The sequence below is a fragment of the Vidua chalybeata genome, chromosome Z (genome assembly GCF_026979565.1).
Source record: "Vidua chalybeata isolate OUT-0048 chromosome Z, bVidCha1 merged haplotype, whole genome shotgun sequence".
NCBI classification, from domain to species: domain Eukaryota; kingdom Metazoa; phylum Chordata; class Aves; order Passeriformes; family Viduidae; genus Vidua; species Vidua chalybeata.
The window spans coordinates 15,434,586-15,578,764 of NC_071570.1; the positions used below are offsets into that span (position 1 = coordinate 15,434,586).

Sequence of the window (144,179 nt, forward strand, 5' to 3'; positions counted from 1 at the left end):
CAATATTGAACACTTAAGTATTTCTCTTCAGTGAGTGGCCGTATTACTATAGTATCAGCTCATACTCCACCAATTTATTAATATAATTTGTGTCTTGTGCCTAGGTCAAGTGTGGTGAGATTTTTTGCTTTGTTTTGGGTTTTTGGATTTTTTCAGGATTGAAATTTATGATCCTGTTCCACCAGACTTGTGCAGAACAATACAGGAACAACTGGCTCATGCAGGTGATACAGCAGCTTATTCCCACAGAAGTGGTGGTCTGGATCACACTGTGCCTACAAGATGTTTTCCATAAGCAGGACTGAAGGGTCAACTGAGACTTTGTGAAAGACAATGCAAATCCTTAAACTAACAGCAAACTCTGGGAAAATACTCAGTCAAGCAAGCAAGCAAGCAAGCAACAAACCCTAACAACCAAAAAAATTCCCACCCAACACAATACACCAAGATCAGTTCCGCATACAGTTAAGGAGCCAAATCATGCGGCTGGCAGCCTGTCCTGCTGGAGCAGGCAGTGGCCGTGTGCACTGGCGAGGAGTGCTGTGGACAGAATGCTGGCTCCTGGTGCAGCGCACTCAGCCGCGGTGCGCGTCCTGCACTGCGCTGTCACATGGATGCCACATACACTTCTCTGCACAACACCCCTCTTCTAGTGCCGGGGCAAAATAATGTTAAGAGATGAGTCTGAAGAACAAAAGTGTTTCGAAAAATACTTGAGCTTTTTCAGAGATAGGTCTTCCATAAGAACCTTGACATACAAACACATAGAAAGAAAGAAGTTTCTAAAATTCCACATAAATCAGGTGAGAAAACAGGCGCTGCCTGGCAGGACAACTCTTCCCTAGTCATTGGTCTGTACCTTAGCACCTTGACAGGCAATTTGTTACTTTGAAATAAGTAACACTGAGAAACATTCAGAAGATAATTTGTCAAAACTACACACACTGGAACAAATGGATGTCTGCTAAAGGAAATTGCAAATACTGGATGTTATTCATTTAACAGCAAAAAACAGCAGATACATTTTGTTTTGGTTTTTCCCCTTAAAAACACAAAACCAACCAAAAAAAAAAAAAAAATTTCCTCCCAAAAACCCAACCAAACAAAAAAAAAACCACAAAAACAACAACAACAAAACCCAACCCAAACAAAACCAGCAAACAAAAACCTGATTAGGAGGGCATCCTGGAAGGAAAATTTGCTCAACTCAGACATACTGACAGCCTCTAAATTTACTAGAAACATTCACAAACAAGACTGGGATGTACTTCTGCATAGCACTGTGCAAATATCTTCTTAATGCACAATGGCAACCAAAAAGCACTCACAAGATATCCCATTGGTTAAGATGGGAGCCTTACTAATCATGAAAATCCTATGATGTTGCTATACACAAACTTCTGTTTTACTGTCACGTGAGTACCAAGTTCAGATACCATTTGGAACCTGTCAAAACATCACAGAAAACCTTTCCTAGGCAGAAAAGACAGAAGAAAGTGACAATAAATATCTTTAGCCATATGGAAGGAAGAAATTGAACACTGAGATAGCTTAGTGCAAAGAATGTTATGCACATGATTAAATATAGTGGTAATTTCCAAATCTTTACTGTCTTATGAGTAAGAATACGAAGGACGCAAGGTGTTTTATACCATCTTTTCTCCCTCTGTCAGTCTCACTTTTAATTTCCTGTGGCAGTAAGCCACATCAAAACAACTCACAGGCAATGGGTTCCTATGAGCCATGCACTAGAGATTACTTGGATAGAGGAATATGAGATTAGTGCTACAGGGGGGCTTATCAGGAAGTATCTGTCCAGGATTAGGTAATAGTATGGACAGTATCTATGGATAATAATTACCTGCATAGGCAATAAAGATTTCTGTTATTTACTGATAGTTGTTATTAGGATAAAATATTTATAAAGGATGTTTCACATTTCAAAACAAAAGCCAACCATTATGGAACTGAGGTCTGGAAAGAAATTTCCTCATAGGTTTATTATCATGTTATTATCTATAATGGGGTTCTTCTGATTTCCACTAAGTCATGAAGCAAATGAGTAAAACAGTGTATAATAGCTATCTGCTGATGTCATATTCAGGACTAGATGGCTCATCCATTAAAAATCTGAAGATATTTATTCTGTAAAGATTTGAAATCCAGTTATATCAATAGAAGTGGTACATGCAGATTACAGTTATGGTCTGTGGCATGTCTTGTCTCATTAAAAATGCAAAATTAAATGACAGTTCTGCGTTAGAGGTATACACTCTGTTCATGCCTTTTATACTGAGCATATAAAACAGTTAAGAAAGTTTAGTCCAACTTCTTCTACTGCAGACTATTACAGTTTTTATTAGAACAGTGTGCCCTCAGTTTTGGAGAGGATATTGATTCAGTTTACCTAAAGGTTGGAAACTCATTGACCTGTTCCTAATCTTTTTTCAAGATGTGATTCCTGGAGATGATTGCTGTGGATTTGGGCACAATGTACAAAACATCCATCAAGTATTTCTTGTGAGCTTTACCATACTCACCTTCACTCTTTTGGACTCTGGCATTTAGAAGAAAACTCTACTATTTATCTCAAAAACCCTGATAATTATTTTCTTGAAGTGACCTCCCCCTTTTGTTACGTGTTGTCTCTGTAGTTCAGTGTTGGCACTTTAGAAATCTTAATTGCATGTAATATTAATACATCTGAGACCAGTACACAATACAGGTGAATACATAGATACACTTCTATACATACAGGTTTTAAAAGAGAGTGAAATATGATCTATTGCTTTGAGTGAAATATGATCTATTCTTAGTAGCTGAAACTACCCAATTTTGACTAAAAGTCATTGACTGGAATAAAGTAAAAAGATTGCAAGTTGTATCCATCATTTTTATACACTATATATGCTAGTACAATATAGATCCACATGAAAATTATGCAATTTTTTATAAGTAATGAGTTTTTTTATGCTCTAAAAAACTGGTTGAATGTATTCTTTTCCTGATTGTTTTATTGTATTTTTTTTGTTTATTTTTAATTCCCTCATTGTCTTACTCTTTATGGCAGACCTTACTTAAATAATTTTGTCAGTACATATAGAAGCTTTTAGGAAAGAGCATATGAATTTCAAAACAGATGTCAGCAGGTGCTGGTGAGGTATCAGACCTGGAGCTAAAAGATAGAGAGTGACGTGCCTTTCTACCCACTACCTAGGCTAGTACCAGATTCCCAGCCGATTTGGCAACATTCCTAGATACAAGTAGCTTAAAATGGAGGTGGTCAAAGGAAGTGCAGGTGTGGGAATTCTGTGAGGAGTTTATGAATTCACAAAAACTAGAAGGTGTCTCAGTGCATTCTGCTCGATTGTATGCCATCACCCTGAGAGCTACCGAAAGCTACATGGGGACAGCTTTCCAGAGATTGGGCCTGAGGTAGAACTCACCGCAGCCGAGTATCGGCCACACCGGTGGCGTTCCGTGGGGTGTCCCAGTGCGTTCGTGCCGAACGCACGGCTTTGCCTTCCCAGCAAGGAATCAGGGCGCTAAACCTTCCGGGTGCCTGACGGTGTGCGTGTATCCCGCTCTGCCTTCCCACTCCGACCAAAGGTGGAAAAGGCATTTTCGGCTCCTTACTCCTTCCTTCCTTTCAGCCGGCCACATTTTCCGCCAGTCCCTGCCAACCCAATTCATCTCTTCTAAGATGGGAACCGAATAAAAATGTGTGCCCACGACTAAAAACAAAGGAAGCGAAAGCAAACAAGGCGTTAGGGAAGGCGCTGCCCGGCAGGACGAACCGGAGCAGGCACAGCTGCTCGCAGCCATTTGGAGGGAGAATCCGTTCAGTGTCTTCCCGCACCTCCTCCTCTACCCTCTTCCTCCGCTGCCACAGGGCGGGCGGCGCGGCCCTGGGGGGCGGCACAGCGCGGGCGGGGGATCGGCTGCCCCGGCCGCTCGCCCCCACCGCGCAGCGGGGCGGAGAGAGAGCGGGAGCGGCGGCAGGAGACGGGCCGCCATATTCCTGCTGCACCACGCCCGCGGAGCCCAACCATTTAAAAGCCGGTCGAGCTCGACCCCTGCTAGTGCAATCGTTTCCCTTTCCGCTGCTCCGTCGGTAACGCGGGCAGGGCCGAACCGAGCGGAGCCGAACAGCGGCAGCGCTCTAATAGCGAGCTCCGCTTTCCCTCACCACCACCCCCGCCTCCTTCTAGGAAGGGCGAGCGGCCGAGGCGGCGGGAAGGAGGAGCGGCTGCGGGAAAGCTCTTCCTGCCGGGCAGCGGCGGTCTCGCCCACCCCGCCGGAGCCGGGCTCCCGCTCTGGGGGCGGGGAGCGGCGGGCAGATGTGTGCGTGTGCGGGGCAGGGGAGGGATTAGTGGGCATTAGCGCTTCCACGGGGGTGGGGTGGTCGCGTCGGAGGGCGGCGGGGGTGTCGGCGGCCGCCAGGGACACTCGGGGACCGCGCAGGCTGCGGGCGGCGGCGAGGGAAGGGGAGCAGCGGAACGAGGGACGGCTCGGCTGGGTAGCGCTGCTGTTGCCGCCGCGGTGGATGTTTCCATGTTGTTCGGTGCATGATTTAAAGGAGAGGAGGAGTTGGCAGCGGCGGGTGTCAGCGGCAGGGAGCGGGGATCCGCGCCGCTAGCGGCCCTGCCTTTCTTCTTGCCCTTCTGTGGCACCGAGGCTGCTCTGCCTGCGCGCTTGCCCTGCGGCGGCCCCCGGGCTCTCGGAGAGCGCCTGTGCCCCCCGGGGCCGGAGCGGCGGCGGGGTGCGTGTGTGCGAGTGTGCGTGCGGGTTTAGGGGGGGTGGGGGCTGTGTCTGAACCAGTTAGGAAGAATGACTCTGGAGTCCATCATGGCGTGCTGCCTGAGCGAGGAAGCCAAGGAAGCCCGGCGGATCAACGACGAGATCGAGCGGCAGCTGCGTCGGGACAAGCGGGACGCCCGCCGCGAGCTGAAGCTGCTGCTGCTGGGTGAGTGCGGAGCTTCCTCCTCCCGGCTCGGGCCGCTCGACTCGGGCCGCTGGCCTCGGGCCGCCGCCGGCGCGCACGCCCCAGGTGCCGCCGGGCTGCAGCCCGGGCATCGCCGCCGGCGCGGTCCGTGCCGGGGCGCAGGTACCCGGCGGCGGGGACGGGGCGGCAGCGGCAGTGCCTGAGGTGCCTCTGGGCACTCGTCGCCCCCGCCGCGGGGAGCCGCAGGCCGAGCCTCCGCCGCGGGGAACGGGGCGTGTGTGCCCGCCTGCGGGCATCGTCGGCGGGTGGGTTCGGTGTGGAACGGGAAGCGGCCTTCCAAAATGGAGAGGGAATGGATGGCGAGTGAGTGAGGGGGCTGCTGGGCGGGGGGCAAATGTCGATGTGTGTGGGAGAGCGATGGTAGCGAAGCAGATTAGGGAAGGGATTCGCAGGGGGAGTCGCTGTGCCGGTCGATGGTGGCGGGTGTGATATCTGCATTGTTCCGTGGGCTTCGGGAAGGTTGTTAGCTCACCGGTTGAATTTTTTATTGTGATTTTTATTTATTGAGGTAAAGTTGGATAAGGGGCTTGGGCTCAGCTTGCGTACCGGTTTCTATCAAGGAAAGGGAGCCGCAAAGGCCCATATGCACATGGCAAGCTGAGGGGTAACCTGAAGTGTGCTGGATGATTACAGGATCTTTGATACCGTTGGCATCCACCCACTGGTCAGGGAATAAAATCGCCTGTATCGTTTCTCCTTAATTAAAACAGAGGTTGCTATTTTAGAGCTGCAAGTATGCAGAGGTGGTATTTATCTAATAGAAATTTGGTTTATGTTAAAATAAGGCTTTCGAATTAAAATCTGCCTGCCCCTGTCCAGTCTGATGCACTGTGTCGTGTAGCTCCCTGGTAATAGTTCCTGCCTGGACTCACAGGCCTTTATGTATTTTTGCACTACTGTCTGGTGTGTGGATGAGTGAGTATGTTCCAAATGGATGTGGGATGTTTACGGGGAAGATGCTTTTCTTGGGCTACGTATTTGGAAGTAGTGGTTTATACTGGGGAAGTAAACTGCCTATTCAGTGAGGTAAGGCAAGTTGGAAGGAAAAGTTTGAATACGGTTTAGTGCTTCCATATGAATATGCTATTTCCTGAAGGTTATTTTCTGGATATAGAGAAGGTTGGGATCTCTGATGGATCTGGGAGGGAAGTAGTGGACATGGATGCAGCACTCACAGTAATAATGTTCTGTTGGATTTTGGCCTGATTTTGGCTTATGGCAGTGCATGGTGTGATTTCTGACATGCACAAAGAAGATAAAATAGATTGCCCTTGCTTAATATTATGGATGTCTAAGTATGATTAATGATAGACACTTGCTTCAGGAGAGGCAGTTCATACATTTGACATGTTATTCAGGTCCAGATTTTTCCTGTATATTCTCAATTTCTCTTACAGTAGTGCTAGAAGCTTCTCCCAGATTTTCAGAAATGTATGAAATCCACTGAATGAGACCAATATATATTACCTAGAGAAGAAACCCAGAGATTCTGCAGTTAGGAACACACAACTTGAGCTACTTTGCAAGGTCCTCCCACCGCTAACATGAAGTATTGGTGGTGGTAGACTGGAGTCCAGTTACAGCATCACTTTGGACCAGATAATGTGTGGTGATTTGAAGAAGAACAGGAGAGAAGCCAACCCATAGAAAGAATTAGGGAAAACTCTGCTGAGTTCCTGTATAAAAGATTTCTGTGTTCATCACCAATGCTAGCTAAGAGTTCCAGCAGGCTTGTGAAAGTGGAGGCATGATGTAGAGATCTGGAGGAGTGAACTTTTGGCTGCATGTACTTAACCGCACATCCATATACCTGGTTAATAAAACCAGCACAGAAATTGTTACTGTGCATGCATTCTTTTGTCTTATATTTTGTCAGCCTTTGTCATACGTTTGACTGAAAGAAAGAGTATGTGCACATTTGGATTAACACTTAATGATCTTGTCTTGAGAAGTGCAGTGTGTAGTGAATGACACCTGGTGTCTTGGTATTTCATAGACTCAAGTTTTCAATTTCTAAATGAAATTTAGGGGAACTTCTTTCATAAGTGGGTTTATCTTAAGTACCTTAGAGCACTTTTTTTTTCAGTCACTTTCATTGTTTCCCTAGCATAAGCAAATGCTCGGTTACTAAGTTTGTTGTTTGTATGGGTCATTCACATGGTTATGAGACAGATGAAACCGTTTTCAAATGAAAATATATTCATTAAAAATAGTGAAGCTGGTGGTAGAAAACCATCTGAACATGTTTAAAATAATCTGATTTTTTAATACTAAATAAATGTTTACTGTCCCATTTTATCTCTTTCCCCCTCATTTTTGGGGAGAAAATCACTAATGCTGCTTAATTATTTTTTTTTCTCTTTTCTGGAAGTGCCAATTCTGCAGTCCCACTCTCTCAAGTATTATAGGTCTGAAAAACCTAAGCGTGTTAAGTTTTTTAAATACGGGACTAAGGAATATCCTTTGACTTTTAAAGAGAATATTAGTGCAGTGTATAAGCTGAGCCTTGTTAAGTGGCTATGCATGTTCTTCAGACTAGTTGCAGGTGTAAAGTGAAAGGTATTATCAACCTTTAAAGGCACAAACAAGTGTATCTGCGTTAGGTTGTTTTATTATTACACTTGCTTAAAAATTAGATGTACACACATAAAAATGCATATGCGTAGCAAACATAAAGAAAAAATTAATCTTTTTGCTTCAGAGGAAAATTATTTTTTCCCTCCTTAACTTGTGAAAGACACAGTGCCTTCTTGGAAATGTAGGTTTCTCCGAATTGTTACTGTGTCACACACAAACACACACACACACTGCCTAATGTGTTCATGATATCTTTTTACTTTTCATGAAATCAAAGAGCTCAAAGTCGGAAGTAATTTGTGTAAAACTTTCACTGTGTGATAAGATTATTTTTAGGTATTAGTTTAAAAATAAACACTCTGAACATTAAAATAACACTTTTAGGTACTCTTTTGTACATCATTATTTGATTTTTTAAAATATATTAGAACAGGACAAAGTATTTTTTACAATTGCAATTGTGGAAAGCCAGAATCCATAAATATGCACTGAAGCATATTACATAGTAGTAGTTTCAGCTACCACAACTTGGCTGTAGTGTTTTGAGACACTTTGGAATGAATTCAGTCTTCCACTGAATTTGGTTTTAATCTGTATTTTAACTCTTCTGGATGTCATTACTGATGAAAACTTTGTAAAACCCTGTGATTGTTCTCCAGAGTTTACAGTTGTTAATATCTGTTGTTTACTGTTAGCTGTAAAAACACATTGTTTTTATAAATAGGGGAGAAAACGAAGAGGTGTTCTAATGTTTTATGTTCTCTTCTGCCAATGTGTTTTGCATGCTTTTATTTTAAGCATTTATGTACATATTTATTTTAAAGTAGTAAGAGCTATATACTTACATATGTATTTTTTTGTCATACTTCCGTATGTAATTTTTTCTTGCCATCCATGTAAAATTTCCAGGGACTCAGAAAGCAACATTTGAGCCTGCATGACAGGCTGTAGTCATAAACCTTCAGTCCTGGACATAGTCTGCCTGTAGACTGTATACATTAATATTGTACACTATTTTCTCACTGGGAAATGTCTTGAGTAGCTAAGAAAACAATCTGCAGGTGTTATGCTAGCTATGCCTATGTGTCTGTAAACCCTGGCCAGATTAGGTACTGGAGAGGTGTGTGGCAGTGCTATTTTTTTTGCAGCATATTGGTTGGTATTGTGTCACGTGCAAAGCATTTTTTTTTAAACTTAGGTACTTCTTATGTTCAAGATTGCGAATGTGTCCGTGGAGAGACTTGCCTTGATACAAGTGTCCTTCTATTCTCCCTGCTGTAGCACAGAAATGAGATAGACGATAAGCTGTTTGAATTGGCATGAACAGCAGTCAATCTTATGCCAAACGATGCTTATGGACATAAGGTGACTATATGTATTATTTCTTAAACATGTGTCAGCCGAATTAGACGTTAAACATGCAGAACTTGGTGTATTCACAGAGGCAGGCTTTGTGTAGATACATTGAAGAGGAAATGGGTCCGTTAAGCCAACAGTGGCAGACTCTTGTTTCATGTAACTTCTTCAGCTGGAGAAACAAGCTTCCTTATTTTTCTTGTAACTTTGATTTTTATCAGTCTGCCCTATTCACACTGATCTATTTCAAATAATTTTAGGTAATGGACACAGTAGATATTTACAAATAATTAACTTACCTCTTCATACATATTGTAGCTAGATAGGTAAATATCTCTTATTTAGCAGAAGCTGTTTCTAAGGAAATATAATTTCATTCTGAATGTTTAACACCTTGATGTATTCTCATATACACAGATATGTCCCTGTGTAAGGACTTTTTTTTGTCGGGGAGGAAAACACAAATCATCATTTGGATATCAGTGTGATAATGTGAAGAACATATACTTAGAAAATATTTGAGAATATTTCTTTTTGGTGCACCACAAAAGGATACCTTGTATGCAGCCATTAAAAAGGGTTTGTTGCTCTTTTGTTTTTACTACTCGATAAGTGATCTACACCCACCAAAGTTAATAGGAACTGGCAGAGGGTCTGAACAGTTAAAGAATTCAGACTAATTTGGCTTTATTTACATTTCAAAGAGCCAAGTGACATAACCCCTAATTTTTACGTTACACTGGCAAACAATGTTAGATAAATGTAGGATGAAAAAATACACGCTGAGCAGAGAAATCTTTGGAGAATGGGCATTTGAGTGTGTGCTGCAAAATGAAGAAATAATAATTCTCCTCCTTTAGTTGCTTCAAACTGATTGTGTTGTTGTATGGTAACAGCAATTTCATTGGGGAAAGCACTATCTTGCAATCTCTGAAAAACAAATCACGGAGGTGTGAAGTAAAGTAAGATAGAAGTCCAATTCATGGTGATCAGCTTTGTTGCAGGAATAGAATGCTATAAGCACAATATCTTTTTCTATGAACTTCCTTAAGCTAAATGTTAGAAGACTGAAGAAAATCTGTTCTTGTACACAAATGCAACTGTGTATGAACAGCTGTTACTGATGAAATTATGCAAGTTTTTCAGTGTTCACCTTTTATTTACTGTAATTATCAAACCTGGCAAGAACAAAGAGGTAAGCAGGAGAAAACAAAGGAAGAATTAACATATAGGCAACACTAGGAAGCCATATACATGGTGTTGGCCAAAAAGAAGGAAGCATGCTACAGGTATTTTAAGTATTATTAAGTTAGATATGTTAAAACTGGATAAAGAAGTCCAAGAGGTACCAATGTTTTAGGAGTTAAAAGTTTGGAAAGTCTCCTGTTTCTGGAGAGTTCAAGGAACAGCACAAATGTTTTTTCAGGCTAAACTAAAGTATAAATCTGAAGTGTTCTGAAAACACATTGTTCCCTCAATAAGTAGTGCTGATACTGAGGCTAAACTGAAGCATGATTTTCTACAGATTTTTGTCCTTTGTAAGTTTTCAAAGGACAAATGGCAGGGAATAATTAAACTACCTAATTTATACACTCTACTTACTGTTTATCAGTAGTGCAGAGTTTTATCCCAGAACCCTGATGCAGATGCAGTTGCCAACAGAAAAGTACTGTTGTTCATTTCATTCTGTACTTGAGAAGGTGGTGTGGCTATTCCAGGAACAAAAATAACCCCTACCAAGAAAGACTCATTCTTTGTCAGTCCATTAAGGCAGAATCATCTGACAAACTACTGTAGTGGACTACATGATTTAGGTGAGCCCCACTGTGTTGGTTCAGCTCATCTTTCTTTGGAAAGCAGATGGTGTGCAATACATGTATTGCTTGAATAAGCAACAGAACATTAGAAAGTTGATGAAAGTGGAAGCAACTGGTGATTCAGTAAATTGAAAATATAAGGACTGTATCACTATTGCCTCAGCACAGCTGAGCTGTGTATTGGCAGCTTCATCTGGGAGCTTTGCTATTTGTAATTTAGATTGATCTGTGTGTGTAAGAAGCATCTGATAGGAATGAATGAGTCTAGGTAGTTTTGACTAGTGCCAGAGTCGGAGTCTGTTTACCTTAGAATACATGGATGAGATTTCTACCCAAGGCCCTGTTCCCACTGATATCTGTGTCTTCTGTTTTGTATCTAGGAGACTGCCATTTTGGTCCTTGTTGAAGTACTTTGGTACTCAGTTGCGGCTGTCAAAAGTTCCACTCCTATTGAAGGAGGATTTGTTTTTCCGAAAGGCGACTATGGAAAGGGCAGTTAAAATTTGCAATATGTTATACTTCTCCCCTCTGCCCCCAGTTTTCTCTTCTCTAAAGAGCTGAGTGCAGTTAGATCCTTAAGTCTTTTGAAGTTAATGGAAAAATACAGCTCAGATCTTGGTAAGTATCACCAAATGTGCATCAGAATAGTGTTTGCCCAGATAGGATTAGCCACCTTTAAGTTAAATTCGAGCGAAGAGCACAGGTTTCTGTTCTGTAGGAACTTGGTGTATCTGGATGTGAAAGAAAGTCAACCTGTTAGAGATTCTTTGAGTAAACAGGAATCGAGGTAGAAATTACTCATTTAGTTACTATATAGCCATGAGATCAACCTAAAGATATCTCATTCTTGATCATACTTTTATAAGCTAAGGTATAATGTAGTCGACATGTTTTAAGTACACTTTGAAATTATACATTAGGAAAAATATTTTAATTGTAATAGTACTTATTCTTATGGCACAGAGTATACATTGCTATCTAGTTTTGTTAGTGTGTCTGTCACTGTACCTGAGCTATATGCTCACTAGACACTTGCATAAGCTTCTTGGTCCTTAGCTAATTCATTGTTCTAATGATAATCTTTGTCAAGAATCCTTAAACTGAATGAGAATATGTCTGTGAGTTAAGGAAACTTTCTATTTTCTTATTCTATAAACCCATCACAGGAGAGTTTTTATCTCCTAAGTCTTCAATGTTAATGTTCATTATATTGCTTATATTAGAGAATGTTGAAAGAGAATGCTGAAAGGTATTCCAGCCCACAATTCTGGGTGAACAGCATCATCCAGAAAGTCAAACAGAAGGTTTCTGCAGCAACTGGTAACTCAGAAGGCCAGAAAAACACAAAAGACATAGAGGTTGGAAAAGATGCCATCATTCTTTATGCTTTTTGGGAAATGGTCTGGCTTGGGGAACTGGTGGTCAAGTATGGAACTTAAATTTTGTTCTGATAATGGATTTGCAAAGTAAATCCAAATCCAAAGAGGCGCTATGAGTGCCTCTTAGTCTCACAGATCAGAGCAGCAAAAGCAGTTGAAATTAAATGCTGAAAAATAAAGGCATCATTCACGTATCTTGAATAGATTCTTACACAGCTGTTCAGATACTTGGAGGATCTGATGCTTGTGTTTTTGGAGTGTGTTGTCTAGATGGTGTTGAAATGAAATGTTTATGTTGATGGTTAAAACCTTTCAAAGATCATTTGCAAAAAGAAGAAATAAAAACAAACAAAAAAAAACCCCAAAGTACTCCTTTGTAAAATTTGTTTTAACTCAGTTAATCTTTTAGGAGGGAAAATGATGATTCTTACAATACTTCTCACTTGTATTTGTTTGATTATTTGTTTTTAAAAAGAAAATAATAATAGCCTAGAAACAGAGACGCTGTGTAGTTGTGCTGGGAAGAAAAGGCCAAAGAGTAAAGGACTTATTCTTACACCTATATTTTAATAACTCTGGTAAATTTTCTTTTCCTTCTTTTAATTTCTTGTTTATGTGTTAATAGAACCTGATGCTTAGGAGAGTTTTCATACACAGCAACAATCTTCATGGCACTTGAATCTCTCCTGTTCTGTGATTGCCCATTTTTTTTGAGGGGTGGTTCTGATGTATGCACCTGGTCATCTTCAACAGTGATGGGATTAGTAGTTAATCCCAGAGTACAGGCCACCAAACAGGTCTCTGACTTACTTAGCCCATTATTAAAAGGGAGATTTAGAGATCAAAATCTGTTTATCTCATTACCATTCCCCCAATCCATTAAGTCCTCTAAGTGATTTTTTTTGTGGGAGCTTTGATCTGGGAAGTTACAGGTGTTGCATGTCATTGAAAAAGCATTTAGTATAAAACCCCATGACAAACACTTGATAAACTTTTTAAAATCCCACCAAGTAGGGAAACCTCTCTGGCAACGTTAAAACTCAAGGCAAAACTCAGGCTATAATTTAGGCTTGAGATCATGGAACACATATTCTTTAAACATTTATTGAAACATATGGAAGATCTGCAGGTGTTCATTATAGAGTCAGCCAACAAGACGTGCAAAGGACTAACTGCCTGACTAATCTTGTGGCCTTCTATGATGGAGTAGCTGTATCAGTGGTCAAAGGAAGAGGTAGGGATGTCATCTGTCTAGCCTTCTGTAAGGCCTTTGATACTGTGGCCTCCCAACATTCTTACTGTTAAATTGGAGTGAGGGAAGTTGGATGGGTAGACTCTTTGATGAATAAAGAATTGACATGATGGCTGCATCCAAGGAGTTATGGTCAATGGTTTAATGCCCAAGTGGAAACAGTAATGAGTGTCCCTCAAGAAATCATACTGTTTGATACCTTCATTATGACATAAGCAGTGGGAAGTTGCACCCTCAGCAGATTACCATGTGACACCAGTCTGAGAGGTACGGGAGGTAAGCGGGCCTATTGGAACCTCAACAAGGTTCAGCAGGGCCAAGTCCAAAGTCCTGGGTGCATTGTCTGGTTTGCGACAACCCTTGACATCAGTACAGCATGGGGGATGAATGGATTGAGAGAGTAGCCCTCTACAGGAAAACTTGGGGTACTGGTGAATGAAAACTTGCACTTGGAACCTGGAAAGCCAGGCCTACATCAGAAGTCTTGCTGGGTGGTCAAGGGAGGTGATTCTTATCTGCTGGGACCTAGAATACTGCATCCATCTCTGTGGTCCTTAGTACAAAGACAGGGACTTTTTAGAGTGAAAAGAGCCACAAAAATTATCAGAGGGATGAAGCGCCTCTCCTATGAAGACAGTCTAAGATAGTGTGGACTTTTCAGCCAGGAGAAAAGAAAATGCCAGAGAGATCTTGGAGCAGCCTTTCAGTATACCAGGAGTGTATATAAGAAACCTGTAGAAAGACTTTTACGTGGGTCTGTCAGTAAGAGGACAATGAGCAATGGGTTTGAGCTGGAAGTGAGTAGATTGAGATTGGACTCAGAGAAGAGATCTTTTACAAGGAGGCAAGTGAGACACTGGAACAGACTGCTCAGAGAAGCTGTGGATGCCCTATCCTTGGAAGTGTACAAGGCCAGGCTGGAGGAGTCTTTGAGTAACCTGGTGTCATGGGTGGCATAGATGATTATTGAAGGTACCTTCCAATCCAGACGGCTCTTGTGATGCTCTGATTGGACTGCTGTGGTACTAAGTGATTTCCTGAAGTTAAAGCTGTTGTACATCTTCCTAACGTGATAGGTGTAAGAAACAATACTTTATACATGTATTTTTCCCCCTCTGAAAACACAAAATGCACCTAAACATACTTCTGTTTTTCTTGGTAAGAAGAGAATATTGAGAGGAAATAACATGAGGGTTTTTTTTTTGTACTGTGTTCGGTTTCCTCTTGGTCTCTGTTTATCTTGGCATTGAATTGGTAAATAAATTAAAGGAGATAATAAACATTTAAGTGATGCAAAGATGGATTTCATTTAGGTGACTCTCCTGGTTTAGCAGCTTATTTCATAGAAAAGCAGAACAGACAATTTAGGAGTAAATTTGCTTTCATCTAAATGTAAGACTGTGTATTTTCTGCAAATGGAACAAAGATTCACTGGAATTACTGTTTCATTAAATTGACTAACAGCATGCTTCATAGAAGCACAGAATAGTTTGAATGGAAAGGATCTTAAAGTTCCAGCTCTGTGCCATGGACAGGAACTGTGCACTAGACCAGGTTGCTCAGTGCCCCATACAGCCTGGCCTTGAACACTGCCAGGGATGGAGCATTCGCAGCTTCTCTGGGCTTCTCTTGTGTCAATGCCCCACCACCCCCACAGTCAGCATCAGTAAAATGGCTTGTCTTACAATTCTTACAAGCTTGGATTTTAATGCCGTTGGTGTTCATAGAAATCTAGAAACAATCTCTGCCCAGAACAATTTTTGTTCTCTTGGGGTTTATTTACTTAATTGCATTCATCCTGTTTTCTTACCTGCAAGGCAAGGTAATAGTGAATTTGGATTCACTTTGATTTTGTTCTGTGTTTGGCTCCACAACGTAATTATACATTCCTATTAATTATTACATTTAATTAGGGTTAAGTACTAGACTCATGGTAATCTCTGAAGATTTTGGCCTTTGAACCAAAACTACAGAAACAACATGAGCAGGATTTGCTAATAGCTTAATTGTGGCTGTATTTCCTACCCTAAATGCAAACTTCTGATGCTGAACAGTGAAGTTAGTATGTATGCCTTTAAATTGTTTTCTTGGAGAAATTTGACACATTCTCTGGGTAATGACATTTTTCTGTGTTTTGTTTTGTAAATTTACAACCACGTTAATTTTCTTGGTGCATTTTTCATTTGGTTGTTCTCAGAAAATACCTTGTCTGGATGTTTTGATTTACAAACTTTTTGGTCTACAGTTTCATGTAGTGAAGTGAGAAAGATAGATTTAAATATTTACATTGCATTTTTCGTCTATGGAGTTTTCCCCATTAAATAATATAAAACCAGTAAAGCAGGAGGAGATTGTCTTTTTGTTGTTTAAAATAGCAAAATATGGTGGGATTTCTTTAACTGGTAATTATGCAAAATTACTATATATGACTATATGACTTGTCAGGCTGCTAGGACATAGTCTTCTGTTAGAATAGCTTAAAAAGGGGGGGGGACTATCATGAAAATACTTTGTCATGCTTTTACCTTATATTTTAGTTATTTTCAAGAAGTGACAGTATTTTCTGGAATAATCTATAGCTGCAGAAACATGTGCTCACCTTCTGTGTCTGTTTGTTTTGTCTTGTTTATGTGATACCAAGCTACTTCTGCTTATTGGCATGAAATTTTCTTACACCTTCCCATTTCTTTTTTTTTTTTTATGTGCACTGAGGATCAAAACTCTGCAGAAGTAGTCAAAGAAGAGCCATAAGCAAGACAAATGTTTATCTGTTGACTGAGTGTCAGTCTTATTTAAAACAGTATTTCAACCTACCAATCTAGACTGCAGTTTAGGTATAGTGACATTAATTGTATATATCGCTGTACTCAATAACTCAGGCTTGTTTGTGGGTTTGAACTGGTTTCTTTTTGTGGGTATGTGTGATGGGATTTTCTTTTGTGAGTGTGTGTGTCTTTCAAGTGATACATGTTTTTTTGAACCAAAATACATGAGTGCACAAAATGCCAGTGACCTGTCTGATAAGCTCTTTCTTAATATATTGTGGAATTTGTTTTCTGACATTAGATAAAACATAAGAAGTAAAATAACTGCACTACTCACTTTTAAGTTAATCATAACCATGAACATTACATTTTTTATCAACTTTCAGGACAGAAAGAAAATACTCCAGTACCTTGTGATTCAGTCTGGATGGTTCCATAGTTCAATTCTAACTTTGTAACTGTAGAGTGGATTTTATGGTCCTTTAATTGTTTTTGTAGCTGGTTTTTGACTTCTTTCCAATTCAAGGTCAGTACTGAAGTACAGATCATGAGAATTGAACAGTGATGTGTATATACTTTTTATTCCAAGTATATAAGTACTGCTATGTAGAATACCACTGCTGAGGTGTGTTCAAGGAGTGTAACAGCCTACTGAGCCATGACATTAAACTATTAATGTTTAGATGACTGCTGTAACTTAAATGCTTTTCTAAATAATTGCTTTTTAGGGTGGGTTTAGTCATTGTTTGGCAAGTTTATACTTAACGGTATTTGCCTCTTTCTGTTTTACAGATTGTTCTAATATAGTTTTCAGCATAACATCATCATCATTTACCAGTTCACAGCTTTTGTATCACCTATGAGTACTGTCAGTAATGATTTTATGTTTTTGTTTTATCTCATGCAGGAAGATTTTTAAGGTTTTCTTTTAAGTGTTAATATTTTTGGGATCCCGTTTGGAAGACAGCTGTCTGCTGAGGACTTTTGCCTGTGTAGTTTGCTACTTAACTGTTTAAACAACTGTTACTGAATGCATGCTGTGTTGGTTTGTTGTATGATCAGTTGCTTAGCAGATGCCTAGTTCTTCAAAACCACTGACTTTAACGGCAAACCATCTGAATGCTCTAACTCCATCGGTCTTGGTATACAATCTCTTTCTCTCACCCTTTGGGGTTTTTTGGGTGATAATTCAAGAGTTTCAAGTCAGTATGCCTTCCTAGCCAGTCCTTCTAAAACACTTTGGACCCTCTGACTGGCATTCTGACTCGAATAAATCCTCTGTGTTGTTCATCTTCAGTGGGCACTCTTTAATTTTCATTGCAAATGTGGTCTGTGCTTCCTTAAAAGAAAAAAAAATTGTAAAATTACATGGGTGTTTTTCTGTGTTAATAAATATTAAGTATTCTACAGCAACAGTTTTGTGAGGGACCAGCGTGGTTTGTCATTTTAAAAAAAGCAAGGTCTTATGTGAAGCCCCAGAGGTCATAATTTGACTTTTTCTCTTAAAAATGGTTGAGATTTCCCATGTTTTTGGCTTACCTATTTCAATGTTCTTCTTTTACTTCCTCTCTTATACAGTCTAGTTTTATTGTTTTTCATTTTTCTTTTTTCCTTGTATAATTGTGGCTGTCTAGGCTACTTCATAAAATGTTCTGAAATGACTACCAGCTGTTCCTGTTCTAAATCTAAATCCAGTAACTTACACTTGTAATTGTCAGGTTTTTGCTAAAGTAGCTCTCACGAATACAATATGCTTATAATGTGCCTTTACTACTGGTTTTGAAATTCATTCATTTAAACATAGCAAATGCTGTACAGTCGTAATCATATGCTCCTGCAGTTACATTTGACTGTGGTTCTGACACTTGCCCCTTTTCTTAAGAGGTATTTCTGTATGGTGCTTTTCTGGTTTAGGAATCACAATTTTTAAACTAGCAGAAATACCAAGGTAATGTGCTTGAGACCTTTAGCGTCAGTTACATGGCATTAGGAGATTATACTTTTCCATTTTCATGAAAGCGCTAGAGGATCTTCACCTGCTTGCCCTATCACATTACCTGTGACTGTCATCTGCTATGGCATCAGCTTTTGTTTCAATTTTTCCCTATTAGAATTTAAACAAAAAATATCTGTAGCTGCTAGCCAATTCTGAAGTATAAAATAAAGCCAGCCACTGAACTTCAACTTGGTCAATCTTTTCTTTAGTTACACCTCCTCCTTCAAACCCACATCTATATATCAATAATTCTGTGGGTTTATCGCCTGTCTAGAATATCTAGAATATTTTGCCTGTTGAACAAACAGTTCAGCCTCTCAGTTTTATTTGGTTATTCATTTAATTTTAATCCTTTGATTTTTCTGCTAAATAAGTGCACTCCGTTCCCCATCCTCCCCTTCACTTTCAACAGTGCAAGGATACTCTGACCTCTCTGGCCAACCTGCCTTTCAGAATGCTTTTCTTCTTCTTCTAACAATGGAAATTGCCCAAATTCTGCAACTTCCATCTTCCATAGAAATCCAGGGACTAATCCCCCTGCCCAGAACTCTGTTGTGTATTTTTTTCCTGTCTAGGAGTTTACCTCCAGGTTTTTCTGTTTCCTTCTAGTATAGCACAGTAATGTTTAAACTGCCAGGTGTCAGGATGGCAAATGTTAGGTGTTTAGGTATTTATAATTTGCAATATTCAGATTAATTATTCTGATGGAGCATACTTCAGGCACATGTACCATATTGCTGTCATTATTTCTATTAAACAGTGTTTAACAATCCCTTTGAGCTATTTGCAGGATCTTGCTTTCATCCAAATAGAGTGCAGTGTGATGACATAAGAATCTCAGCTGTCTGTGCCTACGCTTTGCTACCTGCTGGCTTGTCCTGTGTACTGCATGTACAGTGGTCATGCCTCATCCACCTTGGGAGCACTGTCTGACTATATAGACTACACACCAGTGATGTTATGTAAGGGTCAATGCTTGGTGAATACTGGTAGCAGCTGCTTAGCTCTTGTATGAAATATGAAAACAGTTTTAGGTTGCATCTTTAGGAATGCTGGCTCTAGAGGCCTGCTGTGAGGAGTTCTGCTTCTTCTGCAGAGGAATCAGATTTATCCTTGGAAAGTGAGTACTTCTTGAAATCAAGGAAGAACTGGATGTTCCAGGACTTAACTGCAGTTGGAATAGTCTGGGATGCTTATAGGGTACTTTATTCCACTTACCCTCATCTAGGTGTCAGACTTTTATAAATAGATTTAATCTTACAAAAATGAGAATTTGAGGCCTATAGGACCACTGCTTACCTGTGGGACTGTGTTTTCTTGTGTACCTATAGAGCTCTGAAAGTTCTTAACACCATTTTCAGGTGTGCATTAACACAGCTGAAGCACAGTCAGGACTTGACACCTTACTGACGAAGATGCAGCCCAAACACTCTGGGGAAAAGGTTTCCTTATCAAGTAGAGAGTGCACTTAGCCCTCTTTTCCTTTTGCCTGGTGGGCAGAGAGTCTGAGGTTAAGCTCACCAGTACGAGAGAGATAGGTATGGAACTTAGGGAGGGATTCAAGCAAGGAGTGCAAGGTAATGAAGGGACTTGAATACTCTACTGTAAGGAAATGCTGAGAGCTAGGACTGTTCAGCCAGGAGAAGAGAAGACTCGGGGAGGGATCTTACCAATTTATGTAAGTACCCAAAGGGAACTTACAAAAAGGACAGAGCCAGGCTCTTTTCAGTGATGCCCAGTGATAGGGCAAGAGGCAATGGGCAGAGGCTGAAACACAGGAGATTCTGAACATCAGGAAACACTTTTTCACTGTGAGGATGACTGAGCATTGGCACTGGTTGCCCAAAGTGGTTGTAGTGTATGCCTTCTATTAAAAAAACATGGTCCTAGGCAGCACGTTGTGACCCTGCTTGAGATCCCTTCTGACCTCAACCAATTTGTGTTTCTGTGAAATACAGTGACTATGCTGCAGAACTGGATCAGCTGAGTCAAGAGTTGACCCTGACTTTAATCATACAATGTGGGGGAAATCCTATGGGATTTATATTTCATTATGCTACACTCAGTGTGTATATTTCATTATGCTTATCAGTGCTTACAGGTGTACAAAGAATCATGTTGTAAGTAGTCTGGACCACTGTGACCAGTTACCTGAGGGGAAATCAGTGAAAGCGTTAGTTTTGCAGTTCAGAAGTCTTGCAGTGGCAGTATGCCAGCATGCTTTTCCCAGAGCAGCCACCTGTATAGCTTAAGTCTGTTTGGGAACACAGCAAGGTAGCTCATTACCCTGAATTGTGGGCTGATATAGGGCTGTTTTTCAGATAATCCCTGAATAGCTACAGGACTGACACAGGCTGTAGCTTCAAGCAGTTGATTGTAGGCTGAGGGTCCTCTGGGCCTGATCCAGTCTCAGTGCTGTTGGTAATGTCACATCATTATGCATCATTATGTAGGGTAGTTGTGGCTTAAGGGGTTTGACACAAAGGGGTTATTACAAACTAAGTAGACACAGCAGGATTGAAACCCTCCAACTTGTAAACACAGACTTTGGCAACATCCTGAGACTATGTGTAAACTAGGTGCATGATGCTGACTGTGCATGTAAGCCCAGATCAGTGCCAACACATCCTGGTAAGTGGCACATGGATGTGATCACAAACTGTTGTTTTGGTGGTACTCAAAAAGATGTACTGTGCAGATAGCTGTGTATGCTGTCAGCAAATTCCTTTTGCAGAAGACAAATTATTTCTGGATAAAGTAGCAGAAAGAAAAATAGTCTCTTCTCCTACCCTCAAAATACTTATCACTGGTAGAAATGTGCTGCAAAGTCGGAAGATTATTTGCAATGATGAATGTTAATTCTCAGTGTGAGAACTTAAATTCATGAGAGAAAGAAAAGGCTAAGACTTGTGATTCTCTACAAAGGTAATATGCACCAAATATGTGTATTTTAAAATACATACAAATAAATTTTTGAAATAACCAGCCTGTTCAGTCAAGGTTGACAAGACTGGGAGTAAGGAAGAGGTGCATGTACTACCAGTCTATAACCCTGCCATGCTTAGGCCAGGTACTGCAGTAGCAGAAGAAACCAACACCTGCTTTGGCTCTTGGCAGAATTTACTGTCTAAGCTGACAGGACTTTGCTCTTTAGTATGTACATGCCTGCTAGAGGGCCTGGTGGCTTCCCTTAGGGGATTTTTGGGAATGGTGGGGCAGGATAGAGGCTTTTATGCAGAGAGGCACCTGCTTCTCTACTCCGTCGTCCTTATTTCTTTCTTTAAGAAATAAGGTAAAGCTAGTGTTTGAAGATGAGCCTGTACCCTACAGTTGAGTGATATGGTACATCACATCTCCAGTGTCTCATCTCCAGTACCTTAAATATCTGCTGTCTTGATGTCCACTGATGACTGTGATATCTGGGACAGTGAAACGTGAGTGAGGCTATGAAGCACACCGTAGCTCTCTCTGTCTTGACTGTGCTGCAGAGAGAAATGGAGATATTGGCATGGTCTTATGGTAAAACATCTAATTCAGTACAGTTATGGAGACATGAAACATTTGTCAGGCTGCACTGGAGTTGGAACCTTGGCCCCATCCATAGGTCTCTGTTTTAAAAACTGGTGCTCAGTGGTCCTGTGGAAACTAGGCACTGAAATCGGTGAGGAGGCCTGGACCATAGCAAATGAGTATGTAGTTGTTCTTGGCTCTTTGCTGTTACTTTCTAAAAATGTTACTTTTTAGAAATGGACTTTTGGGTTTATTTTCCTCTTGTCATAACACTGTGTAGTGTTGGGAATCTGTTTGGTGTTGGATTTTGCTTGTATTTGGAGCTCTCAACCTGTAGGATTGCTTTGCATCTTAACCTGTAAAATCAAATGATGGCAAGTTGTTTTCCAGGCTCTCCTGAGATAATTCCAATAATGAGTCAGCCGTTTGGGAGTACAGTATTTTCTTCCATTCCTTTGTGAAAACCAATAAATGGAAGGAAGGTAAAATCCATTTGAATGCTGGATTATCTTTTTCCCTGTCCTTTCTTAATAACCTGCTTTCAGTGTACAAAAGCCTTTGCCTCCTACAAAGATTTGTCTTTTGGTCTTACCCGCTCCCCCTCAGAATAAGGTATGTTTAAAATAAAAAAACATCAAAACCAAAAATAAGGGGAAAAAAAAAAAAAAAAAACAAAAAACCAAATCCTTAGAAAAAACAAACAAATCTCAGAAAACAAAACAAACCAACCCTCTTCCACATTATGAAACTACCTTGAAATATCTCAGGTTTTGTAATTGTAAATTAAATTCACAGTTTTGCAATTGTAAATTAATTGTAGATGAAAAATAAACCTTCCTGCCATTCTTTCTTTGGACTTGCCTTTTTAATAAATCCCCTTTCACAGAGAGGGAAAAAATTATTTTCTGATGAAGTGCTTTTGAAGCAGAAAACCTTCCTGAACAGCTCATAATGCAAATTGGGAAGTTTATTGCTTTCACAATAATCTTTTTCCCAATTTCCTAGGCAGTCCTTTAGCTTGTAAGGTAGATTATTTTTTGGTCCATGAGCAAGCAAGGTAGATTATTTTTCTGATTCTCTGTTGCGACATGAAAGTCACCTAAGAGTATTTCTTCATTTTCTTAAATGAATGGTATCTCTGTAACTAAGTGTCTTGAGCTGCTTGCTCTGCCCAGTAATCTCTTTGTAATTACAGTGTTATGAATTACATTTCAGAATGATACTGGAAATGACACCGAGCTTTATTCCTGGATCAATTAATGAATCCATACCATCATTTCTCAAACAAAATCATGATTCAGACTAATCTAGGGTTGGGTTTGGTTGGGTTTTTTCTTTTTTTCTTTTCATTTACTTTGTAGTACTTCTGATGCTGTAAATTACCTGTGAAGGACAGCATGTTGCCATTTTTAATGCGATCCAGAAAATAATGGATTAAAATAATTACTACAGTTTGGATCGTAGTGCATGATTCTTTCCTAAATGATAAAGCTTTAACTCAAGGCTTTGTGGATCATTATCTTACCTTCACACAATAGCTTTTCTTTTTGAAAAAGTGTCATACTGAAACTAAATTTTCAGGTAAGGAAAGTAGAAAGGCAGTAGTTGTTACTTTCATAGGTGATGGTGTTTCCCTCTCTAGCACATCACCCAGTTTATACTCTGAGATAGAAAAGAGACTGAGGTACCAATGCTACCAAAGAGATGGCTTTTTGTTTACATTGGACTGGAAATGCTTGCCTAGAAGTAGAAAGTTTTTCATGTCTTAGCCAATAGTGCCTTAATGTCTGAACTAAACTTCATATTTTAATATCTTGGGAACATCTTGTTACAGTTCAATAAAAAGTGACTATTTATAGAAGTTCCTTTTCATTCTTTCTATCATTTACAGTCAAGTGTGTATGTTTTTGATGGGACTAGTAGTTAATTTTTTTTTAAAAAAACCTTACTGTAAAATGTATTTTAATATCCTCTTTTATGTGGTCTAACCTATGTAGTCATACTAGTACTTGGAAGTAAATTTGACTAATAGTTTGAGTAATATTAATGAAATGTCTTGTCACTCCTCTAAACATCTGTTTAGGAGCATTGAAATTGATTAATTTATTTGCAGTATATCTAGCTTTAGTTACTGTTTTTTCAAATTGCAACTTTTGGCATGCTTGGACACCTGATGGTTTAGGTTTGTCTTCATTATGCTATACTATCTAGGTGAAGAATCTGTTCAGAGGGATTGCAGATTTCCTGGAGAGAACTGTAACCTCTGCCAACAAGCACTGAAATACTTATCAATGCTTTGACCTGATTTAAAAGCCGTGAGAGAGAGCCCTGAGCCCATAAGTAAGCATGTCTAAATAGCTAGAACTGGCAGGATCAGAAGCTGAGACTAACTTTTGATCAAGGGTGAGAACATGACCACTTTTCTTCCTTCATCTGATGATGCATCCTGCTTTTCAACCTATTGATGTGCTGTACTTGGTACTGTAGTTGGACAGCAGTTTATCTTTCTTGAGAGGTTGAAACTGGGAATTTGAACTGATTTGGCCAAACAAGAGAAGATAATGAAAGTTCTTCTGTATAGTATATATGACTAAGCTAAGCAGAAAGCTGTTTGAAGTAGAAAGGGATATTTTCTCCTGTAGTTGTATTTTGAAGCAGGGAAAATGTCCTCACACTTTGTGAGCCTTGCTCTGGTAGACTGACTCCTCAGGTGAGCCCCTCTGAGGCTATTGCTGTGCTGCAAAGCCTAGGAGGTAAGGAACTCCAGAAGCATAACTACAGTGCCAAAATGAAACATGAAAGATAGTAATTAACAAAACTGCAATCTCTAAAGTACTTATTAATATATTCTTTAAATTGTCTTTGGTTTTATTAAGCAAGAATAAATAAGCAGGAGATGCATGAGAACAACAGTAGGTACTTATTGCTTCTGTTGTGTATAGAGTTATATTGAGGAGTCATTTCGTTGTTCATGGATTTTTGGATCCTGACTGATAAATACTGAATAACCTTTTAAGATACAGAAAAGCTTATACTATATGGACAGGCTTGTATTTCCACAGGCAGGCTTCTGCTGAACTGAACAGCATGCTAGCCATAATCACTGTATGTACTTTGACTGGACATGTTAGATCACTGTTAAGTTCCATGAAATCAACCTGCTGTCACCAGAGTGGCTTCAGCAAGTGGAGCAAAGTCATACTGTAGAGAAACTAAGGATGTTCCAGATGAATTCTTGCTTACACACCGCTGTCTTTTTGGATGATACCTGCACAAGAGTATTTGTAATAAGAGGGAATAGCTACATAGCGCTGCAGATTTTCAAAATACTGCCCACCTACTAGCTAATCAGTCACTCTGTCACCTCCATAGGGTTCATAATTACTATCCCTGTGGTGATAGGTGGGGGAGTCCAGACAAAGGCTATTTCTAAGTTAGCAAATACTGTGAATTGAGAGTGGGTCTGTAGGGCAAAACAGTAGGTGTGGAGAACTCAATGTCCATGGTCAAGGGGTGTTTTTTTTTTGCTTTAGCCAGGTCTAATCTGATCCTAGGGACTAAATTCCTGCTTGTAGTTTAAATGCATTAGTTGTGGTCCTTAACTTCAATTTTTGCTGGTTTCATTCTAAAGAAATCCATATTCTCACCTGGGGATGCTTTGACAGTGATGGGAAAGAGCACAGTCTGTGAAGGACTTCAGGAAGTTTAAGCTAGGTTCAGAAGAACACTTTTGAAATAAATGCTAGTATATGTCTACCCACAGGGACACTCTGGCAGAGGTTTCAGGTGGGAGCTTCACTATATCTACAGGTTAGTTGTTTAGCCTGGAGAGAAGGAGGCTCAGGGATACTCTACAACTACCTGAAAGTGGTTGTAGCAAGGTGGGGATTAATCTTCCAAGTAACAAGTAATACGACAAGAGGAAATGGCCTCAAGCTGTGCTGGAGGAGATTTAGATGGGTATCAGTAAAAATTTCTTCTTGGGAAGGGTTGTCAAACACTAGAACAGGATGCTTAGGGAAGCGATCAAGTACCCTCCTAGGAGGGTACTTAGGAATGTGGTTTAGTGGTGGACCTGGCAGTGTTAGATTAGTGGTTGGACTTGGTGATCTTCAAGGTCTTTGCCAACCTAAATGATTCTATATTTCTGTGACAGATCTGCTAAGGGCACTTCAACTGAAAAGAGATTTGTGCTTCCAGAGCATCTCCCAATAGCATATTATATACATGAAAAGGAATCTGGTCTTAGCAATTGGCTGCTACTTCACATGAAAGTGGTGGAACTCGCATTTCACCTCGGGAATTTTCCTTTCCCTATAACTGCTGAGAGATAATTAAATATTAGTTCTTTGAAGTAGGTTGATTTATGTTGAGAAATATCTTCTGATCAAGTCTGAATTTCATGAAGAACGTGAGCTACTTACTCTCTTTTTCTGTGTTTCAGTGCCAGTAGTAATTAGTCCATTATGTGAAAAAACTTGGATTAAGTTGTCCTCTTTATGGTCTTTTTTGTTCTAAATTGTCTGAACCATTAATAACCTTTTCACTCCCCCTTTGCTTTGCTTTTGATGTTGGACCGTGCAGTAAGTTTAAATTGCAACATAACTAATTGATCAGAGAAGTGTTTATTGTTTGATTAGTCAGTGTCTTTGTTAACATCTAAATTATCAGTCCTTTTTGTTTGATTTGACTTTTTGTTTCAGTTAATGGTAACAGCTACTGTCAATTCATACCAATATTCTTCAACAGAAGCATCAGAAAAACAGATTTTAACAGATGTTTTTGATCTTAAAAATAAGGAATTCAGCAGGGAAAAATACAATCCTTCTAGGCTGTCTTTTTGTTAGAAGCAAAAGAATATCTATCCTTCTGTCTCTCTTTGCATGTGTGAGTATATTCATGCAACCTTTAAAATAATTTTCACCCATAGATTTTATGTAGCTATACAGCAGAGCCATTAGAATGAGAGGTTTGATGCTGGCTTTCCTATGTGTTGATTTTATGTGTACAAAATTATTCCGTATGGAACTTTTTCATGCTTTAAACTGAGCTAGATGCCTTTAACTTGATGTACAGTTACCTTTTACACATTACTCAGGAGATTTTTGGGTACCAGTAAAATTGGGAAAGAAAATTTTAATTTAGTAAAGAGACAGGAAATGTATTCATATAAATTTGCTTTTTGGAAAGCTTATTTCATTAGAAAGATGATCAGTTCAAGCAAACAAATCATAGTGTAATTATATGATGCATTAGATTCTAACTGAAATTGCTGGTAAAATATATAAACAGACACATCTGTTCATGTAGCATTATGTTAGCAATCCTTCCTTGAAAAAGTCAAATCAGTATTTTTGTTTAATAACTGGTTTATGATTTTACAATCTTAAATAATATGTACAATATTGCATATGAATCAACAGCCATGCATGCAGTAGTTGACATAAAGGAGCTGTCTCCTTGTCTTAGGAAGTTACTTTGGTGATGCAGTGGCTTTCACTAGTTGCAGTCTGAAACTCAGTGCTATAGATGTCTTCCAACATAAAGTTTATATATTGTTCTTCTACAGAACTAGAAATGGTTGCATTTCAGTCTTGGTAATTCAGAAAATACCTGTGCAAGGGAAGAGAAGAATTTAAGGTACTTAATTTTGGCTTTAGGCCACAGTATTTAGGGCTTTGAAGATGTAGAACTTTTATTTTAAATTTTACATGCTTTCCAGAGTTTAGCCTGCAGATTGCCTGCAGTCATATGTTGTTTGAGAGAAAAAGTGTTTGTGTTACTGGAAGTTGATACACAGTATAATGTACAAGTCATTGCATCTGCACTTACTTCATCCCAGGTTGTTGTCACAGCATCTATATTTTACTGAAGATAGCCTAACACAACTTATAGTGGAGAGTATGGAGTCAAAAAGGAATGTGTGTGATCATGGAATGCCTGTTAAGCAGAGTTTTGAATAAGTCCAAATGGCAGTGTGTGGAGATGTAGTCAGAATGGGGCACCTTCTCTGCACTGAGATTAGTCTTGATTAGCCTTTAGTTTTAAAAATCATAAGTATGCAAAGCAGCAATGAAGGTAACATTTTAATAACTGATTTGAAATGGATAGCTCATGTGGAAAAATGGTATGTGGATATATTTTTAAGTCTCACTAAAATCTAGCAAGCAGATGAGATTTATAGGAAGGCAAAAAACCTCAAGAAAAATAGTGTTGCAATTGGTGCTTATTGGTTAGGTACCAGTAGTCTTTAAAAGTAATTCAGAAACAGGTCACTTATAACTGGTCTGTTTGATTGTTTAGTGAGTAGAATAAGTAAGTACTATTTTTGTTATAAGAATTAAGAACAGTAACATAAGTACATACATAAGGAACTGTTCAGAGGACTAGTACACACACAACAGATGTAACCGCACTGTGCTGAAATGTTCTCATTCAGGTAAATATATGTTTCACCACTGTGTTGAGAAGGAATGGGATCATGACCTGTACACCTAGTTGTGTGAGGTAACAAAATAGCTTGCCAAAGAATTGTTTCTCAAGTAGAAGTTAAAGAGCAAGTTAATAATAAACTTGTAACAGCAGAGCTGTAGTAGAATAAAATCAGAGAATTAGAAAAAATTTAAGTCTTCTACTTTCATCTGATACTTTAAAGTTTAAAAATAGTTCAGTTTCTATAAAGTTATATACTTCATCCTTCAAATACATTTTTCTTTATTTGCTAATATGGTATAACATAGGTGAAGTCACTTTTTAGGATAGTGTTTAAAGGTATTTAATCTTCTCATTAGCTGTTTAGTGCAGCAAGATTTACAGAAATAAAAAAGGACTAACAAATCAGTTTGATAAAACTTGACATTTATATGTAACTGAAGCTACCCATGCAAAAGCCACTGTGGAGCAGCTAATATGTGGTAACTGGTCACACCATAGTAATTCTATTCTTAGACTCTCTCCCATCTTAAGAAATTTTTTAGGTACTTTGTTTATTAAGTGATAGGCAGAGAATTTTGGAAAGTGTTTGATGCTCTTTATTCCTATTCCTTGTTTTTCAAGAATACTTCTAAAATTATTAAAATGGATATGCAGTATACTTTATGTCTACTCTGTTTTTTACCCTCATTCATATTAATAAGGCCATAGTTTGCAGTAATCTGTTGGGACTACTTAAAGAGTAAGGATGGCAGAAAAAAATCTTTAATAAGGATCACAGGAAAAAAGAGGGGGGGAGGGGTATGATTAACCTTTCCTGAGGTCATTATCACTTTCTTTAATTTCTTTTTCCAAACTCTTCAGTAACTTAATTTCTTTGAAATATAATTGATTTTTTTAACTACTGACATCAGAGGAGTCAGTATATAGAAGAAAGTAATGCTTGCAAAGCTAGGGAGGGGTGGTAGGTTGTTTGGAGGTTTTTCCCTGCAAATACCCTGAACATACCTTTGGTCCTTTTAGTTGCAACAAGATTTGAATTTTTTTTTTTTGTAGTTCTAGTAGTTGAAATTTAGTTATTTACTGTAAGCTCCATAGTGTAAAAATCCATATTTTTGTGCAAATAATGTGCATTTTCTCTTGTTTTTTGCTGCAAACTTAGATTGCGGGAACAATTTTTCACTCACAACTCCAATTTCTCTTTTTGTGATTTTCACAGTTTGAAAATTTCGTATTATAGGAACGCCTCTCTTAGTTTTCTGACTTACCAAATTTTTTTGTTGGGGAAAGAAAAAAATTGGCAGTTTGAAGTGAAGTTACATGATACTTGACAAAAGTGCTAGTTTTTGAAAACTTATGCAGAAGCCTTTAATGTTTATTTTTCTTCATCTTTAGAAATAAAGGAAGCTGTTAAGATGGCATGAGAAAACTTGACCAACAAAACAGGTGATCTCTGATGACAGTCAAAAAGGATTCATATTTAACTGATCAGAAACATTCATCTTAGATTTTGTATCAGGGAATAATACAGGGCATCTGGGATTCACTGATCTGTTGTCTAAAACACATTTCCATAGCTTTATTCTTTGTCAGTCATAGTGAGAAGTAGTCTTTAACTGTGTATTTTAGTCAACTAAATTGTTTTATCAGAGTTAATAAACCTAGAGTTTTGTAGGTAACATTTTCCCAGAACTGCAACAACTTAAAGCCCACCCCCAAAACACTTCAATTGTCTTTTATGGGACTTGTTCCCATGTGGCAGAGATTAGATTAGATGTGGCAGCATCCTTCCTCATGCAATAAATGTCAGAATACTTGCATGATTTTGGAGATCATGTTAAAAGAGAAAATTGACTGCATCTTCTTCATAGCAAACACTTTTAAAGTATTTTAAGTGTTTTAGAAAATTGGTAATTAGTGTGAGGTGTTGATTATACTGAATGTGTACATGTATTTCAACAGCCTGGGAGGGTGCAGTGGTTAACCTTTTACTGATGCTCAAAGGCTTCCAGTGGTGGTTGGATCTGTAGGGTAAAACACATATGGAAGCAGCTGGGCTTTTTTTTTTTTTTTTTTTGCTTTTTTTGGGGGGGCGGGGGGTGGGTTTTTTTTTTTTTTTTTTGACAAATGGGGGGGCATGTTTTTTATTGTTACTGCAGGGATATAAAAAGAATTACGCAAAAGTAGAAGTAAATAGAGAGGTGCCAAATATAATCACCTTTCAGCATCATGCCATTGTGGTTGTTGTAAGTTCGTTCTTGTTTGGCTTTGAATGGTTAACTCTGTGGTTTGTGGTGACAGCTGGATATGCCTTTGGTTGTTTTGTTGTGGGATTTTTTAGCTGAACTGAAATTATAATTTAAAAAAATTATAAAGAATGTTGACTTGGTGGATAACATTTTAATAGCCTAAAACATAATTCAAATACTTCTTATTTGACTATTGTGCAAAAGAGTGACATGTTAAATAAATGTTTACTTCCTGGAAGTAGAGGTTTCCTCTAGAAAGAAAAAATAATGGCGAACAGAAACTAGTCCTTCACTCTGCCACGTTGTGCCTGTGTGAACTGCAATTGTGTTACAGCTCTTTTCCCTGCCAGTTAAATTTATTTCTGCTTTGGTGTACTAAATAAGAACAGGAACAGTATTCATAGTATTACCATGTTCTTGAATATCTTTTGCCATAGCACTGAAAGCAGCTAGAAGTGTACTCAATGTAATCTTTTTGAAACCAGATGCTAATACAAGTGAAAACCAGAATTATATGAATGTTCATAAAACAAGAATCTGTCACCATAGAAAGCCTAATTACTTAGGATATTAAGTGAATTTAGAACTTTCTCTCAGATGAACCAGGATTTTTAATACAAGTAACTTACTTAAATGCAAATGTATAGCGTGTGGACTTTAGTTAATTAAACAGAAAGCCACGTGTAATTTCAGAAGAGGTCGGAGCAATGAGGCAACTCTAGGAGACAAAGGAGGTGACATTTCCTAAGTTACATATCCATGTCTAGGTGGTATGTGCTATTGGCTACAGTAGCTGATGTTTGAGTAAAACAGTAGTTGTTTTGTTGAATTCAGATGCCACTTAGTTCATGGATTTCTGGAGATTTCTTCTAATATTGTAATAGTATCCAGCAAAACAAGACTTTCCCACAACTCATGAAGGCATGTTGCTTATCCACAATTTTAACTGAGTTCTGTGTGTTACTATTTTATGGGGTTTATTACCTTTATAAATAAAAAGTAGTTATTTATTAATCTATGCAGTCTTTGTTTGTAGTGTGTGTAAAAAGTGAATAAAAATACAAAAAAAATTTTAAAACTTTCAGAGTACATAATAATCTGGTATATAATAAGATTATATAATCAGGTCTAAATAAATATGTAACTTCAGCAACAAGGTTATTATAAGGAAGATCAGAAGTTTCTCTTGAAGAGAACAAGAGTCATGTAGCTGTCTGTTTTGGCATGTCAGAGATGTGACTGGAAACTCTTCCTTTGAGCTGCTGAAGTTGCTCAGTTAAGGAAATCAGTGGCATGGGAGTTGGGCCCTGTCTGGGCAGTGTGAAGGGCACAAGCCATGAATGCTCTCTCTGTGACAGTGTGGTTGGTACTCTGGAGTGATGCCACCTGACTTCACCTGCTGGAGAAGCAGAACATTAAAATGTCACTCAGTTAAGCCATACCAAAGCCATGCTTTAAGCAATATGCATGCTAGGACACTGTGCTGTTAAAATGCAAATGCAAAATGATGGCACTGGATGCTTTGACCCTAAAATCTGCGTGCTTGTCCCTGTTCTTACTGACTGTGACAGTCCATGTTCTTACTGACCCAGTAGTAGTTTTCATCCCAATTTTACCCAAGCATAAAGTTTTTTTCAGTTTTTCATCTATTTGCTTGAGCAAATGCAGCATCTGAAAAGAATGCTACATTTCCTAAGCATGGAAATACCTATATGTTGTAGTGTGTAAAGCTGGCAAGGATGTCCTCGCAGAACTTAGCTATTTGATTTACTTTTTTTTTTTTCCTTAAGAAAAAGCAGGGATTTTTTGGTGGGAGGCGGAGTGGAGAATCTAATTATAGTTTTTTTAATTATAAAATTGTTCTTTGCTAATATTACCCTTGACCTGATTTCTTAAATTCACAGTGCCATTGGTGTATTTATGTCTTTAGAGCCTTCGTCACTTTGTGTGTGTATGTATGCACATGAAAGTATGTTCATAGGTGGTATTTATATTAAAATATGCAAAGAACATGATTAAAACATGATTTGTTCAATCTTTACTTTTTCAGTATTATTCCAATCTTGCTCAATTTGAAATTGCTGAAATAAGAGCTACAATAATATAGCAGTTGTGTCACTCCTATCCAGCTAATGAGATGACTTGCCCAGGTCTCCTCTCCTTGTAGGAGGAAAAAGTGTGCAAGGGGTCTACCTTCATTTTAGAGGAGCTGCTTAATTAGTGTATGGCTTTTTGGAATACCTCGGAAGACCTAAAATATGGGAGGACAGCAAAAACCCTCAAAAACTAGTGACTTTCCAGGGGAAGTAGCAGTTAAAAAGCACTCTCAAGTTAAGGGTGGTCTGCCATAAGCTGCAGGAAATGTGCCACAATATCTGGAACTGTGCTTCCTTCTGGGTGGATTTATAACAGGCTTGGCCTTGGAGCCTGCCTGGATTTCACAGTGTATGTGCACACCTCTGCCAGTGTGCACTGAGAAACACATAGAAGTTGTGAGCAACGCTGTGAATGTAGGAACAAGAGGAACACAAACCCAACATTTGAGTCTCTCACAGTATTTGTGGGATGGAAAAAAAATGGAGTAATGTGTTTTTATTGTATAGCTGCTGTGCCAGAACTTCTTATCATGGTCTGCCAGCCCTGCTGGGCTCTGTGTGTGCCTTGGGGGTGAAGAGATGAAGGAGCACTGCCTGTAGTAAGGGATGGGTCTTCTGGGGACAGTCTTTCTAATGGCTGGTAAATAGTCTCTGAGAAACTTGAACATGGAAGGAGGCTGGCAAGAGGAAAAGCCCTGGTCTCTGCAGGCCTTCCATGTCCCTGGGATGAAGGCCAGCCAGGAGGAGCTTTGCCTTGTAGAGGACAGCAAAAGTTCTTCCCCAGGCTACTCACAGCTGCTGATTTGAAAGCAATGTCTGTACTGGACCTGCCTTTGTGCTCCCCAGTTCACCTCCTTTTTTGCTCTCCCAGCAGCCTATGTCTGCTGAAGCTGTCTGCCCATTCTGATTTCTGTTAGGAGGTTCTTTGTTCCTTATAAAATACCTAAACTCCCTCCACCCCACTCTCCTTCCAGGTTAATGCTGGGATCAGCTGTACTGACAATGATATCCCAAATGGAATAACTGGGTTGGTGGCGTGTGGGAGTGAAATAGATGCTCATTCACTGAGAGGGCCTGAAACCAGGTGAGCGTGGGTTTCAGTTACCACCACCTCTTCAATCTCCCTGGGGAAGGAGGAGCAACACCTTCACAGTAGCCTGAGAGAAAGGGGTTAAATACTAGAGAGAAATACTTACTATAAACTATAAAACTTTCGCTTATACCATTAAGTATTTCCTTTATGATGCTCTCAAGATGTGCTCCCCTGGGAAACCAGGAAGATATACAATGTACGGTATAATATTAGAAAAACTATTAATTACCCCAGCTGATTCCTTGCTGCAGTCAGTTCAGGGCTCTGCTTGCAAGACCCTGCACTTTGTACTTGTTTGTGTGTAGTTACGACTAAAGCAAAAATTACTTCATCATTTTAGTTCTAGGGGTATATTTGAGGCTTGAAAGAAGCCTGTCTTGAGTCTATTGCTGCTGGTGAATGGACCAGGAAAGCTGCCTGACAGGTATCTGCATACCAACATTTGATACATAGTTCCTTTATGTTTCTAGTCTAAGTTTCATAGTTACACTGATAATTTGACTCTTGCCTAATTAGGTGTTCAGCAACAGCTGCCATGTTATCACACTAGTACAGAGGTCATAGAGAGCTCTGAAGTGTGAGCAGCAAAGAAGCAAAAGCAGAAGAGACCAAGAGAACAGCTTAAATGTCTTCCTCGGGAGAACATAACCTAACACAGAAAGACCTCAAATAACTTTGTGGGAAAAATATTATTCTCTTCATGTGTAAGAAGAACCAGCATGATTTGCTTTCCTTTGTTACTTTTAAATCATCTCAGTCCATATGAAAATGTTCTTTCTTTGGCATGAATGAAGGACGTGTAAAAAGGTGGAAAGGCAAAGGGGTTTTCTGTTCATTCATTTATGTTTCTTCCCTGGAAGTAGTGCTTCATGATATCTAGACTAAAGCATGGAACTGGGGTGACTATCATTCTTGGAAGCAGTGGCCAACCATTCTTGAGGATAAAATGTACCAAAATGCTACAAAACAGTTGCTGTTCTTAGTTTCTAATTTCAGATAATAAGATTTACAATTAGAAATGTTACTTGACATTACTTTATTGAATCATAACAAATGTGCTATTATTCATATGACTTGTTTGCAGTAAATTCATATTTATACTAGTTTTGGTATAGCAAAGCAATTCACTTGTATGCATTTCCCTGTTCTAAATAGAGCTCACAAACAGAATAGAATAGAATAAATATTAGAAAAAAAAAACTTTGGAGAGGGTGTTTTCATGTTTTTGGACTTAATTGCTGATAACATATTGTTAAACAAATGATATAATGTACTGTTTTATATTGGTATTTCAGATGGATGCAAATGCACATTTAATATACTCTGAGTACTACAGTACTTCTTTAAAACACAGATTAGAAAACAGGTCACAGAATTTCTAACTATACCTTATAAAAGCAGAACATGCAAACTATAAGGTTTTGTGTGCTTGGTAAATACAGCTGTTGTTCTGTTGGTATGTTCTTGTGCATGATAATTATGTTTGCAGATAGAACATATAAATAGAGAAATACTCACCTTTTGCAGTTTTCTGTATGGTAGAAGAATAGTAGCCCTTGGCATGGCCAAACTCTGTTGCATTATCTTAGATGTGAAGACCGCTTTTCCTGAAGACATAGGGTTTAAAGTAGTTAAGGTATTTTTTCCCTTCCATAATAAAAATAAAGGAAAACTGTTGCAAATTTGAATTCTACCAGTATTTATCTTTGCTTTTGATTAATCATAGTGGTTTATACTGTCCCTGAAATAGTGTCTCTCAGAGTTGGTAGGAATTGGAGTTGTGTTTATCTGTTCATAATCCCTCTGAGTAACAGAAGGTGAAAGAAAGTTGAAAGACTTAATTATCAGGTAAATAAATTTTATGTATCTTCCTTAGTGAAAGTTTGGAGTGAACTCAAGCCTTTTCTTGGAATGCAGGGAAACTTAAATCTCATAATGAAATTTGTGGAGAATCCTCCTGGAAGACCTGCAGGACATGTAGTGTTGTATGGCCTCTCTCAGCCCCCATCATTTTCAGTCCAACTTAGGTGCAGAGGTAAAGAACTGTAGGTATAATATGAAGGAAATATAAAAGTTTTAAACCCGAAACCCAGTCTCCATTGAATTAATAGTCAAGGTAGTTTTCACAGAAAATCAGGTGGTGATCAGCAAATTATTACCATTTTCTTTTAATCAATAGCTTATGGAAAACATACATGTTGATTTATAAATAGTTGTGTACTACACTTATCTCGAAGAAGATAATAAATAATCAATTTTTACTTGCTTGTGCTTTGGAATCTACTGTAGTCTGCTTTCCAACACCCTCATTTAATTTGAAACAAATCACACACAAGTTTGTAAAGACAGATTTTGCCTTTCCTCTGTGCAAGGAAGGTAAGAGGTTGTATGATACCTTCTTTTATGAATGCTGATGTTTGCTTCTGGTTTTTTTATAACATTTCCATGGAAGAGCAGCAGCCAACAGGCTGACTTTAAACAGTTTGCGGTTCAGTTGAGTTGTGAGTAGCATCAAGAAAATATTTTTGAGGGTGAAATTTGATTTGTGGCACTTTTTCTGCACAGGTAAGTTCTTTAGGCAGAATTTGTCGAGGCTGCTCCAAACCGTATAAAATGGAAAATTAAGCAGAGGCTGGAAAGAGTTGATTCTATTTAGGGAGTCTGTGGTTTATCAGAGGGATCCTTTCAAGAGAAGGGAGGAGAATGTCACACAAGGTGGCATCCTGACCTGCTTTGAACCCATTTACAAAGCTGTGTGAATTCTTGACGAATTACTTGTCCTCTGTGAGGGCACCCAGTTTATCTCTTCTCTTGTTTTCTTGCTTCTGAATTACATCTAAACCATAATAAGATACCTCTAAAATGGTGACAATTATCTGTTTGTAGCTATAAAAGATAAGGAGGAGGTTCTGTTTTGTTGGATGGGGGCTTAGGCAGTGGTGGTATTTTTTTGTCGCTGATTTGTCTGGTTGTTTTGATTTTGGAGGGGCTTGCTGGTTTGGGTTTCTTTGGCTGGTTGGATGTGTTTGGAGTTTTTTCTGAACTGAAGATGTGGAGAAGGGAATGATGACTTTCAGTAATGAGCTGTGCCTAGCTGCATAATAGTAGTTTTGCTGTGTAGTTTTGATTATCTGGCACAAAGCTGTATTTGATTAACTGCATTTCCTGTAAAAGAGTTTGAGGTTCTGGTTCACAAAAAAACTTGAATTAACATTAATTAAGAAGCTACAGAACATCACCTGAATTTTATGTTTCAATTCTATCTTCAATTTCCTTCCAGTTTTTCAGTAATTCAGTATCGTCTTAGGCTTTATTGTAGGAGTCACTTTAACTATTTTGGGTGCCTCATTTGTACAATGAGAATGGGTATTTTGTTTCTCTAAGTTTTGTGGCTGTACTAGGATGATTAACTTTATTATAGTCTCAAAAACAACCAGATTAAATTTGTAAGAGGATTTTTCTGCTGTAGAAAGCACTCAGACTAACTGTTCACATAATGGGAGGTATTCTTTCCCTTTTTTTAAGGAAGATGGTTAATGCAATTTCAATTGTGTAAGTAAGGAAATGATGGAACAACTTTAGTAATGTTTGTAATGGATAACATTTGCTTAGTTTTTCATAGATATTTAAGATATTCAAGATCATTCTTGAAACAAATTGCTCTACATGAATGTAGATGTTTCATATTCCTTATTTGAGGTAATTACCTACTTCATGAGCTACTTGTAAAATTCTATCCATCCTTTTTTGGAATAAATATTTTCTCATCTTGCTATTTTTTGTTGTTCCATTAGTAATTCCTGAAATAATATTGTGTAGAATATTGACAGTTATCTTAATTAAGTGTTTTACTAAATTACTAAAATGATACAGAGGAGATAATTTAGTGAATGGTGAAATGATTATATGCTTATTCTGTTTTTTAAAAGCAAGTGGAATATGCAAATGTGGCTGTTAAGCAAAACAAATAAGATTATGTAGTGATTTTAAATTAAAGATATTCTGTTAGTGGAGCAAACATTTGGCAATAGAACAATATGTACCCCTCTCCCACTTTTTTTCTAAGTGGTTCTTAACTTCAACCTGTGCATTGTTAAATCTCAAAATGCTATCACTGGGGTTCTCACCTAGTTTGGTTTTTTGTAGTTATTCAGTTCAGTTTTTAACATAACTGCAAAATATGCTGCTATTGATGTAGGAACAGACTTCAGGACACCTTAGTTCTCTTTCTGGCATTTTTTGCTTGAAATCTGAGATGCTTTCCAGTTTCATAGGCTTTTCTGTAACTATAATTGAAATGTTTCTTAACATCAAGCAACTCTTGTGAGGTTTAATCTATTAATGTCAATTAATGAGTTAGACAATTGCACAAGGAAGATATGATGGTTCTACTGTTCATTTTGTGAAAAATATTAATATGCCTACTGCATCCATTATCAGAAGTGGTAATTCCTTACAGAAATTCTGTCTCTGGATTAGTTGTCACTGAAATTCTTCGGTGTTTCTATGACCAAGGTGAAAATGGTCAGTATTTTGTGGTTAATAACCATAAGTTTTTTTACTTATGGTAGTTTAAATTGGTTGGAGGTGTAGGTTGGTATTTATGTATCTTTCAAGAGGTGTGATACAGTGATACAATGTCATGTAGATAAATACTTTTTAAGCAATAGAGAAAAAAGTTCATAGAGTACAAGCAGTCCTCACTTAAAAAGGACTGCCTGAGCAATAGCAGTAGCAGCTTGAAGCAGGTCAACTCAGTTGTGGCAACTGTTGACAGAGGTGGTGGTCATGTAGAAGTGATATAGAGGTAAGGATCTCTTCATAAGATGTCAGAATGAGAGCACAGTCTGCCTAGGTGCATGACCACATCAGATGGACTGAGCTGTTTGTGTGGGAGCCTCCTTGTCTCACTAGCCTTGCTCCCTTCTTTTGATGGAGAAGAGATACTCTAGTTCTGCTCCAGAACTTGTCCAGATACATGTTACAGGGTGAGCTGGGGAGCTTCACCTCTACCTCAGGGAGTTTTGCTATAGTCTTACCAACCGAATATCCCTCCCAGCAGTAGCCTTCAACTGTGAACCTGAAAGCTGCTGTTCAAAGTGGTAGGAGAGACTGACTTCTTTGCTGCAGTTCCAGGGAGGATGTTCATGCATTCCATACTACATTTCAACTGATTTATCAGCTACAAAGCCAAGCTGGTCCAAGGCCTGAGTTCTCCACGGTTTTATGTTTTCATTTATCCATACTTGGTTTCAGCGGAAATATGATCCCGCTGCATTCCACAGCTGGAACAGCAACAGACCAAACCATATTTTTTGTTTTCTCTATTGCTGAATTAGTGGTAGCATAGAGGACATTAAACTCTCTTCCAAGTAAAGTATAACTTTAAGTGAAATCAAATATTTTTCTTTTCATGCATTACCTTTCTATTACTGTGTTAGCTCTTACTCTTCCTAGGAATTACTCAGCTACTTACTATCTGATGAGGCTGATTGCTCCCCTTTTCTGTAAATCTGTGAGGCAGTGTACAACCGACTGCTTTGTCTGAGTAAATGTTTGATGAAACTGTGATTATAGTATGGATCTGCTCATCTGTGTAGAATGTTGATTCCAGCCTGACCTATGAATCTTCACTTTCCAGGTGCTTGTAGGCTTTCTTTCTGCATCCAAGCCCCAAGATGAAAGCCAGTTTTCTGCAGATGTTCACACTGTTGTTTTGACAGTTCCTAGTAAATGTGTGTGTACAGTGACTAACAGGGTAGTGGATTTCAATGACTTTCTCCTTCCTTGCCTGTTAAGAATGACCTCTTCTATTTAATTTAATATAAAATTTCAAACAATAAAATAGCAAGTTTTTATTGTCTTTTCGTAGGTCAAATTTGGGGGAAAAAAACACTATCAGGTGTAGTTTAACAGTGTTTCTGTTTAAGAGATGCCAGTGTGACTTTTGCTTAGAGAATGCTATATTTGTTGTTTTAGTTAAAAAACAGTCTCATATTTGATCTGAAGATACTATACCTAAGATTTTCTTTTAAGTTGTAATGCAGAATGCAAAAACAAGTACAAGACAAGCATACAAAGGAAAGGCTTGTCATTCTAGGCTTCTACAGTTGTTTTTCTTTTAAATTAGTCTCCTGTATCTTCTTTGTAAGTTACCACAAGTTCTGAAACCTCTCTGCCAGTAGCTGCATTGTCACCTATTTAAGATCACTCATGTTTAAAGTTTTTCCATTAGTTTTGCAGAGCAAAGAATGATACAGAATTTCAATGTTACAGAATGTTACAGAATTTCAACATTCTGTAGCTTGATTTTTGTACGATGTGTACCAGGAAAAATAAATTGTGCTGTGTATATATCTGGGTGCAAGTGCATGCATGAGGTTCTACTCTGCATTTAACCAATCTGTCTTCTTTCCTGATTCTGCTTGTGGATGGAATACTGCTAGAAATACTTTCAGATCTCTGGTTGTAAAATTCTTGATGATACCGTAATAGTTGTAGCTATTAACATTTCAAGAAAAAAAAAAACACAAAGAGGTTTTGAGAAATTTTCAGCTTTTAAGATGCTAAGCTCTTACAAAGTTTGATAATCCTCTATTCCATGATTGAAGAGTTCATCAGTATTACAGACATTTCTTTATTATTTTTAAAGATAGTTAATCTTTTATCATTTATTAGGTTGATTTTATCTGAGAAGAAGTTTAAAAGTCAGATGACCAACCAAGCTGTGTGCTTGAAACAGGAGTGTGGGGTTTTATTCAGTCACAATATTCAATTCTCACCTAAGTACTAGACAAGGAATTTTATTAGGATTAGGGAGGGGATGGGGTGGGAAAGGTTGAAAGTAATGTTTTTTAAAAGCTGAGAGAGTGTGGTGGTGGTATTCTGATTGAGTTTCAGGTACATTGTGTGACCTCAGCAGTCTTCTGACAGATGAGAAGATACTATATATATGGCTTCAGACAACTTACTTGACTAATGTAAATGTGATGTGGTAGCCAGCATAAAATTGGTCTCAGTATAGTTTTATCCCCCATTGGTCCATTCTACTGTTCCACTGCACTGCTGTTTCACCTTTGCTCTTGTCTTGTATCAGCTGGAGGCATTAGTAGAATGATGGTGGTGGAAGCAATTGCTAATAGAATCCATAAGGCATTCATATCCTCTCAGAAGAATATGTAGATTTTTTTTTTCTTACGTAATTTCAGGTTTTCTTCTTTTCACCAGGTGAAACAGGCCCACTCAAGGGTCCTGTTCAGGCTATTACCCAGTGTGGTTTTTTTATTATGGTAAATTGGTAAAATTTTAAGACTGTATTGCCATGATGTATTTTTTAACTTGTTCTCTAATGAATGGATGAGGCTGTAGAAAGCACAAGTTTATACCAGTCAGTGTCTTGATCTCTAGGGAGATGATCTAGCAGCCTTTCATTACCTAAATGGAGCCTACAAGAAAGCTGGAGAGGGACTTTTATGAGGGCATATAGTGATTGGACAAGGAGAAATGGCTTTAAACTCAAAGAGGGTAGGTTTACATAAGATATTGTAAGAAATTCTTTACATGTGAAGGTGGTAAGGCACTGGCTCAGGTTGCCCAGAGAACCTGTTGATGCCCCATCCCTGGCATTATTCAAGGCAAGGTTAGATAGGGTCTGAGCAAACTGGTGTAATGGACCATGTCCCTGCTTATGGCAAGGGGGTGTTGTGATTAGATGAGCTCTAAGGTCCTTTCTAATGCAAACCATTCTGATTCTGTAGTATGTAACATGACGTTTGAATTTCTGGGAATGTGTGTGTAAAGAAAACCTGCATTAGAAGTTCATTGTATGTGTGCAGGAAATGGGAGTGATGGTTTCAAAATTATGCTTGTAGTAAGGGCAGAAGATTTTAGAGGCTTAGATTTTGCAGTGTGTGCTATCTCAGAAATAGTTAAGGGCTACTCCTTTAAACTGCACTGCTGTGAAACACACTTTTTTGGGAAGACACCGAAAACATTCTTTAAGAGGCCTGTAAGTCTGCCTTTGTCCTGGACATGAGTATTATGGTATGAGGCATGAAAGCTTTACAGAAATGATTAAAATAAAGCCCAGGTTGAAAGTCTGAAAAACAAAGCACTGAGCAGTGCATTTTGTTTTCTACAGAGCTGGGTAGCTGGGTGAACACAGGGCTTATGTAGCTGTGCAGGTTCAACTCCTCCTCTTAAGCAAACATAGGGATGCTATAGATAAGCTTTTGTAGTCATAGATGAGCTTCTTGAATTGGAGCAAAGGAAAAATGTTGTGTGTTGTAACCTTTGTGAAGTTTCCAACAGGGAGATCTTAACTGTAAATTGACAAATAGTCATATTTCATCAATAAACTACTTTTAGTACAAAGTATAAAAAGACATGACAAAGATTTAGTGAAAGGAATGACTGCTCATTAATAAATATGAACCAAATTTTAATTAACAGTGATTTCATATGGTTCTGAGATTGAAGTTTGGGCTCTGATTGTTCCAATACTAGCTTAAAACAACAAAAATAAAAAAACGACCCAACCATACCCCTCAAACTAACAAATCAAAAACCAAACCAGCAGATACGACAAAACTGAAAACCCAAGCAAACCAACAAAAACAAACCTGAAAAAAAACCCAAAAAACCAAAACACATATATCAGTTGCTTGTAATACCTGATTAATGTAATGTCCTGAGTGTTAGCCTAGGAAGATTCTTTTTCTTCCTCTCTGAACTTTTGTGATGAAATGTCTCATGAAATTAGAGTTTTGGACAATTACATCTTTAAGAACAAAATATTTTCAAATGTGAAGTCTTATATAATATGTATAATTTGGAGTGCCATTTTGTTCATTAGTTTAGTTTTTAACTCAAAATGCAAATTTTAATTCAGTTCTTCAGTTGCTACTGATGTTGCTGTTTGACCTTGAACTGGTCCTTGTAGTTACTTTCCAAGCACCACTTAACACTGTTGAGCCTTGCAGTAAGCAAGCTGTCAGCATTGTGCAAAAAAAGTCGTGTTTGTGTCCACTGGGTAAAGCATATCCTTCTTATTTGTCTTGCAGGCACAGGAGAGAGTGGCAAAAGCACATTTATCAAGCAAATGAGAATCATTCATGGATCAGGTTACTCTGATGAAGACAAAAGGGGCTTTACAAAACTGGTGTACCAGAATATATTTACAGCAATGCAGGCCATGATCAAGGCCATGGATACCCTCAAAATCCCATACAAGTGTGAAAATAACAAGGTGAGATTTTTGTTCATTTCTGTAGCTGAAGTTTTTCCTCTTTTTTATTTTCGGAAATATACTGAAGGTCTTAAAAAAATGACACATCACAGAAGTGATACTAAAAGCTCAGAAGAAAAGGGCATTTCCTGTCCTGCATTTACATCTCTGCCTTTTTGTCTACTTTTACAGCACAAATACGCTTTTAAACAAGAGACCTCTTCTAAGATGCCTGGGGGGCATTGTCACAGAACAGAGGTTTAATGGCAGGCTGCCATTTGACTTCAGTAACTCTTGTCCTTTCCTATGCAGCTGTGCTCTGATTAGAGCACAGTTAAACCGTTCTTGTGATGTGTAGCAAAACTTTACTGCTTAAGGATTGGTATTACATTACAAGTGGAAAAAATTCAAATTATTAGACAAGTAGGTGAAGATATCTGTTTGTGCGTGAATAGATTGTTAAATTAAAATTTTCTACACAAGTCCTTAAAACAGTCAAGAGTCTTCTGAAATTGATGTTGTTACTGCAGTTTAAAAGGACAAAATATATTTAAAGTGTTTCTAAGGTTCATCTCTAACTACCTTGACTTTTAAACATTTTTTTTAATATTCAGTTTTTAATAGTATGGTAACTAAAATAGTTTGTCTCAGTCTGTGACTAGGAATGAAGTGCTTACTATTTACTTAAAATACATGGTAAGCCACAGAATTACATGTCTATATCTCCCAATATCACAGAGTCACAGAATAGGTCAAATTGGAAGGGACCACAGTGCATCATCTGGTCCAAACTCCCTGTTCAAGCAGGCACTGTTTAATAACAGTTCCCTGAGATCTTGTTTGTATTTTTACTGTTGATCTATTATCAGCAACTTTGTCGAAAGGAGAATTTAAGATCTGTGACAAAGTGGATGGCTCACCTTTCTTTCCATGTTGTGAAAGAATATTTAATGATTATCTAATAGTCCTGGATAAAGGACTATTCAAAGTAATACTAATCAAAGTAATATTTTCTTTGATAAATTATTCAAAAGTTCTTTTATTCCATTTTTTTTTAATTAAGAGAAAATATCAAAGAGGAGCAACATTTACAATAAAAAAAAGCATCCATTAACTGGGAGAGAGAAAATGAGATAAACTTGGGTTAATATTAGAATCTTTTGTGTCTAAACATATGAAGTTTAATTATTAGAACTGAACTGCTGTATGTGTTTTATGACAGCTAACTTAAAAGTAGGAAAGATTAAAGCTTATTAGCAGGTTAATGATAAGTTGTTTTTTAATTTGCATTTGCTGAAGTCATTGCAGATGATCATCACTTTGTTGGTGATGTAATGTTGCAATAATAAGAGTCTTGCATGACTTTATACTGTAGGAAGTCAGGAGGATCCCATCTGTCAGAATCAATATTGCTAACCTTCTTTAATGGTGGGCGGGGCTTTTCGTGCACATAAAAAAGATTGAAAAATTCTGTAATTGGTAAGACCTCCTGACTGTTAGATTTCCTAGTCTAGCTGCATGCTGGTGCTGTCTGTTTTCCCCTTGTCCTCTATAAATCACAATCAAATGCCTCATTAGTTTTAAAACTGTATTTTCATTTCAGTCTTTTGGCTCCATGTTTTTGCTGTGTGCAAAGCATAAAACATACTGGCCTGAAAAGTTAGTTGATTGTAAAGCATATTTTATCTTCCAAATTGGTGGTGACTGTCACTTAGCCTTAATATCTGGAAATCCTAATGATAGATTAGGATTCTTTTTTTCCTTGTATTATATTACAGAGTGTGTGTTCTGTAATTATTTTTTAGATGTCCTGACTTCTTGTTGTGTTTTTATATGGCTGAATGAGTCAGGTAGGTTTGCCATAGCTGTATACGCATGGCCAGAACTGATCACTTTCTCTACATAAAAATTACTTCACTGAAAGTAGGGGTCTCTGCTCAGCTACTTCACAAGCATTCCCATCAGTTTCTAATAGGGCAACTTGCAGACTAAAATAAAAGTCACCAGTTACCAGGCTCTTAAGGCAATTCCTGTACTGAGTCCTTCAGGAATGCAGGAAAAGCCAAACGTGCTACAGCATTGTGCCTAAATATACATGATTGTGGTCTACTACACTTTGGCTTTGTATACAAGGTCACTTCACTTCAAAGCACTGAATACCAGTCAACAAATAAATCTGCTCCTTCATGTTTTTACAAGCTGTTGAAAACAAACTCATTAGTCTAGCAGTCTAGAAAACACAGGCAGGGCACTTCCTATTAATTTGAGTCTCCTATCAGGAAATCCTATCTCTGGAGAGAATATCTTGAAGTTTGAGTAACAGAACATTTTTAGCACAGTAGCTGTTGTACACTGTAGTTTAGAAAATTGCAGGTCAAGCTGGTATTGATGTGGTTGGGCCTGAAAAAGAATTACCCTTTTTTTGGGTCAAGTTCTTCATGTTCTGCAATAGCTTTTGGGTCTACAGTATAAATGGTTTTCTCTTACTGTACCAATTATCATACCTTTAACTGTGATTTATTAAAACTGGAGTATTTTGAATTTCTGAATGCTGCTGGAATTTGAAGTGTCCTTATACCTAGCAGGCAGTTAAGTAGGCAGCTGTGTTCTTTGTGTGGTGTACAGCATCACAACATTTGCGTTGGACTATTTTAGTATAATCAACATAGCCGTCAGCAAGTTCTAAATTTTGCAGGTCAGTTCTTGTGAGATTGTATTTATCTTCATAGTCACAAATGTAACTAAAGAGGCAGAGAGTGAAATGCATTGTCCTATATTATAATAACCTAGACTGTTTTGAAAGATTATCAGAGTAGTGAAAGCCAATTGAGAAATACAACTGTGTTTAGAAGCTAATATCTCAGAACTGATGGTAGAGCATTATATCATGAAAGACATTTATTTTTATGTGTTTAAAATTCAGAATGTGAGCTTTTCTGTGGTTTAAGATAATGGGTGAGCATGATCTCTTCTTTTAGGAATTTGTCTGTCATAGGAAATAGTTGCTTATATAGACTTGTTTTGTTTCCTTTTGAGTAAATTTTACTGTTCTTCTAATATTTCTTTTTCAGCTAGCAGTTATGAAGTTGTTGTATGGCTTTTGAATTTTAGGGTAAGAAGTACTTTATAAAATAAGGGAAAGTGTTAGTTTTTATAGAAATGTTCAGAAGCAATTCTGAAAATTGCCTGTCTTTTGCAAAATTTTGTTTGTACGAACTAACTCGTGCAACCACAGGTATTCAAATACGATTAAAAAAAAATTACAGGGTTATGCTTTTTGCAGTTTGTATTTTTAGACAAATGAATCTACCACTATAGTGAACACCAAATAGTACTGTTGTCTTACACTTTTCCATTTTAATTTAACTTTCAAAAGAAAAGTTGCTACTCTGTTTCAGCAGACAGTATCAGGAAGGCATCACTCCATGGTGATTAAGAGGCAGGAAACCTTACTTGAATCCCATTCCCATAATTTCCTGTGAGACTTCTTAAATATTCATAAGAATAAAACTAATGTGAGTAACTGTAGTCTTCAAGAACAGACGACAGGAAAGTTTTTCAAGAAGCTGGAAACATAAAAGCAAGTTTTGTGGTAGACATTTGCTGTTAAGTTTCTAAGAGTGTTTTCTGATTATGTTTTGTCTGTATTTGTGCCTGTTTCCTTTGGGAAATGTTTTGCTGTCAAAATGAGCAGATATCGGAAATGCTTTCAAAGTTCAAAATCTTACTAGCATTATCTTCAAGTCCATAATTGTTTTGTTAGCTTGTTATTTTCCAAGTCAGACAGACCTATTGGAGAAAGCTAATAAAATTACAGGCAGAAATGGGACAGTAGGAGCAGGAATGGAATCAGATGGCATAAGTTTTTGTCTTGGGTAAACAGTTGGGGATGTTAAGTGGTGAAATCCCTTAGTGAAATTTGATGTTGAGCAAACATAGTTTGGAGGAAAGGACCTACTGCGGACACCTCACTTGAAATGGAGTGTGAAGGACTGACTCTAGAGAAGTAGGGTGCAAACCGAGAGGGGAAGCCTTTCAGTTTAGAGGGGGCTTTTATTTAACAAAAAAGCAAGAATTATGTTCTTGGGAGAGTGACATAAACTGCTTATTGCTTTAGAACAGGGATAATCAAATGGCTCTTCAAGCAGATGGAGAAACCTGTATGGTTCTTGGTTAGTATTTAACAATATTTAGTGCTTGGTTAGTATTTAGGTTCTCTGAGGTGTTTCTCTAAACACTCAAAACCAAAGTAAAATTGCCCAATAAATAGCAAGTCTTGCAGAAGAGTTAAATGCTTCTACCACCAGGAAGCTCCATAGGCATTATTTTAGCAAGAAATAGATAGCTGCAGTAATATAACGTGCAAGAGTGTATAGAAGATTTAAAATATCGTGGTGATTGAACTACATATATTCCAACTAAGGAACTGAAGACGGGTTGCTTTTGTTCCACCGGAAGCTGTAATATGAGGGAAAGCCCATTTCCCTGAGAGCTGTGTTTCCTCCCATGGGGATAGCAATCCATGAGCTTTAGGGCTTCCAATAAAGCCACAAGCAGTTTTTTCCTGAGTGCTTCGTAAAGAAGCTTTGTGAAGATTATGACAATCTTAAATAGATAGCAGCCTCTCCTCAGCTGTCTTTCTCATCTTTTTATCAGTCTTCAGTCAGTCATTTGCTCTTCTCATTCCCTGCCTTTTTTTCTGGCTCCTCCTCAGTCTTATATACATTTCACCTCAACACACCTTTATGTACTTACCTGTGGCCTACCATTTTGTCCTACTTTCTGCTGTTTTCCTTCTTTATATTTGAATAAAATTAAAACTAACAAGCAAAAAGCTCCCCATATATATAGTAGTTTACATTCTCTTCTCCTAGTCACTCATTTGCTTGTTATCTTCTGCTTAAGTGTTTCATACTTCATCCCAACAGAAGCCCAAGTTCTAGCTGTTTTTTCGAATGTGTAGGGAAGATGATGGTATATGAGAAGTAAGCTGGAGAAGCAGAGTTGAAGGCTCCCCTGAAGAGTTTCAAATACTTTATTTAAAATAAACATATAGGTAAATGAACACTCTTCCTTTCTCCAGGGAATATTCACATGAGTATGTACACTCACAATGAAGATGTGAAATTTGCTCCGGGCAGCTTTTATGTGTAATGGGAGTTTGGCATATAGTTTAAGGTAGTGGGATTGTGTACTCTTGGAATGGTTCTTACTTCCTTCATGATTAACAGTCATTATATAAATATAGGTATTTAGACAATACAGTTTTATAAAAGTAATGGATAAACATAATCATATGTAAGTATTTTCAAGAAGGAAATATTTAGAATTCATAGTTTCCTAGTTACTTAATTCATTTCTCCAGGAGATAGGTTAAGCTTGTCTAATACTTGTTTCTAAATTAATGTCAGATTGAAGTAATTTGTCATATTTTCCTCTGAAAATTTATAAGAATATTTCCTTCTCACAGTAAGCTTTTTTATCTGGGAATTCAGATCCTGTTGTGTTCTGGTTTTATTATGTAGAATGACCAAAAGGTACTTGTTTCTTCATTTTAATTCCTAGTAACACACAAGATACTTGAAATTTAAGGTTTATTGCAATCAATTAATAATTTATTATGAGCAAGCTACTTCTCTGAACACTTTCAAACATGACATAAAAAGCTGAATGTTGAGTTGTAGGGATGGTAATTACGAAGAGCAGCTTTCTAACATTTCTCTAACTCTCATGTCTCTCTTCATTAGTCCTGTCATACATATGAGTTTCTGAGACAAATGATACTGTGGAAAACCTGATACAATTAGAGTAGTAGTTAAGGTTGTTTCTGATGGTGACATACCATTTTTCTTAATATGACCTTCTAGCCAGTGTTAAAATTTGGCTTACTGTTTAGTTGTTAATCTTCTAAGCCAATTTGTAGACAAGTGTACTAATAGGTTTTACCCTCAGTCGTAGACCCATGGAATCAAGCAAAACTGATTTCAGCACAGAATATTTTTGAAACACTTCTAATATATGTTTTTATTATTCCTTTGACACTTTTCATTTTTTAAAGCTGCTTTTATTCAAAGTCTGGATTGAAAAAGGATTTCTTTAAAGCTGAAATACAACCCTAGAACTTAATGAATTTTCTTTAGTTATTTTTTCCTCTTTTTCTTTCTTCTACTTTCTCTGTCACTATTAAATACTACCTTGATCTTTGAAAAATTGAAAGGGTTATGATGAAGAATTGAAAATAAAGCCATTCAAAACAGTGCAAAAACATATCAGATATTCTGCTGTAAATTCTGCTGTAGCCAGTAGTCTACAAATAAGAAAGGCACAGGATAAAATGAAATGTGGTGGCATTTTCCAAAAATAGTTTATAGATATTTTAATTTAGCTGTGCAGTAGGAATTTGGTGAAGAAATTAACCTTAAAACTTAGTCTTGATTTTGAAAAAGATGGAGTTTTTCCAACCCCTTGCCACTTTGTAAGGAGCTTTTAAAAACTCTTTTGCAGTAAAACAAGCTAAGTGGCACTTTGATAATGAGCCATGGAGGAGCTGTTGGTGTTGAACTGAGACATCACTAAAAGACATGAAAATATATCTAGTATGTGTATCTACTGTTACGTATGCATTATGAAATGGATTTTTATTAAAGAAAGTTGGAGTTGCTTGTATCTGATTCAAACTTGCTCATAAGGGAATGTGTTTAAGACTGTGTATGAAAAGATTGAGGAATGCATGTATGGACACATCTTCTCAGAGGTTGCAGAGGAGCTTGCACACTGCCGTAAATGAAGCATTACTGAAAGAGAGAACACAGACCATGCAGGTGGTATTTAAACTATGGTCAGGAAGGTTCTAAGGACCCTTCTGTGATTTTGAGGAGATACGTCTTTTTGCAGGCTTGTTAATTTTTAGAAGCTCTTTTCAGAATTTTTATAATGATACTGTGTTGTGTATAGTTAAATTTACTTCTTGAAAATCCAGTTCTATGAAAAAGTCTTAACACCAGTCAGCATTTTTCCAAGCTGAGTTGTGGAAGTTTTTAATTTCACCTGTGGGATATTCTAGTACTTCTGATAGGGAAAAGAAATTGTGTTATTATTAGACTCACTGTGAAAGGCCCTGTTTTAAAAAAAAGTTATTTTTATGGGGCAGCTTTTATAAACAAAACCATCCTAAACAGAGAGGAGCATGACAGTAAAGCCCTGTAGCTCATGTCCTTCTTGTGTGATAAACAATGACTTGAACTGGCTGCTGTTGCTATACTGGTGTACTCGGTCACTGCATTGCAAAATGTTTTAAATAGCAACTCCCTGCTGTAAAAAACTCAAATTTTCCTCATCTCTTTTTTTTCAGAAAAGAAGTGTACCTTTTCAAGAAGTAGTTTTTTGAGGATTAATGATTGGTAGGAGCTATAGCTTCCTCACTCACTAGCTTTGTCGTTTCCTGATTCCAGTGGGGTGTGTAAGTTCTTCCTGGTATGTTTCTGCCTATCTGTCCCTTTTTGGACACTTGTCAGCTTTTGTGGTCTTCCTGTAGAGTTTCCTGTGCGCTGCTGTCTGATGATACCATATGAATCAGCAATGTGGGTAGTGTTTTGCCTGTCTAACAAATAAAGAACCTGCAGCAGTAGTGGTTTTAGTTTTTCTACTTGGAAATCAGTACTATTTAAGAGTTGCTTTCTTAAGGCACACTGGGATGGATTTCTGTGATCCAGCAGGACTTTTTTGATTTATCATCTACTGGCTAGAATATGCAGTAGAAAACAACCTTTTATGAATGCATCCCAGGCAGGTGTTGTAAATGTCTGGATGTACTGAAACAGACAGAATCCTTGCCAACATGAAATGCAATCAAATTCTGGCTTTGCTAGATTTTAATGCAATTTTTCATTGTATCCTTCGTTAATGGTCTAAACTACATAAGAATTAGATTTTATGAGTTCTTTCCTCTTTGGAAAGGGATGAAAATTAGATTTCTCATATGAAGTTACTACAATGAGAGGAAATTTAAATAAATACGCCTTGGGGAGAGGGGTTGGTGGAAATGTGGGCAAAGGGAGGAATATAGTTTATATGTAGGCTGAGTTGTCAGGATGCTACTTTGTAAATAAAGGGTTAGTCCCTGAAGAGAGTTTGTTTAGTAATGTTTTTCCAGTGTTCAAATGGTCTCATTAAGTCATTAATCTTTGAGCATGACACAATTATTTCTCAACAGGGTATCAAGTAAGGTATTTCCTTAGTCAACTGTTTTTTTTTAATTTTATATTTGGCAATTAGATCTATCTTCTTGTGTTAAGGTTTGTTTTTTTTTAAAAAGGGATTTTTTTTTTTTTTTGTTTTGCGTATTCTCAGATTTTGTGCAATTGTATTTGTCAGAAGAGTGTGAGGGAGGGTACTAAATAAGGACTCTTACATTGCTGTGCTTTGTGCCTGGTTCCCATATTCCTTTTGAGCTTTTGGACTTCTTAGAATTCAGTGAGTTTCTCAGGACAGTCTTAGTTTTCTCTAGCAGCAAGGGTAATGGAAGTAGTCATGTGAATCAGTATTTAACACATTTGGAAAAATGGTTGATATGACTGTGAAACACAGGCTTCCTGATACAGTTGCATTTTCCAGCACCTACTTTGCAGATACAAATTTATACCAGCTGTAGAGTTCCAGGGAATTTTACTACAGTTCCTGGTAAAAATAAGTATTTCCAAGTGACTGAGGAATCGAACAGAAAACAATGCCATAATTTTGGGTCTTCAGTTGGCAGCATTGCACAAAAAACATAACATCCCTTCTGTACAGTACAAGAAAAGAAGAGACAGTAACTATCTTGTCCTTAGGATGAGCAGAAATGTAATGCATGCTTTCACTAGGAAGTAATTTTGTAGTAGAAATTGGAGTTCATAGATGTTTTGAAAGGCTGAGTTAAAATACACTTAACCAGACCCCTACTGCATGCAAAATTCAGACATATATTCATGTCCATCTCCTAATTATGCTTCACTGCGTTAGCAGATGAGTCTAATGAAAGAAGCAATGATAAATTTCCACTGTTACAGTATGTTACAAGTACCATCACGGTTACCATTTATAAATAAAATCAGTAAGTGAGCTAAGTATTCTCCTCTGCACTTCATAAATTATTTTTTCCTCAGCACAACCAATTATAGAATAAGGGAAAGGTTCATGTCCCTTAAAATAATTCTTCTGTTCTGTGGTAATCTTGCCATTCTGAGTGTTAGTCTCTACTGTCTTTCGTCTTACGCTATGTGGAGATCTGTAATCAATGCCTGAAATACTAATAACTAGACCTTAAAATGAAGACCAGTGGTGGAAAAGTGTTCAGAGCTGTTGTGGGGAGACTCTTCAAAGGCAGAGCTTTTCCTCCCTCCTTTCCAATATCATTAACTGTGATTCTGTCCAGTGCCCCAGACTCTCTGCCCTTCATTCTGCTTGCAGTAGCAGTCTTGTCCTGAGCAGTCCCAGGATGAACCCACATCCAGTTTCTACCACAGATATATAAATGGAGAGCAGCAGTAAGCATGCTTAGCATGTGCTGCCTTGGATCACCATGAACTACCAGTCTCTTTGAGCTAAGTTCTCTCACACACCTGGTGACCTGCAGTAGGCTGTAGGGCTCCTTTCTTTGGAGCCCTCACTTTCACTGGCTTATATGGCCCTGAAAATGTCAGTCTTGCCACAAGCAGCATAGCAAAGAGCCTAATTTAAATTAACATTAATGTTAGTTAATTCAAAGATAGGAAACTTCAAGCAAACTAGTTTGAGTATGGCAGTTGCCTATTTTTTTCTTCCCCTTTCTGACCTCTGAATGAAACAAAACTGTTTCCTCCCTTTATGATATCATTTTACCAAAGTATTAGTCACTGCTAGTTTGGTGTTGCTCCAAAACCTGTATGACTACAGAACTGAATGCTGGAATCATGTTTGTAGGTCAGTGCATTGAGCAACTGCACATGCATACAGAAGTACATGCTCTACAGTCTTGAGAGCTGGTTCAGAAAATGGACCGCAGTGGTTTTGGATATGTGTTACTTATGCCCAGCATCAGGATCCGCATACCTCTGCTCCCCTGCAGCATTCAGTATTTGCGTACAGGGATGTGATTCGACCACCATGGGCTTTGATAAAGTAGAGAAAGCAGAGCAGTGTCTGCCAAATCCACTAGCTGCTGCTGAAAGTTAGGTCAGTATGGAAGATGTTCTAGCTGAACTTGGAGTAGTGCCTGAAGATAAAAGCATCAACTGTCAGGAGGGTATAAAGATGATTTATCACTATCTTGTGCTTAAGTCTTTCTTTTGAATCTCCTCCCCACCCCCCACCTCTTAATTAAATGTTGCTTGGCTGATAGTTTTTAAGTTTAATCTCAGACCTCACTATAGAACATTGTAGAAAATGTCACTAAGTCTATAACAGATCCTTTTGGAGATAATTTTTAATATATGTTTATACTGATTTATAGGATCATGCATTTAATTGAATATGCCTTCCACTGATTAAAACAAGAAAGAGACTACTTCCCTGAACTAAACTAAGTGATCTACATGAAGCTGAAGTAAGCAACTCAAGTTTTGCTATCAGGTTTCATTTCTGGCCAGCCTGGTTTGTTTGTTGAAGATTTATTTGCATTTTAACTTACAGAGGTTGATACTATTCACTTATCAGAAAAATCAAGATGGAAAGTATTTTTGCTGGTAAAAAAAATGTATGTATTCATCTTTATTTTGAGATTAAAAGTGTGAACTGTTGCCTGTCAAGAAATTTTTCTCCCTTCATTGGTTTCTGAATGTAAATTTCACACATTGTCAGGGGTTTTGTTCTGCTTTTGAGTGTTCATTTTTTTTAATGGTAGGAATTTTGCTTTTAAGAAGTGAAATTCTGTATTGTGGATATGAAACAGCAGTGATACAACTACCATTTAACATGTAAGTAAGGCAATTTATAAAGAAATTACCTTCAAAATGTTTTTTCTTTTAATATTGGCTATGTGACAGGCAGGAAAAAAATCTAGCTTCAAGAAACACAATTTAAGATGAGCTCCAATACATTGCTTTTCATGGGACAAAACTAATGCTGCTTCTTCTGGCATCAGTTTTTAAAAACAGTTAAAACCCAAAATCTACTCCTTGTTAAAACATGTCTGGCACCATTTTGGGAGCATTTTTCGATATGTTGGTAATTGTACTAGCAGTTTCTAAACATAAAGAAGGGCTTTTGGTATCTAAGCTGCTAATTCTGCTTTCACTGACTCCCTTTTCCTGACTTTTTTTTAGGGTTAGTAAATCTGTTCTCAGCTGTGAGAAGTTGTTACAAATGATTCCTAATTTTGGAAATTGCGGAATTTGGGATTGTGCTTAGTCAGTTTGTAATAAATAAATGCTAATGATTTCTGTCACCACCCTGTTTTTTTCCTTGCATTACCACTTCTGATCTTTTTAATCTAATACACACTTGCTTTTTGACCTTTCCATTATCACTGTTTCAATTGTATGAAAACAGAAGGATAGGTATTTACAACTGAGTAGAAGTCAGAAATAGCAATTAGGAAGGCAAAGCTTATTTTCCTCCTATTCCAGCTCTTCTAGTGAAATGTTGTTAACAGAAGTGATTTCTGCCTAGTAGATGAACAGTGAAAGCACAATTGAGATTTCTGAAAGATACTTCTTAATTGCATTGCCAGCCTCAGACTCCAGAGTCTGACTCAGCTAATAAGTGTTTTCCTCCCTCTCTTGTCTTGTCAGTGTGAGTTCACTGTTGGTGGGGCCTGTGACTGCCATACAGATAGTGCACTTGAACAATCATCATAGGGCAGCTAAATTTGGTGTACTGACAGTGGGGTGCACAAGGCAAGCAAACAAAGCTCCTTCCAGAAAAAAAAAAAAAAAAACCAAAAACTTGGCTCAAGAAACACCTAGTTTTTATATTTGATCTACAGTTACTTTCTTGTTATTTATTTAACCAGCACCCCAGTACCACTGCAGAGCAGTGGGCTGAACCAGTGCCATGTGTTTCACATGCAGTTAGCAGGAATGGGTAGTTTACCCATGGAAACCTATTTGCCTCTGATTTTACACAGATTGTCAGTAGGAGGAGTTATTCTTGGCAGTTAAGCAGTATTTAGGCTTTTGTTCAGGAGCCACAGTACCTGTATTTCAGATTACAGAGATGGAAGAAAGCTTTCCTACAAATATTCTTCAGCAAAGTAATGAAGATGAAAGACGTAGTTGAAATTATAACCAAAAATGTGGTATTTCCATTTATTCATTCTACAAGGCATTCCCTCTTGACATCAAGCATTCTTACAAGCACATTCACAAGTCTAGTGGAAGTATTCATGTAAAAACTTTTTGGGAAAAAAATAGTGTTCAAAGAAATCTTTGCATGTTTTAGTAAAAAACACATTAGATCTGGCCCATAACCAAAAATGTGGTATTTCCATTTATTCATTCTACAAGGCATTCCCTCTTGACATCAAGTATTCTTCCAAGCACATTTCACAAGTCTAGTGGAAGTATTCACGTAAAAACTTTTGGGGAAAAAAATAGTGTTCAAAGAAATCTTTGCATGTTTTAGTAAAAAACGCATTAGATCTGGCCCATAAGTATTTTTCTTTATCTTTTCCAAGTGTAGTTGAAACGTGCCATTAATTGTCATGAGTCCAATGGTTATCCTCTTAATCATGTTGATAATACTTGCTCAGACTAATACCAGATTATTCATGAAAGGTTTCATAAGCATGGACAAAGGTTTCATATATTGGTCAGTATATTTGAAATGTCAAGAGGCAAGTCTCTAGCTAAACTGCCTTCCTCTCCCAAAGTAACAACTTAACAGATTCCTTCTTAGGGGGCTACTGCATCTTTTCTATGTTTGGTGTAAAGGCTAAATTGCAAAATGTGTTATTCAGTCCTGCCAGTAATCTCTGTTCAAGAAAATTTGAGATTTATTTCTATGCTTTGTGTTTATTATATAGGACCCAGTTAAAATTAAGTTTTAGACTGTGCTTCAGTAAGTCCTTTGGTGAGCAACGTGAGCAGTTTTTGTAAGACCGTTTTCCTTTTTTTCTGAAGCTTTTCTTTGTTAAGAGCCTGACAAACAAATGTTAATATTACTGAATACCTTACTGAAATGAAAAATACAGAAAACATCCAGAGAAAGATTGCAATAGTAAGTAACTGTAATTCAGTTACTATTGTTTTTGTCAGTGGAATATTCTGTGATTTTTTTTTTTACTTGATATATTTAATACTGTTTTTCCTCAATCATATAAATCTATGGCATTGTCCTAAGGTAGCAACCTTAATCACTTTCTCCTTAGCTCTGCTATGTGTGAGGGTGGTGAAAAAAAAGTACACCTCAAATCATACTGCCTGAACGAATTCATTTTAGACCTCTTCTGAAGATCTAACTGCTGAAATACTGCCCCCTTTTTAATTAAGGGGCTAAGAAAAAAAGAAAAAGGAGGTGCTTACTAATGGCATGAAGGTGTTTTCAGTCTGTACAAAAGGCCAAGTCTTTATGGCATCCTTCTCCAGAAATACATTGTTTCAGAGCAACACTGAACTCCTTGGTTTTAGGTTTGGATATTGATGGCAAGCAAACTAGGAACAGATGGCATTACTTAATGCAGAGTTGGTTGTGTTAGTAATGAGTCGCTATCTAGCTGTGTTCTTTCTAATCTGCTTTGTTCATTACTTTTCCCTCTCCTAACTCTGTGAAATGAATATCTATTGTAGACCTTGATAGAAGTAAATCCTATAATAATGATTAAATATCTTCATTTCAGTAAGTTGTTGTGTTTGAAGTTTTTTTCTGATGCTGCTTCTGAGGCAGTAGCTGAAGTAAATGGGAGGAATTTGCTAGTTACCTGGCGAAGTCACACATTTTTTGGTAGTTTATGTAAATACCATGTCATAGTCATTCATCTATCCTATTCCACTTACCAAAGAGACTAAACAAAATCTACCAGAATTAAATAAAATAAAGATTATTTTTAAAAGAAAAAAAAAAACACAGACAAAAAACCTCACATCAACCAAATGAACACAAATTTACAATTTGCAATATTTTCTGTTTTAAAGTCTTGGTAACATGCACTGAATATCTTCTGAGGAGGGGAAGGTAGTTATTATCTTAATTATTCTTATATATCTTAAAAGTCCTAGACTGGAATTTCTGGAGCTCCCTTTTGCATTAAACTGATGACAAGGTGGTGGCATTGTAACTCCTGCTCAAGGTAGAAAGAAGAGGAGCCTTTATTTATGAGAGCCTCTGTGTGTATGGTTCCATTGACAGCTGTCTCAAGCTGCATTTAAGGTTTTCTTCCTCCTTAGGAGTTCAAGTCTAGAAGAACAACAGTTCTGCATTTTGTAACTTCCCTTAAGCACTTTGCAGCAGAAGAAAATTAGCATAGTATTTTAATTGTGTCACTAGTGCTGAAAAAAAATAATGATGAGGCTGTTCGTAAACTTGTCGGTGTTGGAGTTATGAACAAGAGCACAAGCAATTTAGCTTTCTGGCCAATAACTCCGGAAGACAGCACTGTTCTAATATGCATGTGAGTCATACTTGTTACCTCTGTAAATAAAAAAGGAGAAGGCAAGCAAAGTGGTAATACTTTACTTAGAGCTTAAGTTAGTAATGAAATAGGCTTGAAAACTGAAACAAAACAAACATATCAAGGGAGTTAGGAAAGTGGCTGATAGTTGTTATAAAGTAAGCAGGTTTTCACCTTGCTACATGAGCTGTTATATAAATTGTGAGATAGAATGTCATTCAGGGGTTGGAAGCAGGGGGCCATTTCATTGTTTCTCTGATTGAATTACTTTTAGAATTGAACAAGTCAGTGCAGCTATGTCTGCCTAATGTGTTGCTAGTGTCAATGAAACTGCTTTACTTCTTTATACTTTCCTCTCACTGTAAACACACTAGGCAGATGCTTTATCAGTTACCTCCTTAGTCCATCTGCCTTTCTGTAGGCTCTGCATGTGCTGTGTTTTAGATTCAAATAAACCTTTAGACTCCAGGTTCTTCTAATTTCAGTGAGAAGTGGGGAACCCTATAGAATCAGAAACAGTGTTTTGAATCTGGTCTCTGTTATTTGTGATGCTGGTGTGAGAGGCCCTAAAGAGGAGAAGGCAGTGAGCTTGTGTGAGCATCAGGTGTGACACAGCACTGAAGGGCTTCACTGCTGCAGTTTTGTTTTTTACCTCTTAGCTCGACAACAACATGAGTCATGGCAAACAGGCAGAGCTCAGAAAATGTTCCATACAGGTGACCAGGCAATTGTTAGTCTATAGAAACATAGCTGTGTTTGTTATTGTACAAATGAGATGGCTTGTCATGTAATCTCCTGCTAGGGTAAGGTTTGTCTCAGTGGGTCTGGAGAACTGTTCTGTCCTTTGATTATATTGTTTTGCTAACTGATTAATAGTGCTCTTTGTTTTATGATGTTTGGCTTTATTAGTACAGATATTCATGTGCATTTTTAAAAGAGAATGTCATACTGCAGTTCTTTCCAAAAAAGTTCCAAGCTATTTGAAAATCTGGTTTTAAGCTCCATGTCAATGATTATATCTCTTCTGATAAACATTTTTGTGGATTTTTTTTCCCATGCTGTTTTAATTGTTTTTGATTAAAATAATTTTGGAACAGACTGGATAAAGCACGCCAACCCTAAATTATCTATGCTAAAATAACTTCATGTTAACTCATTTCACTATTAAATAAAAAAATCTAACGTCCTGGGTGTTAAAAGCTTAGAGGAAGTGCTATAGGCTGTATAAGAAAGACAATAATAAAATAATGTTAGAACCAGATTCTAGCTGATGCAAAAAGCAATGTTGGCTACACAGGACAATTTCATACCAAAATCTTCATATGTTGAGCATCCATTATTTGTAGTAGAGCTTAGGAACTTATTAGTAAATATTCAGGAAATAAGAGGGGAAAAACCCATTAGCTGATGTTAATAAAAGCATGACATTTGGGAGAAAAGGTTCCAAATATGTTAACTCGTGCACAATTCAGTAGCTGTGTACTGTGTACACTGTGTACACTCCTTCAGTTCAGAGTCTTATGGAAATAAGTGCAGTGTGTTTGAAATGCTACTTGAGAACAGAAAAAGAGAATGAAGGCTATAATTAGAAATCTCATAGGAGTTTTGTACACCCATGTCATTAGAAGTTGTCCCCCATGTCCTCTCCCCAGGATACACTTTTGGAAGCTGGAGTGTTTATAGGTAGTATGGGATTTAAGACAAACTCTTAGGGCAGCACATTACAAGATCTTTGAAGGAAATACTTGGAGCAACTGAAAATATGTAAAAGAGTGGAAGGGAAGGAATCGTACAGGAGAAGAGATTGCAAAAATGTGGTTATTAATTGTATAGCAATTGTATCATCCTACCATTTATTACTGATAGTCTTCTCAAAATGATAATAAAAAAGTTAATACCAGGTACAGAATGTAGTTCTCAGGTTTAGTTCAAAATTTCTTTGATTGGTTTGATTCTGGTGTGGATTTTTGATGGGGGGCTGGTTGATTGCCTTTTTTTTTTTTTTTTTTTTTTTTTTTGTTCCCTTTTTTTTGGTGGGTTTTTTGTTTGTTAGATTTTGGGTGGGGTGGTGGTTTATTTGGAGGGTGTTTTGTCTGGGGTTTTGTTTGTTTTGTTAAAGCAGACAGGGTCTCTTAGTTCTTCTGTAAGACTTTTATGTTCTGCTTTTGACCTGTCAAGGTGTCACTATTGCATATTTCTTTTTGTTGACAGCAGACTTCCAAAACCAAACTTACCAAAACCAATCAATTGCTTTAGATTTTCTTCCCTACCCACGGCCCCTTTTTTCCTGTCAAAATTGGTTTAGCTTAGTTTAGATTCAGTTTAGCCCTTCTGCTCTTCCATATGAGGGCTTTAATTTTAATAATTAATTTATACGTGGTTTTATTCTTCCACTGATGCTTCAGGAAACTAAATCTCACAATTTATTTTAGGATTGTAAAACTTGCAGTTTTCCAGTGTTCAGAAGTTTTTAGATCATAGCTAATACGCTATATGCTTCTCTTTGTGCTATTATATTTAACTGTACAGGTTTAGTGTGTGCCTTCAGCAGGAATAGCAAGTAATAAGTAACTGGATATGTAAAAAGAAAGTCTGCATAGGATTGCCTAATTTTTTACTGTTCAGAAAGACTTATGTGTACTATTGACATTTAGGAACTGTGATAAACACTAAGTTTTTCCATGTTTCTGAAACTGTGATACAATGCAACAACCATCAAAGGAGTAATATTCTTTGTAGTCTGTTTTTTTATTTTGATTTAACTTATTTTCAGTTACTGAATATAACTGCTAAAATGGCTACATATTTCCAAGTGCAAAGCTTTTATCATGAATGTGAAAATAGGGAAGTATTTGAATCAAATTTTGAAGATAACTAGAAATAAAACAATGCTTTAAATGGTCATTGCTTGGAGCAGGAAAAAAAAACTAAACACATGGAATCTAAATTTGATAGTAAAGAAACAGCAAACACTTGCAGTTTCAACAGCAGAGGATGTTCAGCCAAGATATGTTATGCAGGAAACCAAAAGCAGCAATATTTATGCCATTGAATCCTGTCCCATTTATTTGACATATGCACATACACTGCTTTTTGCTGAGCTTCAATTAAGTTTTGAGTACTTACAGAAAAAGCCATAAATAGGGAAACAGGTTCTGTTATTACTGGTTTTGTATTGTTTTCTCAAGAAACAGAACATTGGTCAGGATGCCACATGATGAACCATTTTTCTCCTTATATTTGAAAAAATTAACATCACTAGTAATTCAAAATTTACACTTTTTTTTTCCTGAAAGTGAGCTAATTCTGTAGCAATACTTACAAAATGGTGACATGGTGCTGAACATGTTTTTATAGCTGCACTATACACATACCTGAGTACTAATACTTTGAGTTACTTTTGGTTTTGAAGATCAGCAATACTTCTGTAACTTCATAGGCCTGGGGAAAAGGGTCTGTTTGGCAGTTTTGATAGTTGCTTGGTAAGAACATTTAGATGACCTTTTTCCTGGTTAGATTCTCTGTTTGGAGTGATCTGCTGTAGGATCAGATAAGCAAATTTATTTATTCTCAGATAATTTGTCTAATTTCAGAATCTTGATGGGATAAAGATACCTTTGCGTTTACTGCCCTTACTTGGGGCAGTAGGTCCATTATATCATATGTCATCATTACTCTTTCTGGAGTGTATTTTTAACGTTTCTTTAATGCATATTTTTAACATACAGAAGAAGGGATTAGTATTCCCAAGTTCTCTGTTGTTCAGAATAAAAATATCTTATACCCTAGATACTCCTTCCTTTAGATAATTTGCAGGTATTGGAAAAATTGGTATTTTGGAAGGCTTCATGTGTTTTCATACATCAAAACTCCTTTCTCTCAATTTAAGAAATTTTCTTTAACAAACCTCATTGATTATGAGAACAATTTGATACTTCCCTTATAATTCCCAGAACAGTTTAAATCATCCTTCTGCCCCAGATGTCTTCCTGTTTGCCTGCCTCCCTGAGGGTCCCTAATGCTTTATGGTTATACTTTGCTTTGTTTTACTTTTCTTTTTTTTTTTTTTTCCCCAGTTCACTTGTGATTACAATTTGTCCTTTAGAGCCTTTTTTCTGGGCCTGGATAGGATTCATATTGTCCTCTATGGGACTGATGAGACAATATAATGTCAGTCATAGAATGCCTACCCTGCCAAGAGCCTTGGGAATCATAATTTATATGGTAACTGCATTTTGGGGGGGAAAAAAATTTCCTTCACAATTTTACATAATGCATTTGAGTTTTATGCCTGAAAGTTCTTAGGGAGTGCATTACTGAATGGGTTATCCTTACTTTTTAGACAGGAGGATCTGGAGGACTGGAAATGGATTTGTTTTTCTCACAGATCAGAGGCTAGAAGGCAACCCATAGGCATCCTAGGAAATTCTAGTTATTTCTTTTCCTGTTTTTCACGTGGAGTTTTGTATTCTGGTTTCATAAACTAGCTGAGTATGTTTTTTGACAAAGGAGAACAGAAGACAACTCACTAACTCTTAAATTGTTAGAAATCTTCATTGAATATTTACAAGAAAACAAATGTTCATGTAATTGGTTCATCTCTTCTGAAACCCTCACTGTCTCACAAAGAATTGTCTGTCAGATTACAGTGAGTAAAAAACTTGAAAGGAAACCTTGTTGAAGTTAGTGGAAAGTTTGTTTTAACCTTAATTATAAAGAAGCTGCTGTGTTTGTGTTGTTCTTTGCTTTGCTTCATTCTGCATCTTTTCTGGTTTTGATTGGGTTTTGTGGTTTTTGTTTTATTCTGCTCTTTGTACAGGTTAACAATTTTTTTTGTGTTATTTGCAAGTAAGTTTGGAGGGAAGACCTTAGGATTTGAGATTAGAGTGAGGACAGGGGTATGGGAGAGAGGGAGTGTCAGACCCAACAATCACAGATTAGTCAAATGCATCTTATTGTGTATAATGGTAGAACTGGCATCTTTTTGTGCTCAAAATTCTCAAGCAGTTTTTTTCAAGCCATCTTTTTCATGTTGTCCCCCCACTGCCCCCTTTTTTTCTCTTTAAGCCATAAACCTTCTGTCAGACTTGCATCCTCCAAGTCAAGGCTTGACATCCATGCAGGAACATGCAGACTTGGAAGACAAAATATAACTTGATCTCTCAAAATTACTTTTCTTTTCTGATGATCTTGCTGATTATCTTGCTTGGAGCCAGAAAATAGTTCATTGGGAGCAGTTTTCTTACTGACTTGCAGGAAAGTAGGGAGGGGTTCTGCTCTTTAAATGGGAGTTTTTAGTAGAGCTTCTCCATACTGTTGTATGTAGTCTAGACTAGGAAAACTGCCTTGGGTTGTTTTTGTTTCCCACTTCAATTGTATCTCCTATTTAAGAGTTTTTCAAAGGGATTACATTACTTATGCAGGAGCACAAAGCTACTGAAAGAATAAACTGAGAAGTGTGTAAAGAGTTATGTAAGGAAGTCCAAGCTAATGTTATTACTTTTAGCTTCCCACTGAGAATATCTGTTTTGCTTATGGAGAAGCTGTGTCTGATTGAAAACTTGGTTCTGTAAATTTTTCATTATCCACCTCTAATTTTTTTTTCTCCTCAAGTAGTGAAGGGCCTTCCTGCCTCCTTTTGAGAGAAAAAATGTAACTGGAACAGACCAGAATTAAGAAAACTCCCTGTATGCATGCTGTTTCATGTTGTTCTCTTAGTGAAATTACTTAAAATACCTAGTAAACAGGTTAGATAATTAATTATTCTAATTTAAATTTAACCATTAATGACACTGAAAACTGAAAATGAAATATTATCTCAGATACTGTATGACAGACACACTTCTGCCAATGATTTCAAGATGCATGTTACTAAATATGAGGCTGTAAAAATAACACTTGCCCACAAATTTGTAGACAAGTAATGCTTAAAAGAGTTCTATATGGGAGACCTTAAAGTGTGTTAAAAACTTTGAATTCAGTTTTCTCTTAAGACTATGCCATCCATGCTTTTTTCAGTGGGTTTAAATTCTTGTTACGTATTGCAGCCCACAAGAAATGACTGATGTGGGATTTGAATGGATTTACTTGTTTTGAGGCAATGTCAGCCTTTATAGTTTAAATTAGCTGGTTGTTATAGCTGTATTAAGCACATTAGAGTCAATGTATATGAACACAGCATGTTCACTTTCCATATTATTTTTAACAAATATTATTTTCTCCTTATTTGTATATAACATATAATTTTTATTGATTTTCTGTTTCTGAGGCCGGTGGCTGTTGTCCTCTTAATTTATGGATCCAAAAGTAGTGATGATCTCTTGTCAACATTTTTTACTTCCTCTTTTTATAGATAAATAATGAGAAGCAAAACCTACACTGACTTGTTTTCTAGCTCTAAAAAGAAATAGAATATTTTATAACAAAGCAGATATTTTTTAATCTGTTTACAATTTCAGTTATATTTAACACTTTCCTTACACTTTAAAGAAGTTAATTCAACTAGGAAGTTGTTTCCTGGATTTTGCTCCTTTCTACACATTTCATATTTTCCCAAGGAAAAAAAAAAAATAATGTCTCTAAAATGTTTTTTCTTTGTGATGCAATATTCTACTGATGGCATGTTATTCTTTTATGAAATTTCTTGGTGTTCTACTTAGCATTCCACCCAAGAGGAGTCTGAAAATTTGATAGTAGCTGTATTTTTATACATCATTCCAGTTTAATCATTTAATGAAGTTATCCAGAATCCATTTTTATACATTGCATTATATACTTTTTCTCAACCTAATATGCAGTCAGTAAATACCATGAATATTAACTGTGTTGAATACCAGCCTCTTATTTGGCATATATATCATACCTAGGAGAAATTAGATATCAATAGCAGAGCAGATTGCCTTAATTGAAAATATTTATATTACATGTAATGACATCTCCTTAACTTCAGATACATGGTAGTTACTTCATGTATCTAGAATGACTGTGAACACTTAGAATCCATTTGACAGAAGAGATTCTGGGTTCATACTAATGACATGTCTCCCATTTACTTGCCTAAGTAATATTCATCAAAAGGTGGTGCTTGTTTGTTGATGTAATGCGAGGTGTTGGGTAAGAGGCTGGTGAAGATCAGAAAAACCTGGCAGAGCCACAGTGGTTTCAGTGAATCTATACTGATTCACACCAGTTGCAATCCACGTTCAACAATTGCAGATAACTATTATTCTTTGGTTGTCCCAAGTTTCAGTAGAATTGCAACCTTTCAATTAAAATAAACCTTTTCATTTTAAAATTTTTCTATTTAGCATTTTGTTTTCATTGTTAGAGTATATATAACGCTAATGTTTCCATCGTAATAGATGTTGCAATGCATATAAGCAGTATAGCACTGCTGTTTATTTATTTCATCCAAACTGCGTAAGAGTGACTTAAATATCCCTTGTGATTCATAATGCGGTGAAAGAAGTCACTGTTGCCACCAAAGGCTTGCTTTCTAGCAAGGTGGTTCCAGAGTTAAACCTCCATTTTTGTAGTTAAGATGTAAGGCTAGAATGTTCTGTCTTGAAAGGATTTTAATATATTCAGAACTCACAAAATAGGGTTACCTAATAAGGAAAGAATCAGTATTGGAAAAGCAAGTAGTGTGAGGAGAAACTTCAAGTCATCCAGCAGTAGATGTTTTCAGTTGTATTTTAGTAAGGTACACATATGTGATCAAATCTAAATACTGCTGAATGGTTACAGAAAGCAAGAAATCACTTAATCGCCTTCTTTCTTTATTTTGTAATGTATCATAAAAGGTGTATATGGCATATGTAGGGGCAGGACCTCTTTCAGTTGCAGAATTTTGTAGAGTTGCTGACTATGAACAGTTCTGCTTCATTTTCTTCAGTAAATAATGTGGAAGAAAGAATGAGAGTTTTAAGTTTCTCATACTGATTCTTAAAAAAAAAAGGGGAAAATTTGTCTTGAATCAGTATGTTTTGCTTCTAATCAAACCCATTCTATTGAACTATTACTTAACCTGTAATTTTTAAATAAACTGAACCAATGAATCACCATTTGAAGATTTTACTTTTTCAAAAATTTTTATACAAGTGGAAAAAATACGTAACTGTTCTTTGTTCCGTGAAAGAGGAGCAATATTAATATAACTTTGGGTCTCATTTAAAGAGCTGCAAGGACAAAACAGATTTATTTGTATACAGCAAGTCTTACACTCCGTCAGCTTTAGAAAGAGTTTAATATTATATATACAGGAAAGGATGTGTGAAAAGTATCTTCATTCAGATATAGATGTTAGAAATCAGAACACTTAAGAAATTTGGCAAAGGATTATGCATTTTGAATACATTTCTGTTTCAATATATTTCAGTCTGTATTCAAATACTGTAAAATATTTTATGTCAGCAGACCAATTACATTTCTAAAAAAATGGTAGGTTTTAGCTGTTGCCCTTTAAAAGGCAGCATTTCTAGTAGGTATCTCATGAGTAAATCCAAATTAAGCATATGTTCACCACTGAAGTTTCTTGGGATTTACTTCATTTCTGTTCCATACAATCATTTTTACATCTTTCTTTCTCTGTTACCATTGGGTGGGTGAGGATTGCTGCAATGGAGGTAGCTGCAGGGACTTGCAGTATACCAGATGTTCCTGGTTAACCATTCTTCTCATAATTTTCCACAGTGAAACAGAGTTAAGGGTGCTTTGTGTAATTTGCCACCTGCACTTGGAAACTGCCTATATGGTACTTCCTGTCTAGTGGTTTCTTCTTGCAGAAAATCTTAACTCAGTGGTATGTACAGTCCCATGAGCAATAAATCAAAATGATCTAGTTTGCTACAGTTTCATGAACATTTATTGTAATGTAGCTCTCTAGAGAAATAAATATAGCATCTTGAAAATTGCAGTGCCTCACCTTATTCTCAAGAGACCAAAAATCACTCAGAAGTCTTTTCTAATCTCTCATTCCTGGGCCAAGTAATTGAGAAAATAATAATTAACAATCTCCATTAACACGTGCCATCTCTGAATATCTCAAATGTCCCACACTCAAGATTCAAACTAGGGCAGAGCTCACAGATGGGCAGGAGGTCCATATACAAACCAAGTCTTCACCTGATCTGAATGACGGACTGATTACTGAATTAGTATGTCTGCACTTCATTTAGTTTTTCTGAGGGTTTACATGTTTACATATGCAGGAAAGAAAAATGTTGGAACCTCTTAATTTATTCTTAAAATAGATTTATTAAAAATTAGAGTCCAGTATTGTATTTCTCACTGTTCAGAAAAGTATGCAAAGAAATTTAAAAAAAAGACAAAATATGTTCCATAAGCAATAGCCTAAATTAATTTAAAAATTAATGCAGTGAGTATAACTGCAACAAGTATAGCACATATCTGGAGCTACAGTTGTGATGTAACTACATATAGATATTTGTATAACATATCAAAAAGGAAACCCAAAGCATTTATTTTAAATTCAGTTCCTCAAGAACTGCATGATAAATGTATGCAGCGTTGGAATCAAGTAAATGTGATTCATTAAAAGCTCTTGTACTGCCAAAAGAGTGAACTCAAATATCTAGCTTTATGTCCAGGAAATAAAGTGGCTGTTCCCATATACAGTACAGAATTCAGTACAGAATTACAGGAGTTATTTGCCTTTAGGGTTCAGTAGACAGTACCTCTCCTTTTGTTGGTTTGATCTTCTCTTTTTTATATGATAAAGTGATGTTCTGGAACATAAAAGCTGGATTACTTACAAGCTTTCTGAAAGGACCCAGAACAGTTTAACACCTTTAAAGGAAGTTAAGGCATAAATGTCTGACTCCTGAGCTGTGCTCCAACAGAAGGTGAAAAAGTGTTAGTTTTGCAGTGCAGTAACAAGTGATGTGTTACTTGGTTTTGGGTGTTTTCCTCAAAGGGGGCTAGTTTATCGACTTACCTACAAGGCCTTCGTCAAACAAAAGAATTTAAAATTGAAGACAGAGGAGTCAATCAGAGCTGTTCATATGCAATTATTTGTGTATATCTGTTAAGTTCTAAGAAATTACTAGTGGAAGGTTATTTGAGGAAACGATTAAGAGGAACGTGGTTGGGGTGAAAAAGGTAAACAGTACTAGTGAGGATGCAGTGGTGACAAGTTCATGAGTGTTTTTGTGGTTTGTTTGCTGGAATTTTTGCTCTACAGCTTTCACTTTTGCTGGTTGGTCTGCTTAATAGTTCTGATTTCAGAGGGTTGCTGTCTGGCTCCAAAGTTGCCAGAAGTCTGTCTTCCCCCAGCAGCTTATCATTGCATTAACACAATTGTATATGCTTGATAGTTTTTTATGTCAAGGTCTACTTCTTGCCAGTTGAGTAATGTTAGTGACAGCTGAGACATTAATCTTCAGGATGATACAGGCAAGGTAATCTATTCTGAATGTGTGATTTCAGGTTTTAATTAAAGACAATGGTTTATTCTCTGTATTGATCAGAAGAGCGAAATCATAGATTTTAGTTAAAGATGGAGAAGGCCCTTTCACCCATCTCGCATGATGCTAAGGAAAGCGATTTTTATATCAAAGCATTTTGCTTGGCTCTTCTCTCTTTTTTTTTTTTTTTTTTCTAATCACCCTCTTTAGTTCATAAATATGCACTTTTCAGGTAAGTCAATAGATACAGTTCACTGTAAGGTCCTGATTCAAGGCACTGGAGCAGCTTTCTCTTTGCCTTTTAGAGAAACTCCAGTGCAGAGTTGAGAAATGGCAGTCTCAGGTCCCCTTTCACACTATTTCCTCCATTCACTGTTTTCTAACATAGCTCCATGTTTTCATTTGCACTAAGAATTTTGAACTATTTCCAGCCACACCATTTAAAAGTAGTGAAGCACATATGCTGTGTCTGGCATTTATTCACAGTATTAACTCTAAGTCTTTTTCCTCTGCTTATCCTTATGTCTGTTCTGTTCCTCTATATTCAGCACTTCCCAAAGCCTTGTTTTCTCTTCCACAGTTACTGTTGCAGTACTGGCTTTGCTGATGATACAGATTGTACCAAAAAAAAACCCCTAGGATTCAGATAGGCTCAATCAGGTAAATGTTGTCCAGAGTAAGTGATTTCAATAGTGTGTTACTTCTGAAAATTAAAAATTAAGATTCATACAAACACAGAAGAATCAGTCTGATCTAAATTTGAAGAACAGACCACAATATTGTAGCTTGAACAGAAAGTTTTGTTACCTGTGGTATACCTCACACAGTGACTTGTTAGAATTGTAGATGTGAATTACCTTTTTGTAAAATACATTCCTGTAGTAATTTTGTGTAAAAGTTTTCTGCAATTTCTTTTAGGTCATAGTGAGTTACTGGTTCCTCACACAGTCATATTAATGTGTGTGGTGTTTGCATATGACTGTAACTAAAGTGATGATGCTTATGTCTTAAGGATCAGCTGAATGGACTATTTTTCATCTCTCTGGCAAGCAGCTTCATAGTACATGAAGCTGGATTAAGTACACGGGTTAGTACGAAAAGTAAAGATGTGGGATATACAGTATTGTTGTCAAGTTTAAGTGTTGAGATGGGAACTGCAGTAGTGATATTTTTTGGGGTTTAGGATTGGCATCAGCCTTCTTTGAAATGCCTTCCACTAAAGGCAGTGGAAGCAGCAATGGAAAAAGGGAGATTTCTTCTCAATCATAAATTATCTTTTCTTCTATCAGCCTCCTTTCTGGTTTATTTGCAGTTATTACCCTCACTAGATTCTTCAGTTTCAGTTTTTCTTTTGCAGCCTGACTCAGACAACATACTTTGGGGATTACCAAATATAGTACGCAGTCAAATTCAGTCCCTGGTATTCTGCAAATGCAATTCACAATTTAATTATGAAAGTGTATAATCACTGAGCATGCCCAGCTTCTTCTACTCTCTAGAAGCTGTTAGGCATCTCCGTTGTTACACAGTTTAGAAGGAGCAGCTGCTCCTGGTTTGTTTGATGCCATTTGCCTATGGATCACAAGCTCATGGCAGGCTATCACTGTGACACTTGGATGAGTAATTCTGTTCCTCTGAGTTCTTGTTCATGTTGGTGCTTGTTCCAACATATTTAGTTATTTATTCATGTTGGGAGGAAAGACCAGCGTTAATATGGACAAGGACTCTTAGTGAAAAGGGCTACTTACATCATCTGTCTTCAGGTTTTTTGGAGGGTGTGTGCCTTAAGGTTCAACAGTTGTTTTTCTGTTGGTGTGGGTAATGCTGGTACATCACTTGAATATTTAATACTGGGCTGTCCTTATGTGTAATAAGATGCTTTAGGTGATTGACCATGAAACGAGGCAATATGGTGGTGCTTTTACCATGAAAATAATAGTAAAAAAATCTGTAGCCATATGGTTAGAGCTGTGTTTCTCTGGTATTCTTATTAAATAAGAAATTCTTTACCTCACCCACTGAATCTCTGTATGAAAGTGAGGAGACCAGTGTAGCAGCATCAGTTTAAATATTCTAGGAGTATTTTTAATATTTCCCTGACTTCATGGTACACAGTCTTCCTTTTATAATTATAATTGTATGATCTTTAGGGAGTAGGAGTTGACACTGCCCGCAGGATACCATCTTTAAAAATGTCATTTCCTTTCCTGTCTCTTCTTCCTTGTTTCCATTATTTTGGGTTGGCTTTTTTGTTTAATCAGTTGGCTGATTTTGGTCTTTTGGGCTTTTTTTGTGGAACGTGCAACAGGAAAATGCACTCAGGAGCTGTACTTTGTATGAACAGAAGTAAGACTTGCTGTAACTTAAGTCCACAGAATTCACAGTAATGCTCACAGAAGGATTGCCAGACGTTTTGAACATACAAAACCTGTCATTAGGCAACACAACCTTTCGAACCATTTACTGTCATTCATCAGTATATATTGTTGATGTATTTCCAGTATGGTCTGATCCAAGACAATTTAAGGAGTGGGATAAATACAACACAACTTAGATCTCTGTAAGACCCTGAAGGAGTTTGCCTAATTTATTGGGTTCTTGTAGGAGTAGTGATTTCTGCGGTGCTTATTCAGTAAGAATTACAGGAGTTATTTGCCTTTAGATTTCAGTGGACAGAAAATGAGGCTGCAAAATGGGTGAAAAGTTAGAGAATTATGTCTTGATATTTATTCCCTTTCTTTTGCCTCTCTGTTCTCTTTTTTTTTTCTTGACATGGAAGTGTTAGTGTCAGACCAAATATGTTGTTATTGATCCTGGAAGTTATAAAGGTGAAGAAGGTTGTGTATATTTGAAGGCTGATAATGATTGAATACTTTATTTACTTATTTTTCTAGATTAAAGGCTTTGCTTACAGTTACAGCAATGGAGTTGCAAGGAGACAGAATTTGTGGATTCCTGTTAGACAATAAATTATGTGGGAGAAAAACAAGCAGTGATACATCTCTGAAAGCACCGAGACAACAACCACAAATGTATATAAACACAATTTGATTATAGTGCTTGTCAAATCCTTGGTCTTCATTGGGTCAGAGTTGAATTCTTGTTAGACTTGTGTTTCCGTGTCAACAAACAAGGAAACAAACCTAGTTAAGTTTTTCAACAAACCTAGTTAAGTTTTTAAACAAACCTAGTTAACTTTTTTCTTTGCTAAGGTGTTTTCCAAGTGGCTTGTCAGAGCTGAGGCAGTATTTGGGACCTGACCTCAGCACTATGCAGTACTTGTAATATTGTAGTGCAGGTAGTGCAGGAGGCCAAGGTGGCTTCTGCAGACCAACAGCCACAGAAGTGTGCACAGGCAGAGCCTCTTGTTCTTGTCCAAACTGTTTTGTTCTTTATGTGATTTTTTTTCCCTCCATTAAATTTGAGTCATGTGCTGACCCTCAACAGGAAATACTGCAGATACTTGCAGCTTTCTGCTGCTTAAACTGAAAAGAGTATGGTCTAACAAGAGCAAAAGAATTGCTGACCTCAAAATGCTAACTTTTTTCCTTTATAGAATGGAGTGATTTTACTATTCTGTGAATAGTCTCTTAGGAAAATGTAAATTTGCTGTTCCAAATTTACATTTGGATAAATATTTCTTTTGGTGGTGAATTACTGGGACCTCTGGATATACTGGTAACTTTATCATAGGTGCTCTGAATAAGGAAGTCTTTTCTGTACTGTGAAAAACTAAATTTTGAACAATAATAAGAGTATTTTTCATCGAAGAAGAAGACTGAATACTGCATGGGGAAAAAAAATCTTCTAACAGAATTTAATATCCTGTTTTCTGAGGGTTTTTGTTGTGGTTTTCATTGGGTTTTGTGCTGGTTTGAAAGCAAACCAGTGCGGGATCCCAAGTCAGAAATACAGTTTAATAGGAAAATTAAAATAAATGCAATAATACAGAAACACTGACAGAGTCAGAATACACCCTGGCAGCCTGTTAGTCAGGGTGTTGGTAGAAGTCTGATTAAATGGTGGCTGCAGTCCTTTTGGGGTGATAAATATGGTTCTGTTGAAGCAGTGATCCTGTGGAAGGGTCTCATCTTCCTCTGAAGAGCCAGTGGTGATGTAGATGGGTCTAGTCTTCTCTAGGAATCCAGTGGGAAAGGCTGACTGTGGTGTTCCAAGTACCAGATTTTTATCCAGGTAGGAATGCTTGGCTCCTCCCCCTGGGTGGAGCATCTCACAATAGGATGATGTAATTTTTATCAGTCATGCAGTGAGACTCAATGGCCCATTAACAGAAGATATCCCCCTGAAGGGAGGATGGGTCCTGGAAGAGATAAAGAAAACTGCCCCACCTGGTTTTAACAGCTAGCCCATTAACAGAAGATATCCCCCTGGATTTAAGGGGTGGGTCATGGAAGAGATAAAGAACACTGCCCCACCTGGTTTTAACAGATGGTAATAGAATACATACTTCTGGGTACATCTTGCATTGCAACCTAAGACAGTTTTTAAAGCCATATTTTAGAATAAAACAATTCAATATGGAGCAGTTTAATAGCTACAACAAATGTGCGATCAGAGGAAATCACTGAAACGAAGAAGATGCAGGGGAAACAGCACTGAAATATTCTGGAAAACATAAATTATGTGGTTCCTTTGTCCCATGACACAAATAAGAGAAAGTTTAGTATTTTCTTAGAATTGTGCTGTGAATTTTCTAGCTTTCCATCAATTGATTTTTAAACAGTTAAACATAATGCCACCTGTGTGATGCCAGTGTAGTGAATTATTCAGCTACTGTAAATCCACTATAATCCACAGCCAGTCGATTTTGGTTAAAACCCAGTTTTGATGGTATGACAGACTGCAACTGAGAGTACTTTTATAGAATAGGAGATGCTGTAACATTGTTATGTTGATGTCTGAACCAATATATAACTGCATTTAGATCATAAAATTCAGACTTTATTACAAGGGGCATTCTATATTACATTCCATAGTTACCAGGTTAACATGCATCATTAAGTGTTCTCTCTCTATCTGTTCAATGTTGACCTTTTTAACTAAATCTATATTTTAACTCAGTCATTTGAATATTATTTATATTATTATATAAATTTATTATGTTCTACTATATATATTGTTATATATATTATTGTATTATTAATAGTGTGAAGGACAGCTCACCAATGTACAAAGAAAGTGTCAGAGCCATTGTTCTTCTCCAACTGTATTTTCCAACTTTTTAGCCTTTTAAACTTTTACCCTCCTCTGATAGCATTTCCATGTTAGGATTTGTGATGACAATTGTGGAAGAGTGTTTTGTCCTGTGCAAGTCTCCTGCTGCTTTGTATGTAATATTGCTGAGACCGTTGAAAGACATCAGTGGTCACATACCTAGATGCACAAACTGCCAGGTGCTGTGGCATGGGCTGTCAGGTCAGTCACCATCAGTGCAAATTTGAGTGATTGTGGGGCTACGTGCTTTGCAGATTTAGTGATCAGCACTTCTAAAGAAGGTGTTGAGTGGTTGCAAAACCAGCATAAAGCTTCTTCTGCTTCCTCCCCTCCAGCAATGCTCTCTTTTATTTGATTAATAATGTCCTGACCTACCTGCAAAAGTGCAAAAGTGTTCCTAGTTGGAGATGTGTTCTGCAGTTGGGAAATTGCACTAAATCAATGTACTATAATTATCCAGTGAAGCTAAATGTTATTAATGTTTGATCCAATTTGTGATTCATTTTATGCCAGAAGTCTGAAACAAAATACTTATTTACCCTGTCTAAAAAGTAATTAGGGTTATTATCATATTGATAGAGAGTTTAAAGCCCACTGAAGAAAACAAATTTTAATGATAGCATCAGGTGATAACTTAAAGCAAGAGTGCTTTCCTAGCTTTTTTAACAAAATCTTTTACTTTTTCGTACTGTGAACTAAATATTTTGTTCTAAAGACTAATTATAGGTTATTTGTGGTAACTATCCAGTTCAGTCTTACTACCAGCATTTGCATTAATACTGTAATTCCAACTAAAAATGTTTCTTTGTATGTGTGTCGTAGTTGCATGCTGATTTCCTAAGTAGCTGCCTGTCTCTGATAATACTTGTGAACAGGGCAGATAAGGCCTATTAATAAACGTTCTTTCTGGATAGCAGGATATAACTCAAACAGCATGTCTTTTCTACATCAACAGCTTCCCTAAATTAACTTGATAAATTTGTTTTGAAGATTTTCTGGGAAATTGCCTTGGACATTTCTGAAACCAACAAACAACAACAAAAAAAAGAGGGTAAAATTAGATATTTGTGGTTAAGTAGAACCTGTTGACTTCAGGAGACGCGATGTGATTGTCTGGATGTGACTGTTTACTTCATCATTCATGTTCACTTTTAGATCTTCATCTCGTTGCTTGGAGAATCTCCAGAGTATATTGGGTGACTGAATTCAGAAACCTTGCTATACTAGTAATGAGGAGACAGTTTTTCTCAGTAGACTGTATTGGTGACTTTTACACCTGTGTTACTCACCTCTCATTTCTTCCAGATAAAATTTAATCAAAATTAATTCAAAAAAGCCCTCAATTTGGTTTACATTCACATAGATATCATTCTTATTGAAAGCGCAGGCTTTCAAATAAACCATGTAGGTTATTAAGAATGTACTATAAGGATACAAACATAGCCCTTCAAAAACCTATTTCCTTTCATGTGATGACTGATGGTACATTTATAAAGAACATGCCTTTTTTCTCCTCGGAGTCTCATTCAATTGTGCTTTGGTGGATAAATAAGCCTGCCCAAATGGTTGTTTAAAAGGCTACTGAGACCTCGCACTGTAAATACTGAATAGTTAGTAAGCTTAGTTAATAATTGAAAAATACATATGAATCAATTTTACACACACCAGACAGCAAAGTGAGTAGCTTTTCAAGCTCTTAAAAATAGATTACTTGTTTCAATGTTTTCAATATTGGAAAGATGTGTTTTATTGGTGTTTTGCTTGAAGCCTTGAAAGAGAAGTCAGCAGTGTTTTGCCATCCTCCTTTAAATAAGTTCTTTTTGGTGTCTGATAACAGCCAGCACAAATACAGTCCATTTCTAGGAATGGAGAAGATAGTACCTAATTTATAAGGAAGCTATCACTTTTTTAGGTCACACATGGCATAAAACTTTGTTTTAATTTTCCCTCGAGGCATTTTTCAAATAGTTACTCATCACCGTGGTTTAATATGTCTGTGGTTTCTCTAGAGAAAATAATATTGGCTTGCTGTCTTTAACATTGTGGGACTAAATTGATTCTTGTGTGACTCTGCTCTATACAACAAATTTTCATCTGAGATTCCATTTTGCCCCCTTACTTCAGTCTTGCCAACTCATTGTCCTAAACATCAAGTGATTAATGAGCACACTCAAATAACAAGCTGATAGGGTGTCATGTATCTTTGCATGCCTAGGGTAAAGTCTGAAGCTCACTTTCAGAGTTTACTTCCAAGAAGTGAGGTAATTGTTTAGAAAGACAGTCTTCTTGGTTGGACAGCACACAAATGCAACCATTTAAGTTAGTTGCAATTTTTACAGAGGAAAATTCCTGCTGGAATCATTCATTATTTTGAAAGGGACCCTCCCAATTCTCTGATATTTCTAGAAATACCAGTCTGCTGTTATGTATTAGTCAGCAGAGGGCACTCTGCTTCTTTGAAGATAAAAAAGTGTGACTTAAAAATATGGAGGCAAAATACTTTTCTTTTATGTTTTTAAACTTACAGTTTTAAACTTCTTTTTGTTTTTAAACTTATCACATCTGACAATTCTAATTAGTATGAGTTGTGTAGAGGATTATTTTTCCACATAGTACTTTCTCTCCTGAATTGAAACACTGATATAATTACGTTTTTCCTTGTCCTGGTTAATCCCAGCCTAGCACTACGTACCACACAGCCACTTGATCACTACATCCATGGTGGGTAGAAGAGTCAGAGGAAAAAAATATTAAGCCTCATTGGCTGAGCTGAGAGCAGTTGAATAGCTGAATCAAAATAAAACATCATAATAATAGGAATGAAAAGGAGTGCAAGAGAGGAGCAAAACCTAAAAGAAACAAGACCTGCCCAGTACAACTTTTCAGCACCTGCTGAACGATGCCTAGCCCATTCCCCAGTATTCTCAGCATTCTCAGCTGACTTTCCCTGGTTCATATACTGGCCATGACGTTCTGTGGTGTGGAATTTCCCCTTGATAGCGCTGATCACCTATCCTGGCAGTGCTGCCTTTCAGGTTCTTGTGCACCTGCTGGCTGACAGAGAATGGGAAATTTAACTTAGAGTAAACGTACTTAACAGCAACTAAAAGATCAATGTGTCATCAACATTATTGTCATACTAAATCCAAAACTGTACCAGCTGCTAAGAAGAAACCTAACTTTATCCTAGCCAAAACCTGGACATTTCCTTAAAAGGAGCCTGCTGTTTGTTGCCCTAGGTTCACCATAGGTTCTTCTCTAGGTCTGAAATGCAGTGCAATTCCTGCAATTTTCTTGTGTAAGCAAGTAGATGCTAAACTGTCTGATTCAACTGGCCATGACCTCTGTGAGAGGCGCATTGTCTTCTCAGTTCTAGGTGTTTGAATCCATGAGACCAAGCAAGGCTGTTACTGCTTGTACTCTTAAAAGTAAAAGTCTGTCGTGCGGGACCAAGGCACAGGAGTGAGGCTCCGGTGAGATCTGTTCAATGGTATGCTTGTTAAGTGAGAATTCTAGTACTGGAATATTGTCCTTCTATTTTATTTTTTAATGCAGTTAGTCTTGTACTGCAGTGATTGACTGAAGGAGCAGATTCTTGGAGGCTTGTGAAGAAGTACAGATGGTTATTTTGCTTGTAAATGGAATGAAAGTTTCAGCATGTCCATGTTTCACTACTTTTTCTTCCATAAATTCAACTGAACCACTATACAAAAATTTGGCAGAAAAATTTACCATTTGCAAGATTTATTGACCACTGTAAGCATATTATAAAGGTCTAAAATATGAGATGTTTATGAAGCAGGAGAAGTATTTTGTTATATGTTGTGTGTGCAGTAATTATTTGTAGGATTATAGCACAATAATGGTTGGATGATCTCAGCTTAAAAGTTGTCCTCAGGAGAAAAAAGAAGAGAAAGAACACACCAAAAAAAAAGAAAAAATAGGGAAAAAATACTTAGAACATTGATATCTTTTTAAAAATATTATTGTATATACATAGAATGGCCTGGAAGGGATCTTAAAGATCATCTAGTTTCAACCCCCCTGCTGTGGACAAGGACATCTTCCACTAGACCAGTTTGCTTAGAGCTCCATGCTCGAATGTGTTGTTGTAAATATTCAGGTATTACTTGGTGATAATACTAGCTTATTATAGATGGAGCAGTAACTTAGATCATTCCTTTTAGCTACAAAAATTGTTGTGAGAAGAGTGCTTTTTGCCAGTTCTTGCCTATGCTGGTTCAAATCTGAAAGGGTTTTTGTTAGTTTCTGTCACTGAAGATTTGAATTAAATTTGTAGATAGGCTTCATTGCTAGAAGATGATTTTACCTGTTTGTCCTTGTCAGTTATTAATTATGAGGACTTGATGAGATTGTAATTTGTTGCTAGTGACTATGTCTAAAAGAAAAAAAATTGGTTTAATTTTATGTTCAGATTATCAGTGTTAGAGTTCAAATGCTAAAATTAATTTTTAAAAATGTCAGAATATTAGTAGGTATATTCCATTGTATCCTTGAGAATCTTAAGGACTTATCTGAGCCAGTGTTAATCCCAAAATTTCATCAGCTGCTGAAAACCTTTGAAAATTTGTCAGTAAAAGTAACATTTGGAAAACAAGTCAAAACATGACTTAAGGGGACTGTTTACTAATTAAACTCAATAGTAACTTAGCAAAAATAGCTTTTCCTAGTTATTTTGGATCTCTCTCTTTACTTACATGGGCTGTATTTTACTTGTTGCTCTGTTTTCTTTAAAAAGGAATTCTGCGCAGCCTGGAAAATAAATTGAATTGTGAATTAATGTCATACACTCCTAATCAAGCAGTTAAATATATATAAATAAATCCTGTAATTGAAGCTATTGTTTACAATTAGAATAAAATTGCATGTGTGGCGTTTGTTTGGGTTTTTTGACATATTTTAGAAGTGAATGTAACAAGTAAGATGTTTAGACAGGCTTGACTAATTTCAGGGCAGAATACCTAGTCTCCTAACAACACAAAAACAGCTCTTTGGCAGTGATTTACTAAAGCAGTAGAAAGGCTGTGGCTGTTGGTTGATCCATAGAGGTATTTCAGAAAGTCAGCTGCAGAATTTCCCCAGGTCTACAAAGCAGAAATGAGAGAATATTTCCAGAGAATAAAGCTGTTTCTGTTTCTAGGATCCTCAACAGCAAAAACTACACAATTTTACAGCACACATCAGGAAAGTATTCACTAGGTGCAAAACTTTAGAACCAGTGTGTGAAAATTTCATCTAAGGTGCTACATTTAATACCTGCAGGAGGTGTGAAAGTGCCTAATTTATAATCCATTGAAATGTAACACGCCACACACACAAAAGTAAATATTAGTTACAATTTTTTTTTTTGTGGTAGGTTTTTGCAACCTGCTGTTCAGTTTTACACAGTGATGTCATCTTCCAGCTTAGCTTTATAGCCATGCCAGTATTTGAAGAGTGTAATACCTTACACAGTCATTAACAAGTAAAGTTGTAGCATTTAAAAGTTGTAATGCTTAATGAGCTCTCCTTCTAAGAAAGAAAGTAAGCAAAAGTCTTGAGGATCTGGAGAGTTAGAGGTATGAAACTTTTAAAAGAGAGTATAAAAGAGCCTATAATTTCTGTTTAATAAATCTTCATAGTTTATATCTATAGGTGGAATAACTAGAGCCGGTGAAAAATATAAAAGGAGAATTAACATTTAAAATCTGAAGGTGAATTTTCTCTTTTGCCTCTGATATCACTGCATTTGAGGAGATAATGCAATCTCTGTGGAGTTTAAATCTTGTGTAGCAGAGAAAGGGAGTGAGATGTTCCCCCCCTCTTCAAATAACAGACATTTTTTGTTTCAGCTGTTTTTTCTTCATATTCCAGCAGCACAGGGAATAAAAGATGACTAGAAATTACTGTAATGTTTTTAATTAAATGTAGTCAAATAATTTCAAATATCAGAATACATTTCAATTTCATTTTGCTTTTGAAAACCAAAGTTATATCTGTAATTTACATCAAGCATCAAGTCTCTGAAGTGCCAGTATATCTGAAATGGTACTATATCCCTGGTAAATTGCCTTATATACCAGACACAGGCATAATATTGGAAATACTTGGGTAATTAAGACTTCCATGGAGGTGAAAAAATGCCCCAGAATACTACAGTTATGTTAGTAATTTTTGGAGATGTATTTTTGAGTAGGTCCGCAGAAATGGCATACAATTTCTTGCCTTTATGGAAGAGTTTACTTCCTTCATGGAACTGTTTATCTGCACAGTTTACATCTGCTTATTCCATACCTTAATCCTTGGGGATGTTTTGCAAATAACCAATTTGGTCATAGGGTCATTAAAATATTATTTAATTATGGGAACTCATGAGAGTTTTGTAGTACTTAGAGTGCAAATTGTATACACTGTTTTCATTTGCATGTTTGTGTATTTTAAACATTTGAGTATGGTGTTACTAAAGTGAACATAGATCCACGTCACAGGTTAGCTTACACAGGTTCTGTGTATGTTACTTTGAAATTCTGATGGATTTTAGTTCACCCAACTGAGATTTCATCATTTTACTATGAGGAAACAAAGAAGCTGTTATACGCCCTTATTTTTCCCTTTGTGCCTTTACTGTTGTTTATATCTTCATGTTGCAGGTGGAGCCATGGTGAGGAAGATGGTGCTCTAACAGATTTTGTGAGGGTTTGGCAGCCTTATATGTAAATTACCATATAGCACATACTGTCTGAGAGCTGCAGTATTCTCAGTCTTTAAGAGTTACACTAGACATCCATAGTTGCATTTAAGTTCAACCTACCAGAAAGTGTTGGGATCATCCAAAGTTACTGTGGCATTGTCATTCACTAGCTGGGATTTTAGAATGTGGTGGTTGTCCTGCTCTGCTCTACGCTGTGGTGGCCTTAGCTTGAGTCTAGTGTGTGGTTTTGAGTGCCGGAATACAAGAATATTAAACTATTAGGGATTGTCCAAAGGAGGGCCATGAGGAGGATGAAGGGCCTTGAGGGGAAGCCTTGTGAGGAGTGGCTGTAGTTGCTTGGTCTGTTCAGCCTGGAGAAGAGGAGACTGAGGGGAGACCTCATAGCAGTTACTTCCTCATGAGAGGAAGAGGAGGGGCAGGCACTGATCTCTTCTCTGTGGTAACAGTGACAGCACCTGAGGGAATGGCCTGAAACTCCACAACAGAGTTTTAAACTGGATATTAAGAAAAGATTCTTTACCCAGGGGGTGGTTAGGCACTGGAACAGCTCCCCAGGGCCACAGCACCAGCTTGAGAGAGTTCAACAAGTGTTTGGACAATGCTCTCAGTCACATGGTGTGACTCTTGGGGTGTCCTGCACAAGGCTGGAAGTTGGACTTCATCATTCTCATGGGTCCCTCCCAATTCAGGGTATTCTGTGATTCTCTGTCTTAGTATGTTTTAACAAAATATAAAACACTCCAAATTAGAGATGTTTAATGAAAACTGTAGCATGATTTTTAGACAGGAACATGTAAGTTTTGTAGTCATGAACACCTGAAGTCACATCAGTGTTTTAATATAGTAATATAAATACAAGAAAATTGCATGGTAGAGTGGGCAGGGAAGTGTTATCCATTAAATTACAAACATTTTCGATCTGAAGCTACTTCAAATCTCTTTTCGAGGTCTCCCACAAATTTTTGTATGTTATAATTTTGGATGTTCGCGCATATAATTCTTGAAAATGTACTTACAAATATGCTATCTGGGTAGGTCCCGACTTTCTAAAACTCACTCCTGTAGAAAATTCGAACTTGCTTCATCTCTGAAATTGAAACTTTAGCTCACATTCATATTTTTTGTATCATATAGTATGATCTGGAAGCCAAAGACATTGCTTAAGGAAAGTGATATTATTGTATTTATTTTATTATATTATCCATTCCAACTGTGTCAATAATGTTCTCTTTTTCTTACTTTGTCTGGTGACCTGATCTCAAACAAAGCTAGGCAGTGAATGGTTTTTAGCAATAAAAACATAATGTGTAAGGAAACATTTAAGTAGTTCTTCACTTTTGAACAAAGTAGTTCTTTGCTTTTTTTGTCCATCAGTCCATTAAAATTAATTCAGGTTTGGGGGAGTTTCACAAAAAAACCACCATTGGTAGACATTTGGCAGGAAGCAGATGATCTATTTCTTAGTTTCTTCTGTTCACTCAGTGGCTTTCTTTATCCGTCTGTCAGCTAGGTCTGAAATCCTGCTTGAAAACAGTTTCTGGTTCATAATTCAGTTCAGCCACAGGACTGCAGTAGCCTGTGGCAACATTGGATTTCTGGGGTGGCTATCCCCTACAGTCCTTAGGTGGTGCCTGCTTTTCAAAGGAGACAAACATACAAATAAAAAAACAAAGTGAAGAGAGAAAGGGTCTGTGGCTTTTCCCATACCATGTTTATGGAGAGACTTTCCTGGCATGTTTATTACAAATCAGGCATTTGGAAAACATGCTCTACTTCTTGGTTGCTTTACCCTTCCATTTTCAATGGTATCAATGAATTGTCCAGGAGAAAAGACAGGCCAGTCTTCTGACTTCTAATAGATCTCTGGGAATTTTTGCTTCATACAAAGGCTATATTGGTGAAGTTTTGTCTCAGAGGTTTGACTAGTGTTTCATTCTGAAGATTTACTCTGATTTACAAAAAAAAAAAAAAAAAAACAACAAAAACAAAAAAAGCCCAACAACCAAACCAAAGAAAGATGACTGATTTAGTTCCTCCTATAGCTGGAAAAGTGAAATACATTTCTGACATTAAACATTTTTATTTACTCAGCTTATTCATCTAACTGCTATTTTTGTCATAACCACTGTGGTAGTTCAGGAAAATACATACAGCAGTTTGGTAAAACCTAGTTTAATTTAAATGCACAAAAATAGCCAAAGAAAACAAGTGCTTCACAGTAGTGAAATGTCAACTCACTGATCTTATGCAAATCTAACCACCATTAACATAGTCTTACAAACCAAAGTATGAACCTTTTTCTTAGTAATAGTGCTGAATTGCTAGAACTTTTTCAGCTCTTTTGCAGTAGGTTCTGTAGGATCAGGTATCTCCTAGTAACTTGGGAATTATTTTGCATGGGAAAATGGAAATTATTTTCCATTATTTTCCCATTAGTATAAAAATAAGAGATGATAGTAAAGATAATAAGTAGAAGACTGAGGTGATGAAGCCTAGATCCAAAAAAATCCACACTTTTGTAAGTATATAATGGATTGTGGCAAAAAGAGTATTGCCAGGAAAAACAGCATAAAGCTGTTACACTGTTGAAGCTCAGAATCAGTTTTTAACCCTGCCCATAGTTTTCTGAGGGGAATAAAGGAGAAGACTTAGTTGCTATTTCAATATCTTCTCAAGTGGAGATGTCATGATTACAATTCCCAAAAATTCTAGTTTTCTTATTCTGGAATCCTGTTTTAAATAATTGTAGAAACCCATGAGGAAGATCCTAAATGTATGAGACATTGTTTTCCAAAAATAATTGAGTAAATGTTTACAAGATTTCTGGTAAATAAAGGGGAAATTCTTATATTCCCAGAAGGCCATGGAAAGTGTCTGCTGTTATCAAAAGTGTATTGAACTGAACAGTCTCCTACACCATCTAGATTTTGCTTGTGAAACAACTGAGTTGAACTGTCAGTAGTTAAATCTTAATGACCAGTTTGATTTTGGTGGTACTACAGATTCCTTCAGTTTTGTCTGTTATTTTTTTTTCTTTGTTTCAATGTTATGGTAACAATTATTGGTGTCCCAAAAGAAAGAAATGTAAGAAGATGCAATTTTCCCAAGCACAACTTCACTCCCTGTGATGTTAGCTTAAAAGTTAACTCCTTTTTGCATCTTCACAATCATCTTCATGATATTTGATTTTTCAAATTGAACATACATGTTGGTGATACAATCAATGTGAAGAATTATTAATCCTGTTCATTGTATATGAGCTGTATGTAAACATAGAAAATGAGGTCCACTTTACTGTTTTGTTTGTTTTGAATTAGGTTCATGCACTATTAGTTCGAGAAGTTGATGTAGAGAAGGTGTCAAGTTTTGAGAACCCATATGTAGATGCAATAAGAAGCTTATGGAATGACCCTGGAATTCAGGAGTGTTACGATAGACGACGGGAATATCAATTATCAGATTCAACTAAATAGTAAGTACATGGTAGCAATGAACAACTATGTATAACTTTCTGTTTCTAAGAAAGTGATTTTTACTTTTTAGCTTATTATACTATATGTCTGTGTACATGTTTGTATGCATAAGGTGCACGAACATATCTGAATATACACGTACAAAATTGAATTAAGGAGTGGTATACATCTATTTTAGGATTATATCTGTGCTTATTTCACAAAATGACAGTTTATAATCATTCAAAGTCTTAAATTAACATTCTGACTAGGCATGACTAATTTGGGGAGGATTTTTGTTAAACCTCCTCAATTTACTTTCTTCCAACATATAATCACAAATGCAAGATGGGCAAAAATAATTTCATATAGTGTGACAGTAGTGAATACTGGGAAGTGCTATCAAAGTAGACCTCCATACAATTAATAAAAATTGAAATGTCCAAGAACTCCTATTTTCCAGATTTTCCAGTTTCCCTCTGTGGCATTTGCAGCCTTAGTGGTGATGTAAACAGTACTAAACAAAGGGATTTGTTTTGTACCGAACTGTCTTTCTATTATGGAAACAAAATCTAAACTTCAAAGAACATGGCTGCCAGGAAGAAATCAGGAAAGCACTTCAAGCTAAATTGTTTGTTCTACAAGATGAACAATAATAAAAATGCATGTGTGATTAAAAAATACCTGAACCCCTTTCTTGTCACTGGAATCTAATCAAAAAACAGCGTGAAATTTGTCATTGGAATCTGATATCTGCCTGAAGGCTTACTCCATGAATCTTAGTTATTTTTTAGTGATGTAACATACAGCTCAGGTGAAATTTCTCATCTGCTGTCAAAGAAATAGATGATGGCCTTTTGATGTTGACCTGTGCTACAGAGCACAGCATGGTTTGTTGTTAAAGCCATGGCAAAAACCTCTATGGGTTCTACATTGACTTTTAGCTATGAAAAAAATTATTCCAGTGATACAATTCCAGTCTCCATTTGGCATGTGTACATGAATGAAAGCCTCTTACTTAAAAAAGTGCACAATGAAGCTTCCATTAAGCTCATTGTAGCAGGACATTAGACATGACAGGTGTGGAATAACATTTATCTCCACTGTAGTCTAAGCATCCTTATCTGGTACTGCACTTTATAAGGGAATTAGTCAAGACAAACTTACTAGGATCTTGCTGATAGAATTTAGGCAGCTGAAGACCTATGGATGCGTGACATAAGTCTCGTCAGGTCTGTTGCAATATTATCACCACGCCATGACTTCCCTTTGCCCTATGCATAGAGTTTCTGTTGTCCTGTGCAGTTCTCTATCCTGGTTACCTTCCCAACACATCATTTTGCACATATATTTTGGCGCAGAGTGGTGCAATGGCATCTCTCTTGTATTGTTTGGATTCTCACTGTCCCCAAACATACCATACTGTGTTTTTGTTTCAGGTGGTAAGGAAACAAATATAATATTACATAAAAGAAAAATTTCAGGATGCATAAACATTGATAAGAAAATTTTAGAGAAACGTTACTAAAAATATATTTTCACATTGTTTCTGTTCTGAAATGAATGGCAAAGTTAAGTAGAAGGTGAAGCAGAGTTCGTCTCATATTTTCAATTTCTTATATTTGTAGGTCCTAGCTTTGTTTCCACAACAGATGAGATACTGGTTTTAAAGTTGAAATAAATGTATGTACTTTGTGTGCTCTACCTTAGAGGCTAAAAATAGAATTACTCTCCTAAGTAGGAAATAATGATCTGATGCTACTTCAGATCAGATTGTGCTGAATACCATAGTTTTAATCTACTTTTAATTAAATTGGCACTGTAGTGGATCTTTGGAGTAGCATTAAAAATAGTAGAGAATAACCACTAAGTAGCTATTAAAAAAACCTCCTAGTGCATGGTCTTGCAAAAGGTACGTGTGGTAGTTGATTGGTTATTTCTTAAGCTCAGCATGTTTAGCAGTTTACCATGATTTTTTGCAGATTTGGTGACTTTATTATAGTTCATACTATGGATTTCTGCAAAATCTTTCAAATTAGGCTTGTTAATCACTGTATATGAGTATTTAGAAAAGCCTCTATGTATGCTTACAAGTAGAGTTTTTTCCAGGTATGTAAGTCCACTAAAAAAAATCAGCAGACACAAAAGAAACATTGTTTCAAAAATACAGTATGTGTGTTTACCAGTAAAACACCCAAGCAAATTTATTAGTATTAAATCCCTGTCACAAAGCAAGGAAACAAATTGCTTTGAAGCTACTACTGGGATTCACAAGGCAGTAAGATAGAAAAAACTTGGTGCTCATTGTCTCCTGACTTGATGTGTGAACCAGAATGGTTTGTTGTCCACCGGCTCTCTTGTAAGCATTTGTGCCAATGTCTGGTATGCGTATGTGTCAATGTCAGATGTGTTCTTCATTCATCCCTTGCACAAGCCTCTCATCTTCTCAGTAGTTTTCCACTGTGCTTTTGTTGTAGTAGTAGTAATAGTAGTAGTAGTAGTATTTTCAGTCTGCTGCCTATATTGCTCTTTTCTGCCATCAGTCTTCAACAAGGTTAAGTGCTTAGTCCTGCCCTTGGGTCACAGCAGGCCAAGGCAGTGATACAGGCAGGGGCAGAGTAGCTGGAAAGCTGCCCAGCACAAGATGACCTCAGGGTGCTGGTTGACAGCAGATGAAGAGGAGCCAGCTTGTGGCTGAGAAGGCAGATGGTATCCTGGCTTGGATCATAAGTAGTGTGGTTGTCAGGACCACATCTGATATTTCTTTTATCAGAAAGACTGTGGAAGGGGTTCATCCTCCTGCAGTCAGCACTGCTGAGGCCACACCTCAAATCCTGTGCCCAGTTCTGGCCCCCTTACTGCAGGACAGACACTGAGGGACTGGAGCATGTCTGGAGAAGGGGAACAGAACTGGTGAAGGACACAAGTCCTGTGACAAGCAGCTGAAGGAGCTGGGGGTCTTTAGCCTGGAGTAAAGGGGGCTCAGGTGTAAACTTACCACCCTCTACAACTGCCTTTCAAGGAGGGGGATAGCCAGCTGGGGGTCAGACACTTTTCCAGGTAACAAGAGATAGGACAAGAGGACATAGCCTCAAGCTGCACCAGCTGAGGTTAATTTTTCTGAGCATCAAGAATAATTTCTTTTTGGAAAGAGTTGTTAAGCATTGAAACAGACTGCTCAGGGAGGTGGTGGAGTCACCATCCTAGAGTTGTTCAAGAAGTAACTGGATATTGTACTTAGTGCTATAGCCTAAGTGACAAGGTGGTGATTGGTAAGTTGTTGGACTTAATGATGTTTGAGGTCTTTTGCAATCTAAATTATTCTCTTACTACACATAATCTTTTTCCTGTTATTTTATTGTTTCTAAATTATGTTTCAGGTTTCTAGTATGTCCTGTATATCATATTGCTTTCACTTTCTGCCATCTTTTGACCAGTTTTGTCATTCTTTGTCATTGTTAGCTTCATTTTTGATGTTTTTATACCCACTGCTTGTACTCTGGAAGAATACATCTAGTTTACTAGAAGAAATGGGGGTAGTGTCTAAGAAAGAAATTCCCTGCATTATGGAGAATTTGAACTTCTTGGAGGCTTAACACATTAATTCTATTCTCTTTCCTGACCATTGGATGCTCCGAAGCTCGGATGTTCATGTTGTTTTAAAATCAACTTTTAGACTTCTCACTAGTAAAGTCAAGAGCACCTGAGGTATATAGAGGTTATTTGCTTTCCGTGTGCATTACCAGGTGACTTAGCCACTTAATTACCATCAAATTACTTCTCTTTAAGATGCTGCCTCACAGTGCAAGACAATGTAAACTAATAACATGGAGAATTGCCTTTAGTAGTAGCTATGTGAGATGAGATTAGATAATTCAGAATATACTGTATCAGCTGCCTAGACCTTAATCCAAATGTAAAAAGGCTACCAGTCAACAGTTTGATTGTATTGTACCTTTTCAAAGGTCAAAGAAAGGCGATTCAGTAGTCTTCTGTGTTAGAGAATTTGGGTTGCAGTAGGAATTTTTGAAGATTCATCACCATTTTTCTCTAGTATGGCACTAAGGGCTTACCATTCTTGAACAAACTGTAAGAAGTGCTAAGACCTAGAAAGTGTCCCAGAGCCTTGCTTGGCTCAGATTTTCAATTTCATCTTTTTCTGGCCACATGAAATTGAAGTATTTGGCTGCTGTGTACCTCCGACTTTCTAGTTGCTGCACAAACACTGAGCATATCTGTTTATGCTGGTCCAAAATTGGGACCTGCTATGAAGCTCATAATTGGGACCTGCTATGAAGCTGAACTGATGCTGATTCTGAACAATTCTGAAGCAAATTCTGAACAACTGTGTGGGTTATCTGTGTAGCAGTCATTAGATTGTAGTGACAAAACCATATAGTCATATAGAGATAATTTAAAAGATGCATAAGTACATGTTGATTAGTTCTTGCTTACTTTCATTTGTAAAAATGCACCTGAAGGTCCTGAAGCTATACTTGAGAGCAATTTGTCTCATAGAATCATAGAGTCTGCTTTTGTGTATTTACAGTTTACACAGCCTTATGTATGGTTTAAAGTAGAAACAGCAAATAAAAATTAAAGACTTAAAATCAAAGATCAAGTACTAGCAGCAGAACTATGATAATCCTGTCTTATGATTTAAGATATAGTCCCAAAAATAAAAGCAGTATCTGAAGAAAGATGGGATGTGCATACCAAAGTACTGTTTCCCATACAAAAACTGCAGGTTATGCAGCACAACTTGGGAAATTCAGAAAGGAAAGTAGGACTATATAAAGCAGTATACAGTATGTATTTCTTTCAGGATATTTTTTTTCATGCAGCACCAAACATGTTCGTAATGACTGTAATTTTTACACCACAGCTCTTAAAAATAAAAATTTGCATGAGTATTTGTTTATTTGGTGACTTATCTTTTTAGCCTTTGCTAAGGTTGGCTTTTAGTGAGGTAGGAAGTTGAGGAAGACAGCTAGGTAGGACTTAGGTGGAATATGGATAAAAACAACACTGTGCAGACTTCTTCCTACCTCACTTCAAACTATAGATTAAGATGAGATAGTTCTGGAAACTGGTAATTTACTTCAACTTTTCATCAATTCTGTAGTGAAACAGAGTAAAAATTTAACGGGGTAGAAAATCCATTTGGATTCAGGTGAAATGTGCTGCTTTGAGCTTGCTAACATAAGTAAAATATGCTGTTTATTCTAGTAACTGCAGCACTAGCAAAACTGCCCCAGCTAAGGAGAAAGAATGCAAATTTCCAAGCTAAAGAGATAAGAGATAAGAAAGACTCTTCAGACCTTGAAACAGACAGCACAGAGTGACCCAGGAGTTCTCTCTGTACTTTCTGACAAAAACTGAGTACAAGTGTAACTAGCTGTAAGTGTAATGTGAAATCAGCAGAATGAAGATACATAAACCTATTGTGGAATTCCATGAATATGTAAATTTGTAAGAGTAATAAAAAAGGATCTGGAGTTCTCAGGGGCGCGCATGCCCTTTGACAGGAAATCCCTGCATGCATCCAGCCCTGTAAATAAAACATACTGTTCCCTACAAATCTCTATTGGAATTGTGGGGTCTTGATTTTTGACTGCAATTCAGTAGAGTCTTAGAAACACAAACCTCTACAGAAGTTCTGAGAACACAGCCAGTACTTGTTTACGTTTAGTTTTGTATGCTGAAAATCAATTCTGTTTTTTGGACTGCTGCCTCTCAGCATACAGAATACTAGTGTCAATTATTCTGGCAGCTCTGAGAGGCAGGAAAAGTCCTGGTACAACAGCTTTAGCATTTTGCATATGTGCAGTTGAAAGTCAAGCCAGTTGTATGTTTTCTCAAAGATGCAAAAAAAGAAAGGCTTTTGTTTTTCAGCACATGGTCCAAATTAGTGCTAGGGTTTTTTAGGAGAGTGGCCTCATCAAATGGCTCAAAGTTTTGCAGAACAAACTAAAAAACTCCAACCTCACCTCAAAACCACACCAAATTCCAACAACAGTATGGAGTAGGGCTCTATCCTACTCCAGAACAGTCAGGCTCCAAAGGACAGAGATATATAAAATCTTATTAAATATCTTACATAATTATCTTTAGTCAGACTTCAGTTAGGTTTCTATTTTCTCTTGCACTGCTATTATCTATGTATGAAATACAGCATTTTGAGAGGGTCATACCCATGAATTACCTTAAGCTTAAGGAAAAAAATGGTTTTTTGCATTAAACCTTTGAACTTTGGGGTTGAAAAGATGCAAATGTAAATCTGTCTTGTCATTGAATGCAATAAGAAAACATTTGCATATGAAATGTTGCTGATAAGGACTGCTCTTATAACTGTGTTGATACTGAAATCACCAACAAACTTTTATGTTAAACAACAGAATTTGTAGGATTTCTTGAGGTTTGTCCCTTCCCTGTTCCCTGTACTCTCATTCTTCCCATAGAGATGTGTTGGCTGGTTGGATGATCGCAAATCACTTTTGCTGGTTTTATACTGATCTTTCTGTCAGTGTCAATAATAACTTCCATCTCAACATGTTTGATTTTATTTAGAGATTTATAACATAGTGTTTCTGTTATGGTGCTAGTCAGATCCTTTCTCCTCAGCAGTGTGTTTCAGATGCATTCTGCTCTCCAGGGACTTCTGTGCTCAAAGTGTCTCTGAGACTCCTAAGCACAGGGTTTGGTAGTGTGCCAGTGAGTATTAATTCAGCACCTTGCTACATCAGTTTTGCCTGTTGAGTTTAGGAAAAGTTATTAGACAGTACTGATGAGCAGACTAGTCTCATTTTTAACCTCAGAAAGGGAAATTATGTTAGAGATTGATTAAAAGCTGTATGCTTTCTACCTTTGTCTGCCCATGCCTGCACATGATCCATTAGGCTATACGCTGAACAGAAATTCATCCTATGGATTTATTCCTTAGAAAATGCTTCTTTACCACCTGGTTACTTGGAAAAATCTGACCTTAAAGATGCTGGTAGGTAGTAGCTCATAGCTGGAGGAGGGTGTTTCTTTAAAGTGTCTGCGCCATGTTGAAGGTGCTCCAAGATCTTGATTTCTGAGAGTAAATTCAAGTAAGTTTTGATGGTCTGTCTTCATTAGGTGGTGTAGCCCTAGGAAAAAAGGCTCAGTACTGAGCTACCTGTTCATAGTGACTGGAGTCATACTTAATTTATTAAAGAACTTTACTGGTTAAAAAAACTGTGGTCTGTTTATTAAGCTTTGGATTCTCACTTCCTTGCTCGATTTCCATATGGGAAATACATGTAGGAAAGTACATAGAGTCAGTATATTCCCATAATCCTATTCCTGCTGTTTGTTTGGAAATGTGGACCCACAGTACCTTTGACATGTGCTTTCTTTCAACGGCATTGTTAGCACCTCCATAGTCTGGCAGCTTCCCTGAAGCTGGCTTCAGGCCTGGACCTTGTCATAGGTGATACAAAGTGCATTAAAAATAATTACTTAGCTCTTGTGCTGACTGGGAAACAAAAGTCTTTCTCTGCTTCTGGTCGGTGTGTAGATCATGGGCGTGTTGCTAGATGCTGGCAGTTTGTCCTGATGTCAAGGGAGGTCCACTGCCAGCAGCTCATTACATACTTATCGCCTCAGTAATGCACAGTCTGTCTGTCACTATAGCAACCCCCTCAAAAATTACCTCAGCAGCCACTAAAATTAATTTTTATTAAAACTAATTACAGATATAATTAACTTTATAAACTTGGTCTGTACTATAAATTTACTCAGAACCATGTATTTTCTCATTTTCTCTCCTTTCTGTAATGCCTAGATGAGTAGGTACTGTTTGGGTGAGAGACCGTATAACTACAGTGTGACTCATCAAAACAAGACTTTTTAATTGGTGGTGGTGATGAACTCTGAGTACCATGTAGCTGAGACCTAAATGTCTTGCACAGTTGCTACTACCTGTACAACCGAATTTCCTGTGATAATGCTGGTGGTTGCTCACTTTTGAACTAGACCTCAGGATGGCTTCCAGGGTATTTCCAATAGCCATATTGTTACTACAACTTTAAAATTTGAAGGCAATAAACTGGAAAAGTACCTGGTCTGTGCAATTATTGGCTTCTCTCCTTTTTGTGTAAGATTGCAGTTATGTCAAGTCTTGTGGTTTGCTTGCAAGAGTGCATGTGTAGCCAGTTGGACAGTTAAGTGCATTGGTAAGCCTGATTGCAGTACGTGCTAATTCATTTCGAATTGAGCATCTGCCCTAAAATACACTGTGCATTTCTCTTAAGTGTTTAAATTTTTTTGTTTGTATGTAGGATTTGTTTGCCCAGGAGGGAAGAATAGTTGTCAATACTTTAAGGTTGCATTAGCTAAGTGTTTTAGAACCAGAGTGAATCAGTTTATTAATGAGCAGATATATACAAAAGCCCATCAAATTTTCATTTACTTCTCATTAAAAAATTCAACACATTTCACATAGCCGTGGCTTCACAAATTTTCTTCTGGTTGCAGATAAGCCAGTGGAGGAAGTAACTCCACCCTGCTTTCCTTCTGGAGTTTATGGACTTGCCACATCCTAGGGCATATCCCTCAAATAAACTGTAATCAGAATTTCAGTAGTGTTTCTTCACTATTCCAAATAATTTTGACGGAAATGTGTTATCAAGCTATTGCACAAGTTAAAGAGCTGGCAGCTGGGGATAGGCAGAGGAGCAGCTAGGGTAGTCTGGAGCCAACAGAGTTGAAAGCAGAAGACAATTGGCATTAGCTAGCACTTTTGATGTGTTAATTTAAAGTTGCTGCCTGATAAAGTAATTTAAAAATAAATAAATTACTAGTTTGATAAGCTGTAGGATGTTTAAAGCTTATGTGTGCAATGCTGCACTTCCCTGGTGATCAGGGAATTTCTTTAAGCCCCAGCTTTCCTGAGGGTAAAAAAATGTTAAATAACCAATTATTTTGGTACAAAGAAGATTTAAAAGTAAAGGTCTTTATTGTGACAGTAAATAAACCATGGTAAGACAAATAATAAAATCTCAATGTTACAGGAACAGTTAGAATAGTAGTATGTGAAAAATGTTTGCTGCCGGTATATCTTTAAATATTAACTGTATTCTATTTGTCTTCTCTTTTTATGTAGTCAGCTGCATTCACTTACATATTTGCTCTCAGCATTTTGAAATAGTGACTCAGCTCAACAACCAGTTGTTCAGAATAATCAGACTGTCACCCCACCCCTTCTAGTGCAATGCAAAAATCCATTCTTGTGCTTCATAAAGAAAATATGTCTTGGGTTTTGTCTGTGTAGTACTGTGGATTTAGAGATGTAGTGTTTTGTAATTAATACACAAGTTATGATAATGTATTGAAGTTATGTGTGTTGATTTGCTCTCATTGGTATTATTGGAAGATTGCACCTGACTGAAAAGAGACATTTTATTTCTGTCATATCAAAAGTCTTCAGACAATGATATAAAACAGTGCATAAGATGGAAAGGAAAGACTCTGATGTCAATCCCAATGATAGATGTTCTTACTTAAAGAAAATAGAGGGTTTTTAAAAATTCTTATTTTATTTTAGAGGTTATGTAAATTTTAAAAGAGACATGCAGCATTTTTAGTGATTTTAGAATATCTTGGAGGCAACTCTGTGTTGCTGCTGCTGGCAGAGCTTTCAGTTTGATTTTCAGAAACATGTTTAATCACCCTGAAGTTGATAGCAGAACACAAGGTTACATATCTTCATGGGGTAACAGGAAGTGTAATTGTCCGCAGAACTGTCAGTAGCGGAAAATGACAATTCCTTTGCTTCAGAACAGCAGTGCAAAACTTGATTTAAATCTGAATTTCAGCACAAGTAATTTTTCATCAGAAGTTAAAAGTCTGTTAAAATAAAATGTAAAGAAACTTAAAAAAACCAGGAAAAACCCAAACAAACAACAACAACAAAAAGCAAACACAGAAAAACCACAAATCAAAACTTAAACAATTTTTTTCTATCTAGGAAGAATTTCATTGACAATTTGCAGTACGGTCACAGCATTAAAATAGCAATGATAAAAGACTTCAGGTTGTACAACAGTATTTTCATTTAAATAAATTGAAACAATAATACATTAATTTATTAATTTTTAAGTTAGAAGAAAAAGAGATAGGGGCTAAATAATGCTGGAAAAAAAGCAAAAAAAAAAAAAAAGCAGGAGGTATTCTAAATGGATTTTGTTAGCCTGTAGATTATGATTGTCAAAAAAAAATTTCTTTTTTTAGGGTTTTGGTGCATCCTTCTGTTTTGTTGGGCTTTTTTTTGTTTTGTTTTGTTTTTTCTGTGAGATGCTCCTACTGGTTTTGACACTAATTCCTTGAGTCTGGGTTTGAATGTATAATTCAGGACAGTTCTTACAGGGCCCACACCTGTTAAGTGAAAAAATCCAGGGAATTAAGTAAGACTCTATAAGGAGTTTCTGTAGGGGGCTACAGGTGAAATGAGTGAAAAGGTAGTGAGTGACCTGTGTTTGGTTGCTGAGTGAGCAGAACTTGAGCATAAAGGATGAGGAGAAGGAAAAGATAAGTATTTTTTAAGGATAAAGTAGTGTTTCTGAAACTTAGGACAAAAAAATCCCAGAAAACCTCATCTGCTAGCTTATTGATTTCTAGAAACACTGAGATGTAACAATTTAATAGTATCTATCCCTTCGATTTATCACCTTTTTAAAATCAGCCAGATGTGCATTACCAGATAGTAGCATGTCCACTGTGCAAAGATGTAGTAACCAGGCTCACCTTGGAGACCACAGGTAAAGTTTGCCAAAGGAATGGAACAAGACATTGTATAAATGGGCCACCTGCCAATTTATTCAGTTAAAATTCTCTTGCTCTTGTGAACACCAGTGTAGCATGTAATGACTGGCAATCCTTCTTTATCTCCTTCCAAAATTTCATCACAAAATGAAACTAACTGTTCTGTGGGTAGGAGGGAATAAGAACCTAGTTCGTAGTCTGTCACTTTCTTATGGTGATGGTTATGGATTTCATTCACTTTTATTTCTTTCCTTTTCTGACAACAAATTGATGAGCTTGTTCCTGCTGCTTTTTGTGTAAAAAAACTCTGATGGCAGATCCAGTGCTCAGACTCTCAAGCCTTTTTCTCACTGCCAGAAACCAATTAGCATTCTCAGAAAATATTTTCAGACTAGTACCTTCTGGCTTAACCAAGATACATCTTTCTCACTATAGCATTTACTATTGAATTGATACTCCATTAATAAAAAATAGTGAAGAAAATGTGATAATTTTATAATTGAGCCAATAATAATATGGTTCTTCCCAAAGCTAACAAATTCTTCTGTATTTTTACTGTAAGGTAGAAATTAAATTTGATTTTTTGAATAGTTCAGGATAACTTCTTACTATTTTATTAAAAGTAATTCAGAACATCTAGAAGTAGTCTGAGTATTTATTGTGTGGGTTTATTTAAAGAGTGCCTTCACTAATTACAAGGAAAAAAACACGTGCAGAAGTTGGTGTCACTTCATCATCATTTAATAAATTACAAAACCATTGCTCTCAGCCCCCTAGAAAGGATGAGGGGATCCCCACATTAGTTTATCTTCTCAGTGGCTAACTGTAGGTTACTTTTCTGCTGTACTAGCCAAACTAGTCAAAGAACTTCGTTTCCTGCAGCAGTCCTGCCACATGTCCACCATGGGTAGAGTGTAAGCTTCCTGGCACACTGACTTCATTAGATGTCCAGCTGCTGGACATACATGGGTATCTTCTTTTTTTGGAGATGTTTTTCATGACAGCTAATTAAAACCTTCAGTACACTGGTGCTTTATGGTTGAAATTCACCATTAACCAATGAGCAGAATAGGTCTATGCTGTAGTTACTGAACCTTTAACAAGCAATTTTGTACAATTTTGGGTTATTTGCTAGCCAGCTGGAGTGTGTTTCAAGTACTGCAGATATACCAACCTAATCAGAAGTTTCAGTGTGAATGCAGTTCAGGTGTCAGAGAGCCCAATAATTAGTTTGTGCTGCCTTCTGGTAACGAGATCTGGATAGTATTTTAATTGTCAGTGGTTGGTCTTTTCCATTTTTAACTTAGTCTCAAAACAGTGCTCTTTATCTTCCTGTCATTTTATAACTGGTAATGATCTACTACCAGTCAGTTACACCAGACTGCTATAGACCTCTATCTGTTCTATAGCAGTCCATTGTTTTTTGGAAGGTTCATGTTAGTTTATCTAGGTGTGTGTATGTAGGCACTACAGACTGAATATCAAGAAATATGTTACAGATTCAAAGCAATTTTATATTTTTCACACTTTTTGTAATACTATGCCTCTGAATTTCCTAGAATTATGTAATTGACATATTTGGTGAATTTACATGTGAAAGCCAAGCAAAATTGTATGGGATAAAAAAAAACCCATTGTAATTATGCCACCTTTCTTGTAGAATTAGCTTGAACCTATCTAAGTGGGGATGGAGTACATTTTTATATTTTGTCCCCTCTTTTCTGCCGATAATGCTTTTTTTTTTTTTTTCTGTTGTACTTTTCCCTACCCCAAAGCCCACTTCCTTCCCAAGTTTTCCTTTTTCTTTTCCTCAGTGGGATGATGGTGTCACTGTCTAGCATTCCTGTTGTTTCTCCCTGTTTATAGCTATCTTAATGACTTGGACCGCATAGCTGATTCCACCTATCTGCCAACCCAGCAGGATGTGCTCAGAGTTCGAGTCCCAACAACAGGGATCATTGAATATCCATTCGACTTACAAAGTGTCATTTTCAGGTAGGAAAAAGTTTAAGCACCCACTTGCTGTGTTTCTTTTGTTTCCTTTTACATTAGCAATGTCAAGTAAGAATATTGATTGAAACTACATAAAAAGCAATTATCCTGTTTCTAAAATTTGAGCTTAGTGAATTTATCTTCATGTGTCCACATGTATTTATGAGCTCATGTTAAAGATGTCAGAAGGATCAAAGACAATTAGGTTTGTTATTTTTGAGAGTAGTTTTTACTACTAGATTACAGATAGAAAATCTGTAATTCATATTTTCAATAATATATATCAAAGTTTCACTATGCATAATAATCTGAAAATACAGCCATATGTCCTTGTCATTCATGTAAATTATGGGATAAAAGGTTACCATTTGTTTAGTTGATTTTTAGAGATACCACCCTACTTTAGTGCAAGCACAATTGTTTAAAAAATAACTACAGAATTGTAATTACAAGTTAGACATCCATGTTTACACTGAGACATGGGATGAAATGGGAATACACTGCAAGCAAACATGAGTTTTGATTTTGGCTGTCAAAGCCTTTAGTAGATATGTATTGTTTTCTATTCGTCTGCTTAAAATGGGGCAGCTTTACCAAGTTAAGGATTTTGATTCTGGTATGTGGGGGAGAAAAAGGTGGTCCACCATCTGTTTTGTGTTTGTTGTTGAATACATGGGGCATACATTGCCAAATCATTGCTCATGAGACCTTTATATCTCATAATTCTGAGGGGTTTGAGACTCACAATAGTTCAAATAGAGAAAACCCATCAGACTTAAAGCAAACATGATTAACTGTCTGCTTATAACAGATTCTATTAAATATCAGTGGGAGAAAAAAGCATTAAGAAAACCAAAGCAAACTGTGTTTTTAACTAAATCCTTGAATTTTGCTGCATTTGTGGCTGGGTGTTTATCTGCTAAGGTGTTCATGGAGTTGATGTGGTTGTTAATTTTGCAGAATGGTGGATGTAGGAGGCCAACGATCAGAAAGGAGAAAATGGATACATTGCTTTGAAAATGTCACATCTATAATGTTCCTAGTAGCTCTTAGTGAATATGATCAAGTGCTTGTGGAGTCAGATAATGAGGTAAGCAACTGTCAACAAAACCTATGAGTTTAAAAAAAAATAGTTTTACCAGTCCAGTCCCAGGTGTTTTCTAAATGCATTTGCAAGCAATCATGCACAGCTGGCACTCAAAGGAGAAGCACTTCAGGGGTCAAAGGGGAGGAAGGCTTCAATCTTCAAGTATGACTAAGCAGATCTGCTCCATGAAGGCTTCAAAGTCTCTATTTTGTGTTGAAGAGGAATACAGTTGAACACATAGAAATGTTTGTTCAGTTACTGTTATGAGCAGAGGCACAATAATAGGTGGTGTAAATGAAGAAAAAATTTATCGATTTCTAAGGATCAGCTCCAGGGTAGTAAACTCCATTCCTTTGACTTAAAGCCCAAGGTGTATATTGTATTTTTATGTAAAAAAAAACAAGAGAAATAAACAAGTGGGTGGGCTGAGAGTTCAAAGCACACTATCCATTATTTTGAATGCAGTTTTGAATGAAGTCTAAGGATGATATTTTTATGTTGAAGGTATTTTTTCTCTCCTGAGCGCTTTTTCAAGTTACTCATTGAACTTTTTTCTCTCCTGAGCGCTTTTTCAAGTTACTCATTGAACTTTTTTCTCTCCTGAGTGCTTTTTCAAGTTACTCATTGAACTTTTATGAATTTTATTCATTAGCACTGTTCTGTGAAAATTTTTCAGCACATACTTTAAAAACTTAGATGAAAAAATGGGAACATTTGACAATATCTTCTTCATGGCTGCATATAAGTTGCGCTGTGGCTGACGTAAAGTAAAACAGGTGTCCCTGGACAATCAAATTTTGTATGTTGAACTTTCTTTAGGATTATTGTTTTTAAAAAGTCTTGGAGCTCTGGAATTTTTTATATTTGTAGCATTTTCATAAAACAAAACTATTGTTGCATTAAGTGTACAATTATCTGTGTCATTCAAAGCTGAACTTCCAGAAATTATGATGTAGTCTGCACTAGCTTCATCTCCTATAATTTTGGAAGCTAGACACATGTAGTTAAAAAAGAAAAATCTGGCAGACTTGGTTTTTTTCAAGTCAAACTGGAAGTGTCTGGTTCTGTCTTTTTCTGTTTGCCTTATTCTTTTGTAGCCACAAAGTCAACACACAAATACTAAGCATTTTAATTATACAAATCAAAGCAGAATTTATTGGAAATTGCATAAAGAAAAATTTGTTATGATAATTTTCAAATACTATTCTAACTGTCCAAAATAAGCTTCATGAAAGTCAAAACTTTCTTGCAGGTGGTTTTTACACCTCACTACTGAACTATTTATGTTTGTAACAAGAGAGGAAAACTTCTGGACCTTTTTCACTTTTAGTTTAAAATATATTCATTACTTTAATTCAAACCAGTTTTTGTTTTCAAGTGACACATACATAGCCTAGTAGGCTTTTGAGCACGCTTGGGCCTATGTTACTCTAACTCTGGAAAAGATCGAGACAGTCTTAGAGCTGAGCACCAATCTGGGCAGCTTAAGTTCTGGCTTTCAGCAAACTTGTCACCTGTCTGTCTAGATTTTGTTGGTATGCCAGGACACTACCTTCTTCCCTTCTTTTTCTCTCCCCCATATCTCTAAACATTGCAGTCCCAAAATTAATTGAAGAATGTGTTTGTTTATTCCACACAAAGCAAAGCATAGTTTGTCTGAACATGGGTGTGGCAGAAATATGGCTTTAAATGTGTTTGTTGACACCTTGAATAAGGAAATTCAACCTGCAAAGCTATTTTTGTTCTTCACTGAGGTGTGTCAACCTCAGGAGGGAAGACAGTGGTTTAACTTGAAGACTTTGGTAACCAGCCAAGAGATACTTTCATGCTTAGTTTTAAATTGTGGAGCAGTATTGAAATTTTAGCACGAAAGTGGAGGGAACGTGTGTGAATGTTCTACTTTCTTAATATGTATGCCGTCAGTGTGCTACTAGGATAGAATCTAATCATTCTTTGGTCTATGTGGCCCATATTGAAATTAAAATATCTGACTTGACAATTTACAGTGTTCTGCTATTTCCTTTTCATTGCTTTCATGGCCTGATTAAACTGTGATTTTTGTAAGGTGGCCTACTTTCTTTTTCTAATTTGTCCACTGTGTATTGCCTGAAGTCTCATTTCCTGTAGTACATTTTTACGAAGAAAAGTGTAGTGTTTAATAATTTGTGTCATGTCATCCTTTTTAATTAATACAGTTTTTCATTAATACAATTTTAATGAGTAAATAGAAATCTTTAAAAAGTACTATTTTCTATTTGGGGGGGCGAGGCAGGTGGTGGTGGTTATATGACCTTTCTCATAAGGAAATAAAGACTCTTGATTTTTATTTCAAAATGTAGTGCCTGATGGATGGTCAGTTGTAAATCTGTTTCTTTGTTTACCTTAGTCAAGATAAATACATCTGATTATAAATCAGATGAGGTTACACTTAGTTGGGAGTCTGTTAGTGTCTCTCACTGGATATATGTGAGGTGGTGCTGGGAACTGTTTCTATTTTCATGCCTTTGAAGGAGTTCAGAATTAAAAGTTCTGAGAAATGTAACTCTTGGATAAGGGGACATACATAGAAAATAAGAGTTCAGACTGCCTGTTATTCAGATACATGTGGAGGATGACTTCTAAACGACACATCCATGAAATTGCCTTCCCATGACAAATACCTGAGGAGTTGTGAGCTTCAGTCCTGATGTTAAGTACGCCTGGCTGTCCATCTGCATTTTAGCTATGATTTCTCTAACAGGCAATACTCAGACCCAATGACATCTCTTCTAGAGTGTGTCTAGATTGTAGATAACTTGATTTTGGTGCATAAATACAAAAGAGGAAGTATCAGTAAGGCTGGTATATTTTAACAAATCCTGCAAAAATTTCAGTTGATGTACAGTCATGAAATACTTCTAACAAGCACAAAGGAGACATAGCTGATTGTTCCAAATTCTGCCTTTAATAAAATAGAAAGTCTCTCTAGATTCTTTGCTGAAAATGAGGACAAAATTTAAACTAGAGGACATAATATACTAATTACATTAATAGTACTGTAAATTAAGTAAATATTCCATCAGTCTGATGTGATGCGACATATATCACAACATGTTATAACAACATGTTATAAATTAAATTATTAGATGTTTGACCTTTTCAGTTTTTCAGAAAACTCCAATAGGATTAAAGGTGAGATAAAATAATGAAGGAATCATCTCACTGTTAAATGGATTTATGATATATTATTTTTTGTGGGTCACACTGGCTCTGAATTATGACAGCAAATTTGGAGAAATTGGCTGTTTTATCAAATGGCACAGTTTAGAACTTTTTCTTACGTTTAAAATCAACTTATTTGTTTAAATAAAATATTTTTTCTAGATTTCCAGGATATGCTGCATTTGAATATTTGTTAGAGATAGCTTATTTCAATATATCAAACCTCAGCATCTTAGTGCAATAATTAGAAAAATGAGCTCCAGCTTTGTAAGACAACCATAACCACTTGCAGTTATGGAAGAACTACAGACATAACAGTATATCTGTAAAATGAAGTTCTATAAAAAAGTGGGTTTCATTATCTTTGCAGAGCTAATTAAGTACTTAGAAACAGCAAAATAGAGAACAGTGTTTATTGAGGCTTGTAGATATTTATTAGCGCACTAAAAGTCTTAAGGTATATAAGATTTCATATAGTTTGTATAACTCTGTGGTGGTTAAGTATACATTTTAATTTTTCTAGGGCTCTCAGATCAGAACCAGAAAAGACAGAATACAATTTCCTCAGTTCAGCTAAATTAATCCATTAATAGGCTAAGTGAAAATCATAAATTTTCTAAACTACCAAAAAGTAAATGCTGTCTTTCCTGAGGTATTTTCAGAGGCTGCAAAGCAACAGAGGCATTGCACAGCATGAAGTATGCGTTGATAAAAGATGATTGTTATATGTAAGTCATAATGAGTATTCTGAACGTTGCACAAAATATATTGGGGGAAAATGCCGGTTTCGATTATTCTCATCAAAGATAATACATTTTGGTTAAATAGAAAAATGTGAAATTCTTACAGTATTGGAGGGAAATTGTGAACCTCCTTGGTAAGAGGAGATTGTTGTTAAGTAGAGTACTGTACCTTTTAAAAATACCTTTTCTTTTAAAGCCCTCTTTTAAGTTCGTACTGTGTCTTAAGAAATTACATTTGATTTAGCTGCAGCCAAAATTGGTAATTTTAACATCATAATGCCCTGGGATTTATCTTAAAACAGTATCACCTTCCATTTTGTCATCAAACTGTCACTCAATTTTCATTGAAGTTTTATTAAAAGTACCATATGCTTATAATACCTGTATTTACAGATTTTATCTCAGATTACAGTTCTTGTGGAAAAGGATTGTAATGTATGTAGAAGGCAGGAATGGCTTAAGAATTCTGAGATTTTAAAATAATAGGAAAATTGATTTTTTTTTTTGCTTAAGAAATCCTAGACACATTATCCTAGAGGTCTTTTCCAACCTACACCATTCTGTGATTCTGTGCCTTCAAGCTGTGTCTAATATTGCCATTACTTCCTGCCTGTTCTGCTTTCACACATCTTAAGGTTTTTTCTAGAATCCGTCTCTTCTGAGAGCTTGGCAAATGCTGTATTGCTCAATGGACGTTAAAAAAAATGGTGCCGTAAAGATAATTTCTCCATCTTTTGTCCACTGGCTTTCACTTCCTTACAATATGGTTTGTCTGCTTTAAGGACCTGCATCATCTAACCTGGTATGATAACCAGACTGAATCTTTTTTGTTCCAGTCTTGATCAGTCCCTTTTGAAATATTCTAACATAGATTTTTGCATGAGGTACAATTATCTTCATTCAGAACTGAAGGAGTTCCTCCAGAACTTGTCTAAACCTTCTCCATTGTGCTGTGGTGTGACATACAGTGGTGTAGCAGCCAGGTGTGTGAAGACTGCTGCTTGCACTGGTTGAGAATTCTGCTGCTGTAACTTTATGCTCCTTCATGCTGTCTTCAGCATCCTGTTGTCTTAGAGCTTTTTATCCTGAGTTTACAGACTTCTAAAGCAGTGACTGTTACTTACAAAGTGCAGCTGTGATCCTCTATCAAGTCTTCCAGGTTTCTGAAATGTAGAATAGCAGGTTCATTTACCAGTACCAGATGTTTACATGGCACTAGCAGTAAGAAAGCATAATTTTGTCATTTGAGATGTGAACAGAACCAGTAGGTCTGGAGGTGGCTTGAGCAACATTTCCAATAGCCATTGCACAAATCTTTCAGGAATTTAGAGGGTCTCAGACAACCTAGAACATCTATATCTTTGGAACACGATAGATGAAAAAAAAAGAAGGGACCATCTGACTAAGTCTTTTATGGAAGCAGCATGGAGCTAAATACTCCAGGAAGAAAATTCCTCTTTAAAGTGTTTTGTCCAAAAATTACCAACAGGGGATCATTAAAGTGACTTAATAATCTGTAAATACAGTGGCCATCAGTAAAACTCTTTCTGGTTTGGTTTCGTATATCAAGAGGGCTGAAAGCAGAATTGTTCGTTTAAAGAGGTAGGATCTCCATCCTGAAGAGAGATGTTCAAAGCTTGTCTGAACACAGCCATGATTAGAATGATATGATGACAAAATTTTTCCTGCTGGGAGCAAGGAGTTGTACCTGATGACTTCCATGTAAAGATCCACTCCAATTTCTTTTTTGATCCTAGAAAAAACATTGTGTGACAAGTGAAAGGAGCGGTTTTTCCTTTGTTTCCTTGGTGAGCATCTTTGTAGACATGTCATAAGGTTTTTCCATAGCTTTTTTAATACCTCTGAAGAACCCTACTTTGACAGTGAATGTCTGCATTAATGTAGTTACCTTCACAATACTTAATTTACACTGCAAAACTGTCTTGCAATTTTATCAGATGAAGGCAGAAACAAGGATATTAAGAAAATTAGGATTTCAATATTTCAGCTACAACTACAAATTGAAACTGAACAAACTTTGTAGAGTTGTTTTTGGCAATATTTTTGTGCTCCAAGTAACTGAATAAAGGCGCTGTTCTTTTGATGGATGGAAAAATTTGTTGTTTGTAGATTGCCCACAGAGAAAGGATCAACGTTCCTCGGTTTGTTAAAAAATATTCCAGTTAAAATCTAATTTATTAAAATTTATTAATTTTTTATTAAAATATTTACATGAAACCTAGGGCTTACAGCTTAAATTTTAAATCAAATAAAAGTACATCTGCAAAACAGATGAGCCTAGACGGAACTTGTGTAGTGTTAATTTGTGTAATACATTAACAGGTGACAAATTGGTACAGTGTTCCAGTCACACTTTGTTCTGAGGTGTGCAAAAATAAGAAATGGCATGAGGCTGCACAGTTCAGAGTATGTTTACTCTTCAAAGAGGCAATTTTCTGACAATATTTCATTTTTTCATCAGAACTCTCATGCTGTTGACATCTGAGCATGCTTTCACTTCTCTTCCAGCGCTGTGTTACTTATTCACAGGTTAGTCATACATGGCTTAGCATGAAGGCTGAAAGAAAACAATTCTGAGATCAGAGGACTTCGGTCTTTCTACATCATAAGTAAATGTAATGCTTCATTTGGCTGTTTTTTTCAACAGCCAACAATCCAGAACAATTGAACATATGACAGAGGGATAATATAAACTCCCAGTTAGAACTAAAATTCTCAAATAGTCTTTATACTTACTTATGTAATTATTTTTTCCCATGGGAAATCAAATCTCCAGAATTGATTGTTTATTTGGAAACTTGAGAAAATAGCACATTAACTACCTGTGTCAAAACTCATTGCTGGATGTATTGTATCTGTTCATACCTGCACACACAAATTCATATTTATTTTTGGCTTGTGGGTAAAGAACCTTTTGAATGTAAACTATCAGTGCTGGGAAAGATTTTCATTAGGAAGAGTCAGAGCCTCTCTTTCTTTTGTTGAAGTGTGTGGTTTGTAATGGAAATAGGGGGTTTGGATGATCATGAACTGGCATACAGAGGCTGCCAGAAATGTTGCTTGTAAAAGTTGCTACTGGCAAAGATGTGACTGCTTTTTTTTTTTGTTTGTTTTGTTGGGTTTGTTTTTGTTTTTGTTTTTTGTTTTTGTTTTTTTTTTCTTTTCTTTTCTTTTCTTTTCTTTTCTGAATAACCAGTGTCAGAACTGTCCAGAAAAGAGGACAATTCAATTTTTAAATATTTTCACTCATTTTTCTCAAATATATGTAGGTATATTAAAAACAGCCAATTTTGGCATTCCTGTTTTATCATGAAAAATAATTTAAGAGCCATTTTTGCATTAAAAAATACTTGACAACAATACTTGAAGCATCTTTTATGACTATTTTATAGACCATTTTTGCTTTGGACAATATTTTTGGGTTTTGATGGTTGTTGAACATGTTGATTTAATGGATTAAGCAAGCTGTTACTTGCTTCATCTGCGTCTCTGCTGTACTTTCAAGTGTACATGTACTTTCAAGTGCAGTGTTGCAAATTCAGGTTTTTGGAGAGTTTAGAGTTCTTCTTCCAGCTGATTTAAAAATACAATTCTTATCTGCAGAGACATCTTCCCAGCCCTCTACCAGATGTCTACCAGTCCTCTTTCTGTAAATTTCTTTCAGGCTAATTTACAGAAAGATTGAAGACATTGAACAAAATAAAGCAATTATTCCTGAGCTCTGTTTGAAGTGGCCTCTGACTGCATTTGTGTTACTCATCAAAATATTTGTACAACCATTGCAGTTTTTATGTGGATGACTAGTTACAGCAGTAGAGCTACAAGATTATACTTCATACTCCTGGCAAAAATGTGAAGCACTTCCAATTTTGATACTGTATTTACTTTTTTACATTGTGGAGGACTCTGCACTTACCTCCCACTTCATAATTTCCTCTACTGTTTCCCAGCATTTGCATAGCAGCTTCATTAAATTTTTAGCCAAGAAATACACTGTGGGTCTTTCTGTACAGCTTGACATTGCTTCTGTGAAAATAACTGCCGGAGGTCTTAGTTGGATAATAGAGACATTACGAGTTAATATAGAGCTGTACATAAAAAACATTCACAATGAAAAGTTTTGGTTTTTTTATTTTCAACCAAAATAATAGAGTCCGTGACAGTGACACTAAGCTTCTGAAATATTAACCTCTGCTTTTTCTTAAGCTCTCTTGCATCAGTATCTCATTTTCTACCGTTATCATCTCTGAATGCCCTCTGATTCAAATAAGCATTTTTACCAGCATACACAAGTTACATACACAGAACAAGTTGTTTACTGAAAAATGCGTGTTTGTTTACTTCCTTGCCACATTCTCTCTCACTGCATTCCAACAAAATGTAGTTCCTCGGAATATGTGAAATCCTCATTTTTTTAACAGACATTGCTTGAATTGCTAACATTTTTTTAAGAGAAAAGTAATTACTACATTTTTTGTTCAGTGTGTGAGTTACAGTACACCCACTAGATGCCACTCTAGATAGTCATAAATACAGTAATGGGTGAAACTCCACTAGTGCTTCTCTGTTGTTTCAGATTAATATTTTACTAAGTGTTTTCTGTCAGAGCACTGCTTGTTAGCAGGGAAATGCTGCTTTCCCTTCAGTGGGTACCAACTGATACAGCTTTTAAATGCTGGTTTAGCACTCTTGCAGGTATTCTTCAGGATCTGACAGTTGAGTGCTTATAAATTACCCCAATTTTGTTATTTCTCTAATTGTAGGAGTAATTGCATTTTTCCAGACCAACAGATAGAAGAGAATTTCAGTATTTACATCCAAACTAGAAATCCATCATTTTAATAGGAAAATTGAAAGTGTACCTACAAAAATAAAATTGGAAGGAAGTATACTCCTTCTTAATCCATTAAAATTTAAGGAAGTGTAGGTTTGAATTTGGATAAAAATGTGGGAAAGCATGGTTTATACTTCTGCTTGTGTTAATGTTTAATGGTTATACAAAAACTTTCCAGCATAAAATCTTTTATATGAGAGGTACATGACAAAAAGAAATTTCATTTTATTTGTTTCATAAAAACATATTTCTAGTCATAAAATTGGACAGTCATGTAATTTGTTAGTAAGTACAGTGTTTTTTTCTTGATATTTATTTAAATATTAGGACAACTTTGTCCAAGATTATGTAACCTGTTTATAGTTAACAAATTCACTATTGGAGTATATCTGCTGTATTTCTTAATAAAATAGAAAAATAGAGGAACAGCTGGTGATATCAATATGATTTTATGTAATTTGGGATTGACTGCAGACAAAAGCTGAGCAGTGAAGTTGCCCAGGCCAGCAGATCTTTAGGGATGGTGAATTCTGCTGCTCATTTTCCATGTGCCAAGCCAGGGAGGCTATGGTGAGATGTTGCTGCTGTTGAACAGGGGTTGCTGTTGAAGGTTGGCTTCACTGCTGACACTGGCTGTCAACTACTGAGAAAGCCTTGAGCCACATCCAGCTGCACATTTCTGCACGTTACTTATTTAAGTTTCTATCTGCAGCATTTTTTGTTGAAGCTGAAATAAGATTTTTCTGGAAACAATTTGGTGAGATAGAGCTGCTCATAAAAGGAGATTAAGTACTTGGACAAACCAGTAAATATTGCCTGCTCTGCATTGTTGGTTTCTGGGTTTTTGTTTTTTGTGGTGGTGTTTTATAGGGGTTTTTGTTTATTTGGTTTTTTTGTGGGGGGGGAGTTGTTTTGGGGTTTTTCTCTATTTATTTAGTTTGTTTGTTCTTTAAGAGCCACACTATCTTGCTTGGTTTGGCAAAGCTTCCTTCATGTTGCATCTGACAGGTCAGATCCCCAGTGCTGGTCTCTTTCTATACTCCTTGTAATCCTATCCCTACTTCCAGTGAAAATACCGTAACATGAAACTATCTTTTACACAAGAAAAAGTGCATCCTGTTAAAGTTTTTTTTTCAAAACAATAGTTCAGCCATATGATCTTGTGATTAAACTGATAAAAAATATTATGGCACATATGTTCCATAAAGGAAAAGAGTGAGCTTGCAAAGGAGTGAACTATCATTAGAAACAGAAAACCAGTATAAGACAAATTTTAGAGGATAATAAGCAGTATTGTTGGAGGAATTTACTCTGGCATAAAGATTGTTTCTGTCTGCTGTGACAACCATAAAAGTTGAATTGCCTTTAGTAATTGGATAAACAGAGATATGAAAGACAGCAGAAAGTTAAGCAGAGATTGATAAGTCAAAAATTAATCACTTCAAATTTTTTCTTAATCAGTCAGTCATAGTAAATTAATGAAATCATTATAGCATTTTAATCTGTTATGGCAAACTGTATTTCTTTATACAGGCAGATAAAATTTACTTGAAAATTTTAGGCCATTTTTCAATTCCTACAAAACATCTGCAGACTACGGATATAAAAGACAACATATCAAAATATCAGTTTACTGTCCTTAACACAATCTGCTTCGATTTCCCTTTGAAATAATTTGCAAAGGGTTTATAAATACAATTTCATGGTCACCTAATCTGTTGGGAAAAGCATGAAGGGCCCAGAGCCAATGTCCTGTGAAAACAGTGTGAGAGACCCGAGCTTGTTTAGGCTAGTGAAGAAGACACTAATACTTGCTAACAAGTATTTCTGGAGTTGCAGGTGTTCCATAGAGCTAAACTTTTTAAGGTGGACCATATAACAGATATAACTATACTAGGTAGTTCCCATTGACTTTTCTTAAGGTCTTGTTAAGAGAAGAAGACTATATAGAATGTTGTGAAGAAAATACCATCTTATTAACAGCTTGTCTAAGGAGTTATGTTTTATGCTCAGCTGTGTTGACATTAGAGTTTCTTTCCTTTCAAAGTGAAATCCTGGCACTGTTGAAATCAATATGAGTCATGAGAGCTGGCTGCATAAAAGCAAAGTTTTATTACTCTGCAGTAGTTTCCCAAAATATAAATTCAGCTATTTATTTTCGTGCACTACAGCAACATGCAATAAAGTTTAACAGACCAAATAATCAGCTTTTACTACAAAACTGAATTAGCTTACTGTTTGTTATTTGTTTTCTTTTTTTTGTTTGATGTTTGTTTCGGGTTTTTTCAAGTTCCTATTCATGTTTATATTGGCCTCTCTGAAAAACAAATTACTGGAAGTAAATGTAACTTACAGCAAAACTTTCTGAGTTATCTGACAGATTGTTGTATGGCTCAGCAACAGCAGAATCTTCAGGATTCATGTTCTTGTCATTCTCTGGAGTTCCATTTGGTGGTGAAACAGCCTTTTCAGGGGGCTGCAGCTTTAAATAATAGTAAAAGGAGTAAGTTCATTCCTATGTTACAAACCGTATTTGCTCTGGGTCTGTATTAACCACATCAAGTCAGCCTAAGAGTTCAGAACTAATCTAACTGTAACGTTATTCTACAGTGACAAAGAAGTTTTACAAATAGAAATAACTGTAGGCTTTGCTGGTATTTCAGCTACAATGTAAAGTGGTTTCAAGAGCAGCTAAGGAGTTAAAGGCTAATCCAGTGGCATTGTTACCAAAAATCAGTAAAAATAAATGTAGCCCCAGTGTAGCATTAAGAAGCAGGCATTCTTTATTTGACCAGATGCATGAAGGGGTAGTTCCTCCAAATATTGTGCATGCTGAGTACAGGACACTTTATTTTGCATATATATATACTGTATTTTGCATACATATTCATTAATTTTCCCAGAATAAACATAAACATGATTATCATTTCCCCAAAATCCTTGACATGTGGTCCCTCACCTCTGTTCATACATTCTTTTGTCCTGGGGCTCTCTTTGGTGGTACCTGCTGGTCAGCAGCCCCAGAGTCATACCTGACTGCCTGGTGAACTGGTAAAAGTTAACATAACTGGGCTGGCTGGTTGCTTTCCAGTTTTCCTTCCTACAGAATAAGCATTGTGTTCTTCCATAGGCTAGTGGGCTCTGAACCATAAGCATTGTATTAGTCCAGGTGCAAATAATTCTTCATCTGGCAACAATGCTAGAAACCAAGTTAACAATTCACAGTTTTTTTAAAATTCAATATCATAAACCTTTGATGTTGACAAAATATTCTCAGGTTTTAAATTTACTTGCAATTATTTTAAGCTGATTTCTAAGAATTGCTGAGCTCTGTATTCAAAATTTGGGAAGGCAAGTAAAATAAATAATGTTCTTAAACCCTTAATTGGTTGTCTTGTGGTGTTGTATGTGTCTCTACCATGAATGACTTGCATTTCAATAACAACCAGTGTGTTGGCTGATTGTACCTGTGCATATTCAGATTTTGCAAATGTTTCTGTTACAGCTTCCATGTTCATGACTAGTGTTTTAAAGAATATTTACACTTAACTAGCTGAATTTGCAAAAGGAAGATTCCTGAATATTTAATTTCCTGTTTGCTTATTACACTTAGTTTAATTAATTGGATCTTATATATTGTAGGAAAGTACAAAACAAGAAATGGATCCTTTTGCCAAATGGAATGAAAACACATGAATTTATTAAAAAAAAAAAAAAAGTCATGACCACCAAAATTCTGCTCTCTTTTTTATTGCAGAATCGAATGGAAGAAAGCAAAGCACTCTTTAGGACAATTATCACATATCCATGGTTCCAGAACTCTTCAGTTATTCTGTTCTTAAATAAAAAAGATCTACTAGAGGAGAAAATTATGTACTCCCATCTAGTTGATTATTTTCCAGAGTATGATGGTAAGTATAATGACATCAGAGCTCATGCTATATTTACACTGTAGTACTGGCAAATTTTGTTAGCCTTGACCAAATGCTAGACAGCTAGATCCTTTGGTATATTCCTTTAAAAAATACTAAAAAAATGTAAAATGTGATTGAAATTTTGCGGAATTTTTAGACTGCTAAGATTTTGGTTTATACTGCAATGACTTGTGGGTGGGATGTCATAACCTCTAGTGGGAAATTGTTGACTTTTAGGATGAGTATTTTCATATTAGTAGTGAACCATTTTCTGTCATTTTTCAAAAGTTGGGGTGAGGGTTTAAATTGAAATGCAAGAGTTAAAAATAAATAGAAACATATTCCTTAATTGTACATATAGTCTTCTATATTTTTGTTGTTTTGAGGTTTGCTTTTATGTAAGATTGAATACCTAAGGGGAAGTGTCATAAACTCTGTAACATTCAGAGAAAAAAGCAACACTCCTTCTACCCTTTTATAGACTTTTTAAAATTGTGTTTTAAATTTACATTAATTATGTGAAGTTAATGTGTTTGTCCATAAAAAAAAAAAATTGTAGTCTGTATAAGTGTTTCTGTTAAAGCTGTACTTTCAGGGAAGTTCTCATGAGGGGAAAAGCTATGTATTTTGAGGTAACTGAGTGGAGGAGGCCTTGGTAACAGAGAAAAAATCAAACTCATATAATAAGAGGTCTAAAGAACTAAATGTTCTTTCTTTTTTAAAGAGAGACTCAATTTTGTCCCACCAGGAAGGAGTTGCTGATTGGGAAGCTGAGAAGAAGATTAAAACTCCCATGTTCAAATATGGAAAGTAATAATGGGAAAAATGTACTTCTTGTTTTCTGTTAAAGAGGGCGAGAACAGTAAAAAGGCTACGGGATCAGATCATATTATTTATGAGTCAGTGTAAATTTAGTTTCATAGTAATGTACAGAAGAGAACTTGCAGTTGAATAGAAATATGCTTGTTCTTTTGAATTTACTTTGTGTAACAAGTTCCCTAGATGACATCCCAAAGGTGAGTAGACCTTACAGTCTGCTCTGTTATTTCCTGTCAAATGTTGACAAAGCCTGTGTAAAATGCTTGTCCAGGGAAAAAAAAAAAATACAGAATTCAAACAATTCAAAGAAACCTTGTTTCTCTTCTCCTTTGTCATTGGTGAGGGGAAAAAACCAGTATGGACTATCAAGGATGTGGGAATGAAGACCTGCAAGTCTTTGAGAATCTTTTGTTTCCTAATTCTGTAGATTTTCCAGGACCTAACTCCAGACAAAAAGTTACAGTATGGTATCATTACTTCTGGTGGCAGGGTGGAGTCTGTGGCTCTCAGAAGTCGCCATATGGTCCCCTCTTCTATCCCAGTACATTGAGAATATGGGAAGTGGGAGATCTGAGGAAGGTATCAGAAATAGGTATTTTTCATCTGGACTGCTTCTCTCACCTTCAGAAGGGAGAAAGTATCCTAGGGATGAGAACTGCTGGCCAGGGTGGCAAATTGGACAGATTAAATTAAGGAGTTCTGCTGCACAGTGCATTAGTAAGAGCTTTGAAAGGGAGGCCGAGCCATGCTCCTAGGTCAGTGTGTCACATGAAGACACACTTTGTATGCTAGTACTAGACAACTGACTCACAGGCTGGGAGAGGGAGAGAGGGCAAACACAAAAAGAGGCTATAGTTGGGAAGAAAAGAAAAGAAAAATACTGATGAAGCACTTGTTACATAGATATTCATGATATCATATAGAGACATTCATTGAAAACTGCTGATTAGGGAGAGCAGTGGGCAAGAAAGCTACTAACTCATATGATAGTTCTTTTCTAGGTTTCTTAGACCAGAACCACTTTGCCATCTGAATTTAACATTAACTCATTCAATTTTTTTAAGTTCCTGAGGTCATAAACATACCTCCCTGTACCTCAGTCAGATAAAAGTTTAAATAACATAAGAGTAGAGGTGTGCAAATTTGGGTATATCTCTGAATAGGCCAATAGATCTTGAGAAAATGCTGTGTGTAGCTACTGTGAAACTGCTTAACAAAGTTCCAGGAAACTGTCTAAAAAATGAAGTGATTTATTTTGAGGAAATAATTGTCTTTGGAAGCCCAAGAATTTTCTTCATAAATACTCACATATATATGTGCTATTGTGAGACTTAATTGCTGCTCTTTATCTATAATATAGTCTAGTGACCAAGCTAAAGGCTAGAGCCAGTTGTGTTTTAGAAGCTGTAGAAGTGTTGGACAGTCCTCTGTCCTGTCTCAGAGAGCTTATTATCTGTTTACATCCCTAAATCTCAGAAAATGTGTCATCTATGTATGTACGTGCATCTGTTCACATACATACACCCATTTACTGCCAAAGCTTACTCCCTCTCCACACAGATCTGCAGCACACCACAAAGTATGTGCTTTCTCTTCCATACATTGCCTTCCTAAATTTTACAGTTACACAACTTGGAAGTGTTACAAATTTTAAGCTTGAAGTATTAAAAATAAGGTCTGTTACCGAGTTTTTGAAATGTGTGGACATGTGCTGGGCATGAAACTACGAAACTATTAATTTTATAATTACTGAAGGACAGAGCTACACATAGCAGCTGGGTGCTGGTATTTGTCTTGCTGTGTAACAACAGGACAAATAAAGAGAACAGGAGGAGGCAACAGGGCAGAAAATGTGAGTTCTGTAGAAACCCACATTTCAGAAACATGAAATGTGGTGGCAGCACTAGAATAATGGAATAGGATTCACCAGCATGTGGCTTATGCTCTTGCTTCTTCACTGTTTTTTTGACTGTGAACATGAATGAATCCTCACTGTTCAAGGCTGGAAGTAATTAATTTAACTTCTGTAATCTTTTAAGCTGAAAATGTAGTTTGGTTAGACTGACTGTCCTTCGGAGAGTTACAACTTTAATTTAGATCTGATAGGATCATTAGCATACATAATTTAGATACCAACTAAAATACTAGATACTTTAACTTGGTTAGAACATAAGCCTTTCACAGGCAACTGTTTCAGCTGGAGAGCAGCTGTGTATTTTATTATCACTTAAAGTAAATTAAGTTCTGTTGATGACAGTGTCAGACCATTTCAGGATATGATTTCTCTGTGCTTCCTCCTACAATCCATATAGAACTAGTAAATCTTCCAATGCTAAAATAACTGAAGTATAATTTAAATATAGTAGGTTTAGACTGAACATTCACCACTTCTACTAACTTTTAAAATATTTAATTATATAGCTAATTTTTTTATAAAACAGATTATTTATCTTGGTGAAGAAAAGATAGTTAGCAGTGAAAGAGCAGCTCTGACTTGGTGAATGTCTGAAAATTCTTTCCATCTTTATTTTTAATAGTTCCTACCACAAAGAATGCAGCCAGTATATGATACTATTGATTAGTAAAAGGTTCCCCATCTTCTTTTAGGTGGGGATCACAGACTAAACCTTCCTTATTTTCTATTAAACTTTTAAAGAAGTGGAAATACGAAGTTGACTTTAAGAAAACGGAATTTCTTTTACAGGACCACAACGGGATGCACAGGCAGCACGAGAGTTTATCCTGAAGATGTTCGTAGACCTGAATCCAGACAGTGACAAAATTATCTACTCTCACTTCACATGTGCTACAGACACAGAGAACATCCGCTTCGTCTTTGCTGCTGTCAAGGACACAATCCTACAGTTAAACCTGAAGGAGTACAACCTGGTCTAACTGTACCTGGGGCATCCTCCAAAACCAACTTTCCATGATTGAAGACATACAAGAGGGACTGTATTATAATCTGTGAAAACAATTTGCATAATACTAATTTATTGCTGGCCTGGACTCTGTGAATGTCCACAGAGTTTGTAGTTAATATTATGATTTTATTTAAAGTATATAGAGGAAAAACAAAAGATGCTGAAGTACATTCACAGCACATTTCCTCATTTTTTAGGCAAAACCGTGTGACTCAATATGTTTCAAATTCTCAGTCGTACATTTACAAAGGATAGCAGTTTTTTGCTATTGAAGCAAAATCAAGCTGGTTTCCTCTTTACCTAACCCTTTCTCTCCCCCTCCTTTCCTACTCCCCTTATCTTTTAAAAGGTACAATGGCCTTTTTTTTCCCCCAGTTGCATTCCTGGGTGAAATATTTTCAGTTGAATGATTTGGTCAGGAAAACTCTATCATCACAGTTTAAGTCATCAGTCATTCTAATTCTACAGTGTGTACTTTCTTTGAAGGATCAAAAAGTATTGATACTGTGATTTTTAAATTCTTTACATGGGTGTCTTCATTCTGTCTTCACTTCTGAGACTAGAATATTGGGTTTGCAAAATAGAATTACAGTTGTCTAGGGATAATAAATGTAACCATAGTTTTACAGTTAAGGAAGGTGCACAGAAGACAGTAATGAAGTAATTAAGACACAGTCTGAGATATACATGGAATATGTTAGAACCTCTTTTTAATTGCCATGTGCCATTTTTTTCTCTCTTCTTTTATTCACAAATGCCAAATAGAAAAGTCATAGACACTACATTTTCCCCAGTGGCTGCAGCCTGAAACAATGTTTTTTTCAGTTGTGTGGGGTGTTTTTTCTTAAGTTAGAACTTTTTTATGTGTTCGTTTTCCACAGTAGAAAAAATATTTTTATTGTACAAAATCCGTGTTGCCAAATCTGGCTTTTATGAAACCAATGCGCTTGAAACATGAGATGCTGATTGAAATGCCAAATTGATGGGTTGGGAACTGACCTGATTGAATCAACTGCCAAATGATTAACAAACACAGTTTCAGCTCATGTGTTCCCTTTTTTAGAAAGTGTACCATTTTCTAATGCCAAAACCAACATGTAAGTGAATATTCTATAAGGTCTACCATGCACCCGCATGTAGTCTAGTATCTCTCATTTTGTAAGTTATGACATGAGATTGTTTTCTGTAATAATGTCAAGGCACCTTCAGTTGTGTTACAAGAAGTTATTGATGAGAGATCACGTTCAGGAACCTTTTTTGATAAGGTTAATTGTTAATTGATTCACAGGCATTTGATAGGCTTTCATGCACAATAGCCTTTCTCAGTGTTCTTTAGAAGAGATTTATAAATGTAAATTAAGCAGTGATAAAATCTTTCTTGAAATTTAAATGTGCAATTTTTACAACAAAAGTGCAGCACACATTGATGAGCCTTTATTCTGCAGCTTAGGTTGAAAGGTTTTTTGATCATGTGCAAGAAAACTCTATACAGAGTTCAAACATGTAATTGGATTGATTATCTATGATGCCAACTGGCACTAGAGTGCACTTAACACAAAAACAGCTGCCACATAGCAGCAGATGGGAGGTGAAAAAAATAATGGTTTATTAGTTGATTACCAAAGTTAACAATAAATACTAAAGAGATATTTTTTATCCTTAACCCTCCCAAATCCAAAAGAATGATAAGAACAGTTGCTATTCTTTGCTCCCTCTTAAAACACCTTGTAATTTAAAACTGTTTGTAGGTATAGTGCAATTACGAATGCTATAATCATTGTACATACATATATATATATATATATATATGGCAGCATCCATATTGGCTTTGTAATCATTAATTTTTGGCAAATTGAATGTGCTGTATTGATATGTATCTATGTAATTGTATTGTATGTCTTATAGCTAATTCACATTTTAAATAATGTTATTTTATTTACTTTTTTAAGAGAGAAGAATGTAAATTTTGTCAGTTTATTTCTGACTAGGGATTTGTTGTTGTTTTTATTTACAAAAGAAAATACTGTAGTACAGAGCGGTACTAGCATCGTGCTGTAAAATCATTTGCACATTCCTGCATAGAAGTAAATTGGAGACACCAAGACAGAGATGATTCACATTCTAAACAATGCTCAAATCTTGTCAGGGCTTTATACAGCTGTAGAAAACAATCCTTTTAGAAGAATTTATGCTATCATGTCTCATATTGGAAGATAAACTTTAAATAGAAATTTAACTTTTTATTTGACTGATTTGCATTAGGTTACTTTCACTTTTCTGCTGGTTTTATTGGAAACGTAAATTCAGAGATATTTCAAACTGCTGTACCTAAGTACTAACGCATATATGCTGTTGACCTAAAAATACCATGATAAAACGCAAAACATTGGATCAGTCTTTCAGAAACTGTGGAAACCTTAGGTATAAAAACAACAACCAAGAAGTCACTATTGTTAATGATTTTAAGAAGGTGAAGTGTTTTATTTAATGAAGCTAAAGCAGGTAGAGATCTAGTTTATAAAAAGTGACACTGACATTCTGAATAGGGGATCAGAGCAGTGACTCTTTCTTACATACAGCTTAACAAATTTGGTCCTGATCATGCTATAAATGCAACAGAGCTTCTGTTTTCACAGTTCCACTGTTGATAATATCCCTTTTTTTAATCTGGGAATACATTGCCCACACTGGATTCAGTGCTATAAATGGAACTGTAGCCAAAAAAGGGAGGAAAAAAAAAAAGAAAAAGAAAAAAAAAAAAAAAGACAAACACAACCCAACAAAAGTGTCTAACAAAAGTTTGGGGATTTTTAATTTGATTTTTTTTTTTCCTTATGGGATATTGGATGGGGGAGAAGGAAATGTGGTTCCAAGTTTTGTATAAAAACAAAACAAAAGTTTACTCATGCTTTATAGTTATATTGTGATTGCAAAAGTTTTCAAGAGTGTGTGCCACTGGGCTATTTTCTGGTATTTTTTAGGTAAGTTGAACCTGTGGCAATGTTTAGATCATTTGAGCATGTTCTGGGAAAAAAAAATATTCGGCATGCCAAGGCAAGCTTTAGATGAATCACCTAACACAGCATTGCAGTATGACAGTTTACAAAATATTTTCTTTTTAAATAACACAGCTGTTCCCACTTGTAGTATATTCCATTGTGGTGATGTTGGTGTTGCTGTTGTTTTAATTGGTGATTTCTACTATGCCTTATAGTGCTAAAGTCCAGAAGTTTGTGCCTCTAACATGAAGCTGAAGGCAAAAACGTCAAGACAGAAACCCTTTTAACTTTGCCAAAATTATGTGTTTTCTTTGAATGTTTTCAATGGGGGAGGAGGGAAGAAAATGTCTTGGGAACCTGTGTATTCTAAATGTTCACTAGCACAAGAAAGCTGTAATACGTGTTTTACAGAAACCTGGAACTTGCCTTTTTCACAAATTAACTGTCACTGTCCTTACAGATATAGGATGATGCAGCTATAAGGGCAGTTTACTTTTTATAATTCAGTCTCTTTTGATTGTCAAGGTGTATGGACTGTACTTTTTAATTATACTGCCACATGATTGTGAATCACTTTTTAAAGTTTGAAAATGGAGAAGAGACTTTTAATGCTGGATAACAGTCAGAATTGACTGCATGATTTGCAAAAACTATAGGGGGGAAAAGGGCTGCATATAGATATTGCTAGACTCCTAGCCTTGAGTTGTAAGGTGCAGAAGACTTTCAGATTACTCAACCTCATGACCCTTTCCTTGTTAAACATTCTTCGCAAAAGAATGAAATATTAGGACAAAACAAATACATGTTAACCCACATGAAAAAAAATAAAATTTAGACATTTAATTTATTACATGTGCTGCTATTCTTGGAGCTCTGTGCATAGTTACCCTGCAGACTATTACATTAGTAAACTAATGAAGTGTTCACAGCATATTAACAAGGCCTACACATGACCTACCTCTAGCTAAGAGATTAGTAAAGTAGCTATGTTTTGGAGAGACTGACATAAATAATTTATAAAATTTAAATGTCCTGGTATTTAATTAACTGTGGTATTTTAGAAATGGACACTTACAAATATGGTCCCTCTTTTGACATAAACCATAAATTCTAGAATTTAATAGACATCAAACAACTAAAGCTTTTGCAGTTTGTTAGTTTAGTAGAAGTCTTGCAAAACAATAGCTTTGGTTTGAGAAGTGGAGCTACTGATAGTTCCTCTGTTTTGCCTTTTGGTTATCTGTAGCATTTTGAGTTCTGTCAGTCAAACAGGAAATTTTTCTATCTAGTCAATATATTGGGGTCACAATTTAGATGATGAAAGAATTTTACTGTAGGTTTATCTTGAGCTTTTTCACAGTAGCCATGCTGCAGATAGAGAATAGAGATTTTGAAAAGAGTGTCAAAAGATACATTAAGTTTAATGTAAATTATTTGAAGTTTTTTTGCTGTCAGAATACAGTTAAGCTGATTTCCTCATTTACCATGCTGCAGGAAATCCTTAATTCACCAGTTCTTAATATTTTTATTCTTTTAAGGAGGGAGTGTCAGATGCATTTTTAAACTTAAGAGTATTTAAAAATAATATTTGCTGTTCTTAAAGTGTCACTTAAATGCATATATTGTGTGTTGCTTGAGGGACAGAAATAGTTTTTTCTTTAAAAACTAATATTGTACAGTTTCTGCCCCTCAAAAATGTTGTTGGTTAAAAATACAGTATTTTTTTGGCCATATCTTCATACTATAGCATCTTCATTCCTTGAAATTTAGTTTTTCTGGAACATTTGGACTTATTGTTCTCCCAAAATGCTTCTTATTATGGTAAATGCTGGAGAGATTACTTCAAAATTACTTTTTAATGATACATGCTCCCATCATCACTGTGTAAATACTACAATTTCCAGAGTATCTTTGTTACAGCCAGATGTTCAAAACATTTAGGCTGTGTTACAGTGGAGAAGGTAATTCAACAGTATTATAAAAAGTTTGGGTTTTTTTTCACTTGTGTACAATGGAAACTCAGAAACATGGGAGAAAAGAAAACCTATGTCTCAGGACAAGAAAACCCAGACTTTGCAGACAGGAAAATTTCTTAAGGAGTTTTGGATGATTGCAGTACTACTGCAAGAGTAGTGTGTTTCTTAGATCTTCTTGTTCACCTATGTCATGATAGGAGTAACAGAAAGAGGCCTGTGTGCTACTTTTCAGGAGTCTCGACTCTTACCTGGTCAACAATCAGTGGATCTTAGATCATCATTACTGAAGAAATAGTATTTCAGGCAAGTTGCAAAAATTAGTTGGTTCTCTATTAAGTGAACAAAACAGTTGAGATAAGAATCCTGGAGTGCAAACCATTTGCCTAAGCAAAGACAAGAGTGAATTGTTCCTCATTTTTCTTTCCAGTTGCAGAATGTATGAGAGGAGGTTCGGTCACTAGGGAAGGATTTATTTTATGTCTTGTGTCTCGGTGAAGATAACGTCAACAAACTACAATGTCATTGTGACCTTTAGATATGTGAAATACAAGTAGAAACTGTATCTGTGTGATAAGTTGTGCATACTTCTAATTAAAGTCTTACATCAGATGCTATGATATCTCCACCCAATTACCAAGCACTTTGCAGGATATTGTCCCAAACATTTAGGAGTTCCAGAATTTTTTAAAAATGTCACAAAATATACAATTGCCACATCCTCAGGAGCACACACCTGGTATCAGTATCTGATAACAAAGGCACCAGACCCCCTCTCACAGCTCATTACTATTAAAAGGAGCTACCCTCCAAGACCTTCTCTGATCCTGGTTTTTATCTGCTTGGAGCTTTCCCTCTCCCTTATGTCAGCCCTGCTGCTTTGTCAATGAACTGGGTGGGAAAAAAAAAAATCTTACTTTTGCTCTTCTTGCTTGGCTGCTTAATTACTCTAATTTTTAGGGGTTTCAGCCAGTTTGGCTGACCAATGGTTCAAAGAAGTGCTAAGCTGACCAAGTGGAAGGGGTAGAATTGTGTGGCCCAAAGGCTTAGAAATGAGGAAAAAAGGGAGTAATGCTTTCCTCCCTGAAAACCTCGTCCTACTGCTGTAGTTTCTAAACCCTTCATTTTATGTACTGTTAGCTATTCTGGCTTGGAAGTGTTGCACTTTTCATTTTTAAAGGCCTTGATTGCATACTTATTCTGAAAGAAAAAAATAAAGGAAATTACAGAACAAGGAAAACTCTTTCTTGCTCCCCTTTAAGAAACACAAGTTTCTGTATACATGGACTAAATGCAACTGTAGTTAGACTGATGACTGATGCCAAGAAGTCAAACTTAGTGTTAAGGATGGAAAAATACAAAAATTGGACTTTTATTCATCCCACCAAAAAAAAAAAAAAAACAAAAAAAAAAAAAAAAAAAAAAAAAAAAAAAACAACCAAAAAAAAAACCAAAAACAAAACCCAAAAAAAAACCACCAAAGCAAAACAAAAAAGCCCCAAACAACCCAAAATTTGTTCTTTTCCAGTAAGCTCTAAAAAGAAAATGTTTTCTATCTTTATTTAAAATACTGTGTTGCTAGGCATGACATTCAAGTTTTATTGTGTCTTGTCCAAGGCACTTCTTTCTCCATTCACACTTTTTTAATATCACACTCATTAATTGCTTCCTGCCATCTAAAGAAAGTACAGTATTGCTTTATATATGTGCACTCTGAAATACTTCCTGATGCTTGTGAATTAAATTGGTCTGGTGAAATTCAACAACTGATGATGTGTAGTACAGCTGAAGAGGAATGCACTTTCTGCTTAATCTTCTTCTTCCTGCTATTTTGTTTGGAGTAGTTTTTGGTATCTTTCCTTTATCCTGTTTGCCACAAAGAGAAGGTTTCTTGACATACCAGATTCAATTCTGGTAGTCATTACAGAGTTGATCATACTGGCTGCATTAAAGACAAATCGTGAATAAAAACAGTTTCAGAAGGTTCCTGTAATCAGGGGCAGATACAATTAGCCTTTTGGACATGCATTTCAGAAAACTATAACACTATAGTTGGAATACAACCACTCGAACAATGTAGTAGGCAAACATGGGCCAAATTTTGCCATTTTAGTATGTCATTTTGCATTGTCAGTAGAGAGCTCTTTGCTAAGATGTTGCTGAAAATTTGCCTTTTTTCTGCAGTGCTGTATGAGGTGGTTAATGCAATGATCAGGCTGGCACTCAACTGAAGAGATGCATTAATTCAACAATAAGTTCAAATGTATTCTTACAGAGACTATTGCATAAGATTACTTTATATGATGCTAACAACAACAACAAAAAAAGATACTTGCATGCAGTAAATATTTAAGATATTGCACTTTTATACATTTATTATAAAGAGGAATCACTCCCTAAAAATAAAATTCTGTTTATCTCACAGTGAAGTATCTGGAGTCTCTTAACAATTGTCAGTTACTTGAGCACACAAGTGTGTTTATTGTATACTAGATGTTAATCTGTTGTCATATGCTGCAGAATACTTGGTTTATTTCAATTGCTGATTTTGGAAAGGCAAAATAATGTTTTTAATAGTATCTTGGTGACTACTCTTCTCTCTTTTTTCATGTTTTAGGAGAACCCTCACAGTTATTGATAAGACCTGATTTATTTTAGCTCAAGAAATTAACTGATTTACTATTATTATCAAAGTTTTTTCTTCAAGTGCATTAGAATTTCACTGTTTCATTTCACTTTGCTGAAGTTAAGTAACCTGAGTGTAATTGAGAGGCAAAAGGTTAGATATAAACGTAGTCAAATTTGATACTTCCCTTGCATAATAATCTTTTAATGTATAAATCAATTACATGACTATAATTTAACTGATGGAGCAATTCCTCTTGAAATGCAACAGGCTGTGGTGGTAGTAAGAAGAAATCAGTTGTCCTTATCTTATATACATAATCATATTATTCAGATTCCTTACCAGATGTTGGAAGTGTTCAAATAATGTTATGACTAATACATGTAAAAACAGCTTAATTGATTTTCAGTATTATTTAATATGGTCTAGAAATTGTTGGAATCTCTTGTAAGAAGTTACAGAACTGGTGCTACAAGTGGAAGATTTTTGTGGTTATGGATTAAATAATTCTCTTTTGATACATATTCACACTTATACATGCTGATTTTATTTCTGTTAATATGAGACAAAAGGAACTCCACTGTAGATAGCAAAACATAATCCTCAGTTTAAAACCAGAAGAGCAAAACATTACATAGCTAGAAGGTAAATACAGGGCTTAACCTAGATGATAGTGTACAATGTAAACAAACACAACAAATTTCCTAACCAGAGAAAAGTTTATGTAAACTGGGAAATCATTTCTGAGTCGTTTAGTTGACTGTTCGCTTGTTCAAGGTTTATAGAAAAAAAACCAAACTGGGTTTGAGTTACTTTATTACCATCTCTCTAGGAGACTTCTTTAAATATTTTGCCATTCGAAGCAATTGAATATGCTGCAATTGCCATTGCAGCAGAGGGGGGTAATGTGCAAGGCACGGAAGGCAAACCTTATGTTCCCAGACATGCAGATGAAAATGATTTTGCCAGTTCGCCTGCAAAATATGCATAATTTAATTATTTAGTTTTCCTTCTCAGTAGAAAATACGGCTTCAGTATCCTAGCACAGTCTTTTTGAATTAACAACTCTTCAGTTTTTCTAATGGAAATAGGAAAAATTGTTGTCTTACTCTAGGCTACAAAAACAGCGTAACACCTTTCCTCAACTCTCAATCATTTAATGTTTGATTTGCTGTCTTGGAGAGCCACAAGTATGACCTTTATTTAGCCTTCTATTGCACAGCAGGCAAAAAGACCGGTCCTAACCACAAGAAATTAATGAAATGGCAGACAAATTTAGCTGCTGCAGATTCATTTTCTGCAATCTATTCATAATGGCTTAGTCTTTGCTTTCAATGATTCTGTGACCAACACAGTTTAGGAGAAAATAGTTTCCCTTGTCTGCCTGGAAGTCTTTTGAGTAAAATGTCGATTCCACTCACATCTGTGGAAAACAAATCTGCTTCTCAGAAGAGGCTTCTTGTACAGCTGATTATCTGAAATTTCCAAACATTAACTTGGTAGTTGAAGGTCTGTAAATGACAGAGGCACTTTGTCACTGTAAGTGACAGAAGCATTAAAAGAAAGTGTGTATTTCCACCACTTAGGCTGACAAGCATTGTTTAAAATGCTTATAGGTACATGGAAATTGCTATTCAGTGCACAGCGATCACCTTGGCCTGCTGTGTCAGCTGTGAAGCCAGGTCCTTAGAGAAAGGAAGTTGTAACAGAAAGTCATGGTGTCAGATGTTCCTGTGTTCAAAGCAAGAGTAGATGTGCTGTGCTTTTGTGGAACAAAATTTCTCTACAACATAGATACCTGTTTTCTTCCTTCTCCCTAACATTTTATACACAAAAAACCAACCAAACAGAACAAAAAAAAAAAAAAAAAAAAAAAAACACCCAACCACAAAAACCAACCCCAACAAACAAACAAACAAAACCTCCCAAAGGAGGTGGGAAGACTTATGACAACCTACACACACATTCCAGAAAATAGTTCTCTGCCATGTTGTTTGAGCCTCTGAGTGCCCAGGTTTACAAATATGACCACTGACTGTTGATGTTGAGCCTGTAACTACGTCAAGCCTGTAACATCGGGCAGGATTCGATATGTGGTATGAAATATGTAGGTACTGTTCTGTAAGAAGATGCCTTTCTCAAGTGGCAAAAGAAGAAGTAGGTAATGACAGTTGGCCATTAACCATGTACTGATATCTATTGTGAGAATAGGCAAGACACTGGAATGTGAAGCATCCACAGACCAGAGTTACTGGTGCAGGAAAAGAATTTCTTATTGCAAAAAACTATTATGCTTAGGCCAAAAACAGCAGTGTGGCATACTCATACCACTTAATAAAAGTTCCTTTGAAAATAAAAATGGTAAAGTCTGAGGCATTTTGCCAAGACTACAAGGCTGTCATTAAATAAAACACAAGTTGAGAATATATCTGTGCATATACTACCTAGAAGAAAATTCAGGAGCTGTGACATTTGGAAAATGGTGTATATAAATAATGACTTAAAGAATTTAACACTAAGCCAGTGTCAGGCTGCACAATTTTACTTCTTTCATCAGAGACAGGTACAAATGCTTTTAAACACATTTTTCTATTTGTACACACACTCAATTGGCATAGCAAGCATATCCAGGCATTTGTGATGTCTGGGAGTGTCAGTCTTACAGATAATGCTTACCTATGTAAAGAATTTTCAAAAAGTTACTGTAAAACCATTGTAATTTCATAGTTGTTAATGAAAACTGTAAGTTGTATTTTGTTTGATATGCGTTAAACAAGTTTATTTTAAAGGTGTTTTCTACAAGAGCCTGACTTTCTTGGTATTTTACATCAAAGTACAGCTATGGTTTTGCTGCTGGCTGAAGAGGATTAGGTTTCACAGACTACAATGATAATGGGGAGATCATGCATGCTGTGGTCAAGAGACTAGAAGTACCTTGTGAAAGCCAGGCGCCTCTCCTGACTCTGCCTCCTTGCCCTCTCCCCAGGGGAGCGGGAGGCAAGAGAAAGTGGGCCAGAAGCTTCTTGGCTGGGGCTCCTGCCAGGCTGAGGAGGTCAGCCAGAGCAGCCTGTGCGGCACCGCCCGAGGGAAGCGCGGCTGGCCCGACACACCGGCGGGTCGGGGGTGGTCCCCGGGGTCCCCGGGGACGCTGGGCATCGGAGCCAGGCTTTTCGCCCCGACCGCCCTCTTACCGCTCTGCTCCACTGCCACTCGCACGGCAGCCCGCCCCTCGCTGCACGCCAGCCTCTCGCCCCTCGCACAGCAGCACCAGCCCCCCACCTCCATCTGAGCCATGCGGGGCCACCACAGCCCCTCGCTTTCTCCGCGCTTCCCTGCTGGGGGTCGTGCAGCATCACCAACAATTCACACCGAGCTCGTGTACCCCCGCCCCCGCACACACACCCCGCTGTTCTGAAAAGCGCTTCCCGCCTCTGGGGTGCTGTCACCGTCCGTCCACTGCTGTCTCGAGTGAAACATCCACGGCGTCCGTCTGGCTGCAGGTACTGCCCTGTGACACAAGGTGATAGCAGGGCTTGGCAGAGCTGTTGGAGGTGCTGGGGTCATCCTCTCATTGTCGGCATCCTCTCATCCGTCCAGGGGTGTCTTTTATTTCGCGGGATGGGAATTGTCCCTATCCTTGCAATAAGCTGGGGCCGTTTAGTCATGCTTACTTAGCCATGCTTGCACTGTAGACAATATCAACCACCTATCTATGTACCTGTGTACATATATATGCACCCTTGTGTGTGTGTGTGTATATATGTATGTATCTCTTCAGAAATTCAGAATCAGGATCATTTAGGTTGGAAAAACCCTTAAGATCACCAAGTCAAATCAGTGAGTCCAGCTGCCATGTTGACCACTAAGCCGTGTCTCCCTAACTGCCAAATCTACTAAGCTTTTAAATTTCTCCAGACTCAGCCACTGGTGACTCAGCCACTTCATGGGTCAGACTGCTCCAGTGCCTGACAACCCTTACAGAGAAGTTTTCCTAATACTCAGTCTTAATCTTCCGTGGCACAACTTGAGATCATTTCCTCTTGTCCTGTTGCTTATTACATGACAGACCCCACCTCACTACAGCCTTCTGTCAGGCAGTTGCAGAGATCCATAAGGTGTCCCCTGAGCCTCCTCTTCAGACTGAAAAATCCCAATACCTGGTATTTATTACTGGTGAGAAAGGAGAGTTCCTGGAAGTCATTTATGTACCTGATACTTTGAAAATGCCAGTTTACAACAGCTTGGGAAAATTTTAAGTGATGCAGGAAATAAAAAGCATACAGCTCTGCAAAGACACCACAACTTTTAAGACAGTTACTACATTAATAATGAAGATTCAGTAATAAGACAGATACTGCTGTATGTTCATTTTCACTCAATAGCAAAGGGAAGTGAAAGACAGTACAACAAAGAAAAAAAGATCTACTCGTAAATCACCAGAATTCAAGGGTAGGGAGTACAACAGTTAAAGGGAAGTTCAAATACCGAAGGATGAGGTAGCACTAAAAAAACCAGATACTTTTAAGTACATTAGAGTAATATTAGCAAATTCATATGTCCTACTTGGTTTTACCCAAATGGTAAAACATATATATGAAGAAATTAGGAAGCAGGCATACCAGATGCCTATGTCTGGTATATGTCTGAAGGGAACATAGCAAGGTGCTGTCAAGTGAGTATGATTAAATACTTTCTAATCCATTTGTCACTAAGGATAATTGTGAAAAATATTGAGTAGAAATTAAATCAGGCCCAGATAGCCTGCAGCCAGAAATTCAAAAAGTTATTGTTTCATTTAATGTAACATTTTAATAAATTGGGAACTCCAAAAGAAACATGGGAAGAGCGGAACCATGGTGCTGTTGTGCTACAATGAGATGTAGTTTAACTAATTAAACACTGCCAAAATGAGCATAAGTAAACACCCTGATAAATTTTCAAAAATATTTGCTTGAATGTTTACTGAGTGCTTTATGATAAACTGAACAATAGTGATTATACTCAAGCTTCCTGTTCCAGCTCTGCCATGTTTGTGATGTGACCCAGTGGAATTGCTCTCCTGCCTTCTATGTACAGTCAATGGAGTGCAGGGAGTAAAACCAGTCCATCCAAGCAGACTTTATGGGAGGTAATGCAGTTATTTTTGGTGAAGTTTAGACTACTAAAAAGAAAATATAAAAAACTTCAAAAAAGTTTATATAATTATATAAATTAATATATATTAATATATATTATATAACAAGAAGCTCCTTCATTCCACCATACCATAAATCTTTACAAAACAAAACATTAGTAAATATTAATATCAGCATGCACATGTGGATTTACTCAGGAAAATTATCCTATGTGACCAAACATTTAGGATTTCTGAGAGGTCCTGAACTTATCCTCTCACAAGAATGATAATATGAAATATGATTCCTCATTTGGTCATCCATAATGTCTTTTTTACTTCTCTCAGGAGATAAGGTACACCACCAGTTTAATTTGCTGCCATAATTTCTTGTTTGTTTGCCGCACTAGGATAGTGGATAACTTCACACTCCAGATGAGGTTAACCTACTATGAATTAGATCAGCAAAATCTGGCCATGATAAGTCTCAGACATCTAGTAGAAAGAAGCTTAAGCTGCTGGTGGTTGCTTCCAAAGTATTCCTACTGCAAGGACAAGTTTTGCCTTTTGAGAATTAGACTGGTTTGTGATTTTTATACAACTCATTATTCACATTCTAAGTGCTATTTTAATTCATATCCTTTAACCCAGGCATTTCTGTTAAAGGGTAAGAGTATATTAAATAATGTGCACTTGGAATGTGGTTGAATCTGGAATATTTTTCATTGTACCAGTATTTGGGGTCATTGAACCTGTCAAACTAGTTTGGGCCAGTAAGAAAGTTTCTCTGAATTTATTCCTTTTAAGGGGTGCAGCTACTGTGAGTTACTGAGCAATGACATGCACAAAGTGCACAAAGTACACAAAGTGCGAAAGAAAATAAAAAAGTCAGCCAAAGTAAAACTTTATCAAAGTGTAAAATAGTGAAACAATAGAATAGCAAAATGAATAGAAACTAAACCACCATCCTAAAGAGAAAGTCATACATAGCGTTAGAGCAAAATTAAGTTTATTTTAATTTCCCAATTTTGAAATATGCATAACATTTGAGGTCTGTTTCTGTCTGAATGCCTGTGTCCTACATAACTCTTTGTTCCTAAGAAAACTGGAGAGAAGGCATTGCCAAATAAAAATGTCCATTTTTCACAAGCTAAAATGACCATGCTCTGTGAAGGCTCAGAAAAAATAAGAGATTTCTCATTTTTCAGTACTTCTTGAGTGAATGACAGCAGGATTTCTTATGGTCTTCTACCACTACTCTCACTCATAGTGGTATGAAAATACACATAGGTAGAAATAGTTAGGAAATATATCTGTAATTTAGGAGTAAAACTAAAATATTATTGGTATCAAATATTCTGCCTTGAAGTCCCCTCTCTATATCAAGAGTACCCAGAAAGCCGCTGTGAGCCATCAAAAAAACCCCAAACATTTAAAAATAGAAAAACTAGTTACTTCTCCACTGAACCAACATTAAATCATTTTTGCTCATGTTTTTTTCTAAAACACCATCTTCCCCAGTCTTATACTCATTACCTTTTTTAATCAACCAATTACTTCCATGTAAAGCGCATTATAAAATACAAGCCCATGAAACATACAAACATTTCCTTCTGCTTCCTTCCTACCTCTACTCAAAATATCATTTCTCTTCCTAGTAGTTCCTACAGAGCACTACTTCAGGGTCTTTTTGGTTGGTACCCTCCTGATTTAAAGATATTCATCCTCAAGGAATCATAACAGCAGTGAAAACCTGATAAGCAGAAGAGAGCAGTAAATTATTGTGTGTGTGCCTCTGCTCTTGAAGAATAACAATATGCAAACAGAAGAAGGAGGGACCTACCTGTAGCTGTTTCATGATTTTGTTACAAGATATTCACTGAAAATTACTTCTGACGATTCTCTGTGAGGCCAAATGTAACTACCAATCAGCTTAACAAAAAGATTTACAACTTTTACAAGATTTACAACTGATTTACAACTTTTCCGAACTGCATGTGAACACAGCTTTTGAGCTAGTTTTCAGCAATATGGGCATGTGAGACAGTGAGATGTTTGAGTTATAAGGATTTTTACATCATACCAGATTTTTTTAAAATTTCAAACCTACCCCTATAAAAACTTTTTTTTTTCTTTTTAGCTGAGGGTAGAATTTTCACTCCTGATTGTACAATAAAATTTTATATTATAATTAGCTCTCAAGAAAAACTGTACTGACACCAATCATTTACATACTCCTTTGTTTTTGGCAGCCTTATCAAGATTGTTGTGAGTTCATACACCTGACTCTCTGAGAGTGGGCATGACTCACTAATGGTGGATCAGCCAGAGGAGTTAAAAGGAAAATAGCTTGATGCTTATATCTAGTCTAAGAAATATGACTGGCTGACAGATATTTTGGGTGGCTGTATTTCTCTTCAGTGCCACTGTGCTGGTTTTGGCTGGGATAGGGTTAATTCTCTTTGCAATGGCTGGTATGGGGCTGTGTTTTGAATTTGGGCTGAACACAGACTTGGTAATACAGAGATGTTATTGTTATTGCTGAGCAGGGCTTACACACAGCCAAGGCCTTTTCTGCTTTTCATGCTGCCGCACAGGGGAGGAGACTGGAAGTGCATGGGAGGCTGGGAGGAGACACATTAGGGACAGGTGGCCCAAAATAACCAAAGGGATATTCCAGACCACTTGACATCATGCTCAGTGCATAAAGTGGGGAGAAGAAGGAGGAAGGGAAGGACATTTTGATTGATGGCATTTGTTTTCCCAAGTCGCCATTATGTGTGATGGGGTCCTGCTCTCCTGGAGATAGCTGAACACCTACCTGCCCATGGGAAGCAGTGAATTAATTCCTCGATTTGCTTTGCTTGTGTGCACAGCTTTCACTTTCCCTGTTAAACTGGCTTCTTCTCAACCTAATGAATTTTCTAACTTTTACTCTCCCAATTCTCTCCCAGTCCTACTGGTGGGGGAGTGAGTGGCTGTGTGGGGCTTGGCTTCCGGCTGGGGTTAAACCATGTCATGCATCAAGAGAGACGTAGCAGAATTTTGACTTGAAAAACCCCACAGGAGAAAATATTGACAGCCTTATAGGCTAACAATTCTATTACTCAGCTACAGAATAACCAAACTGTAAATAGTGCAGTAAAAAGTAGTAAGTAAGAAAGTAGTAAGTAAGCTGGAAAAAAAAGACAATTAGTGATTGGAAGAAAGTTTAAGCATATCACATAAATATTTGTTCCAAGAATAAATTGTCCAAATGATTGCCTACATTATACTGACTTGTTCTTAGATGAAGAAATATATGGACCAGAGTTGATATGTTGGGAAATATTGCCTGAAAGTGTTAAAAAAGTGTGTGGAGATGACATTTGGGGATCTGTTTTAGTGGTGAGCATGGAAGTGCTGAGTTAAATGGTTAGACTCAGTTCTGTTAGAGGTCTTTTCCACCAGTTTCCGTTTACAGTTCTATGAATATATGAAAGTTCTTCAGCCTGATAAAAGGTGCTATGAATAAAGCTGATAAAGGTAAGACATATATAGAAAAAAAAAAATAGACCTTGATTTCTTTCCTTGGAGAGCGAACTCTAATGTGTAAAAACAGATATGATGTAAATTTTCACAGTGGGAATTGTAGTGCTGTGTTCATCTTTCTGTTGTTACAACAAAAAACCTAATTCTGACACTTATCTCAAACTGCATGTACAGGTCATCAAATGCTATTAAGCAAGGCAAATATTTACTTTCAGTAGCAATGAGTACTATCATTCAGAGAATAGCCATATTTGTATGAAACTCCATGATCAGCAAACTCAAAGATCCTGACTTCTTTAAAACCTGCCATATCCTTATGTCAGGAAAGTGTTCTAAAAACTTACTATGAATAAACATTACAAAAATATTTCACTTTTAAATTTTGAAACAACAGTTATATAATTACTTATTCCTGCATATCTGCAAAGTTGGAGACAGTTGTTTTGCATTGGCCTAGAAATACTAAGCTTAGATTTTAAAAAATATTTTCTATTCAGGATATAAACACCAACACCTAAGGGGAAAAAAACACCTTATGCTTGTTCAAATATTTGTTCATATTTCTGTTTTCTAATGGTTTCACCTCTCCCTGTTGCACAAATCAAAAGCTTGTTCCTTGTTATTAAAAATGTTCAAAATTCTGGAAGTTCAAAAGTTCAAGTATCATTAGAAGGTTTGTTTTCTTTAGAATAAATCAGTAAACCATGATGGGGGAAGACAAAGTAAAGTATCAATCTCTAAGGAAATTTTGATTGCATGCCTGGTGAAAAGAAAAGTTGAGAGGAAAAAAACCCCATAACAGTTTAATTTTTAACGCATACAGTGTAATTACAAACCTGAGTATCTAGCTTCTATGCAATAAATGTTTCTCCCTATTACAAAAAAAAAAGAAAAAAAAATAAAAGGCTTTCTGCTCCTGAAATAACCTTGAAAAGAGATTTTTTAATTATGTTTTTATTTTATTGAACTTCAGTACATTTAGAAGGTCATAAAGATTGTATTCTCCACTGTTTGCAAACCCATAAATGAGTCTCAGACTCTGGAACATGGAGTATGACATACTGCTACATTAGCAAGTGTGTCTTTAAACAGCTACAGAATTGATTCTAGCCTGAGAATAGAAGGGGCTGAACCTGAAAGAAATTACTAAAGCCATGGGATCTTTAGCCGGAAGGAGTTCCCACCTCAACCACCCTCAGCACAGAGGTATTATATTTCCAGCTGAAGCACAAGCGACCATGCAGCTCTTGGTGGCTACAGTAGTTAAGCAGCTTGCTTGCAGTTCCATGTCCTCAAAGGAGACAATTATAATTGTTCTAAATTAGTGATTTCTGTATTAAGGAACATCAAATGTGCCTTTTGTAATGCTGCTGCTAATAGCAGGATACCTGAGGCAGCCCCTGTCACTGCACTGCAGCTGCCCTGAATGATACTCTGCTGCAGCTGCAGGTGAGACCTGGGTGTGAGCAAAATTCCCAGACTGTATGCCTTAAAAAACACAAAACGGTAAGCTCAGTGCTAGATTCAACTATATCAGCAAGGAATGAAATACAGGTAAGTCCAAAAAAGCCCTCCAAAATGAAAACTGGCTGACACCGATGGCAGGCACATCGCCCGCCTTTCACAGCTTGGGGAGCCAGAGCTCTGCTGCGACGGCATCCTTCCGTCCCTGCCCCCCTTCCCCTTCCCTTCCCTGGTGCCTGGGTGGTTTTCCTTTGAGAGGAACCAAAGGCCAGCCCGAAGTATCAGGGCACTCTGGGGACACCGTGGTGTCAGGGATGGCTGTGCTGAGGCCCAGGAGTTGGTGTTTGTAGGCCTGAGGCCAGCGCCCAGGGTCGCCCTGCGGAGCGCCCCTTCTGCGCTCCCAAATCCTGCATCAACCACACGACTTCTTCCACCAATTCTGTTTCACTGGTGTTCATCTCGGCGAGATGTCGGTGAGGGCTCAAGTGCAGATGAAGCTAACAGCTTTAAGCCTTTCTAGCCGCTGCTATAAAGCTCTGCACAGATGCCAAACACACATCCAATAGAATTCCTGCTGCTCTGGAACAGGGTGTGGATGGAAACAAAGCCCACAGCAGTGGCTGAAAGAAAACCAAATACTTGGAACTACCTGATACAAAATCCTAAACTAGGGAGAAGCAGCCACAGTCAGGAAAGCTTTGCTTTTCTGTGGCAGCTGCTTGTGCCCCCACAGCTTGATGCAAAAGGTCTCAGGAGTCAAAGTTCCCAGTTTGGAGCTGCTTCTCTGCTCTAAGCAGCACCAAAGAATTCTGTGAGTGCAGTGAGCTGGCAGGACATTGTGCTAGTGCTCACACTCCTTTGCTACAGACTCTGCCTTCAGCTCTGATGCCCATGGGTCTCAAGGCTTGGCAGCACGAGTGATGTACCTCACCAAATAACCAACCAGGCTTCCAACAGGAAGACTGAACAAAACTGTACATCAGGAACTAAGTTTAAACAGGCTTCTTTCAATGTTGGATTACAAAACTTTTTTAAAGCAAAACTGATTTGAAAAAAAAGAAAATCCCGAATACTGATCCACCTTCAGCGTCATATATCTGTTTTGCAATTACTTTTGCCTGTTAACCATGTAGAAATCTGTCTGACTGCTCTCACCATCTACACTGATGTCTGTTGGATTGTGTTGTGAATATTTATACGAAATAAGAATTGTCTGTTAAAACATTGCACTATAGGAGTTTTTAGTTCGTGCTGCTAATGTCTTGAAATATTGTGAAGTAACTTTTACTCCAATTTGCTTTTCTTCATTATAATGCTCTACATTTATGCAATTTAAATATTATAGTGTTTACTGTTTTCTGTTTCTCTTCTATTTGCTTTTAGGATATCACATTGCTGTACAATGCTGCTCTGCTTTAACTGAAAACACTGCAGATAGTTTTCTATATTAATTTGCTTTTTTTACCAGGAAAACAGGTGCACATGAGAACAGTTCAGCTGGTTTTGAAAAATATAGGGCTAACAAAAAAGTTCCACTAAGTTTATATATATATATATATATATACTGTTTGTATTTTTTTCTTACTGAAATAACTGTAAAACTCACTTTCTCCAGTTACATGCAGCAGTGTATGTTGTGGTCAATTGGGGAAATTGTTTTGTTGAACTGCTGGCTGTTTGAACACTGCTGAAAGCAGAATATACAAGTAATACTTGCAGTTTCATGCCAAGCTTAATTTTGTAGCTTTTTGAACAAGAAATAACTGAATCTCAGTGCGATTTTAGTAAAAGATATAGGAAAGTAAATTGAAAAGACAGAATCTAATAGGCAAATCGTAAGGAGCTGCTTCATCTAGAAAGTGTGTATAGCTTCATAAGAGATGAGATAAAAAAATTAACTGGGGATGGTGTCCTTAGGTAACTGCTGCCTTCCTGTGTACAGCTCGGTTAACATCGCTGAGTCATGGTGGGCTGAGCCCTGGGATGAGCAGCCTGGAGAGTCTTGGTTTTGGAGTCTGCATTTCTCCAACCCTGGAGTTATTTAGATGAAAATATTTTTCATAGTGTATTGGTTCTGGCTGATCTGGAGTTAACTTTCCCACAGCAGCCCTCACAGTGCTTTGCATTGGTGTCCAGAAAGGTGTTGATAACACAGCAGTGTTTTGGCTACTGCTGAGCAACACTGGCACAGCATCAGCCATGTCTCTACATTTTGCCCCATCAGCAGGCTGGGGTGGTCCTGGGAGGGGACACAACTAGGCCAGCTGACCCCAAGTGACCAAAGGGAACTCCATACCATGTGATGTCATTCTGATATAAAACGAAGGGAAGGAGGAGGAAGGGGGACGCATTTTATTTACAGTATTCGCCTTCTGGAGAAACCTCTATATGTGCTGGAGCCCTGCTTCCCAGGAGGTGGCCAGACATCACTTGTAATGGAAAGTAAGGAATAATTTTTTCCCCCCCTTGCTTGTAATCACACAAACTTTCACTTTTGTTTTAGCAAACTGCCTTATCTCAACCTAGAAGTCGTTTTCCATCTGATTTTCCCTCCCCTGTCCAGCTGAGAAAGGGAAGTGATATGTCAGCTTGGTAAGCACCTGGCATCCAGCCAAGGTCAACCCACCACACATAGCTATTGGGGGAAAGATTTTGGCTATCTTAAGATTTAGATCTGATGGAGAAATTAGGGTGTAATCCTGTGTCCCTATTAGCTGTGATGTAAAATGAGAATTGGTTTGTTTTGAGAGTGAACTTCTCCATTACAATGTTTGGGACCAAGTTTAAATTTTAAACAACCATAAGGCAATAACTTTAAAGGGCCAGACTAAGTTTGACTACTCTCTGGGTTCATCCACTGGTTCCTCTTGCATTCTATTCAGCTCCTCCTTCTTTAAACAAATTTTTTTTGTTTGTAGCAGTGCAAATCCATCAGAGAAAACCTTAGAGCAAGAATATTAGTATTTACTATTAATATTCATTAGTATTTAGAAGGCTGAGAAGCTGCTGATTCAGGGACAACAAGAAGAAAGGAGGATGAGGTCAGTCTTAATAATAGGCAGTTAAGATTAATATGTGGGGGGTTAGGGTGTATTTATGGGTGTTTTCTGAATAGCCCGAATTTTTTTTCTAGCAATCCCTAATCTTACTAGCAGACTCCAAACTGTTTATCTGCTATCTTTTCTGATACAAAGGTTGTACTTTAGCCTTTTTTGAGCAGAACTAAATAATACTGCTAGGAAAAAAAAATGTTGGAGAACAATAGATCTGTGGTCTGTAGTCCAAATGTCTACATGAAAATTGGATGGTATGCAGCATGGAGGAACAGCAGCTGTGGTTTGATCCTACTCAGCCTCTTAGGAGACTGTTTTCATGTAGTCACCACTCTTTCTCTAGGTAAGATCCTGTTTGGTTCATCTCCCAGAGCTGTGCAGGACTGGTGGTGTTTGGGTTCTTCTCTTGTCCTCTTTTGACCTGAATAACCTTTTCAAGCTCAGTAATATTTTGGCTCAATGGAAGTTTTATATGAGTTGTCCCTGCCTCTGAGGACAGGGTTTCAGTCAACTTCCAGATTCTTGCTGCTGACTGCTGTGTTATTTTGGGCAGTGTTTTTATCCACCCATTCATAGAATAACAGAGTTATCAACGGAGGAAGGAACCTTGGGAGTTGCATCAGCTATGCCCCTGCTCAAAGAAGGGTCACCTGGAGCAGTCTACTCAGGACTGGGTCCAGTTGGGTTTTGAATACCCTCGAAAGATAAAGACCTCCCTGGACAGAATAGTTGTATATTAAGTCACCTTCATGTTAAATAATAAGATTTTTTCTTATGTTTAATCTCTAATATTCCAGTGTATGTCCATTGCCTCCCATCCTTTCAGTGGGCAACAGTAGAGGAGTTTAACCCTGTTTTCTTTGCACTCACTCTCAGATATTTATGCACACTGATACTATTGATTTGTAAGCAAAAGTAAACAGAACTGTGGGAACAGTAAATTATTCTCCCTGTGTTCAGCAGCACAAAATGCTAATATAAGATCCAACTAATGAAGGATAATCTCAGCAAATATTTTAGAAAAATAGTTTGAAATTTATGTATTTGAGTAGTGTATATCACTGGATAGTGGAAGACTACTTGTGGTTCAGAGGTAAATCGTGATTAATGCATGGCAGATTTTTCTTTTCTTTTTGTAATTTCAGTCAAGAGTCTATGTTTCATAAAGATGAGAGAACTTGGGGTGGTAAATTGCTCAGGTCCTCCAGAAGCAGATAGGCTCCAGCATCCATGAGAGAAAGTGCTTGCTCTATTAACATATCTATGTCTATAATGTGACACATGAAAATTTTTCTGCAGTTTTGACCAAGTGTTGATAGATTAGTTTTTAGACTAGTCCTTAAAATGATCTTGTGATAGAGCTCAAAGTATGTTAATACTGAGTGCTGCTGATCTGCATCTTGAGAGTAAGTTGGGGTTTTGTCTTTGTCCCGTGTATCACAGGGCTTGTCGCAGTTGAGATGGACACACGACGCTCAAGGTTCACATGGCAGCAGCCATTTCGATTGAGTGCAGTTCCCTTTATACAGAGTTACAAAGCCCACGCGGTTGGTCCTGACTGGCTGAACTTAATTGCCACCCGGCTCACTGGCCAAGAGCTGTCAGCATCCCCAACAGCCTCAGCTGGTCGAGTTATGTGACTGTGAGGCCTCCAGGCCAGCTCTTAGCCACCTCAAGGCTAAAGTAACATAAGATTAAAGAGGAAGTTGCAAAGAGGTCTCTCCTCAGTCTCCTCCAGGCAGAACAGATCAAGTGACCTCATCTGCTCCTCATACAGCTTCCCTCAAGGCCCTTCACCATCTTCATACCTCTCCCTTAGATGCTTTCTAACAGTTTAATACGTTTCTTCTATTGTGACACCCAAACCAGCCCCCAGCACTCGAGGTGAGGCTGCCCCAGCTCAGAGCAGAGCAGAACAAGCCCCTCCTTTGCCCAGCTGGCAATGCTGGGCCTGATACCCCCAGGACAGGGTTGGCCCTCCTGGCTGCCAGGGCACTGCTGACTCATGTTCAACTTGCCACTGACCAGGACCCCTAGGTTTATTTTGTGGGGCTTCACTCCAGCCAGTCATTCCCCAGTCTGTCTCCACTGCTGCAACTCCAATCTTGCCTCTATACAATGGTCTCTGTAGCTATTTAAAGAACAAATTTCTCTCTTTCTATTGTATTAAACAATTACTGATGTGATCTTGCCAAAATAAATAAAACTATTTATAAAGTTTAAATTTTAATCATGAAGGATAATTTTGAAATAAGCAAAACTGTCACAAAGTGGAGGAGCATTGCTGTGCTATAACATGCATGTTGCTCTGGCCTACCTACCCTCCATATGCATGTTCTAGTCTTCCTGAGAGAACTATTGAGGGAAGTTGTTCCTGAAAAGTTTTTAGTTTTGTTTCTATTTAAAGCCCGTCCAGGTGCTACTGTCAGTTTTATAGGATATGTATGCACACATGCACACGTACGCATGTGTGTCTGCATTGTCTGTGATCTACCTTTTCTATTTTTTAATAAAATTATTAAAGAAATACTTTTAGCATAGTTATTTTCAACAGTAGCAGACTTTTTGGGGGGTGCTAGCTTTTGCTCATTAAGCATGTGAAATGTTTTACAAAGCCTCATACCACATGAGCGAAACCTTAGAGGACTTGATCAGAGATTGTAACTTTTGATTCCAGTGCTGATTTTGCTCCCTTGCTTTCCTTCAAGATGTTTGAAATGACTTAGAATGATGGAATTAAGACTAATTTTGTCCTGCACTTGTGTAGCATGAAAAACTGGAATGAGACATGGAACTTTATTAAATTGTTCCTCACTAAAAAGTTATGTTGATTTGTGAGACTCTTATCATTTAAAGGCTTATTTGAAGATATATTGTCATTTCCACCTTTACACTTAGTAGCAAAAATAACATTGAAGTAGCAAGTTATGTAGGTGTCAAATAAGTCATGCCAGACATTCAGATATATGCATAGTAATAATCTATATGAATTTATAAATAAATTTTTAAACTTTTTTTTTTCTTCTCTACAGATTTTTTTATGGTTATTATTAAATATGTTTGGAGCCTCTCCCTCTGTCAGTTTAACTTTGGAAATGGAGGATCTCATATTCTGAATCATATTCTCTGTCATCAGCATGGAAAATTCTCCAGAATGTGCTTTTAACATGTGGGATTTTAGAATGCATGAGAGCTGTTTCCCTGGTAACCAGTGTGGAAGATGGTTCTGAATCCTACAGAATATGAATGGCGTATCTGAAATAGCTGCTGGGTTTGGGGGGGATGCTGTTTTCTGGTTTTGTTTCCCAACCTCATCTCCCAGGCCAAATTTGTTTCTTTATACATCTGTGGAAAAATAACTTTTTTGTTGTTGGTTAGTAAAAAGTGACAGATAACACTTCAAAGCATTGCCTAGCACAGATATTAGGAATTCTTGCTTATTGGTAAATGAACAAGAGAAGTGAAAACACATTTTATTTTTGGATTACATCCCTACTGAAAACAATGACTTCTTATGAGTAATAGAGATTAAATCTCCTTTGGTTTTTCCCCAGCTCTTGTCATTGCCTTGTAGTAGTGGAAATGGTCATGGATTTGTTTTCATCTAACTATGTGCATTACACTGTGAAGCTATTTTCAGCATTTACTATAGTACCTCCATAGAAGTGGTTAACAGAATGGGCACGGTAGTCCTCCAAAAGTGCTGAATTACCATAAAGATTCTCCTTCCTGACAACCCTTAAAAATTCCCTTTCTGCTGCTTCAGGTCTCCTCTTTGAAATAAATATTCTGAAAATTTTTCTGCCTCTTGTAATTAAAACCCTATGGTTTTGTTATAACCTTATGTATTTTCAATAATTCAGGTTTATTTATTTGAAAGCCATTTTTGTTATATCCAGTTTAGCTCTGCATATCAAACTCTTATTCCTACACTTATAGAAAGATGTTTTTTTTCTTTCAGTGGAAGAAGCCTAATAGCTACAATACAAACTATTGTAGATCCTGTGTTAAGGTGGTTTGATTGTTTGTGCAACAGTGAATCTCCTGATTTAATCACCAAACGTTGCCATCTTTATTCTTCTAAATATTTCTGCCCCTTTTTTTTCTGTAGAGAGTCAGAAATGTGGCCTGTCAGAGGTTTAGGAGCAGAGATTTGAGGGTACTGAGTTCTGCAGAGCTGGTAAAGTAAAGCTATAAACATGACCCTTTTCCAGTATCCATGCCTACCTGGAGAACAGGTTATACTTACCCATGTGGCAGTCAGTATTTGGAAGCAGAGGAAAAAAATATGAATGCTTGAAGTGACTGGGAGGAGGATAATTGTATGACATTCACTGAAGTATTTGCATGTCAAGTTTTGTCTCTGACCTGGTCAGTAAAATACATATGCCATATTGTGGCAGTAATGATTCAACAGATAATTTCCTGAAATTACATCCACTAAATGTATTCTGAGAAAATACTCAGCAGAAATGTCACTGAGGAGTAAAATACAATTTGCCAATTTTATGGGGGGTATATTTTAGATTTTTTAAGCACAAATTATATTTTTAAACTTGCTAGTAATAACAGAATCCCAAATATATATCTTGGGATATATCCATGTTTCAAAGACACCTGTTCTCCAATGCAGCTAGAATGGACAGATGTGATTATATATTTCTAGGTCTATAATGTGTCACTATTTATCTGTTCTATTATCTATAGTTTCTGTACTACCAACTTTTTATTACCTTTTTAGCACTTTTGTTATTCCTAATGTAATAACTATACTGTGTTTTCTAAAGATGCACCAGCTGAGGTCTTAAAACATACATTCCAATTCGTGTGTCCATTTATTTTCCAGCTATTTTAATTAGAAAGATACTCAATCCAAGTCTAACTGCTGTTCCATCCTGAATTTCAATTATCTTCAGTTTAATATCTCAGAAGTGTGCATATTGGCTGGAATACTCCACATTCAAGCTCTTTTTTGAAAGCCCAGCCTCTTAACATGCTTTAAAATGATGCTCTGTCAAGATGTGCTTCAAAAGCCTAGTTTCATTTTAGCTAATGAGCCCTGAAGAGTTTTATGGAAAAGGACTAACAAAACACTGTGTATTGTGGGATTTGCACAGAGACCCAGTATTCAGGGTTTATGTCAAGAAGCACAGCAAGGCACATAAGGAGTTGCTGGAAGGAAAAATACAAGAGGAAGACTGTGTACTCTACTTAACATCAGATGGTGTCATGGTTGGACACTGGTGCAATGCCAGCGCCCCCATGAAAATGCACCTTCCCCAAATAAATGCTGTGAGATGTTATCAGGAACAGAGCAGAGCAGGCCCAAGCTTAATAACAAAGGAAAAAAAAACTTTATTAAACTACTACTACAGAAAACACATAAACTAAATCCAGGATGAAGACCTTTTAAAACACCCCTCCTCCTCCCAATTCCTAAAGCACCCACCATGAAACATCACCCGGGATTCCTGATCAAATTACCACCCTTCAGATAATCAATACTCAAGCTATCAAGGGAGAGAGAAGTCTCTCTTGCACCACAGACCCCCCAGGAAACACAGTTGCCACCTCCTGTGTTTCCCTGTCACACATGGCAACCGCCCGGAGAAAATCTGCCAGTGTGACACTCTCCATTCCATGTCACAGTGCTCTCACCACCGTGCATGGACAGACTGCTCATAGGGCTCCTTTAAGGATGCTTTGCCACGGACCCAAAGATACAACAGTTCAGCTTCTCATCTTGGGACTACAGTCCCCCCCATTTTCCCCTGGGGCCAAGGGTCCAAGAACAGAGATCATCTTCTTTCCCTAAGACAGAGGGTATCACCATTCCCTCCTCAGCTTTCTTCTGTTCTTGCCATTCCTGTGCTGTTAGAAGCTGAAGCAGGTCTCCTTGGGTCACCATTGCATCCCCCTAAAATGCAGTCTCTATTGCAGGAGATTTTGGTTCAGTCCATGGCTAACAAGAAAAGTCCAGCCAAAAGCTACTTCATCATCTCCTCCCACCTAAATATTTCTTCTTCTAACATCTCAGGTCCTGGACTATCTCCCTTCCACTACAAATCAAGGAGGAGTAATATTTTACAAAGCCCTCATTTCCTGGAAAGGGTTAAAAATTCAGACTCCCCAGATGGCTGATATCTCAGTCCAGCGTTCCATCTCCCACGCTGGGCACCATCCCCCCCTCCCCCCTTTCTCCTTCTCCTCTGCCGGCAAATTTCCAGGTGCCATCAGGCTCTCTGTCACTTTCCCTCTGTGGTGGGGGAACAAATGCATCTCCGCTTCTCTCCACCCTTCCCTCCACAGGAGCTGGCTCAGTTCCAGTCCTTCAGCCCCTCGGCCTACCTGGACCAGGCCGCGTAGCTTCCCCTCCCCCACCCAGCCGATGGCTGGGCAGGGGAGAGTCTGCACTGAACTCTCTAATGACCGGAACCAAAGAGACAGTTCCCCTGGGAGTTCTTGCTTTTAACCCCCTGTGTTCTCAGAGGCGTGTCCATACTTTCAGTGGTCACTCCAGGTGCCAATATCCAAACCTGACCACTGATTGGTTTGACCCAACTTCCTGGAAAAAAATTCACTTCCATGTTGACCCAACTTCCTAGAAAAAAATTCACTATGTCAAACCACGACAGATGGGGAGCACAAAACTTGTAAAACATCTTGTATTCAAGGTTATGAATATGGGGTAAAGCAGGATGGCTCTGGTTTTTACCTATGTATTTCATAGCACTTTGTGAATCATATCAATAGCCCATTTTCTTTTGCTATAGGTTGATACAGAGTAGATAACTTGGATATTAATAAAATAATAACCTAACAATTATTTAAAAATTAAATTGATTACATGCAGTGAAGAACTGCATGAATGAAAGGAACAGGAGAACTCCAAAATATCAACAAGTGGCTCAAGGGTTGGTGCCATTGTCAGAATTTTGGGTTCTTTGATCATGGGGCAACTTTCACAGCACCTGGACTGCTGGAGCCAGATGGGCTCCATCTCTCTGTTAAGGGCAGAAGGATTTTAGCTCGTGAACTGGCAGAACTCATTGAGAGGGCTTTAAACAAGGTTTGAAGGGGCAAGGGGATGCAGCTGGGCTGTCTGGAACCAGGCCCAAAGGTGGTAAGCCAGAATTAGGGGTGAAGTCAGTGGCCCAGCTGAGGTGCATGTACACTAATGCACACAGCATGGGCAACAAACAAAAAGAGGTGGAGGCCATGGTGCAACAGCAGAGCTATGATGTAGTTGCCATCATGGAAATGTGGTGGGATGACTCACAGAGCTGGAGTGCTGCACTTGATGACTACAAGCTCTTCAGAAGAGACAGGAAAGGGAGAAGAGATGGAGGGGTAGCTCTGTATATTAAGGAGGCTCTCAACGCCATGGAAATTGAAACTAATGATGATAGTCAAGTGTCTATGCAGAAGGGATTAAGGAGAAGGCCAACAAGGCTGACATCCTACTGGGAGTCTGTTATAGACCACCCAGCCAGGAAGAAGAGGTGGACAACTTATTCTACAAGCAGCTGAAGGATGTTTCAAGATTAACAACCCTTGTTCTTGTAGTGACTTTAACCTACCAGACATCTGCTGGGAAGTCAACATAGCAGAGAAGGGGGAGTCTAGGAGATTCTTAGACTGTGTGGAAGAACAGCTTCTTGACACAGCTGGTGACTGAGCCCACCGGGGGAGGGACTACACTCGACCTGCTGTTGCAAACAGAGAAGGGCTGCTGAGAGATGTGGTGGCTGGAGGCTGTCTGAGGCATAGTGATAATGAAATAAAAGTTTTCAATATTTGGCAAGAAAAGAATGGGCATCAATAGAACTTACACACTGGACTTCCAGAGGGCAGATTTTAGCCTTTTCAAGAGACTTCTTTGGAGAGGTCCTTGAGAAGCAGTCCTTAAGAACAAAGGAGTCCAGGAAAGGTGGACGTGCTTCAAAATAGAAATCTTGAAGGCATAGGAGCAGACAGTCTTGACGTGTTGAAAGATGAGCCGATGAGGCAAATGTCCAGCCTGGATGGGCAAGGAGGTTTTGGAGGAACTAAGGAAAAAAAAGGGGGTGTATCACCTTTGAAAGGATGGTCAGGTAATCTCAGGAAATATTTAAGGGCGTTGCTAGGGCATGTGGAAAGAAATTAGAGAGGCAAAAGCCCAATTAGGACTCAAACTGGCAACTTCTGTGAATGACAATAAAAAATACCTTTATAAATACATTAGTGGCAAAAGGAAGGGTAAGGACAACTTCCATTCTCTATTGGATGCAGGAGGGAACTTAGTGCCTAAAGATGAGGAAAAGGTAGAGGTCCTGAACACTTTCTTTGCCTCAGTTTTCAACAGAAATACATGTTTTCCTCAGGACAGCTGTCCTTCTGTGTTGGTAGATGGTGTCAGGGCAGAATGGTCCCTCTGTTCTCCAGGAGGAGGCAGTCAGAGAACTGCTGAGTCACTTGGATGTTCATAAATCTATGGGCCCAGATGGGATCCATCCTAGGGGGATGAGGGAGCTGACAGATGAGTTTGTGAAGCTGCTCTCCATCATTTACCAACATTTACCAACAGTCCTGGCTCACTGGGGAGGTTCCAGATGACTGAAAACAGGCCAATGTGACGCCCATTCACAAAAAGGGTGGGAAGGAGGATCCTGGTAATTATAGGCTGGTTTGCCTGACCTCAGTACCTGGTAAGGTTATCGAACAGTTTATATTGAGTGTCATCATGCAGCACTTACAGGACGGCAGGGCACTGGCCATCAGTACAAGTATCAGACCCAGCCAACATGGGTTTAGGAGGGGAAGGCCACATTTGACCACAATTTTTTATGACCAGGTACCTGCTTGGTGGATGCGGGAAAGGCTGTGGATGTTGTGTACCTGGACTTCAGCAAAGCCTTTGACACTGTCTCCCGCAGCATACTGCTGGAAAAGCTGGCAGCCCATGGCTTGGACAGGAGCACTCTTTGCTGGGGCCAGGAACCAGTGGTGTCCCTCAGGGGTTTGTACTGGGGCCAGTTCTGTTCAGTATCTTCAGTGATGATCTGAATGAGGGGATGAGTCCACCATCAGTAAATTTGCAGACACTAAGCTGGGAGCATGTGTTGATCAACAAGCATGTTGTTGGGAGGTAGGAGGGCTCTGCAAAGGGACCTGGACAGGCTGGATAGATGGGCCAAGTCAAATAAGATGAAGTTTAACAAGTCCAAGTACCAATCTTGCATTTTGGCCACAATAACCCCCTGCAGCGTTATAGGCTGGGGATGGTGTGGCTGGACAGTGCCCAGGCAGAAAGGGACCTGGGGGCACTGGTCAACAGCCAGCTGAACATGAGCCAGCAGTGTACCCTGATGGCCAAGGAGGCCAATGGCTCCTGGCCAGTATCAGGAATGGTGTGGCCAGCAGCAGCAGGGAGGTCATTCTTCCCCTGTACTTGGGACTGGTGAGGCCACACCTCGAGTGCTGTGTCCAGTTCTGGGCCCCTCAGTTTGGAAACGATATTGAGACGCTTGAGCGCGTCCAGAGGAGGGCAACGAGGCTGGTGAGAGGCTTGGAACATAAACCCTGTGAGGAATGGCTGAGGGAGCTGGGGTTGTCTAGCCTGGAGAAAAGGAGACTGAGAGGTGACCTTATCACTCTGTATAACTTCCTGAAAGGTGGCTGTAGTCAGGTGAGGGATGGTCTCTTTTCACAGGCAACAACTGACAGAATGAGAGGTCACAGTCTTAAGCTGTGCCAGGGGAAGTTTAAGTTGGATGTCAAAAAAAATTCTTCACTGAAAGCATGATTAGGCACTGGAATTGTCTGCCCAGGGAGGTGGTGGAGTCACCATTCCTGGACATGTTTAAAGAAGGCTGGATGTGGCACTCAGTGCTGTGGTTTAGTTGATGAAGAAGTGTTAGGTCATAAGTTGGACTCTATGATCTTAAAGGTCTTTTCTGACCTAGTTCATTCTGTGATT

General features: G+C 37.3%; 1 protein-coding gene across 2 annotated transcripts; it reads left to right on the forward strand.

Moving 5' to 3' along the window:
- The first annotated feature begins 4,830 nt into the window (after nucleotides 1-4,830).
- On the forward strand, nucleotides 4,831-121,013 carry LOC128781640 (guanine nucleotide-binding protein G(q) subunit alpha-like). Of its 2 annotated transcripts, none has more exons than XM_053931354.1 (7): nucleotides 4,831-4,966; nucleotides 42,590-42,774; nucleotides 83,005-83,159; nucleotides 95,794-95,922; nucleotides 96,880-97,009; nucleotides 109,563-109,716; nucleotides 113,243-121,013. In XM_053931354.1, exons 1-7 carry the CDS (start codon nucleotides 4,831-4,833, stop codon nucleotides 113,431-113,433), a joined length of 1,080 nt encoding a protein of 359 aa, XP_053787329.1. In that variant the 3' UTR covers nucleotides 113,434-121,013. The 2 variants fall into 2 exon arrangements, with proteins under 2 accessions (XP_053787329.1, XP_053787330.1); XM_053931355.1 differs by lacking the exon at nucleotides 113,243-121,013 and adding an exon at nucleotides 110,468-110,500 and having other exon boundaries at nucleotides 4,848-4,966.
- The last annotated feature ends 23,166 nt before the right edge of the window (nucleotides 121,014-144,179 follow it).

What these genes read in the sequence shown, in the direction of transcription:
- LOC128781640 (XM_053931354.1), top strand. Translation starts at nt 4,831, where the DNA reads ATGACTCTGGAGTCCATCATGGCGTGCTGCCTGAGCGAGGAAGCCAAG. An exon ending in ACAAGTGTGAAAATAACAAG is followed by an intron (nt 42,775 to 83,004) that starts GTGAGATTTTTG and finishes GTTTTGAATTAG; the next exon opens with GTTCATGCACTATTAGTTCG. An exon ending in TTATCAGATTCAACTAAATA is followed by an intron (nt 83,160 to 95,793) that starts GTAAGTACATGG and finishes CCCTGTTTATAG; the next exon opens with CTATCTTAATGACTTGGACC.